This window comes from Ciconia boyciana, chromosome 1, assembly GCF_034638445.1.
Source record: "Ciconia boyciana chromosome 1, ASM3463844v1, whole genome shotgun sequence".
NCBI classification, from domain to species: domain Eukaryota; kingdom Metazoa; phylum Chordata; class Aves; order Ciconiiformes; family Ciconiidae; genus Ciconia; species Ciconia boyciana.
In genome coordinates this window covers 145459745-145599589 of record NC_132934.1, presented here as the reverse complement: position 1 = coordinate 145599589, position 139845 = coordinate 145459745, and the positions used below count along the sequence as shown (strand labels likewise).

Below are 139845 nucleotides of genomic sequence, written 5' to 3'. Positions count from 1 at the left end.
GATTTATGGCTGAATATAGCGTTTATGTTCCACACATCTTAGAGTGAATGGATGGTTTTGGCAGCACTATGTAGCTCTTCTAATGAAGGCAGAATGTTTTCCTTCTTCTCTCAGGCAATTTAAAATATCAGTGGGTTCATTCCACTCTCCTGTTTGATCTGTTCCTAGCTGGACACACAGATTTTAGAGGAGATGATGATCCAACAGTGACCACACTAAAAAAGCAAACATCTGCCAACCATTACCACATGGCGGTTTCTGAGATAATGCTCCATTTGCCCCCACTCAGAGCAGTGACACACACAGTGTGTGCCTGTCAGAAAATTGTAGGATTATTGCAGTATTCTAGCTCCTTCGCCCAAAAATTGTAGGAAAGATCATCCAACCTTTGGTACAGATTTCGGTAATTTTCTTTTGTAAGTGGGACAGGCTGATGGGGTTTTGTAAAGCTCTTGAAGAAGAAACCAAGTCATCACTGTATCATAGGCAAACTTTATTGCACTGTTAACACAATGTGGTAATATTTGCTCATCTCAATTTCAGATTTTTTTTTCCCTTTGTTTTTAATTGAATGAAATAACCTGAACTGAATAGAGTCGCTACCCTTCCCCTAAAAAACATATTGGCTATGTGGCTATTCTGCAAAAGTAATTCACCAACACCCTAGCAGTTTAATCTATTCTGTGAGGGAGACAATGGCCAAATCTTAACAGTAAGAACCTGAAGGCTTTCTGCTGTAACAGGATTTAGCAATAACTTTTAATTGGCAGTTCAAAGTTAATCCTCAGGGGAAAATGTGATCTGGCAAAAGCACCCAGTCACAGAAAGAAAAAAAATTCATTAGACTCTGGGTTTTTTTCTCAGTCTTTCTGCAGCTGTTTTTATTGGGAAACATTATATAAATAATTGTTGCATTGTCTCGGACTAACAAGGCTCTTCTTACGTGATATATTTTATCCCTTTTGTAGTTTATTTCTCTACCGATCTCCCTGCCCTCTACCAGAGGGCAAAAGTTTAAATTTCTCGGTACTTCTAGTAGGCTTTAGCTTTATTTAACACCCCTTCTGAACAGAAAATCATAGGCAAATCCTTTAGACTAATACTCTGCTCTTCCCTTTTTGTCCCTTGACCACAGTTTCACATGTCCACATGCCTAAATATTTCTTCTGTTTCTACTCAAACAGTATTCCCAAAGGCTTGCTGTGAGGAACCATTTCTCCTCCTAGATTTAGCTGTAGGAAAAGCTCATAACCCAGACAAATCTTCTCATTAACTCACCAGGATCTGTTCAGCCCTATATTTCAGCAATTCTGACATCTGTGGTTTCCATTCTTTATTCCAGTGATGTTTGAGACTAACTCATGGTCACCTGCTTAACTCAGAAGAAAGCATATGGACAGTTCAAGAGAGAACTGATGAGGTCTAAATTAGACTCCTACCGATAGATCAAAGTCTGCATTGAAAGCTAAGCTTTCAGCAGCAATTCAGGAGCTGTGCTCATGAAGCTACCAGCAATTCTGATGGTAGCATGTGGGAAGATGAACACCTTTTGTGAGAATTCAGGTAGAAAATAAGCGTCTGTTTTCCATCTATGACCGTATTAAGAAATACAAAAAGATTCCTACACATCAGCTGGACAACATTTCTTGAAAGTTGCAGCTCTTCAACATGTTTTATATGAGTAATAGGTTTTATTCTCAAAAAAAAAAAAATTAATATTCCCCATAAAAATTATGTAGCTACATTTATGTAACTAATCCCCTGACCTCTTGCCTCAAGTTTCACTGAAAACCAAACATTCACAGCTAATTTGTAAAATCTCAAGCTCTCAGGAAGCGAGACAGTTTCACCCTCTTCCTCCTGCAGCAAAAGCAGTGCTGAGCAGAACAGTCCAGCCCATTGTTGGTCTGCAGACCGCTCTCTTGCTGCCAGACTACTCCAGCAAGATGACTGGAAAAATCACAACAGCTTGTTACAAATACAGCCAACATGAGTAAAATCCATGAAAATGAATGCTTCAGGAAAGTAATGGGAGTATATACCTGCTTCACTCATTTTTCATTAACTTGTTTTACTTTAGAGATGCATTCATTCTGCAACATCAATGTTATTCCAACACACACACCTAAACATACTTTTTAAACATTAAGATTCACATTTTGCAGAACACCTAGCCCAAAAAATAAGCCTGAACTACTTCCCTTGCACATAAATAAATAGGAGGGGCAAAACAATATACATTAAAAATCGCAGTAAGTTTGAGTCCCTAAAGAATCTACAATCTAAAGTTAAAACAATCTTCTAAATATTTAATATTCTGGGAAAGGTTAGTGTTTGAGACAATGTAAAAGTAAAAGGAAATGTAACTAAAAGAACCATTGAATATTATAACATATACTCAATGTGTCTCACTGATGTTTAAAAATGCTGAATGCTCAGGTACATATAAATGTTGTCCAGAGACCCTGCACTATTTGCAAAGTTTGACTAACTTTTATTATGTATTATTTTATTGCACGTATTAAAACTCCACCTCTCAAAATAACAGAACTGCATTAAACTATTCTAGAAAACATTTCTTGCAGAAAGATTGCATTTACCTGCTTTTCTGAAGAATTCCTGAAGTGGTTCTTTGGTTTGAAAATAAAAAGCTCTGAAACAAAACAAAAAAAGGTGCACGGATGTTAAAAATAAAAGACTTGGTTCAGCTGAGGGAGCTGCAAGATGCCTGGTGTTTTCTGAAGAGAGAGTTTATTTGGGTAAATGACTTTGTCACTGTGGAATTCAGCTCAGTTCTTTGTAGTAAGCATCTCTGGATGAGGAGGGAGTGACATTGCATCCTGTGCACACTCATAAATGAAGCAGGAATTCCCAGCTTTGCCATCATGTGATTTCAGTGAGGAACTAGCACTCGACTTACTCCCAGCACCCATTACTCTCTGCCCAAACACAGCTCTTCCAGAGCCTGAGATGGTTGTAACAAGTGGCAAAGAGAGAAAGAGTACACAGACCACAATTAGCTTCACTGAGCAGACACTTCATGCGCTGCCGTGAGTTTGGGCAGGAAGCAGGAGGACAACAGAAGCAAAGTACCATTGTTAAACTGCCACAAAAGCTATAAAAGAGCAGATTTAACAGTTCTTGCTACGAAAACCTGGTCATATTTGAAAGGGGGGGGGGAAATAAATTCACTTTTTCTGTCATCAGACAGTACTAAAAAGATTATCCTGACAAATACTCATTCTCATTCTTTATACTGGAATTTCAAAGATTTACGAATTACACTGCAGTACTCAATGCAATGTTAATTAAGCACCACACTAGCCAAACTCTTTTTGCTTGTATCAGACAAAAACTGATAAAAGATAATATAACCTACAGTCCCTAAACAGTGTATGCCAACTGGAAAACAGGTGCTACATTAATATGATAGCTACAAGCAGAGTAACACAAAGGAAAATAATATAAAAGTCATTCTTTAAAAAGAGAATTACACTATTGACATTTTGCCTTGAAGAACTGCATGTTATTAAGTAATAATGATGGTTTCTGCTAGCTGAGCCTTCCTAAAGAAGCAATTGTTCTTGGAACATGAGTAACCACTTTTGGCCTTCTAAGATTCAAGGCAGAGATAAACACTTCCAGCTCCCTCAGGATTATCCATAAGGTCATCAATAGTTATCTCCAATGTTCTCATTTGATGTGCATCGTGGATGTACGTCCATGGCCTGTCTCTTCTCTCTTGCTGCTGGGGAGAGGCTCTTACTACACGAGTCTGGTGAGGAAATGCAATACAGTGGACCATCATGCAGTTTCTATTAAAATGTTCCATTTGTGCTGTTGCTGGAGGTACTTAATTGTCCAAAAGTGTGGGTTTCAGTGTTGATTTGTAGGGTTTTTTAAGGTTGCAGAGCACATGTAATGGATGCTCTTTTATTGTAAAATAGGTTCCAGTTTAATCTGATGGTCTACAAACACCAAGGTGACAATAGCTTAGGCTCTGGGAAGTTATTTACACCTCTGTAACTCAAAAAGTGCCTGGTCATGTTTTGTGAATGCAAATTTATTTATACCTATCCCCAGTATCACAGGACAGCTACTCCCTGACTGCTCTAGTGTGGCAATAGACCTGCCAGCCTGAGACAGGCCTTTTTAATCACAGAAAACATAATTTCCGTTAAAATATTAATTTACAGATAGATTATAAACATACAGGTGCCCTCCCATCCAATTTTATGGAGACAAGTGAATCGAGTTCTCCTTTCGAAGATTATTCTGATACAAAAAAGAATCCCTTTATTAACCTAAATTATTCACCTCCAACTTTATAATCATTTATTTGTGTCTCTATGGCTTAGATGCTTCAGCCATGGCTGAGGACCCCAAAGCAGGAGATGCTGTAAAAACAGAAAAAAATGAAGTTTCCCTCTATACAGATGATGTCCAACACAGAAGACAGCAAACAGGATAAGGAGCAGGTAAGACATCACTCAATTACTCTGCATCGAGTAATTGTAGTATTTCAAGAGGGCACACATCAAAGGGATGCAGGCTATTCTGTTTGCCATAAGAGTTCATCAAACACCCATCACCTCCCTTAACCTACATTGCCATTAAGAGTTGTGCTACATCACTGGGATAGCCGTATTAACAATGGAAGGCCAGGCAGAAATCCTGAGAAGTCAAAAGAAATGTTTCCTGTGAAGTTTATATGTTAAATACGCAACTTCACGCACTCCAGTGAAATGGAAAATTAAAGTAATGTTTTTGCATCTGTTTCCTATAAACCTTAGCTGGAGACCTAGCCATAGAAGTGAGGGCATTTCCTAGTAAATGTAGAAATAACCTAAAATCTGCATAGAAATTTGTGATAATTTGGAGGCTGCTGTGCACACAGAAACTACAAGTTCCTGCTGATGCCATGGACTTGCTGTGCTCCTCCAGGCTTTCTGAAGCTCCATACACCACTAGGTTGGAAGGAGCTGCAGTATTTCCCTCCCAGGTTATAAAAAGCCTGGAAGAGTCAAGTCTACCCAGATGAGTGTACTGAAGAGATTAACTGAAGTGATTCTCACCAGTCTGCAACAGCAGAAGAAAGTTGCCCAGCATCAAAAATAGGATCTAAGGTATCTTTAGGGAAAACAGATAAGGGCGAACTCAAGACATTCAGGATGCACGGGACAAAACAAAAATGGGAAGCAGATGAGGACCTTATGGTAGAAAGGGGTTTCAGAAGTAGGTTAGCTGCAGATCCTGTGCAAACAGCAGCTGAGCAGACCTGAAAGATTCCATGGCTCAGAAGGAGAAGACACCAGATGCACTTCAGTACCCTGAGTTGTGTCCTGAGAAACTGAGGCTGACATCTGAGTGAGATGAGAAATGGGAGGTAAACGCATCTAGGGTTTACTATTAGTTTCCTAGATCTATGAATCAAGAGCAGTAGGAACTTCAGCAAAAGTGTACAAAACCAGGCAGGGCTCGCCTCCCAGAGCCATGCAGCCCAGGAGATGTAGGGCCAGCATCCAGACAGGTCTTGACCAAACCTGTGGCACAACAGAAACACAAAGTATGGGAATGGCTTTGTGGGTTATAGACATGCAGGTATCAATGCAGAGGCTGGAGTATAAAGCAGGTAGAGGTCTGAAAAGGCTGAATCAATAAAACAAGTCCAGCTAGTTGTTTAAAAAGTCTATTCCTAGTAAGACAATCAAAGGCTGGCTGAGGGGAAGAGGCGGAGGGGAGAATACAACCAGTGGACAGCTGGGGCAGACAGGCTTATAAATTAACGTTGGAAAGCAGAGAGCGAGGAGGTGTCAACGAAAAGATCCAGATGAACACTGAAAGGCTGGAGGAGGCTCAGGCTGTTAGGAGTGAACAGGACACTGAAGGTTACACAATTATTCTGCTTCCTTAATTCTATTAGTAAATTTAGGAAAAAACAGCAAGATAACTCAAATAATTGAACTCATATAATTGCAGTAGAGAACATGGTGCTTAGCGTATACCTCAAGTCTCTGAAAACAATGCATTCAGCATGCCGCTGATGAACCACATGGAAGATCATACCTTGTGCTTGCAGAAGAATCTGCAATGGGAACAAAAACATAGGCAAAAAATACTAGTAAATTATGAAATCACATCTAGAAAAAACTGCAGAGACAAAGCTGTGATGTTGCTCAGTTTGACTTAAGATTTCATGTCCATAAGCCTGTACAGTGAAACAGGAGCTAACTGAGATCTGGACTCAAACTGATCATTTTTCTAATACTGAGTTTTGAAACTTCTCAGCTTCCACAAATTAATACTGACCAGAGCTAGGTGGCAAGCCAGGTTTGTTTTTAGTTTCATTATCTGTTTCTTCTGAGCAAAATCATGGTTTCCAGTACCTCCTATATATGTTTTCATGGAGAAAATTACCATGGGCTTCTGTTTTTCAAGTTAAGATAAATAAATAAATAGATAAATAAATAAGATTATAGCCCATGTATGCTAAGCAAGTCCCTGCTGTAGCCGTGAATAAACACTTGTTTCTCAGTAGGGGATAACGTGCCTGCAAACAGGCCGGCTGTTGTGTGAAACTTGCATAGCTCAGACCAGCAGAGAGGGGCTTTCACATTCCTAATGGACTTTCCAGGTGGGAGAGCACTGTCTGCTCAACCCCAGGGGCTGGGGGGCGAGGGGGGCGGCAGGGAAGTCTGCTGGTGGTGCCTTCCACCCGTGGAAGGGGCGACTCCTCCACCCACCATCTTATCTCCTCCCACTGTGCTGCCGTAGCTGTGTGAAAGCTGGGTCTCTAGCCCAACCGCTTTCCTACACTTCAAATAAAGATTCGGACACCTCTAATGGACAAATCACCCCAGCCTAAAGTAGGGAGGGGTTCGTGATGACAAATTTTAGGTGTCTACACAAAAGCCGCAGGTCTGAACTCCCATTTGTATTTCCTGGAGATGCAGGGTCAATGCAGTCAGCAGAGTCTAAGAAAGGGACACCCAACCACAGCCAAGTGTCTGCTGCAGGTTGAGATTAAAAACTCTCTAGACTGTATTGACTGTATTGATTAAGCCTCCGCATCGCAAAATGGGGAGAACAGACACCGAGTTCACATGTGGACACTTTCACCTTAGACACCTAGATTTAGGAGGGATGAAGCCTTAGGTGACACAGTTTAGCGGTTCCCCGGAGGGAGATGCCTACATCTCCTTCACAATGAATGGGAAGAGGAAGATGCCTTTGCAAGGGGTCTTTCTAACTGGGAACGATTTGATCCCCCTAAGGCAGGTGTCCACATGCACCATACTGTAGCCGCACTGCTTTTTCCCCGTGTTCCCTGGAGCTGCACTGAGCAAATGCACGCCAGGCTCAGACAAGCCTGAGTCCAGCTGTGCCTTGACTGTTTCCTCATCTGCCTCGTATGTTCCTTTCTCCTCTAGTTATCATTTTTCTACTTGTATGCTCCTGGCTCTTCCTCTTGTTTCCTACCCCTGTGAGGGCCTGTCTGCAATAGAGATGAGATCTGGAGGGGAGAAGGATGGTGAGAAGAGTGGAAATGAGCAGAACTGGTGAAAACAGAGGGGCAGAAAAGTCCATTTGCTCAACACCAACCTGGAATAGCATAATTTTTTTCAGAAAGGAAAGTAGAAAGGTAAAAGATGGGAGGGGGGGGGGCAGGCGGGCGGGCTGGAACCTAGTCTATAGTTTATAGTTCATACCTGCAAACCATCTAGCTGTAATGAGTGTGACAACTGGCTGGCTTCCTCTGCAGTTACTGAACAGGAACAGTACAGTTTTCCAGCAACACTGCCCACTCAGTGGCAAACTGACAGTTGGATGTTGATTTGCCATCTTGAATTGACCATCCAAGAAGCCTGTGCTGATATATGCCAGAGCTGAAGAAAACAAACTCAGCCAGCGAACTTAAATGAAAGATTCACCTTCTGGAGCACACGCAAACAAGCAGTCACTCCAGGCAGGGCTGCAGCAAGGAAAACCAGAGGAAATCCATCGCTGGCAGCCAACCCTGTGATCTTTTTCTTTCAGGGTGAGGCTAAGACAGTACTAGTGGTCCTGTCATTCAGTCCCCGGTGATATTAAACAAACCTACCCTGCACTTTATATGGACTCTACTATTGGAGGTCTCTGAGTGTTTCATATCCAGCTACAGTTTTCATCACGCTGGTCAGCCCAGCACTGAGTGTGCCTCGCCAGCAGCGGGGGGAGCTGCAAGGAAGAGCAGAGCACCCATGAACTTTCGATCCTTGCTCACAGCACACTGCTGGCAAGGAGATGGGCGCACATCCCAGCCCTGCTGTCTGTGCCTGGATGCACTGTGAAAGGCTCCATGCACCAGGTCATGGGATGCGGTCAGGGAGGGATGCAGATAACAATGGCACCCTTTCAGCTCTGGGCCCTGAAATGTGGCATGCACTGCCTGCTTGACAACGCTCCCACTCCCGGCCATAGCCCCCGGCTGTCGCAGCCGTCCCGCATGCCAAACGCTGCCCATCTTCACAGGCCAGAGAGCTGCTGGACATCTATACCTTGCTTCAGGGGCCCAAGGACAGGAGAGCAGCATGCAGGTGATACACAGAGGGCTACTAGGACCATTACGTGACTCTCTGTATAAGAAGATACAATCACAAGAGCAAACACCCTTTTATGCATGAGCATGTACGTCAAAACAAGCATGAGACAGTACTCATTGCACAAGAGGAGCTTCATGTTCAAAAGTCATCCCCATCATAACTCAGCTGAGGCAATTACAAAGATAAATCTTTATCTGTGCAGATATCTCATCTGCACAGAGAAACTAATACTGAGTGGCTCCAAATTCTACATCTCTCTGCGCCTATGCCTGTCTCCACATCTATTCTAGAGTAACCGCATATGCCCCCTCTCCACTTCCCCACCCTGCACTGGTCTGGAGTGGAGCGACAAAAATAATTACTCCAGGATAGTCACGCTAGTGTCCATGCAGAGGCAAACCTCAGTCTTAAATAGGGTTATGGAGCATTATTTCTGTGTGTGAGGCAGAGCGGAGAGTATGTTTCTAGCAGACATGAAACTAATTTGCTTAAACTGGGAAGTTTTCTGAATTTTTCATAAAATAAGGTATTTGACTGCTATGATTTTTCAGTGAAGTTTAATAGTGGTTCACAAGGTTTTTTCTTCCCATCAAAGTTACATATTCCTCTCCCATTTTTTTGCCATATATGTGTATAATTAATAATAATACATGATGTTAATTAATGATACACACATACTTGACATACAATTCTGCTAGGAAAGTTATAATGTTACTACACATTACCTAACATGTCCCAGCCCCCTTTCACAAAATCTGTCATGTTAGACTGGTTGAGCAGAAACATCTCCACCTCTGCAGGTTAACTCAACATTTGCCAAACTGGTGAAAGGAATTTTCTTTCCAGGCTCTTTAAAGCGTAGCTGGCTCCCATGAGCTCACCTATAAGAACATCTCACCATAAATCCTCATCTCCACATCAGACCTGAACGGCGGAGAGATGTATTTCACAAGACACTGTTTCATCTCAATTCACATGTTTGTTTCTGACCTTTTACTCTCCATGGGAAAGGCGCGTTTGTGTCTTTGGGAATGGCAGAGATGTCTCACATCATTAACATCAACAGGGCTGTTAAAAGGTCCAAACCCAGTAATGCCCACTGGCTTTTTTCAGCTTCTCCTTTTCTATCTGCTATATTGGTTTTTTGTGCCAGCCCCAGACTTTACTAGGTCTCTTCAAGAGGTAACTTGTCATGGGTGACCTGGGCCTTTCAATTCTTTAAGGGTCCAGTATGGTATAACAGAAAACTGCAGGATTATAATGACTGATAAAAACTCTGTTCACTGATGCAACTCCATCGGACCAAAAGCCATACCAAAAGGAAACCAGCTCTGGACCATCACCAGGGGCATCCTCCAGGAACCGTAGCCAACCTTGCATTTCTGAGTTACATGCAAATGCTCATCTCTGAAGGGTGGATCTCATCACACAGAGTGCTGAGGACTGCTCAATGTTGGCAACCCAAAGTCCATCTCATTGGTAGGAAAGCATCATTTCACTTCATGACAATTCATAACTCACCAAATGAATGACCTCTGTCATGCCAAAATCCCACCCCCACATAGTATAGCCCCTTCTTAGAGCAGTCTGTCATCCCCAAGGTGGCTTTTCAGGCTAGTTGATGTTTAACCCAGAGCAGATACCTTGCAACCCCTCCCAACACAGCAGTAGCACGATTATGATGTTATTATTAGGAGCTGCCTGAAGAGGCAACAGACAAGGTACTGAAAACCCATGGAATGACCCCAAGACCAGCCATGTCAGTAAATGAGTGCTCAGTAGTTGCAATTCACCTCTTTCCTAAAAGTGGCAGGAAAGCTGGATCTAGGCTCTGATGGGTAGAGAGGGCACTGACTACTCCTGCAAACACTACTGTCTCAGAGTAGTTTTGAGACCACAAAGTAACCTGAATCTCCCAGAGGTGCAGCACAGCAGTTGTTTCACCATCTCTGTAAGGCCTTAGCAGCAATTGTCACCACTCTGTAAAAGATAAGAAGGTCATAAAACAGTTTGTACCACTGCCAAATGGAGAGAAACAGCTTGTACAGCTATCTTTCAAATTAAACAGCCTGTAAGCAAGTTTTAGGTAGGGATTTTGTCCTCCCCACTTCTCCCTTCAAAGCCTTGCATAAATGGATATCCCAAAAGCACACTTTGAGCATGTGAGCCATTTCTGTGGCCACCTACTGTAAATAAATATTTGCTCAAACTGTTTTCCATTAGTCGTCTCTACATTCTCTACCTCTTACATCTTTGGAAAACAATACCCAGATCCACATTAGTTTATAAATATATAAGGGCAATCCTGCTTGCATTTTTTGGCGGTGGTTATGCTGACCACATCCTTCCCAACTCTCAGGACACAGCGTGACTCAGGTAAGCACAGTCACCTTCTGCCTTCTCTTTCCTCTTCCCACTCAGTGCTCACCACTTTGAGCCTACTTTCATGGACATAGCGATGTACATTTTACCAAACCGGTGAGCATCGGTGCCTTTTGTCCTTGCTCCCTTTTCAGGATGGCAGCTTTTTCTAGGTGGGATGAGCCAACCCTCTATAGTGTACCCCCTGGCAAGAACGAAGCCTTGGCTCCATCAAAGAAATGAGTGTAGCACTCCTACGAGATCACTTTTATCAATGCAGCCTATGTGGTGAAATAGTTTTTCTGTACAACACAGGAACTTTGGTCTCCTGACTCCCAGTCCTGTGCCTTAACCACACAGGAAGCTTGAAAATCTCCCAGAGGCTTCTCCTCCCCTGGGCAGGCCTATACACGGGTATCTTAACACCACTGCAAACTGCCTGGGACCAAGCAAGACCATCTTGGAAGCAAACATCTTGGAAGCAAAAAGTTATTGACATCCTGCAGCACGCAGGCAATTTTATTTGTTGAACCAAGACTCAAGGGCAAACCCAGGGACTGAAGCCAAAAGTGATTTCACCTGGAGCCAAGACAAATGTCACCTGGAGTTGTACTTACCTGTTTTTATGAAGAATTTTATAGCAGACACGTTTCTTACTCCCAGGGGCTCTCCTCCTCTGACACATATAATGCATGTGCACAGAAATGGTTAAATAGACTACTGCCCTTCAAAATGGTTGCCATTTTCACAACAAACAATTTGGATTTGTGCATAGCAAACTAGAAAGACAAATTACCTGACCACAAGACGGCATTCCCACTGAAGTAGCCGAGGCCCTGTGACAGCTACGCTCTGCGCCCCCCCCCCCCATAAAGATCGGTGTTTTTAACATGGCGATGACCGGCTTTTCGCGCCTCATTTTCACGCCTTTTGTGCTCTGCCGTGCCCCCAGGCACGCACACACCTCGGCAGAGGCAGCAGGAGAGGCGGGACCCCTTGGTCACCACACGGGGCCCACAGCCAGTGAGCACCAACCTCCATCTAATGTAGCTGTGAGCAGTCGTGCTGTAAGGCCATGAACCAGAAACACCGCTGCGCTGGGGTGCTGTGAGAGCTAGGCTCACCTGGGGCAGAGGAGACTGCTCGTCCCACCACACCAGGCTCAGCCAGAGCTGTGGCGTTCCCTCAGCAGACACACGACTGTGGCTGGAGCTGCAGGAAGGTGCTAGAGGACTCGCAGCTCAGAATGGCAGCCCATCTCTATCCTAAATGATAAGCAGGCGCTGATGGGGTCAGGGAGAACTGTACATGCAGAGGAGCTGGCATCTGGTTAATGAAGCTGTTACTGAAAAAGAAAAGATCCTGTTGAGCCAGTGCAGGTCCACACTGGAAAAGAAGGCAGCTGAAAAGCTTCAGTGCTTCACTTGTAGGAACTGATAAAGATTTCAAGGGTCTTGCCTACAGTAAGTTTGGATGTCTCAAGGCACCTTGGTTAGACCATGATGGACAGGGTACCACTGCAGAGTCTATCCTTCTTGCTAGAGATTCATTTTTAGAGACACTAATAATGAATAGAGCATTGCAGGAATAACGAATAAGCTGAGAGGACTCAAGAAATCAGTTTGGGCAGCTGCCTGACTGAGGGTAGATAAAGTATCATCAGATCATCACCAAGAGATGTCTAACAAGGTTTTAAAAACTCTTACTGACCAAAATTCATGATCTGCCTAGACTGGGCATTCTGGTGCTTAAATGTGTCTAAAGTCAGAAAGTGGCAGGGGTGGGGTGGGTGTCAAGTATCTCTCCTGGAAGGATACTATTTCTTCTCCACCTGCTTTGGATAACTGTGGACAACTGATCATTCCCTTTTTTATCCCAATGTTTTACATATTGAAAGATTTACTATGGTGTTTTTATCCAGCATTTCTGCATCAGACATTTCCACTCTTTTTCTTTTCCCACTCTCCTTCATCTCTGTTTTCTACCACTGCCAGAGATGTGCTTCCCTTTGTACTTTCTCCAGGGATCATGCGTGGGTCTTAGGCAATATCCAGGCGTACTCCAGTCAAGGCTTTATTCATTATCAGGTTAAAATGGATTTTCTGCCACTGAATGTCAGTGAAACTCCCCTGGAAGCATACGTGCTCCTTTTGTAACTGCTCGTCATTGCTGAATTGTTCGGTCTGTGGCCCTCACATCCTTTTGTCCACTAGCATTGCCTAATCATGAAATTCTTGCGATGTTGTTTGGCCCTGACTACAGATAAAGGGACTAGACACACTCTTGACTTCTTCGTGAAGCTGCAGGCCACAGCTTCATTTACATACATCATGGTATCTAGAAAAGCGAGTACCCAGTACCTCTGTGTGAATTGCCAGTACAGCCCACTCCCAATACAGAAAATTTTGTCCTCTACACCTGCAGGTGGAGACCTTTGGAAAAAGCTCAAAGTCTGTAGCACTTCACACAAATCCTGTCAGTGTGGGCCTACCCTCAGCTATGGCTGGAGGTCCTGCAGCCTGTCCTCATAGCTTTCACCTCTGCAGGAAGGAGCTTGGTCTTATTAAGTGGGAGCCAACTCATTAGCCTACTGCCTGGAGGCCATACCCTCCCCAAACACACAGCCAGTCTGCTGGCTGCCTCTGTGCCTCTCTATTTATCTTCCAGCTGTCTACCCAGTCCTTGTCAGACACACACCAGCACTGTGAAACTGCTCTTGAAGAGAGCATTTCAGCCTGCTGGGTATAATTCTGCTTCTTCGTATGCTTGCCATCAATACTGACATTTGGATGTCCATTTCTCCATGCCTCAGTGATCACCTCCAGATAGGGCACCATACAGCTAATTCCTCAGCTGCACAGCCAACTAATAAAACAAGTCTGACCATACTTCCAAGGGTATGTGGAAGGAGAGTGTCTGCTCCTTTGAAGGTATCTCAAGGATACTGTTTATGAGGAGCCATAAACAAGAACAAAGAGAAACCTGACCAGCACATGATGGGGGAGATCAGGATGAGAACAACCCTGGTCAGTCACACTAATTGGTAAGGATGTGTGAAGCGTGGGAATGCTTATTCTATCAGTCAGGAGGATAAGGAAAGGGAGGGATACAAACACACAGAGCCCTGAAACCTGAGCAATTAGTGTTGACAAACACAATAACCAGAAATAAAGCTGGTCAGTCACAGTAACTGATGGGCTAGCAAGAACCCAAAGGCAAACTGGGACTTTGCAACTGATAGGGATGCAAACCTGAGGGTCCCAGGGTGTTGGAGGGGGTGGGTGGGACTGTGGCCACTGATGAGGGACACACAGGGGGAAGGAGAGCAGGGAAGGACAGAGGGGGCAGACACAAAAGAGTATAAAAGGGGTCACGTGTAAAACAGGGCCAGTCAGCACACTTGTTTGGCTGAGCCCTGCGCCTGATCACCACAGTCTGTCCTATCTTCTTGTATCTTCTTATTATTAAATCTTTTATTAACTATCTCTCTGTGTGATCGCACTCTCTGTCCCATGTGTACATGTGCCGCAAGGAATGAGTGCTGGCTACTGGTGAGATCTGTGTGGGTGTGAGTGAAAATTGGTGCCAGCTACTGGCACAAGTGGGGTCTCAGCATCAGCTACTGGAGCAGGTGGGGGTCTTTAACCCCTAGCCACTGGGGTGGGAACGGTGTGTGGGACTGGCCATGTCAGTGTCCTGTGTGTGTCCATGTCCATGTGTGTGTCTCTGGGACACGTGCAGATTTGCCACTGATTGAACCTGCAAAAGGGAAAGAGGCAGCCAAGTCACTGTTCCCGGGTCCCCGGGGCAGGCTCCAGCATCTGGGCAGCAAGGTCCTGGGCTGGGGTGGCCGGAGGAGGCAGCCACACTCTTAACATCCCTTAACAATACAGTAACAGCCATAAAATATCCCACTACATTCCTGTCAATCTGCCGAGGTCATATGCACCCAAGGGGACCAACATGCTCCGAGGTAGCTGGCTCCTAGACCATACCAGCCATTTTGCAGTGTATTTTCATCCTCTAGTACTTGTAGTACGGTCCATCGTATGACAGGTCTGTGCTATTAAATTAAGTCACTTTACTGCAGTGACGGGCAACGCGACTGTTCCCTGGGTACCATCAGCCTAAATCCCTAATCTCTCCTATTGCTGTTGGTGATTCATTGTACAGTAGGTCCACATCTGCAACTAAAATAGCTTCCTTTGTTCCCAAATGAAAAATTCCAAAGGCAGCTAGGCTTTACCCCACCTGGGTAACTCCAGTCACATGCATGCCACAGACTGGAGCCTGGTCAGTGATTCTGCAAAGAAGCAGCAGCCCCCAGGATCACAGGAAGGAAGGTGCCTGATTTGCACTACAAAAAGTCCATTTCCTTCCTGTTTTTGTCTAGCCAGTTCTCGCCCAGGAATCCCCTGTCCTCTGCAGGAGCACGGAGGAAGAGCAACTCACTCAGGCCAGCCCAAATCCCACCTGGCCCCCATACACAAGTATTTCATGCATTTGATTTCTTCCTTCTATGCACAGCACTTCATAATCCATTGACTTTAGCATTGCCCAGGTCAGTCAGCCCTTCTAGCAGCTTCACCTTGGACACAGACCCTGTTCTCTAGTTTATTTTTAGGGGTGCTTCTAAGTCGATGTGATGAAACTGATGAAAAACTTGAGAAGCAGCAGAACCAGGAAGGGAACATGCAAGAGTCTTACTCCCAAAGTTTTTCCAGTTTAGGGGGGACCCTCACATTTTACATGCAGCTTTACCTGTTTTAAGAGGTCTTCTTAGTTTACTTCTAGAAGAATGTTACAAAGGAAGGCACCGTATCAAGAGGTATACTAAAGCAAACCTGCCTCATCTGTTAACTACCAGGTCAAAGCATTACAATGGTTTCATAATTTGTGGTTGGCAAATCATATGTTCATGCCACAAATGTCAAACATATCAGAACAAACATTTGGAAAATTATCGCTTGGAAATTATGGAAAGAACTTGCTCAAAACACATCAGTTTCTGAAGCTAAAGAGCATCTTTTCTTCAAAATGGTGGTGAAATATTTTACACAGATGAATTAATTCAAAAGTCTGTCTTCTAGGAAAAGAAACCACAGCTTCATCTACTTGGTCATTCTTTAATTTCTCCCCTTTTGGACCTTTGAAATGGCACACTGGTTTGGGAAGAAATATTAACTGTCATGTATTGGCCACAGGTCAAACTTTTCATAGAGCGAGAAGGAAGAACAGCCTCCTATGACTGCAAGCGTCCTACTTCTGTGCATTTTGATTTTGCACTTTCTTGCATTTTCTTTTCCTACGAGTTGCTGCTAAACAGGGTAACAAAGCTCAGCCGGCCACTGAGACTGGACCACGTTGGCACTTTTTGCCCCTGCACACTGATAAAGTTGTCACAGTGAAACAAGAAGGTGTACTCCTATATTTATTTTCTAGAAGTGCTGTACCCCATCCTTATTAAGGCTTACCATCAATAGTGAGTATATGCAAGTGCCCAACGAGGATTAAGTTTCTTTTCACTTAACACTGACCCATTTACAAAAGAGAATCCCTAGAGGATTTTGTGTCATATCGTGTGCGTGACTACACGTTCTCCAACAAACTTCTCAAAATGCTTCTTCTGAAACCTTTTTCAGGTCGTGGTGCCAGTGCACCACACCCAGACTCATTGGAGAGAGCTGATCAAGGATGACCACAGTCAGGAAACAACTGAGACAATTCTGCTTTGTGTTTCTGTGAGATCTTTGTACAATCTTACTCACTGGCCGTCAGATGACTAAAGGCAAAGCTGAAGAACAGTGCCTTGCAGATAAACCATCAACATTAACATTTGATACAAGCACACGGATCAGCAGAATCTTTTCCAAGTATTAGGAGCATCAATGCACAAATAGTTTGTGTGTCACATTCACAGTTGTGTCGCTTTGGTGCGGTTTTCACTTAAGGTAAGGACCTGACTTCACGATCGAATAACTTTTACACTGATCTCACACCCTTGAACCCCAGTTGAGTAGAAGAACGATGTTGGCATGTTTTAGTTAACACCATCATTTTTAACTATAGGATTAGTCGGGAGATCAACCTTGAAAGGCAACATCTACAGGAAACTACACATCTGTACATTTTCTTTAAACTAAAAAGTGAAAATATTTTATCAGTGAGATCTTTGGAAGCCACTGCTTCCCTCTTTTCTAGAAGGGTGCTGCATGGTTTAGTTTTGCATATAGTTTGTGATAAAGATGCTTGCAGGGGAGGCAAGTACCTATATATGCTGGCCTGAAGACTTTTTTAACATGATGTTAAGGAACAAATACCATGATTATAAATAGTACATGTCCCCCAAACTCCCTGATAGGACTCAATGACTTTCCCTCCTTATTCTCAGCTTGTTTAGCAACCATTAGGTGGTTGTAGAGGTATCAGGAATTTACCCAGGCAACAAAGAGTAATTTTGAACACAGGAAGGGATTTTCCTCTCAGTTTTCTGCAATTTCATAATGGTAAAGCTTCATAATAAATCAAATCATCATCTTTGGTTTTACAGGGAAGTAACATATGAAGAAGGGAAAGGAGCACTAGCAATCTATTCCTCATTTGCAAGGTTGAGTCCTTTTCCTTCTCAGACTAGGAATTTGCATCTAAAAGCCAATTAAGAGCAAATCCCATTTTCTGACCACTTGAAAACAATGGTTTTTTCAAGAACTGGCTACTCAGAAATGCTGTATGTCAGGCCATAGGTGACAAGCATTTCACACTGTAAAAGGGTGTCTTGAGACTCTTCTGTTAGGATGGGAAAGCAAAGAACGGGGCTTAATAAACTTCTGTTACATGGTTCACTAATTAACAACATAAACTGCTTCCTTACATAAAGGAAGCAGTAAACTCCTTCCTTCCTTCCTTCCATACTTCCTTTTTGCTTTTCTTGGAAGAAAAACTCTGACATTCTTTTTCTTTCCTAAGCAAGTTATAACACTTCTCCATGTTATAGTAGTTCATATGCTCCTGAAATGGGGTTTGAAATTCAAGAATGGCAATTGAACTTGGTCTCAGTCCTTGGGCTTGTGGCATTTGGGATGACTCATCCATCACATCTGAAAAGCTGACTAAAGAGTCTCTTTGATCCAGCTGGATGCCTACAGGGCTCAGGTGTTACCATGGTGAACGACAGCAGACGACCACATGAGCACTTCTGTACTAGATTCTCCACTTGTTACCTCAGGAGAAATTAAATTCAGCAGCACAGATAAAAGAGGTTGCTTAAGGTTTTTGGGTTTTGCATCTTTAAGACTCAAAAAAGACAGTATTTTTCATCAGCAGACAGAGAAAATCTGGAGGACAGGGCACAGGCCTGACTTCTGGAATCTCCAGGGAGACAGAGGATTGGGACAGGAGCTTTTATCGCAAGAGATCTTCAGCACTAAATAGAGGCCTCTAAAGCCAATGAATTTCAAAACGCTGACATCTTAACAACAAATAGGTAGTTTCACTGCTATTTTGAAATATCAAGTATGTCTCAGGAAAACTTACTGCATGACCACAGTTAATATTTAAATTTACAGAAGTTGGAATAGAAGTCAAATGCACACACTAAAAAAAAAGAAGAATCAACTCTGAATTGTAGGATGTTAAATAGTCACATATACCTATCCTAATAATTAGTGAAGAAATGGTATGACATCACCTTCTACTGGATTTTAAAGTAAAATATTAGTGCTTTGGCACAACTAAATCTTATTTTCCTACTTTGAAAAACTAGTGCAGACACTGTGTAGTAAACACATAATACCTGCCCGAATGCCACTTGACTTCAATGAGTTATTCAAACAGGCTACTCCGGATGCACAATGTTCTGTGATCAAGCCTTGTAAAATGATCTCATTTTCTCAGACACAGTATGTTATACAAGTGTCATCATACTCTTCTACTCGCATTCAGGTAGTTGAAGACATCTGTCCCTTACACTTCCTCAAAAGCAATTTTTTTCCCAGGTGTCCAAGAACAAATTTACTGTTACTGACAACAGTAGCATTAGGAACAACTGCATTAACAAAGTGTACCTAATTGCTACCATTAACGTGTTGTATAGACTTGCTCCGAGTTTACTATAGCTCATGTCCTGTCTACGGCAATGCACCTACTATAGCTACATATTGGTGGAGCAGCACCAGCAACATTTGGTCAATAGCTGTAAATTGCAGAAACATTTCTTAGTAGAGCCATTGCAACGTTCATCCCGTGTAACAGCTGCATTACCATTAAAAAAACCACATACTATTTTTTCCTGTAGCAGAACTTTTATTTGGAGGGAAATTATAACTTTTGCATTTACATGGCACAAATTATATACAGTACACTTTCCATGATAAGAATTATGATGCTGTTCACAGAAAGGTATCAAATTTGAGATAAATAATGCATAAGCTAAAATATACAAACCAGGGGTGGAGGTGAAACTATTGGCCATTTTTATTATCTATAGAAGAATTTCAAGGAATAATGTTAATTCAATGTTCAAAAATTTTTAACAAACTTCTAGTAAAGTTAATTGAAATATTTATAATACTATTCAGTTGTTGCACAGTATTTCCAATATACAATCAAGAAGATGCACAGAACACAACACTTAATATGAAAAAACCTATTGCACCCACAATTTAAAGGTTTCACTGCCTTTTGGATGCTGCACTACCATATTTATATAAACATTTACAACACTTCAGTAAACACAAAGGTTCTAAATGTAGTGCAGCATTATGGGGGGGGCACTTTCAGCTCTTAAAATAAATGTTAAATGCCCATATACTGTGCCATTTATTCTAAGCTGATGGTTTAAGCTGTAACCCTTAATTCCTACTGTGAGTAGCAAACACACTTTCCCCATGTTCAGAAGATTACCACCCCTCTGACTACATACTCTCTAGAGACCTAAACTGTCCTTGGCTTCTTTGTCATTTTAGTGTTTTGCCTCAGTGCTTGTGACAACTATCCCTTGTATTATTTTTTAATGTCCTGTTAAGTAGTCCTGCGTAGAATCTGAAGCAAAAGAATCTGCATCTTCATTATCAGAATCATCACTACTGTCATCAGCTGCTGGCTCTCCTGTCAGCGCTATCCTGGCATAATCGTCAGTGTCTATAGACTTGCAGAAGTGAATGGCATACTTTAGTTTTTCCTCTAGTACTTGCTTACAGGAATACCTGGGCAGCTTCAGGAGAAAGAAGCAAGTGTATGACTCAGGAAGGAAGTGGTCCGGAGGATTGTATTTATCCAACACCTGTTGAAAACAAAAAGCACAGTATTTTTGATTCACTGTCCAAACCACAAATAAATATCAGAACAATACTTGAGAACTTTCTTTAACAGAATGTTAGATTTGTGATTCTGATGCTGAAGTTTCTTAAAGGAACAATGAAAAGACCAAATCAAATTTTCCCTACGCTAAATAAATAAATAAACCCAGACATATATGAGCTTCTTTGATTACGAATATGTGGTTGGGAACAATCTAAAAAAGATTTTATTACCTCAGCAAATACCAAAATATGATTTGAAGATTGTGGTTTTTTAATTCAGCTGAAATGATTACTGAGCTGAATGAAATGCTAAATAAATGCCAGCAAAAGCAGTTGATGACTGACAGTGGAACACTATCAAAATCCAGAGAAGCAAATGGTTGGGAAATGAAGCAAATATCCACTTGGCCAAGTCAAGAGAGAAAAATACTAGTACACATTATAGGTCTCTGTTGCACTGTTGAATCTACAATGTAATGTCGCATAAACAGTTTAATGAAATCAGCCTGTTCTCTTGCTCTCATGCTATTACTTCTCCACTACCAGCAGCCTTTAAAAATAAAAATCCCACACCCCATCCCACACACCTTACCTGAATAACAAAGTCCCTCCCTCTAAAGTCTGCAATAGTCCTGGGCAGCCTTGTTCTGCCCCACACAAAACGCAGGAAGAGAGATCGCTCTGTATTGGAGAAGGATTCCATCACTTCCCAGAACCACTGTATCAAGGAAGCAGTTGGTTCAATGCCTTTGTAAGTTGCTACAGATTTCAGAAGGTGAAGTGGAATATCTGGGCTTCCACACACCTGAAAAATAAAATATAGTGATTGGCTACAGAAGTCTGATCAAATAAATTACAGGTGATTTGTTTCCTCCATTCCTTTAAAATATTTAATCAGCTTTTACACTGACAAAATGAACTTTCAAATATTTGAAGTGCTGTGCATAGTCTCCTATTACAATAATACGAAATATCCATCGTCCCATCAGGGGACAATAATGAACCTTCTTTCATATTCCTGAATCACATAAAGAATTAAACATTTTACTTGGGATGAGTACCTCCAATTCACCTCCTAGGTTCCTTTTTTGTAGGGTTTTTTGGCTTTGTTTCTTCCAGAAATAATTCATTACATCACTGCTCAGCTGCATCAAAATAACCTTATTACCACCAAGAGGGCAATTAAACATTTTCTAGTCTTTCCTTGGACAAAATGTTTGCAATCACAGAACGAGCACTGTAAATAGTATTTAATGTGGGGTTTGGATTAGTAAGACGTAAGGGAAGAATCTCACTCCAAGTTAGTCTGACAGAGTAGCAAAATGGAAATCAATACCATTGTTTCCAGTTCATATCCTGTAAATAGCGAAAGTAGAGGAACTGGAACAACACGGGCCATCCCCTCACGAACTGCTGCAACTTGTTCGTCAAATTCATGAAGTCTGTAGAGACACATTTTCAGAGTTTCTATGAATGCCATTTCTAGTAATTATTTATAGCGATTACTGTAATATCAAGGAAACTTTAACCATTCTCCTCAAGTCTCCAGCTATGTGCCAAGGAACATTAATAAACATTTATCACACAAGATACTTCACTTATACCAGTTTCTACACCAATTCATATTGCACAGCAAGCTCAGTATGGAGAGATACCTCCCAATGTTTAGGATATTTTATTTCCAGTATTATTCAAGTGCTGTGCCTGGCAAGAACAAAGCAATACCACGTTTGGAAACAACATGCTCTTGGGAAAAGAAGGCTGTGCTTTGGAACTCTGCCTTCAAACATTCCCAACACTAGACGGACATTATGGTAAAAGAAAAATGGGTCTGAACTAAACCATGATGTCTGAGGACAGGAGTTGTTGCATTTCGAGACAGACACAGGTAAGTCTAACACACTGCTGCTTCTGCTGCCACCCATGATTTGTGTTTTGCATTTCTTTTTTTCCTGTCAAATAATTTCCGAGATGTTTTACAGAGCTCTCCAGAGCAGAGATTTGCATCATTAACAAGTCCTGTCCTCAGGCTTGTTACACCAAAAAAACCAAAGAAGTCAGGACAAACGTGGTCTTATGCATCCACTTTTTCACATGGATTCTATTCAGGTGCTAGTTTTTCTCTCAAGGGTTTCATATAATAAAAAAACTTGATACTTAATCTAAACATTTAAATGTTTCTCCCAAAGGACTTTTAACTGTAAAATGCTCTAGAAGTGATCATGTCCTTTGAGGATAGCCAGAACTGGCAAGAGAACAAAACCATTTCTTCAAAGGAATGTAGCATTTTATATAGACATATAATTTATCCATTCCAAATGAAATTCCTCTCTGCTGTCAAAAGTAGGTTTAAGTATTGGTTCATAACGATTTATAGGAAAAAAAAAACACCCACCACAACAAAGACTGTAATTCAAGTTGTTGTTGCCAGACACTGTAACTACAAACTAATAAGCAAATACAGAGTGATGATACAGTCTTGCTCAAGCACTCTCTAAAGCAGTTAACTGTGGTGGAGAGAATAAAACTATGAATCAGTTTCTCATCTAAATTACCTAAATTTCCATAGTTCAATAGGCACTAGGCCCACTGCTTCAACATAAATAGATGCCTACGGCTGCTTCTTAGATGTACTTGTCTAGATTAACTATCTAGGTATTTAAGTAAACAAAGGCCTGTCTTCTCAAATACTGAACAATTATTTCCCACTGATTTCAGTGCAATATTCAGCTTTTGGCACCTGTGGGTGAATTTACTTGTCTGCACAGAGGTGTCAGACTTATTTTATGGTGTCCAGGGAACGAACATTTTGTTTTGTGTATTCTGACTTAGATAGATAAGAATACAATAAGAATTCATCTGGGACTGCTCTTGACTACAACTGATGATATGAAAAACTGTGGGAGCAATAGTACTAAATCCAAGCTCTCTTCACAAAGAGCTTAATGATCAAGCCTACTACTTTATCGCATAGGAAGAACTAGATGGATGGGGCATTTCTCCACCTGTAAAACTGGCTGCCAAAACTGCTTTGTCAGGACAGCTATTAAAATCTAGAGCCAATACTTGCTAGTTTATTTTGTTTCCTAAAAATTAAGTTTAATCTTTTCTCCTTGGAGAGATTAAAAGAAATGAGAAAATCAACACTGTCATCACATGAAAATATTAAAACACTTGTCATAAGAGGTTAAAGTAGTGTATTGTTTAAAAGCTTTTACATATTTTTTAAAAGAAAATGTTTATTCATGTCAATAATTTGAATGACTTAATTCAACAAACCTGTAGTTTATTGCCAGCCTCACATATTCAGCTCTATTATCCAGTGTAATATGGGTGTACTTGGAACTCAACTGAATATCTTGACCACTTGCATTAGGCACAGTGAATGGGAGGCTCATAGCTTCAAACTCTTCTGAAGTAGCTTCGTTGTCTCGAATGTACATAAGCCCAGGAATAAAATCTTTATCAACCTGTGAAAATAACAAGCCCGAGTTAAAGTCAGTTTACTAGCACTATACAACAGCGTCTCTTGCATACCAAAAGCAGTGCACCGTGTGTCATCTACCAAAAGCATTGTCAAATGTCTGACCATAATGCATCTAACAATTTCAAAGCCATAAAATGCCTCAATATTTTACACAAAATTTCATTATGGTGGGATGTGGGAGGGTGCATGTGTTCTAGATTTCAATCCTTTTGGGGAGCATTTGCCAAGAAACTGTATTATGCAAGAAAATGGATTTAAAGCTTAAAAACATAATCACATCTACAAAGTCCAATGCTGGTTTTGGTACAAAAGGAATCCCCTTACTGACAAGTAAATGACTCAATGCTTTTACAGTAAGTACATTTCTGCATGACAGTATTTGAGAAGGAAATCTTCTTTGTAATGAAGACATAACTCTTACTCCACATTTACTGAGCTCAGTAAACAGAAATTTAAAGTTTGTGGTGTTCGGTATGTGGGCACAAACTATTTTCAGTAGTAGTTTGAACTAATTTTCTTTTACTTCAAAACAGTGTAGGCGTGTGCACCCAATCAGTTACTGCATCTTGGCACAACAGACAGTAACAGCTACAGAAAGGTCTGCTGGAAAGTAGGAGTTCGACCACAAACATTTGTCTAATCAAACCCATGAGAAGATTTGAGAATGCTCTAGAATTCAAATAGCTTATTTAACTACTTTTGAACAACTTGTAAATTTACAGTTTTAACAGTGAGTACAAGTCATCCTTATATACTGGCTCAAAATGAAAAAGGCCAGTCAAAATACAAATATATAGAAACCAGGGAAGCCAATCACTGGAGAAAAATTTATGCTAAAGTCTGCTTGTCTTCTGTAAGTTATATCCTACTCAGATACTTCACACTTACCTCACTGAGATCAGCAATTGTTAGGTTCATTCCTGCAAGCTGTTTCCACACTGGCTCAGCCAGGTTGAGGCTCAGAGGGCTGCCAGTCCGGATAGCAATGCCCAAAAGTACACCTGTAAGTTTAAACATAGTAATTTTAATTTTTTTTTTGTTAGATTCCCAATATTCTGATCATGTAATGCAAGTAGAATGTCACAATGTTGCTATGAAATTACCAAGAAAACGAAACATGTTCATATGCAAGAGGGACTTGGCAGCAGGATTTAATAGGAAACAATCTCTGTTTGCTCCAGATTCATCTCTTCCATTTGGTGTCACAATTAACAGAGGGGTCAGCCCATTCTGAAGCTCCTCGCACATTTCTGCTATTGATTCACTATAACCTCCACCACAATCATCCACAGATTCACCTTGGAGAAGAAAAAAAGCTCAAAATTAAATGTTCTTTTAAAAATAAATGAAGTATTGAAATAAACTGTATTTCCTTCCACGGGGATGATTGAGTAAACAAAAGTTTACTAAAAGCTACACTGTCATATCTGTTCATATGAAAACCCTTTATGTTTTGCTTTATATTTGGATATTTCCAGTTCATTGTAAATGATACTATTTAGAAGATTACACAATATATCACAGTGTCAAAAATACTATTTTGCCAGCGTGTAACTAACATTTTTGTGTTATACACTAATCAAAATAAAATAGAAGTAGAAAAAGAAAGTCAAAGCAACGGGATTCCTAAGTAACATTTTAAAGCAGATATATTTTATATATCTTACATACAGTAGATAGAATGGCTCTTCAATCTGAAATATTTTTCATCAAAAAGCTCAAAGTGATACATGAATTGTAAAACCAACCCTACCAGTAAAACCAGCCAGCCAGGATTATTTACCAATTCAGACAGCTGAAAAACAGGTTTAGGTTTTGCAGGATGTTCGTTGTACACAGAAGAGTTGCCTCCAGAATTTGAGGACAGAGACATTTCCACTCATCTTGAGGGGTTTTTATAAAATCATTTAAAAAGGCTTTTTTCCTTCCTAACATTTTAAACACCTTCCTCTCCCTACACACATACATTGTTTTCCTATATCCCTTCCTTCCTTCAGGTCCTCCAGAAAAGTAAATCTGAAGAAAACTGTAAAGTTAAGTGCAAAATAGGTGGGGGGTGGACAACCCTCTTACCAACAAACTTGACTTTCCAAACACGATGCGGAAGCAGAAGGCTATCAGGGCTAAAGGAACTCATTTTAGCACACATCTGTCCAAACACTGACTTTGTACCATCAGGCCCAGCCAGTCCTCCTTTACTCCTAGAGCGTTTTACCTATTGAGTAAGCACATTATAAAAGTCACTGTAAGAACATATTTCAGCTGGCATCGCTGCACAGATGAGACCATAACATTAATGTTTATAAAATACTAATGTGTTCAGTGAAACATTTGCAGAGGTCCACAGTGTATCTTGTATATATGTGACATATACAGAAGAACAACCAAGTTTCAAATTACAGCACTACAGTATTTTTCAGTACCATCTAATATCCATGCCTAGATACAGATATCACAGACTCCTATTACATATCCCGATCCTCTCCAGGAGGATGAAAGCACTTAAAATCTCAGCCTATTAGGAGCCCAGAACTATTTCAGAATCACATGATGGTTGAGGTCAGAAGGGACCTCTGGAGGTCATCTGGTCCAACCCCCCTGCTCAAGCAGGACCACTTAGAGCCAGCTGCCCAGGATCACGTCCAGACAGCTTTCATGTTATGTCCAAGGACAGAGACTCCACGACCTCCCTGGGCAACCTGCACCAGTGCTTGGTCACGCTCACAGTGAAAAAGTGTTTCCTGATGGTCAGAGGGAACCTCCTGTGTTTCAGTGCCCTCACTGGGCACCACTGAAAAGAGCCTGGCTCCCTCTTCTTTGCACACTCCTTTCAGGTATGCAAAAATATACATTAATGAGATGCCCTCTGAGCTTTCTCTTCTCCAGGCTAAACAGTCCCAGCTCTCTCAGCCTTCCTCATAGGAGAGATCCCTTAATCAGTCCCTTATTCATCTTCGTGGCCCTTTGCTGGACTCTCTCCAGTATGTCCATGTCTCTCTTGTACTGAGGAGCCCAGAAATAGACAACAGTACTCCAGGTGTGGCCTCACCAGTGCTGAGGGAAAGGATCACCTCCCTTGACCTGCTGGCAACACTCCTCCTAATGCAGCCCAGGACACCCATTAACCTTCTTCATGGCAAGTGCACATTGCTGGCTCGTGTTCAACTTGCTGCCCACCAGGACCTGCAGGTTCTTTTCTACAAAGCTACTTTCCAGCTGGGTGACCCCTAGCTTATATCGGTGCTTGGAGTTATTGCTTCCCAGGTGCAGGACTTTGCACTTCTCCTTGTTGAACTTCATGAGGTTCTTGTCAGCCCATTTCTCCAGCCTGTCGAGGTCCCTCTGGATGGCAGCACGACCCCCTGGCGTATCAGCCACTCCTCCCCGTTTTGTGGCATCAGCAAACTTGCTGAGGGTACACTCTGCCCCATCATCCAGATCATTAATGAAGATGTTGACCAGGACTGGACCCAGTATTGACCCCTGGGGTACAGGGCTACTTACTGGCCTCCAACTAGACTTCATGCCACTGATCACCACCCTCTGGACCCAGCTGTTCAGCCAGTTTTCAGCCCACCTCACTGTCTGCTCATCCAGCCCATACTTTGTCAGCTTGTTTCTGATATAAATATAGGACATACCTAAACATTAAGGAGAAAGAGTTACTGGTTCCAGGACAGGCTGCACTGCAACTTATGCAATAGGTCCTATCTCTGACACAGCTGTTTAACTGTCAGTGATTACTACGATTATCACCATTTATAAGCACTGCAAATTCCAGCACCTCTGTAACAGAAGAAATTTTACAACTAATGCTTGGATTTGCACAAACATGAAAACCAGTATCTAGTTATCTAGACACTTTCACTACATGTCCTGGGCTGACCTGACAATGCTCAATGATTGTTCTAGGTAATTTCTATGACCTGACATAGTTATAGCTCCTTGAGACAATCTTAGTTCAAACACAGCTGACCACAATGATGATGATTTTTTGTTTTACATTAAACTAAAAATCTGGAGGTTGATTAAATCTTAGTAATTTTACTGTTAGAGCTGGAAACATGCAAAAACAATAGGTGTGTTCATTGCAGCTAGATGGAATGATACTTACCAGTTCAGCTGACAACCCTGTGGGCTTTCTTCCCTCAATTAGGACTTCTACATTCCCCCAACCACCAATACCTTACTTATCTTTAATTCAAACACTTCATTGTTCATCTGTCTCTACTCAGCATTACACCTGTTCATCTTCAAAGGAAAAGGGAAAGACAGAGGGGTATCAATGATAAAATTTGTTGATAAAGTTTTATTCCCCTATTTCTGAAGGAGCAGCCAATGCCTTGGTAAATTCAGTTTTTCTGGATTGCAAGCCACTTAGTTAATGCATCCTGTCTCTACTCATACATTCAATTGTCAAATCTGGGTAAGTTTTTAATACACAAGACAGATCAGAGGCTGTGGTGTTAGCCAGAAAACTGTAGACATGTTATTCTTACATTCATTAATGATAATATTTAAATATGCATCTATGATACTTACTAGGAGCCTCTAAAGATGAGTAAGCACTACCAAAATACGTATGTATACACACACACAGAGTAATGTGTTTCTTAGGCACCTACTTAAAAAGTGTATTTTAAGATTTGATGAAGATCCATAAGAAATGGCATGCATGGAAAAATCCCACGTATTTTGCTGCAAGAGATGCACACAAAGCGGATAAGAATACAAAAAGCATTTCACCAGTATGGAGTGGAAAGAAATGGAAAGTAAACAGAAGGCTGGAGAAACCCAAGATTTTTTTTTTCCCCCTTGGTGTTCTGCAATTTACGTTCTCAACCTGTCCTGACTGCAAGGGGACTCCTACAATGCACATAGTTCACCAATATCCATGAGACTATTCATTCAGAAATAACCAAGACTCATCCCATTAATCTGTATTTGGTCCCACTCCAAGCTACAGTGCATCTCAAAATCCAGTTGTTCTGATGCTGCATACTTCTGATGCTTTGGATAAAACATCCACCTCAAGTCCTCCTCATGTCTAAGATGTTCTGTATCAACACAAGCTGGTTTTAATTCAATGGATTTCTAAGAAATTTGGATGCTCAAGAAGTTTTAAGTTGCGAAATCACTGAGTCTTCTCTTAAAAAGAGGAAAGTATGATTAGAAGGTCTATGAAAGCAGTAGTTAATTCACTGTTTTTTCAAATCTCAGACCTAAAGTACAAATTAATCAAGTGACAATAAAAAGGCAACCAATCCTGCCTGAACTGAATAGGATGGCATGCACATTTGCTATTATACATTTAATTTAGTATTTATTTACTAGCAACACAGAATTTTCATTTAATCTGATCATTTAGATGCAGGAATGGTTACAATTTGACTTTTAGCAAAGCAGTGTAAGAATGCCATGAAGGATTATTAGCATTTCTGCCAGCATCTCAGTATATTGCTTGCTGACAAAGACAGATGCCCATATTAAAATTTATTAGGTTATTAGCAAAGAGTAAAACACTTCACTGAAAAATGGCAAAAATTCGTACAAATATGTTTAGGCCACAATCCACCACAGGTATTTTAGCTTTTTATTGTAGAGGGCTGGAGCACAGCATCTTGCTCATGTTTCCAAATCATCCCCTTTAGAGACTTAATACATATCCTGTGAAATCTGTTTTACTGAACAGGGCCAGATATAACCCTCATTGAATGCATACCTTATTAAACACAGATTATGCAGCCTCTCAAGTTTTTAAAATACAGTTCCAGCCTTCTTGCTGATGAGATGACTTTTTAGCATAAAACAAGTTAATATGTTGATTAGAGCCCAAGAAGGATTTTCATAAAACAGTCTGCCATCAGAAAATATCAACTTGTGGAAAACCAACTTTTCTTGGACCAGAGAGAAATGCAGCAGTTCAAAAGCAGCACACAGTGAAGTGTGGAAGAATCAAGTTCAAGAACTTGCCTCAGTGAATAATCACTTATTGTGAGCAGAACCATTGCAATAAAAGGGGAGAGGCACTCAAGTCAATCAGTAATCTGGTTAAAGCATTTTGAAGTGATGAAGACCAAAATTTAAGTTCTTTCTCTGAATCTGAAGAAAAAAACCTTTGTCTCAAGCAGCCTGAAGAGTTCCACTGAAATACTGGCCATCCTGTGGGACTCTCTCCAACCCACCAGAACTTGGGAGAAATGTAGTACATAAAGCCATGCACTCAGAGACTAATAAAAAAGTTTACAAAAAGATGACAGCTTATTAGTTGGAATCAGCTAAGAAAGAGAAATATGTACTGTTAACATAGAAGACAGATCTATGAAGAAAACGAACACAATCCCACGATATGTCATGAAATCAATCTCCAGAAGAGGTAAGAGAAGTATCAATGTGATAATTACAAGAGCACAGACACAGTCTCACCTGTACCTTGAGATTTCAGTTATCTATGCTCAAACTGAAATGCTACAGAAAAAATACAGTCTAAAAAGATGAGGAGTAGAGAAAGGCTATTCTACTCAAGCAGACAAAAAAAAGCTTAGCCTGATCAGTGTAGGAAAATGAAGGCTGTCATGAAATTAGTGTTCTTTAAAAGCACATTTGATAAAGGAGAAGACAATAACCAGGAAGGAGGAATGTCATTTAAACTGAAGTATAACACTCACAAAAGAATAAAGAATTCATTCATTGATATGCTCTATCTGCTTTAAGATCAGATTATTTTTAATCATCATGCTAGGGAGATTTCTGTAACCCACATTTGATAAGGAGCCCTAGTGAGGAGGAAGAAACTATTCTTAAAGTGGGATTTCATATATCCATATGTGTGACATTCCTCCCATGACAGTAGAGAACATTGAACCAGGAGATCCTTTGCAATATTACATTCCTGAAAGTAGACATTCTCCTTAATAACTGAAATTTGTTTCCCTTTTGAAAGGAAGAAATTCCTTTCAACTGCTGGATAATCTCTTTCATCTAAAGGCAAAGATATGATTTAACAGCATTATGAAACTGTCTGCCTATAGGTCATAACACACTGTCCATTTGACACCACATGAGCTACACCAGTACTTAAATACTAGGTAAATCTGATCTGCTAGTAAGAGGGTCAGTAAGTAAACTTGAGCACTGGAGCCCTGCCTAGACATGTAACTGTCAGTTCACTTTCTGGCTCAGTCTTCAACTACTTCTATTACACCTTTCCAGAACAAGGCTGGAAAAGTTGCTGTTTTGGAATATTTCACTTAACAATCATTCCCAAAAAGTAACATAGACAAAACTGCATCAAGTTTGGATTCTTCTGCCCTACATAGTCCTCCAACGGTGTCCCAAACTGTCTCTGTGCACTGAGGCTTGCCCTCATACTACACCTAAAAGCATAAAACATCTACCCTCAATTTTATGCTATAGAAATACCAGGCTGGCACTTGGGTGAGTTGGAGTACAGCCATCACATTGTATTTCACACATCTTGAGCAAGAAAACTACATAAAACTAGTGTGTCCTACTATCACAAGGCTCCCAACAGAAAAGATCCAGGGCCAAGTAGTATGTAAGGTGAATGTGACCTACTCTAAAGGAATCTGGTCCATGTAAAACTCGACCTAAGGACAAGGGAGTGGTGTTTGGCTTGCCTTTACACTGCAAGTTAGACAGCTGTTATGTCCAGTTCTGGTACTTCCAGAGAAACCACTGAACAACAAGGTAAGCTGAGGAAAATGTGTTAAACTGTAAGAAGAGTCTTCTGAAATCAAAGGGATCTTAAAGCCTAGCTGCAGTTAAACTCACAACTGCAAATAGAATGAAAATTCTTAACATTGACAATTAGCTGTTTGAGACTATGTAAAGCAGCTTTGAATCTTCAATTACATATTATAAAGGATCAAACAGTTTAAGAATTCACATTTTCATTCTCTGCAAAAGCTAACTCAAGAAATTGTGACCTGTACTGAGTAATGTGTAATCAGGCCAGATTTTGAACATGGTCTTTTTTAGCCTTCACTTACACTAAAATCTAGGACAGACTTGTGTTACAGCAATATTTCATTTCCCCCAGAAGCTATGAAGAAGGGAAGCCCTGCAGCTACCAGTTCTTTTCTAGAGTTCAAGTTAGATTCAAGTAACAAACTGGAATACAAGAGAAACCCTATCTTAATGAACTCAACAGTAGGAGGAGGACACTAGGAAATGAGCCCAAAACCTAGTCACTAGTTTCCTGCTTAAAGTTAAATACTTGCACTGCTTTACTGGACCTTCTGAATTCACATACACACACAAAAAAAAGTAACAAGAAAATCTCTGGCACTCTCTTCAGCTTCAAATTCCCAAAACTAAAAACAACACGTTTCAATCACATCACGTTACCACAAGAAACTTTAAGTGCCCATAGAAAATGGCAAAGCAGCAGAAACAGGGTCCAGCCACAACAGGATGTACTTCTGTTCACTAAGAGAAAACTAGTTAGTCAAAGTTTTCACCATTTTTCCATTCTAACCTTACGAAGAGTAGGTTTTCTTACTTTTTACTATATATAAAAAAAAAAGAAAACCACCACTAAAAGAAAGAAATGTATGAAGACTCTGTAAGACCAGGCTTCAGTCCCTTTAAACGAAAACAATGTTTTACTATTCTATGTTACAGAAATATCTACGGAAAAAAGACATATCCGGCCTAAGGCACAGCATTACATTTTCTAAGGTCAATAATAAGGAAAAAAGCCCTTTTGTATCAAAGAGTTCTGCAATCAATATGACCACATGTGATGACCAGCAAAGGACAACAGTTTATCAGCCTGATTTTTAATTATATTCAAGGGTGGGTGTGGTGGGTTTGTTTGTTGTTGTTTTTTTTTTTTTTTCCTTTTTCCCTTCATGTTCTCTGTTATGAAAGCAACAGCTGAATAACTCATCTGACCATTTGGAAAGGTAAGAAAGCCATCAGAATCACTACTCTCTTAAATTATCTAATGTAGTGAGTTTTGAAAACGCAGTCCTTTGTCAAGCAGGACATACTTTGCTCATTAGAGTCTAAATCATTCGCTTAATATTTCAACAAGTGTCCCCCTCCCCTCAAACAACTACAGTATGGTTGAAAACGTACTGAAAAGGAAGTGAGCAGCCCTTGCTGCATTCACTTCTTCCTTGTCTGATTCTCTGATAAAAAATCAACTCTTCAGTACTCAGATACCAAACAGCTGAAACAAAGGGACTTGACAAATGTATAGCACTGTGGGCTAAACGTAGAGATACTAAAATCAAAACTTCAGCTTAAGATACCTGTATTCTGTTGAGCTCTACAACTGGCCCATGCTGACGATCTCTCACCATAGTTGCTTGCACAACTTTTCTGAAAGCTGCCTCCTATAAAAGGAAAATACAAAAACTTAAAATAGTGGCAAAACTGCGACCAAATAAAAAAGCTGCACATATTTCACAGATACACACATACTTAGTTCAACTTAGGGAAAAAATGACTCTTCAGCAGAAGAGAGAAACTGATCCTGCAATACTATCCTTCAGCAATTTCCTTCTGAATACATCACAAAACACTAGAAAAGGCAAACACCTCTGAGTCTTTCTTTAGAAGAAATGGAAACAAGCATCAAATACTTTTGAAATACTAAAAATAAACAAAAGCAACAGAAGATAAAGCTGTGAGATGTTAGTTAAGGATGATGTTATTTGTGCTAATACAATTCAAGTCTGAAACAGCCGGGATACTAAAAAAGTAAAGAAGAAAGTCTCTCCTATATCACTCAAAACCATGACCTGAAAGGTGGTACTGCACCCAGATTCAGTTATTACTAAGCAACCAACCTATATTACTAAGCAACCAACACACTGCTGAGTGCAGGTATAAATTAGTTTCTACAAGAATAATGTATGTGTATGGAGAATAATTAATGTCAGAGGAAAACAATCAAAAAAGGCAAAGATGAGATAATCTTGCTATAGAAGGCAATAAATAAATAACAAATAAAAATAGAAAAACAAACTTTTCATGCAAATTCAAGTATCTGAGGTTCTCTCACTAAATACTTGGATCTAATTTTACACTGTCAGTTTCAAGCAAGCTTTAAAAAGATTTTTAAGTCTTTAGAATCTCTGAAGGTAAGCCTGACTTAAATGCCTAGATAAAAATACAGCATCACAACTTCTGGTGTCTCTGTTGAATGCTTATGACAAAATATGCCTGATATCACATTTTGTCTTATATCTGAAGCCTTTCTTTAACTGTTCTGCAGATTCTTAAAGTAAATTATGTTGAATATGCCTCCCGCACACCCATTCCTATACTTAACATCGTATACCTAAAGGCTCCCCTATTAATAACACTAACATAAAAGTGTCATGAACAGAACAGCTAAGATTTCCCTTTCCTTTTTTCCAATTTAGGTTTTCATGAAAAATGTGTTGTCTTCTCTTGGTCTGTGAAGCATGTATTCTGCTGGATTGCTCTACTACACAATTTCATTGGAGTCTAGAGAAAGAGACCTTGAGACAATACCTGCTAAGGAGTCTAGTTACAGGCCATGTGTCTTATTTAAGGACATAGAACAGCACTGCAGAGGGAAACTTAACTGCTTCTCTTTTCAAATATATCTTCCAAGAGATTTTGTCTGTTTATATAAGGTTATCATTTTTTGTTAGACAAGTTACTATGACAGTGAGAAAATTCAGATCCCCAACTGATGATCATACTAAAGGCAAGTCATGTTTTTAAAGGCTTTCCATATCTGAAGTTCTGAATAAGTGCTGTAGCCTTGAAGCGTTATAATTATCTAGATTTTCTCATGACTTACTTTACTTACAACTACAAAAATCCACTTTCTTTACTGATTTGAGATTGAACTCCTAGGTATCCTGTCTTCACTTTTAGCCCAGTCTAAAACAAGTTTGTACCTGCATAGAGCTTTCGATCAACTAGTGTATCACCTGATCATGACAACTGAAATACAAAAAGCAGACAATGACCATTTTGTACTTATCTTACATTTTTTTCCAGGACAGCATCTACTGAATACTCTAGAAGAATTCAGTTATACTACAAACTGAAGATTTACAGTGTAAAGTTATTTTCAAGATCAACACACAAAAGCACTATGATGAAGAACTGAGGAAAACACAATTAAAAGAACACATTCACAAAGAAAGAAGTTTGCATAATCAGAATGCAAATATTTGATATACAACTTACAGAGCAAATTGAGATATATAGTTCTATTTTCTTTAGAAACAGTTTAAACAGTACATTTCACATACAGTTACAAATCACTCCCTTAAAGACATTCTGATTAATACCTTTCCCTGTGATATCAGTATTCCCCGTAATGTGTCAAACCCAACTGAGGGTCCTTGGCCAGTTTCATCAAGTCTTCCTTCAAGATCAAACATTGGAATGCAAGGACAGAAGAGTTCAGAAATGTGATGCAACAGCAGAAGCCTGTTTCTCAATGAAATGATGGGAATTTCCTGCAGATGATTGTACTCCATAGGAACCTATGATAAGGCAATGATATCCAAATCTAATTTAGAATTATTATATACTTTATTTTATTAAACAGAACAACAAATTATAAGATTTGTAGGTAAATTTGTATTAGAAATTCAGATATTTGCTTATTCACACTGTCAAAACTTAATACACAGAATTCAGTTGTTTATAAAAGATACTAATAGTATCCATCTAAACTGAAACAAGTATTAGAAACATGACAGTTAGACTATTCTTCCTATTCCATATTTTACAATTCTCTTATCCATAAACAGACACGTTTTACATCCTGTCATCACTACACCCAGGCATTATAGCTGAAAGGCAGAATATTCAAAAAACAATCTTCTCAATGCAAAGCAAGCAATGAAGAACTCCCTTGGAAGGCATAAGATTTTCATAGCTGGAATACAGAATTAAAATTCCTGCCAATTTGCAAACTGAGTTACTGTTCTGCATTGGATTAACAACTGAATGAAGAGGCTTTCTCACCTCAGAAAACTGGAATCCTTCTTTGGAAATATGGAAGTAAAACAAAGTAACTGGCTCAAACTCGAAGCCAAATCAAAGCACACTGAGCTTATGCAGGGATTTAGAAAGGAAATACATCTACTGAAAGATCAGCAATGAGCATACCAAGTATGTTTAAAATCTGAATGCAATAAGCCAAAAATATTACCTGTGTAGGGAGCTTGCCAGCATTAGCAGGTTTACTGGTTGACCAAGCTAAAGTATGTGCTGAGCCACAGGCTACTCTGTTGATCTTTTTACCCTGAAGTGCTGCAACCAAGCGTGGTCTTTGGATGGCATTAGTTGTTCCATCTCCAAGCTGCCCTTCATCATTATCTCCCCAGGTATACACTTCCCCTAAACCAATAAAAATAATTAATTGTTCTGAAGCTTTTTGCCCTTTTTTTTTTTTTTTTAATTAGCATTCATAAATCATTTAACCGAATGAGGCCTTGGACTGTAATCAAGATTGCTAGGACTGATGGCCATCCTGAAGTCCACTATGTAGTGCAGATAAATCCTGAATGACATGCTTAGGCCCATGGTCTATGTAGACCAGCTAGTATAAGATACATTCATTTCCTCATAGTTTGTGTAACTTAAAAGTTCTGTTCCAGAACAGGAGGAGATGGTGGAGCAGAAGAATAACAGATACACCAGAAACAGCCTGTATTTGATAGTTTCATAGCAAAAAAGCTGATATTTAAAAAAGAATTAGAAAAGGCTTAACATTTTGTATGAGACAAAATAAAAGATCCTGTAATAGGCTGTATTACTACAAAGGACATTAAAATAGGTGCTTACTCTTGCAAGATCATTGGAAAATACTTTTAAAATAGCAAACTTGTTTCTGAGCATTCATTTTCTGCAGCTATATCCTATTTCACTAGCACCTATAAAACACTCAGTTATTGTGCAGACTTGTTAATTAAATGTGGGAGAGGGTCTGCTACAAAGAATATTCAGTATCTCAACCTGCTCTGCAAGAAGCAATATTGTTTGTGCAGTGCTTCATTTAGCAAGTTAAACACCTCAGCAGGCTCAGAAGACCCTGCAAAAAAAAAAAAAGCCAAATCCATTCATTCTACTGCTTGACCAATCTGTAATTACTTTTAGAGCTCTATATTTTTCTTTGACCATCAGCATTTATGAAACTTAAACTCTTTATTTTTTATTAATTAAAAACCTTCAGTTGGTTTTATGTGATCATTTTAAATCAATGACATTCTTGCTGCTCACGACATATGCAACATCTGCAAACACAAAATATGTCCATGCACATAGAGGACCAGCATTTTTAGCAAGGACAACCTACCAACAAGCTGACTAAAAAATAAAGTTTCATTTTTTTCAAATTTAGTACTAAGTAAATTATTTGAATTTTATACCATCCTCAGTGCAGCAAACACAGTGCAAAGAGCCAGTAGCAATCGCAATGACTTTCTTTCCTTGCAGTCCCTGCACTTGTCGTGGTCTTCTAACGTGGTCATCAGATCCATGGCCTAACCGATGATAATCTCCTTTGCCCCTGCACAGAGAAGGTAAAACATTTCAAAACTGTGTTTTATTTGTGGAAAAAACTGAACGACAGACTGCGTCTGATATTTGATCTGTAGATGTATTTATAAACAGTCCAATACAAAAATATTCTCCAAATATTCAACATTAATCATCCCTAGCTCATATGACATGGAGGTGATTCTGCTGATATAGTAAAAATCCTTAGACCTCCAATATGCTGTTCCTACTTATTCTGTGTAGGTCCTAACACCACTTTTGCAGGGGGTTGTTTGGCTTTTCCTCTTACAAGGGTCAAGTATTAGAACCATTTGTCTGCAAAACCAGTACATTTACTGACCTCAGAGGCTGGAACTTTGTACAGTTTAAGGATAACTCTAATGCCATGCAAACAAGGGGGCAGAAGGATGTTGGGAAGGTATTTTGCTTAGTCTTTTTAAACACTTAAGTCTAGTAGCTTAAACTACAAAATTTGGAATGGTGTAGGAAGATTAAAACAATGAACTAAAATCAAATCCTCAGACTACAGCCACCACAAGCTAGACACAATTTTGATAATATGAGAATGTTATTTATGCTGTCATCTTCCACCCTACATGACACTTCAGGCTTATACTTCTGACCTCCTTGGAACTTCTGCATCTTGCAGTGGTCAATACCTGGAATGACAACTCTGTGCAAAATATTTCGATTTTTCATTCAAACAGCACTATAAAATGTTCCTCAAAGTGGTAGATTTTATCACTAATCAAGACAGAGGAACTCAAAAAAGTTTTTGATAGGGGTGGAAATCAGTATAACACTAATACCTGTTGCAGACAAGGTTACATCTAACACTGTCAAAACAACTAATACAAAATACTTACCACGTATATACTGCTCCAGATTTGGTAAGAGCCACAGAAAATTGTGATCCACATTCTACTTTAACCACTCCAAGGCCTGTGAGGGAATCAATCTAGGAAAATATCATCAAATGAAATCAAAGTTAATTAAGGAGGCTACAGTTTCATCAACTGCACTGTCTTAAGTAAAATATAATGTGCAAGTGTGTAAGTGTCTATATGTATATTTATAAATTAAAATGTGTATGTAGATCATTTAGCTGAATTCTACTCCTTTCATCTTTCTACCATTTACTACTTAAACATTAAAAACAAGCTCAGATTTGGCAAACTGTTGGAGATCATCTCTAGTATGTTTTGCCAATAGTTAGTTTAGTCAGCAATCGCCCCTTAGTAGAAATGGTAAGGCTCTGTCTCCAAATAGTCAACATTAATCATCTCTAGCTAATATGACATAGATGTGATTCTGACAACATAGTAAAAATATTAAACCTCCTGTACACTCTTCCTATTTATTCTGTGTAGGTCCTTATGCCACTTGACCATCAAACCTATGGGACTGATGATTTGATGAAACATAAACAAGCTATTTTTACATCACGTGATAAAAAGCTGTTATTTGGGACAGGCTGGTAGACTTTATCCATTTGGAAACAGAATGGGGACACATATATCCAGGTAATAAAGTGTGATTGTGGACTAAGAATCTAAAATCTACTGTGCATAGGTATACACAGTGACACTCACATACATTTCTCAAACACAAACAATGTTCATCTTCATAACAAGTGCTGGGATTCAAATCAGATGGCTACATGGATTTCATTTGTAACGTACAAAGAAATTCCATTAATTCAACCATGAAATTCAACCAATTCCAGAAGTCAACCATGCATTTACATGAAAGGCTTAATATAAAGTAAGATTACTTCTTAATCAATTGATACCCCTTTCTGGAATGAAGTTATGACTTCAGCAGTATTATGGAAATTTATTAACACAAGGATATATGAATATTTCTTGGCAAAATCTAATATTTTGACAGGAACCAAAATTAAAATGAGAAATATTGCTGGAACCAGCAATGTTCTCCAAAGAAAAAAACCTTCAAGTGCAACTTTAATGGTCAGCACAAAATTTAAAGACTCGTCATTGTAGCCTACAAAGTTCATCCTTAACAATAATCAGCAGAATCCTGATCTCCCAGGATGGGTGGAAGTTTGCACTTATTGGCAAATCTTACTTCAGCATTCTCCATCAACCTCATGGTTTCTAAAACAATGAAAAAATTACATTCAAATACCTTCATTGGTACTTTACAGCCATCACTGCCTCCTCTCCCAAGTTTTCCATAGTCTCCATCACCCCAGGACCAGACTGTATCATCATCAGTCAGGCACAATGTCTGTGCATCTCCGCTGCCACAGGCTATGTCAATCACACGGTAGCCCTGGAGAGCTTCCACCTGTAAAGAAATCACCCATTTTTGTTCAGAATAAAAGACTCAGTCATTTAGTTTCAGAAAAGATGACAAACCCAACTTGAGAGGTGCTTCACTGGAACTACCAAGTCTGAAACACCACAGGAACAAGGAAATAAAGGCAACTCAAAGGCCTTCGCTCTTTTCAAACCATCAAAATGAAAACTGTATTTTAAATACTGGATTCTTCTTTTTCATTGGTGAATTAGTTAAATTTTTTTGACCTAAATAGTCAGGGAAAACAATTCACACAAAACATGTAAGGTTATCAGAGACTATATTCTGTTGAAATAATTTCAGGCTCTCTGGGTGAGTATTGTATACAGTAAGAAAAAAAAAAAGTCTTATTTTCAAATATTCTTTTACTAGTTCACAGTTTTCTAGCACTTGCATCATCATCTGAATTTAATCAACATCTTTTGAAATGCTGCCATCTAGTGATGAAATATGGGATTTGGATTCACAAAGTAAAAGGATGGTGACCCACATATATTGCATCCTCCCCATCCTCACCCCTACTTGAAACAGATTATAGGTAGCACAATCCATCATCCAAAGCAGCATGGGACTTCACATACTTCAGCTCTCTACAGATTATCTATTTTCATACTAACCAAGAACATGGAGGGGGGAAAGATGTATAAAGATGTATAGGAAAGGTGGGTAAACCTTGGTTTTTTGGGGGCAGGGGAAAGAGAACATCTGGATACAGGTAATAAGGTCCAAAAGGGGACTAAGAATGTACGATACCTCATCCCACAAATTCAAGCACTGAAAAAAGTTAATGCTTGCGTGAATAGAAATATATGCACAGAGCTATGAATAAACTAACACGCAGTTTAATTCAACTAATGTAGTCTTATCCTTTGCTGTATTTTCAGCAAGAGAACACAGGTAGCAAAATGAACTCTAATTTCAAAGGCAGGGCAGTTTTCTTAATACCACTATTCTAACTTAAAGCTCTTACAGTCTAGTTCACAGGAGTACAGTGGTCTGAATTACAACTCGTCAGCTAATCAGTATAGTCATTCTTCCTACATTCCATACTGTCCAAGTTCTCAGATTCACCACTTAAGAATCAAATAGAAACAGCTATCTTCTTCATCAATGATTGCTTAGCTCAAATTTCTTTAGCAAATAGCAATCAAATAATTCTTAATTACTTAGGTTAAATTCTTATTAACTTAGTATATACTTCAGTAACATCTCAGTATTCAATCATGAGAATTAGGAGTATAATTATCATGTCAGGAAAAAAAGCAGTTTGCAAGTGCCTAAGTGGCTATCACTAATCACTGGTATATTTTCCAGGAAATAAACAATGAGGGGACCCAGCAGACAAGGAGTTCACTTGTTACTTTCAGTGCAAACTACTCCTGGGATGGAATTTCCTTAATGGAGGGTGGGGTGTTTGATTTGGGGTTTTCTTTAAGTCTTCTCTAAAAGAAATTCCTTGTAAGCTGTTTAGTGACCTCTAGCAAAGTTTTGCAGCTCCACTTTTATTTTATTCTTCCAATCCATTCCTGTTTTCTAAAGCAACTGTTCATTTCTTACAAATACATGCCACCATTTTGCCCTTTCATTCTTTATATGCACAAATGCAAAAAGTTACAAATCAGGAGGTAAGAAATGGACTAAGACTGTACAGAACTCCAAAGGTTTCTTACCAGTTTAGGTTTTAGTTGGTCCTCACTATCTCCATGCCCAAGGCGTCCATATCTCCCCTTTCCCCATGTAAAAAGGTCTCCTGCAGCTGTAATACATGCGCTGTGTGCTCCCCCAGCGGCAATGTCAACAACTTCTATACCTCTCAGAGATTCAATTACGCGAGGACGATCACAAGGGCTGAAATGAAAATATTTGTCTTGACAAAGCTTTTAGAAGAGACCATTCACGTTCACCAATGTATGGAGAGAGGTTTTTAAAATGAGTACAAGGACACCTGAAATAACTGAGTATTCGCTTTTGCTCCAGTTTAATATCCTAAAGATTTATGTTTAATTAGTCATTCAGAAATATTTTTAAGGCCTATAAAAGCTACAAGTATTTTACCATACATTATACTACAGCATTACAGGTAAGCTGAAACGACAAAACCACTTCCATTAAAATCTAGTCAAAGCTCAGCTAAGCATTTACCCTGGAAAATCAGTCCAATTTAAGATACATTATCAAAATTTCTAGCATAAAATGTACTGTTGCCCCCCACTGACTTCAGCATTCCTTTTCTTTTTGGATCAGAACATTATCTCTAACACAACAGAACTTCTCCTTTAACGTAGGCAACAATGCATGTGGAGATCAGAAGCAGAATGGCAGTTTTGCTCCCTAAGTGCCTTGAAGTTCCACATACCTACAAGACAGATCCCAAAGGAAAGCCGCTGGACTTTAGCATCCACAGATACGTTAGAACACAATATCTAATTACAGAAATCAGAGTAACTGTTTATCTGAAAAATATTTTGTAGTTCTCCAATTTAAAAATGTACATTTCCACATCATTACTCAACAGTGACTTCTACATATAGGCAGTACTTCAAATACATAGCAACTAGAGTTAAGTATCCATTATTAGTTTTTTAAAATAACATTTCAAAGTGTCACTTACCTTCGGTTTCCATGACCAAGTTTACCATCTTCTGCTTCACCCCAAGAATAAACTTCTCCCTCAGAAGACAACGCCAAACAGTGCTTTCCTCCTGAGTTCACTGCAACTTTCTTTATAAACACATGTTGAATGGATTCCAGTAAAGTTGGAGTAGAAACTGACTCTGTTCCTCCAATTCCAAGCCTACCACCTGCTCCATATCCAGTGGCATACAGCTTTAAAGTGAAGAATAAAATTTAATTTTGTTTGCCTCTTGAAAAACATTCACTACAGTTGTAGAGAAGAATTCTTAATGAATGTATACCAGAATACAGTTAAAAGAAAGCCTGAAAAAACAGTTTCTTACATGCCTCTATACCCCCTTCTGGAAAATAAGAAATATTTTGAAATATTTCACAATAAATTTGTGAAAATATGGCTACATTCAAGTCAATATGAACTGTCACTGGCTTAACGGATTTAATTTTAAATCCTAAGGCTGATTTTCTAGAAGTATCAAGAAACCATAGCTTTGTGTGATAACATTACAAAATCATTGATCACCTGTAGGTCTCTTTCAAGCAGCACTATTCTAGTTTTCTTTCTTCTGTGGAATATACACACCTAAACACAGTTGCTTCTTCCCCCTCCATCCCATAAATACAGTTTAAGCACTGCTTTTCACTCTCTTTTTGTCTATCTGAAAGTAATTTCTCTCAACAGAATTATGTCAAGCAATGTCACTAATCTGCCCCTTACCCTTCTGTGACTCATTAACAAGGACGATACTGACTGCTGAGGAATCATTACAGTATCTCACTAGATGAATGTAACTGTTACAAAAAGCTCTAGCTAAAATTCTCAATCACATCCTTAACACAAAACTGCCATCTGTATCAAAATAAAGACTTTTTCAAATTTGTGAACTTATTTTTTTCCCCTATACCTTACACTAAACCTCTGCATGGTGTTCCTTTTCACTCAGGATTTACGCATCTGCAAATTAGATCCTGCAATATCTAACTTACAGGCATTCAGCCAACTGTGAACAATCTCAGATTCCAATTGCACCTCTCCCCTGTCAGAGACATAATCACCATCACATTTTACTGTCTGTCCTGTTTTATGAGACTCTGTGAGCATGTTACTTGTATTCAGCTTTGTTTTCCAAAATCTGATCACAGTTTTGAATTGAGAACTAAAATGCATGTCTTGTTTCATGCATTTAATGCTACAGTACACTGAATTCCTAGACTGCACTCCTGGAGTTGGTATAGTTCAGTTTCTTTAAAAAAATAAAACAAAACTACTACTACTAATAATAAATCTGTGCTATGCACATTATTTTTTATTACTCCAAACCCATTCTGACTGAGGATGAAATATTTCAAGGGAGTCTAACAAACAATCATTTGTTGTATCCTTACTTTCCCATCAGCAGTCACTGCAAACAGAGTCTGTTCACCACCAATTAACTGCACTGGTCTAAGGGTAGCAAGGGCTTCACATGGAGTTGGGACTTTGACTTTTGCCCCTTCAATCCCACCAAGTTGTCCTCTATGATTATGACCCCAACCATAAATAGTTCCACTGCCTCCAGCTGAAAGTGTCCAATCATCGGGTCGTCTGCAGAAAATGCAACACAAACAAAATTTTAAAAGAGCTTTTAACAAGTCACAAAAAAACGCAGTTTATCATTGTACAACAAGAAGCAGCACAAGACCAAACCAATGACAGTTGAAAGAAATAACCTATTCATCCACTGGACAAGCTGCTCATCCTGTTCTCTCTTAAAGACATCATGGCACTCATGAAGAACATCCATATTTTCATTATCTGCCATTAATTCTCGGATTTTCTTTGCCACCTGTAAAATATTTTGGATTAAACAACATTATTCAAACTATCTGTCACTCCTATCACAGTTGGCATAAAATACTTCAATCTCAGTATATCTTTTTAAATTAAACACTTTCATATGTTCCATGAACCATTTAAAATATTCCTGCAGTACCTCATCAAGGAAAAGGCGAGGTAATGGTGTCCTTTTATCAAGGGCCACAGCAACCCTGGATGCCATACAGTATCTCCTGAACCAGGCCCATTTGTGTGTCTCTGCACAGCAAGGGAGAGTGTCCAACTCGAGATCACAAGCAAGAGCCACAAGCACCTGCAAACAATCAAAAAACATTTTCGAGATATATCAAAAATGTGTAATAAAAACTAATATGCATTTGATGTAGTTGAACAGCTCATAGACCAGTAGGGCCTGAGCACTGTCTCAAAGACATGTAAAGTGCAAGGGACATCAAGAACCATCTTCATTACCCTCATTGATGGGGCAGCATCAAGTGCACCAAGTGTACCCACACTATCTCACATGGTTATGTATCCAGTTTCCTCTTCCAATTCAGAAATTTTCACAAACTTCCTGTGAAAAGCACTCCTAGATTAATTAATTTTTCTATATCAAACACCATGTGCTGAACTTTTTACCTTCCATTTCTAAACTAAGTCTCCTTCCTCCAATTAAATCAATTTTCAATTGATTTTCAATTTGATTCAATTTCAAATCAATGTTGCTGATGAAGATTGTGAACAATGGATTACTTCTTCCTTGTATAAACTTTTACATATTTTAAGAATTTCTTTTCCTTACGATAGCTAAGTCCTCTTAGTTTAACTTTTACTACATAGGAGGCTTTTTCAGCCTTTTATTCTTGTTGCTCTTCTCTAGACTTCCTCAGCTTGTTTATTTTTACTTTGAAGTACGGGCTCCAGAACTGAATAGCCTTCCTTTTAAGACGTTCTTTTTGTTCCAACTAGATGTAAATAAAACCTTCAGAGTATTTTAAAAATATAAATAAATAAAAATATACAACAGTCCTAGTAGGACAACTCGGAAATCACTTATCAAAAAGTGTAGTCTACTGTACTTCCAAGATGTTTTTCTGATCTACCTACCTCTGCCTAGCTAGGTACTCCTTATTCTTTATTTGTATATTTGATTCTCCTTTTAGAAGTAGTATTCTGATTTTGTCAGAAAAGGTTTCTGATACAGAGCTAGGTGAGCTTACCATGTCCCACAAAAAAACCCAGAACTATACTAATGAATTATTTACTGATTGTACCCCATTACCTTAAAGAAAGGGCTGTGGAGCAATTGTTTGCCACCTCTCACAATGGGGTCTTCATAGTCAAACTGTCGCTGCAAAGCTTCTGGAAGACCTTTAACCAAAGCAGCTAAAGCACTCCCTGTGAAACTCTAGAGAAACCACAGAACTAGAAAGTTAGTCTTACTGTATGTATTACAAAAAGTAAATTATTTAGATGACCATGACAAAACATTAACAACTTCCCAAACTACAGTTAGCTATGTCATGTATCATTTCCATCCATTTCCTAATACAAAAGTATTTCTATCGCTTTTTGGCAATTCCAAAACCACATCTATACAGTATTGGAATTAGCCATTTTTTTTCTAAAACGGAGTACCTTTACAGACTTGCAGACCTGTGCAAGAAGGCTATTCATTTGCACATTTCCTATTTGGCCATTAACAACAAAAACATTGTACATCAGGGCTAGCATTTTAACGCTTCACATACATCTTAATGTGAAAAATGCGAAGAGGACAGCATCGCTGCCTTCTTACCAAAGCTCGTGTTTCTCCATCATTATCCCCTAGAATCCGGTTGATGTTAATAGACTGGCCAAACTCTGTTGTGAGCAGTTTCCGTAATCTCTGCAAGGCCCACATTCTGTGGCCAGCAGCTAAGGAACATAAGCACCCAAAGAATGTAATTACTTAAAACAATCATTTTAACTTCAGATAAATAAGACTTAATTTTAAGGCTGCACCTACCTAAGGCACTCAGTTGAGCACAAGCTGCAAGAGAAGCTGCCAAGCGAGGAACTATACTCCTGTTGGAAGCAAAATTTAAGCGAAAATCCAACAAACACGTAACCAAATCCATTGAGGGACATGAAAGAATGCAACGATCTGAGAGAAGGTCTTTAGGGCCTGCAAGAAACAAAAAGCAAAAACAAACAAACAAAAAAAAGGTGGGGAATATTTGTCCTCAGACTGAAATAAGAACAGAACATAGGCAGGATTTAGCTGACCAAACACAGCAGTCTAGAGTGCCAGTCTGCATCTGAGTTGGTCCACTCCACCTCCCTTTGAAAGGATTGGAAGAAAGAGGCACTTTCATGACATAATTCACCTAAATTCCAAAACAGATGCATTTAAAAAAAAAATTTTTTCAGATTAGTTGTGCCTCAAAAGTATCCTCTCTTCACTGATGAAGAGGCAAACTAGAGTGATTACAAAATATTTTTATCTCTTCCCTATGTACAAGTGCACCTCTCAGGAGTTTGTTGAAAATGTTTCCTAAGTATGAACGAAAATGTTTTCTTAGTATGAATGCAAACAAACTGTTAAACTTTGGCACGTAAATACCATGCAATAAATGCAACTGTAAAAAAACTGACAAGTAAATCTACTCTCTTGCCCTTCTATAAACATCATATGTGATAACTTACCTGCAGCTGGCATGATAGGGTAAACAGTGAATCGCCATCCCCATCCATTCACAGAGCCATCACTGATGAACTTCCACTTTAGTTCATCCCCTGGAATTCGCAATTCACTAGACCAATCTGACCACTCACGACCTGTTACAGTAGGCAATATGAACATATTCATCTATACTGTCTGAGCCAATATGCAAGCTGCTTGTCAATAGCAACTTCCCTCCCATGGTTATAAACATATTATACATTATAAATATCACATAAATGCATTCAAGGAAAAAAGCTATGTAAAGCACATGAACATAACTATAAAGATGTTACATTAATGAAACTTAAGTCTTAAACAGTTCATTTAGCACTACTAACAGATACCCTCAGTACTTTTAATACTACATTCAAAAGACAATTATGAGATCTTACTAAAATCCATTGTTCTATTTTCAAATGATCTTTTCATATTACAAAATATATAACAACATATACATTAAATAAAGCTTTACAGTTTTTTCCAACCAGGAATCCAATCAGAAATATCTCAATAATGAAACGCACGTGCATCAGAAACAGTTTGGGGAAAAATGGGTCAAAAGCAAAAGCCCACATCATGACTGCTCAGAAATGTTAAGCACAGGCAGTAAGTACTGAGACCCTTGCACACGATGTAGTATATAGATAGGTTCAATGTAAAATCTGACAAGATTAAAAATATTCCTCTTAAATCTACTGCAAATTAATAGTGCTTAAAAATGAAATCAGAGGTAACAGGATAAAAGATGTGAAGATTTCATGTAGTGTCAGGTACACAGGCTAGAGCAGAAAACAGAAAGAGAGAGCCTAGCTATTATTTTGGGCATTTGACAGCAGAAGAGCATTTGTCTTCACTGTACGAAAGCTCAAATTTCAGTAAACATTACTTGAAAAAGAAAAGGGCTAACAAAGGAAGTATCCTTTTCCAATTGTGTTCCAATTTATTAAAATACATTTTGACTATACAGAAATTCACACATGTTGGCAGAGGTGCTAAACACTTTTTTTTTTTTTTTTTTTTTTACACTAACTGCTCTTAGGAAGAGCATGACAACATGCTCTTCTGAGAAATTCTCTATATTCAAACATGCAAGATCACTCTTACATGTCTGCGTATAGATCATACACCTTTTTTAGTTTAAAACAGAATATCAATTTACATAGTTTTTCCTCTTTTTTATTGGCATATCCCTCACAGTACGCCAGTCACAGACAGTGGTACATTTCATTCAGCATTTAACAGTAAATCACCCAAGACATTTTTGAAAAGCACTAGTTCTCATAACCTGATCGGACGGAAACAATTCTGTTGACACCATCCATTATGGTGAGTGGATCATGACGCCGCTCTGTAGAACACTGGCGATCAAATTCTACCCTCAGTCCCTCAGCACCTGAACAGCAACAAAGAGTTCACACATTTCTACAGAGCAATCAATACCACAAACAAATGCGTTATTTTAGAAATCCACATGAAATCACACACAGTTGTTTAGAATTCATGTGCTCATTAATAAAAATAACTTCCTTTGGTTTAATGACATTATTTGTCTGTAATGTCTTCTCTTTGAAAGGCTTACATCATAGCAAGCTCATGTGAGTAGGAGCTAGCAGATAGAAGACTATATTCAGAACATTCCAAACTGAAGCTGCAACAGACAAAAAAATGTCTATTTACAGTTAAGGCAAATAGCTCTTTGTTGCCTGTACCTTTTGATAAGTACTAGGTTAACATACTGGAGGAAGCACTAAATGAAAAGACAGTGTTAAACAAAAAAGCATTTCCCTAATGCTCAACACTAGAAGATAGGTGTTCAATTACTGACCCTGAAAAAGACTCAGTCCTTCTCAGCTTCATAACTGAACAGAAAACAGCAATGATATACAGCTGCAGTCACAGTCAGTGAACCCAAAACCACGTATTTCGCAGGATGGAGATGTTCATGCAGTATGTGAGTGTTTTAAGAAATATTTTATTACAGCAACAGGATACGTAACATGGCTTTAGGAGTTCAATACACATTTTTGCAAGCTAAGGAAAAATGTTATGCATGCAGGCTTGAAATTAACTGAATTTTAGTAACATAACTCTATTAAGAATTCTATACCTGGTATTTTAACTGTGCCACTAGAAGAGGTATCATCAGTATATGGATGGCTGCTTTCTACCACAACTGGTTGCGAAGAGAGGCGACCACTTTGTGAATCAGTTGCTACATCTTCTAGTTCAGTAACACACAGCTCCAACAACATATCAGCAACCTAAGAGAAGAAAAATATACTTTACAAAAAGTAAGTTTGATTACTCCAAGAAATCTAAGCCAACTACTATTATTCCCAAATTTAAAATAAATAATCAATCACTTGTTTTCTGAATTCTGATTCATAAACCATCATATTCATTCAAAAATAATCTTTTTGGTGTTGTTAAAGCTATAAAAACTCCTAAAACTAAAAGCCAAACAACGTAAGTTTCCAGTAAGTAAATGACAACACAAACAATTGTTTTCCCTTTAAAAAAACAAACTGTAAAATCCAAACTGTAAAGCATATACCAAGAGATTAATGAAAGGTGTAAATATTTAACCAGTATGTAATATTGAAAAACACCCTTCAGAGAAAATTCCAATAGTACTCATTTTTAAAGAGCAGTTTCAAATAAAAATTCTGACTCAAGGTAAAAAAAACAAACCACAACTCACAGAAAAAACCAAACCACAAAAAACACCCACAAACACGAAGTCGTTCAGCTACTCACTATTAATGCTAGAAGCAAAAAACTACAATTAATGTATAAGTGCATATATAGTGTGCATCTAATTTGGGTGGGAGGGGGACAACTACATCTCAAACCCAGAACATGGGTATACATAGCTGATCATTGAAAATGGGGGGGGGAGGGGGGGTAACAGCTTGAGAAATACCACTCAATTGCATCTATGTGAATAGCATCAGTTAGGCTCTCCCACAATCCTAGTTTACTCAGACAGAGATACTGTAAGATTTAAATCTGAAGCTGTCTTGTCATTTATACCATTAAATAAAATTTCTCTCAATTCAATGCACACTCCTTAGAGAAGTCATTATTCATCTTTGTGGTTAGAGAAGACAAGTTTAATAAAAGAATACAAAAATCAGCTTTGCATAATAACTTCTCATGTTCCAAACCAGCCTTTAAGCAGTGCAAAGCCATAAATTAACTACATCATATGAGCATCTTAAAAGAAATGCATTGTTACTCATTAGGAAAAAAAAAATAAATATATATATGAAGGGTAAAGCTACAAGAAACATTAAACAACTTTCAGTTCATTACTGTAAGCAGATATTCTATAAGTAATTTATGATTTGTAACATTCTTTCATATAGCTGCTGGTATCCAATATTACAGCATTTATTAATTCTGTTTGTCAGTTGTCCCAAAAAAACCCACACCCATGGATACTTTGTAAATAGTTAGAAACTTCAATGCATCAAATGTAAATCTTAAAAATTAAGAAGAATTACTATAGCGTTAACAATATATTAGCAGCATTTTTAGCTAGCAATGACAACTGCATCAATTTGAGAAATAAACTCAGATGCTAAACAAAACCAACCAACGTGGAAGTTTTTAAACTAACATTCCACGGATCCAGGAAATAGAGTGTGGTTTAATTCAGCTTCATTCCAATAACTACAGCCACTTGTCCAATACATAGATACAGTTCATTAAGCTTCTATTTTAATGTCTATGCAGCATGACAAAACAAGGAAATAGTCTGTTACTGACATTTGTATCACTTGCATATATTCAGGTAATATTTCCATTAAAATCATTAAGGTTCACATGCATTTAAGTTCAACTCAAATTTTCATGTAAGTTTCTCAGTATGTTGAACTGCACTTCAAATACAAGAAAATATTCTAGCAAGCTACTAATAAAAAGGACGAAGTTAAAATGCAACAGAAACAAAACCTGACCTGTGGGTAAGCTGTGCCCATACCAGACAGCACAGCTGAAAGAACATCTCTTCCCTTTTCACCTGCTCGGTTGGACACAGCAAGCTTTAGCAGGTCAACCATGACTCGCGTGTCATCTGGTACTAAGAGACTAGTAAACTCATCCAAGTACTGTGGTTCTGGGCCAGATACTTTACTTTGACTTTCTACGTCCTACAAAACAAATTGCAGAAATATTTAGACAGTGAAGATGAAAGAAGTATTTCACTGAATCAGAACAAGTTAACTTGACTGAAGAAGTTTAAAACACAATTCGTAAATCTGGGATATATGGCCCCAAAATTAACCTACTGTTAAACCCACTTCTCAAGTGAAAAAGCTTTCCTAAAATTAACCTCCTTAAACTTTGGGGGGAGGGGGGAAAATCCCTCTATCTTTGGATAGATTTAAAAAAATGCAGTCATTTATAGAATAACTTTAAAAGAAGCAAAACTTCTTGATAAAAGTGTGGTAAGGACTTAAGTTTTAAGGAAGGTATTGACAACATTACTTCTTTGGTTTTTGTCATGGTTTCTGCAATGATACTGGCAGCTCCAGGATCATCTGTGACTGGAATGAAAGGACGGGAAGAGGCAGCAGCAGCTGAGGGAGTTACAGCAGATGGCGTCACAGCATCTTCTGAAGAAACAACCTAGCCAAAACAAACAATAACTAAGAAAAGCTGCAACAAGATACTGCAAAACCTTCAAGAGTCTAATCAATTATTAGAAGGGCTTATGTTCAAAGACAGCAGCAATTTAAAAACAGCAATATATTCAAAACCAAGATTTGCTCCCTGTATTTTTAGCTTCTATTTTATGTTCCTAGGACAGCAAACCAGCCAACACCCCCCTCAATGCCAGCTGCTACAAAAACATACAATAAAACATCAGTGCCTGCAGAAAAGCCCACAATGTAGAAGGCAAGCCCTAAAAATACATGTCAAATTAATAGTTTGTTAAACGAAAAGACCTCTTCAGTAGCAAGCCTTTTCTTTTTTCTGCTTCTGTTAGCAATTGGGAATCAACAGAGTAGAATTCCATTCAGGCCCTCCTGTCTACGTTAGTTGATATAAATTTACAATTACATTTCATTAAATAATAGTCAAATATTCCCTTAGTCTTGACTTTTTTTAAAAAAAAAATCACTCCTGTAAAATGAATTTAATATCTGGTCAAATGGTTAATATTTTCATGTTAATTCTAAAATACTACTAGAAACCATCACAATTGCATTTAAATAAGACAGTGCATTATGAAAGTTCAAAACTGATTTCACACTAAAATTTTAGTTTTTCCAAATCTGACATACGCAGAGTACTCCTGAAATTAAAACATGAAAGTACTGTTTAATCTCTGCTATTATCAAACTAAATGGGACAATATTTTTCAGCTTTACTGTTGGAAAAATTCATTTCACACTTTACCTCCCCTCTCCTGTCCTGCCATGGGTTTGGGCTCAGCCTCTCTTCTATATCTCCTATAAGCATGCATTCATCTCCATTTGCAGGGCTTCCTGTAGAAGTAGCCTCTGATGGGGGGGCTGGTGATGAAGAGGGACATTCTACTGGTGCAATCATACTTGCAGGCATCAGTGCTCCAACAACTGCATCCCTGAAATCATTTAGGACAGATCAACATAAACATACTCCCTTGTTGAACTTAGAAAAAATGATATTAGCTTGCCTTAATAAAGTAAGAAAAGGTTTCCAAGCTCTGGAATTTAGAGAGTAGTTTATCTCCATTCTCCTTTGGGCCTGATGCTTAAAGACTGTGTTTTAAGGCAACTATTTTACACGAGTTCCTCTTCATAAATTTTAGCACAAATACTCTGTTCTCTACCAACAACAAGGAGGGCACTGTAAAGTTTTATTGTTCTTTCCACCCTGCTCCCCACTGCTTCCTCCACATCATCTATCATGATTTACTTACACTCCTTTTACATTATTTACTTGAGCATTCCTAAATAAACAATTTCTTCCCCAGGCACTGGGAGCTTCCGTAAAGAAAACATAACAGCATAAAGCTAACATCAATTTCAAAAGAAAATTTAAAGTGAAGCTTAGGCCTATCCTGAGGAGTCCAAACTTGTGAAACAATTTATACCTGACTCAAGAGACCCTAACAGATGGTAAGCTATGTCATCGTTTGCTCTGCAAAAGACAAGAATGTTTGCATGCCTACCTGGCATACATGATTTGTAATGCCATCAGTATATGAGATAACGCCTGCTGTTTGGCAACATTCCCATCAAGCGATAGGAGAATCTTAGCGAGGGAAGGGCGATTCGGCTTGGAACTGTTTGCCCCACTAATTTTGTTACTGGCAGCAGAAGAATCTGCATCTGAAGGAACACCTGGAGTGAGGGAGGGAGGAAAAAAAAAAAAAAGAGAAGGCGAGCATTTTTGAATGGTGTACTACATAACAATAAATTAGATAAATCGGTTCCAGTTAAGTCAGAAAGATGATTAAAACTAACTCTACAGTAGATTCTTAAACTGCAGTGCCTACAGTTACAACGTTAAAGTCAATACTGAAGCTTTGCAGCAAGGTACTGAAGCTTTGCAGCAAGGGCTTTCATAAAAGAGTGTTCCACCTTGTTACTTACTCATGAAGATTAAGGTAATACAGATATACTTTGGTGATCAGTACCTAAAACAAGTTTTACTTACACAGAAATCTATCAAATAGCAAGAATATTTATTAGGTACTCTTAAATACCAATCAAACATTCTATATATGTAGTTCTTGCTCTTTTTTAAATACATTGACTTGTTCATGAAAAAGCTTAATTAGCAAAATGTTTGGTGCTTTTATATTCAATCAAAACATTGCTGGTTTGCCTCCCTAATTCTTAAGTCACCTACCTTAGAAACAAAAGGTAACAGTAGCATCAAGGTTTATAGCAAGAGGTAACACATAAGACCACCAATATTACAGTAGCATCCTTCTACCACTACCTCCATAAAGCTCTATCCCATATTACAGACAAAGTGTTTGGGGCGTTTGATAAAGCATGTTGCATTTTAATTTCCTGAAGAACAACAAAAGTTCAGACTAATGCTGTTTCTGAACAAGTCCTTTACAACTTCCACTTTCAGGAAGAGGTTTTGTTGAGGTATTTTTAGAGGTGTGTATGGTTTTTGTTGTTTTGTGGTGCTTTTTTAAAAGACAGTTTTCTCTTTGCACTCTTCTATCACCTATTAAACCACCCACACAACTACCTCTCCAATAGCATAAAAAACAACATAAGGCAATAAATACCAACCAAGATAAGAAGCACCTAAAGGGTCCCTCGCTGTCTGGAAAAGTACTGGTTCATGAACAGACGGTGTAGCTACATCCACTGTTGTCCATGCTACGCTGTGGGAAGACCCACAAGCAACCCGGGTGATTTTCTGGCCTTCCAAGCCCTGGACAAGAGTGGGCTTTCTATTGACTGTAGTAGTTCCATTGCCTTGTTGCCCATGGTCATTGTCACCCCAAGCATAAACCTGCCAGTAAACATTTCCACATATTACTTTGCTTCACTGGTTGCCTCATTTAACTGTTTTCTTAAAAATTCCTACTGAGCACTATTAGTGATTTGTACTATTAACCCAGGACACTTCAGAGAACCTATTGGCATTATTTTTTTTTCTCCCCATTAAATAATGCAGGCATTATCATACATTAAAATAATAAAGAAAAAAAAGTCAAAGCAGCACTTTACCAGATGATTCATAAATTATTGCCAGTTCATAAATCATCAGTTGATTCATAAATTATTCAATGTTCACAGTGAACAGTAAGTTAGAAGAATTAGTTGCATAGTAATTACACTGGAGATCTGAATCAATACTATGATAATGATAATGCTGGATCACAGCAGAAAAATCTGTCCAGAATACTATCACTACTTCTGCCTTTCAAGAGTGAGAAGCAGGAAAGTGATCATGCAGATAATAGATAAACTAGGAAAATATTACAAAAGCTACTATGACAACAATGTTTAAAGTCCAATAATAATATGAAAGCTAATATATTTTAAACTACAAACATGCTTATATTTATTAAAGACTTTTAAAAGCAAGTAAGTATCATTAGAAATTTTTATTCCACTTAATCAGCATTGACTCTATTACACTATTCTTCCTCAACAGTTTAGTTTATTCCTTTCCGGATCAAGGAAACAGGGGAGAATAGGATGATGCACAATGTACCTGCCCAGTGTCAGTAACCGCTAGACAATGGAGTGCGCCTACAGCCACGTGCACGATCTTTTTACCCCTCAGTCCTTCCACAACTTGTGGCTTTCGTACATGTACATCTGTGCCATGGCCTAGCCTGAAGTAGTCGCCCTTACCCCTGCAACAGACAGTAAACATAAAATTCAAGACAATTCTATTGTTTACACATTCCTCTGTCAATGCAGCCTCCTGAACCAAAATACTTCATTTATCACTGGGATTAAACACAAGCACCCACAAGCAAATTCTTCAAATCTGAATTAAAGGCCTAAAAATGAGGATAACTGCAGTTCTGTGACCCCGTAACTTTTCACCTCAGTATAGAACAGGCATCATTTATGACTGTTATTTGTACATAGTGCAACTGTGATTACACTGAATTTCCTCTGTTGCAGAAACACTGCAATTATAAATACCTACAAAATTGATGTGTTTTGATAGACTTGGACAGATTTATACTACTGAGGATAAACCTAACAATAACAGACCCTTTGACAAGTACACTCACGTGAAAAAATATACAGGAGCTAACATGTTTTCAAGAACTGAGTTTTTTCACACTCACACTCAATATAGGTTCTCAAGCCTCCATAATTTAAATTCCTCTAAAACTGTTATACACAAACTGCACTAAAGATATACCATATGCAAAAGTAATGTAAACAGCTTAGACTGCCTCTAAGAATGCCAGTAAAGAAGAAAAAAAACCCCTGAGATTTATTCCACTGTGTTTTTAGTAACCATTCACTCAGTTCTGCTGCTCACCACCACCACCACCAATTTTTCTCAAGAAAGGTTATGTTATGCTGGAGGTGAATGTGATATAGTACTACTGCCTTCCTAAAGTTATAAACACAGAAGTTGTGATTTTTCCCTCAAATCAGTAAAAATTCAGGAAGATAAGAATAAAAGTTTAGAAGCAACTCAGCCATCCTAAAGTGCAGACATGCACAGCTGAAACAGACACAAAAAATCTCCCTGTAGTCCTGTAATGTCATGAAATAGCTGTAGATTTTATGACTAGACGTAACAGTTTTAAGATAAACTGGGGGAAGAAAGGAACGAACAAGAATTCTGCAGAGTTCTTAAAGACTGCCAAATTCCCTTTCCTCTTACTCCTTTCATCACTACAAAAAAAGAATTTAAAAGGGGGGTGGGGGGGAAGTGAGAGAGACAAATACAGTTTCCAGTGGCCACTCTGAGAAGCGACACCTGCTAAAAGCTTTTCTCCCTTTTAAAAATAGAAGTAACTTATAAAAACGGAAGTTTTGTGGATTTCTCTTTGTTTCACTCACCAATTGCTGACAAATAATAAAACAAAAATTACCATTTTAAGTCTTCTTAGCTTTGATATACATCAAACAGGTCATGGTCTTATGACACAAGGATGGGGTAAGACCTTGATCTGGTTAGAGCTCTGAAGTTGATCTGCCATACAGTAAGCTCTCAGATTTTACAGAAAGGTTTATAAACTCAAAAGCCAGGTTTGTGTTCAAAACAAAGCAAAAGCGAGCAGACAAATAGGAGAAAAATAAAAAAGGTTTCTGAACAACTCTCAGTTATCATCTCATACCAGTTCTTGCTTCGAGGCATCATTACTGACAACTCAGTGGCCTTGTGAGCAGCAATGAGCTCTGCAGAGAGCCTGTGTTTCCAAGGAAGTTCTTCCCATCTCCTCTGAACTTTAGCTTACTTCCTTAATCTACTGCTTCCTTACTCTCTCAGTCTCTGCTTTAGCTGTAGGCTACATACTCCAGAGTACGATTCTCAGGTTCTCTTTTTCCCACTCCACTCCAAAGTCTTGAATTAACAATCCTTTACATGCTCCATTGCTCCCAAGAGAGGGAATTATCTTTCCCTTCCTCCACTAGTTCAGTAAGACCCAGGCATCCTAACCAAGTACAATACACAACTGAGCATGCTACAAGACACAGTGTTAGAGTAATTGAACCCATCACAGCTAGTCTGGAAGAGCTGCCAATTTAAAAGACAAAGCACACAGATAAGGCACAGATGGAGTTAAGACAGTCAAATAGCAATAAATACAACAGATACTTAGCAATTGCTTTGTTAATATTTTCTGGCAAATATTAACGTACCATGTCCATACCACTCCTGACTTGGTCAGTGCCAATGAGAACTGTGCACCACACTCAATCTGGCAAACGCCTTGGCCGTTCAGTCTTTCAATGTTCTGAGGAATGTTGCATCCTTCACTTCCTCCTCGGCCCAGTTTTCCAAAATCACCATCACCCCAAGAAAACACCAAACCTAACAAACACCAAACTGCAGGTTAAACAATGATCACAGTATTCCCATGCACTAGAAAGCTCTGGAACAAGATATTCCTACCTTCATCTGTCAAAGCAAGAGTCTGAGCATCTCTGCTTCCACAAGCAACCTGAATGACTCTGTGGCCAAGGAGCACTTTAACCTACAAAACAGAAAAAGTAAGCAAGACTTTTCAAAGAAATTATGTTTTAAAACCCTACAGACATTTTCAAGCTCTTATGACTGATCTTGTTCACTCTGCCCAGCCTAAGCATGCCATTTAGCAAAGGATTATCAAGCCTTGCTCAATGACAGTAGTAGCTTCCAGCTATGTATCAAAGTAGATGCAGGACATGAATGTTCAAAACAGCGCTAGCCATTCTGCATCACTTCCCAAGAAAAAGAGAGAGACTGGATCTTTTTGGCCTTTCTGAAATAGCTTGCCTGTTATTAGAGGTATGCGTATCAAAACCTAATTTAGATCACTCCAAAATGATGTCTTTGTACTGCTTTCATGGTTTTTGGCTTTACTTTCGCTTTATTTTATCATTTATTAAACAAACACATTCGCATTTCATCAGAGATAAGAAACATTTATTTTACCATCTTAGGCTTCAGCTGTGTGGTATTATCTCCATGTCCTAGCCTTCCATATTCTCCAAGACCCCACGTATACAGTTCACCACTAGAGGTAATGGCAGCACTGTGGGAACTGCCACAAGCAATATCACGAATGCGTTTGGTTTTCAACGCTTCTATCAACCTGGGCTTATCACAGTTCCTAGAGAAAATAGGTAAAGAATTAATTGCATTAGTTATGAAAGAGTCGCACAATATACTCCAACCTTCATAATCCAAAAAATTTCGTGTAATAACTAACCTAAAGATAAAATAAGATGTAACATTATGATTCCAAGACATACTCTTTAGTAGCATCACAAATCTAAAGTTTACACTATTTTAATGTACTTCAGAGTTTATTTAAAGAAATATTTTATGTATATGCTGCAAAACTTCGGTGAAAAGCCAAAACACCAAAGTGATGGATCAATTAAAAAGTGTGTAATATAAAGTGAAAACTGATATCCTGTCATTTCCCGAAGTTGAGCAATTTGTTAGAATTAATTATTTCTCCTCCTTGTGGACACAGAGCCAGATAGTAAGATTAAGAGATGACGACACTCCCATCTCAACTTTGCTCTTATAAGAGAGAAATTAGAACTGGAATTTGTTGTCAGGCTTCTATAAGAGTACTGGAAACTTTTACTATACATATGGTTACAATATTCTCTAAATTCAGGGAAGAGTTTCAACTCAAGGTTTTCTAATATTGACTGTGTATCAGGGCCACTATTAAGGTTTTATAACATTATGCATGGCCTCTGGAAAATTTGCTCCGATGAAATGCCCAAGAGTTCCAAGCCTCACTTCTAATAAAATTACAGAAAACATGAGGTAGTTGAACAATAAACAACAATACTGCTCTAATCTGCACTTCCCTTTTCATTGATCTGACACACAAACCCCTATGAACATTTATTTGCTGTCATATATTAACCATCTGAGTTGGGCACTGTAATTTTTTATGTATTCTGAGCGGGTCTTCAAAATATATCAGAATGACAAACAAAGATTTCTCCGTGGGCTATGTTTATCGGGTTTTTTTCTTTCAAAACATTGTTCTGTGGTGCATAAAAAGAAAAATCCTGAGACAATTCAAATTTTCCTCAAAGCTGTCCTGTGGAGGATTAAACTGTGTATTACTGAAAAGTGTGGGAAATGTATTTCTGGCTAACAAGTTTGTGGACACAAGTCTAAAGAAAAGGGCTACAAAATACTCTGTCAGGCTTACATTATGAACTGTTACAGCTCAGGAATGTAAAACTGCTATGGTTTTACACCTCAAGGCACCTCTGTAAACCTTACCTTATAAAAGTAACTAAAACTCTATGTCCAAAAGCGTGCTATTTCATCAGTGACATTCAAAAACACTATTAAAGACTTTATCCACTAAGTAGATTTCCAATTATTATATTAATTGAATGCCTCTTTTTTAAATGACTGAAGACTGCTACAAACGCTGCACCATTAAATTGACGTACAATCCTGAAAAAATCTTTTCACAACACAATTTTTTATTCCCATTGTATTAAAAATCCTGTTGTTGTCAATAGCGGTGGTCAGCTGTGTTATAACATGCAACACAAATATTCTTTTACTAAAATACAGACAAATTTGGTATCCTTACATTCGACTGAAGTGACCGAGTTTTCCATCATCTCCTTCACCCCATGAAAATACCTTTCCATCAACAGTTAATGCCATAGCATGCCGGCCACCTAAAAGAGTAAACAAATTTAAATTTTCAAGCTTTCAAGCAGGCAGCAGGTCTAGCAAAAATCTCAGAAATTCGACGCTGCTGTACTTCTACAATGTAACTGTATGAGCCTTTCAACCAACACATTACTTATTTTCTTCGGAGTTTTCATGTGATTTCATTTAAAACACAAAACTTTTGTGAGAGTAGGTTTCCAGGCACATTAAGAAAAAGAAATAATCGCTCAATTGCTATTTTCAATGCTGCAAGAAAAAAAAAAAAAAACAACCCACCACTCAGCAACATTCAAAAATGAAAACACTTTCTTTGGATCAGACTGAAAAACTATTCAGAAGTTACCAAATTTGACTTCCAGCAAGTAAGAAACTGTGTATGGTCTAAATTCAAAGATTTTAATAACAGAACCATTAGATTTAATCTGACATTTTATGCAACAGACAATTTAATAACCTGTATTTATTTTTAAAAATTTAAAAAATATCAGATATGCTAGGGCATCACAGCACCCAAGAAAATTGCAAAGCAACTATTTTCAGGCTTAATATGTTATGTTTATGCATATAAGAATAGCAATAGCCAGTACCTGAATGAACAGCCACCTTCTTTACCACATAGTTACTGAGAGCTGTAATCTGGCGGGGAATAGGCACAGTTCCACTAGATATTCCTAAACCCAGCCTTCCGTTTGTGGCTTCCCCACAGGCATATACTTTACCCTCTACAGTCACTAAAATGAAGAAAAAAAAAAAAGTTTGAGACACCATTAATGTTTCACAACTGGAAATCTGTTTCTTCCCTTAAACACTTACATTTATTTTAAACTTGTATTACCTGCAAAAAGGCTTTTGGATCCTCCAGCTACTTGTACAACATTCAAGGCAGATAGGGTTTCGGAAAAGGAAGGGACCTTTATCTAGAGCAGACAGGAAATAAAGATCATTACAATACACTTTAAAGTTTTATACTTTAAAAAGAAGAGCTATTCTGAAGTGACAAACCAGTTAATCTAACAAGTACTTTTTTTTTTTTTTAAATACATGAAACTCACTGTATTATTCAAACACTTTACACATAACAGTTAATATACAGCAGGCAAAAGACAGAAACCAAGAAAAAGCATTTAATACTGAAACCATGATAAATACAAAACCTGACAAAAAATGAAATGTGATATAAACAAGGATTTTCCTTTTAATAAAGTTTTCTTGACAAAACCAAACTGAGTTTTGAAAAAAGGCACAACAGCAAAATATACCTAGTTAAAAGTGTTAACCAACACCCTTCAAATCAGCATACAGGAACACAAAACCACAACTGAGTTTTTCAGTAGCAAAATGCTTTAGCAATCTGGATTAGAGATCAACTCAGGGCGGGGGAGACAACAAAAGAGACCAGGAAACCTATTTTCTTCATTAATACAAAGTAGTCTTTGATCAATCTGTATATATATATAGATAAATAGACATCAACAATCTCCTTTCAAGTGTTTTAAATCAACATACATTCAAACCTGGCATAACCCCTTATATAATAAAAGTATTTAGTTATTTATTTTTATGCAGCTAAAGAGATTAAGTTTCTAGCAGACTTCTTCACTACAGTATATGGGAAAAAAGTTTGAAGAACATTTGAAAAGCCTTAAATTAGTTTTTAAATTACTATCCTAATTAATCAATTTATGCATTTAAGAATATTAATACCTGTTAAGACCTCAAAGATAAAAGAGTGTAAGTTCATGTTTAACATTTTTTTTTCCACTCAAAAAAGTTTAACCTTTACAGAATTAGTTCACATTTATAGAGGTATCTGATTTTTTTTTATCCTCTGACTTCTTCCATTTAACTGTCCTATAGTTCTCCCCTTTTCTAGGTGAGGGGGAAGCACTTCAGTCAAACAGAGCCATAATTCTGCCTTCAACATGTTTGGAGCAAGAATGAACTGAAATCTGCACTTCTGCACTGAAACCTTCATGGCTTTATGCACCAATAAAATACAGGATGGACAATACAGTAACAGTTAACTTTTTGTTTCTTGAAAGGCACTCTACGGCTACAATAGTGTATGTTTTATTTACAACATAAATTAAAGAAATGCTCTCTTAACATACTTTTCAGATTAATGAAAGCTTAAATTGATTAAACATTCACCATGTATCTCCCATCTTGCATTGTATTAGAAATTATGTATAAATGGTTGCACACAGGGCTGAAATTCCTCTCGAATTACAATGAATTGTAATCAAGTTACACCGCTCAAAAGATTAGAATTCAACTTTTGTTTTCTGATTACTGCACCAGCTCCAGGTACAAGTAATACATAGAAAAGTTCACTAATATCTTAATTTCATGCATGCAAACTCAAAAGGAACAGAATATGTATAGAGTACTACACATTTTTAGAACAATTAGTTCACTATCATCTAAAACAAATGATTAAGTGGCTCCTAAAAATCAAACTGGATTTCAGAGTGACAACCAAAATGCAAATTTTCTCCAATTTTCCACCCAGCAGACATCTACATGTCTTAACAGTAGAAAGCCATTAAAACCTACTCTTTGTAGCTTTTGGTAATAAACTTTAAAATTCTGATTAAATTTGAATTAATTTAGAGTAGTGTGAAACTTATATGTTTTATTTTTAGCTGTTTCTGTTTTGTATGAAAGTACGAAAACAACAAACATACCTTGGAACCTTTTAGCCCTCCCAGTTGGTCTTTATCATTCAGTCCCCAAACAAAAACTTTGGTTCTTATCGTAGCTGCCGATTCGAGCCCAGCTGCCTTCTTTCTAACAAGACTGAACATATTGAGGAAAAAAACAAAGTCAGATTAGAAACCTGCATGCTATAGCAGATGCACCTTTTTACTGTATTTACTGATTTCACAGTTTGGAACAGTTTCAGTACTTAAACTACACCACCACAGTTAAGTGGTGGCTACAACAAATAAAAACAAAAAAAAAACCCAGAATGTTTTGCCGAGCAGTTGTAAATGTACACGTGCCACATAACAAATATAAACACATCAAGTTTTTAGGTAGGTTTTCAACTCCAAGGATACTGCAGAAGCAGAAGAGTTGTACAAAATGCTACCACCTTACCAGTGTGCTAATCTTAAAGAAGTTATTTATCAACAAATGAATGACTCACAATTCTGACAAACTAAGATACTGAATTCTCTTTACTACCATTCCACCTAATTAAGCTGCTCTTCTTAGAATAATCTCCTGTTTGATACATAGACACTAAGGTTCTTTATCATTTCTCCCCCACCCCCGCAGTTACCTACCTCCCGGTGTTAGCTTTATCATCATCCTCTTCCTCATTATCAGAAGCAAGGAAAGGGACTGCAGCCAAATCTTCATCCTCTGCACGTATACGTCCCAGTATACTGAGGCCATGTATTTTGCAATCAATCCCAGAGCTTCTGCACTGCTTGATTGCAATCTCAATATACCTGTGGTACTAAGAAGAAAAAACTAAATTGCCATCTTTTGGGTTCTATGTAACTTTATGAAACATAGGAAAGAATTAGAACTTTTGCTTGACTTTGTCACCTTAACAAAATGAATCTGTAACTTCAAATATTTGGCATGCTTTAAGATACACATATGGCCTCTGATTTCACTTCCAATGTTCTAAAAATTCATCATGCATTCTTCCTTGCTGTTACTGAAAAAGATCAGAGCTACTTCACAAATAAGCTTTATTACCCACCAAAATTATCCCCAAATTTAAGTTTATTAGATTCTCTTCTTGGTTCATAGGTATATTGATTTACATCAAAAAAACTAAAATAGCTTTACTACTAAGGCTAATAAATAATTAGCCTACTAATAAAGTTACACTGTGATTACAGTAAAACTTATCAGGATAAGTAACTTTACTAAACTGTCAGAAACAGTGTTAATTTAGAGGAAAAAGTAAAATACCATGCCTTAATAATCACAAAAGTGCTTTTCATCCATCTCTTGCAGCAAAATATTTTTCTGTTGCATACAAGAGTAATTCTCACACAAACTTCACTTACTTCTGTACAATCACTGAGAAGAGGCACTGTGGTATCTGTAGGATTTATATTGATTGTCTTTAGCTCTATAAGGTTATTTAAGGAATTCCCCCCTAGAAAACAGAACATGGAAAGAAAAACATTTTAAGATATGGTGTTTGTTTCATAAACAGGCACTATGCATATTAAATAGATGACTATGTTAACTGAAACCAGATAAATACCTACTATTGAATGTACAAAAAAAAAAAATTCAGACTTCTCAGAGAACATATACATACCTGAAACTACAACTAAAGAGGGCATGTAACTGCTGTCTGCAGGGTCCACTATCATCTTGAGTCTGTGAACAAGAACATCTGGAAAAATCTCCAAGCGAATCCAGTGCTAGGGGAAACACACAAAATTTCACTTTCAGAGAGTATTGTTAGGACCACCGTATGGTTAACAAGAATAAACGTGTGCTGTTTTTCACAAAAGCATGAAAAACATTTGTGAATGGTACACAACAGCTGCAATGCATGGGAACTGGCCAAAGGAAAATGACCTTGTGAACTTCTTGCCTGTCCAACCTCCAAATACAAGAGAAACAGTTGCAGGAAATTATTTATTTCACCCAAGAGCAACACCATTGAGAAGACTGAGAAAGCACAATACCATTGGAGGTCAAGAAATGGGACATAATGTACATCTCTGACTGGTTACAGTCTGTAGACAACCCGAAGGAAGGGTACCTGGGCATATTCTCAGCATGGCCATCAACTGAGCATCAAAACACACTGAACAGAAGCCTAGCCACAAATGCCAGTGCCTAGGCTGGCCACAGAGCAGTGCTGTGGGGCAATAAAACTGGCAAACCATAAACTAAGGAACAATGCTTATATGTTTTTATAAACGATCTGAACGCAGGATTCAAATGTACATTAAGAGAGTTTGCTGCTGACACTAAACTAGGAGCAGCTGTGGAATCCCTTGAGGATAGAGAGGCCTTACAGATACATCTGGATAGACTCTAGAGAGCTGGGCAATCACCAACCGTATGAAATTTAACAAGGGCAAGTGCCGGATTTGCCACATGGGACACGGTAATCCTGCTTATACATACAAACTGGGGGACGAGAGGCTGGGAAGCAGCCCGGTTGAAAGAGATCTAGGTGTTTGGGTTGATGGCGAGATGAATGAGTCAAGAGTGTGCCCTGGCAGCCAAAAGGGCCATCCGTGTCCTGGGGTGCAGCAAGCACAGCATAGCTAGCTGGTCAAGGGAGGCGACTGTCCCACTCCACACTGCACCGGTGCAGCCCCATCTCGAGCACTGTGTGCAGTTTTGGGAGCCTCGGTATAACAAGGACATCAAACTATTAGAGTGTGTCCAGAGGAGGGTGACCAAGATGGTGAAAGGTTTTTGAGGGCAAGACTTATGAGGTCACTTGGTTTGTTCAGCTTGGAGAAGAGAAGACTGATGGGTGACTTCTTCGCTGTCTACAACTTCCTCAAGGGGGGCAGCGGAGGGGGAGGTGATGATCTCCTCTCTCTGGTTCCAATGATAGGACAAGAAGAAATGGAATGAAGCTGTATCAGGGGAAGTTCAGACTGGACATTAGGAAAAGGTTCTTCAGTGAGAGGGTGGTCGGTCACTGGAAAAGGCTGCCCAGGAAAGTGGTCACAGCACCAAGCCTGTCAGAGTTCAAGGAGCATCTAGAAGATGCTCTTAGTCATATGATTTAATTTTAGGTAGTCCTGCAAGGAGCAGGGAGTTGGACTTGATGATCCTTATGGGTCCTTTCCAACTAGAGATATCCTGTGATTCTATGCAAGTGAAGGAGTGCTTGGAGGCAGTTTTAGCTAGTAAGAACATTGGTGCTTTTCATATTGCAACAAACTCACTTAAGTAAAATATAATCAATGTGATTGTTAAGAACAATTATCATCAGTTATTATACTGAAAAGGCACTTGTAACCATATAACCAACTACAGAATAGAATAATTACCCTGTATTTTAAAAAAATCGCACAAGTTCCTTATAATTCACATGAAATAATTACAAAGATGAAGCACAGCTTTAAAAAAAAAAAGGCATATTTACTATGAAGAAACATAGTTTTGTACTTCAGATGTCTGTTTTTACCACTCTTCTATCTTACATGAAGGTAACAAACAAATATATTTCACTAAGGTAAATACTTATCCTCTTAAGAAGAAAGTATGCCAGAATAAACCAGTTATGGCTTAAAGTTACCTTTCCTTGTGAGCCAGAAGACTGCCAGCACTGCTCACTACCATCAATAAGACGTGAAGCCTGATTCACAGAGGATGAGACATTCAAATTCTTAACTATTCTCGACCAATCATCCAGTAACATTCCCCGCTGGCTACTATGCCGTCTCTTCAGCTGCTTTCCAGAACGTCCACAAAACACCGGAGACTGACCTGCATGGTTGAACGAAACGTTAAGCATGTATTAAACCCATAAGCAATGTGAAAGGAAATATGACAAATTAAAGATTTCAGTTATGTAGTCTAAAAGTAGAATACAGAAGCATGTCACATAGGTACGGTAATACTACTCACGTTTAAAGGGCATAGCTCAAGATCTATTTATTTTTAAAGGAGTTTCAAGCACTTTACCTGACTACAAGTTTTCATGCCTGTCATTTGGGATAGTTGCACTTTCTATTCTTACACTTATGATTGATTTGTACCAAGAAATCAGGCATAATTTAGTAAAAAATAAACATTAAAAAATGAAGGAAAATTACTTTCTTCAGGAATGTAAGACACTAAGAGTAATTCCTAAAATAGAATGTTTTTTGATTTTACATTACGGGGGCATACAATCTTTAAACTGATAGAATCCTTAAAAGACTAACATTCTTCACTAAATAGCCACTTGAAAGGGTCCTTCCTTTTGAAATACAAATCAACATTTATGATGATACATACTTCAAAATACAAGCCCACAGCACATGAATTTTGTACACCACCATAGCATATGAAAAATATGCAACCAACCCTCAACAGAATCTCTTACAGGAGAATAGACATAGCTAAGTTACAACACTCAAATTCTGAATCTTGTTCACGAATGAGGTGGTTTAGTGAGTTGTTGATTTCCTCCCTGCAAAAACCTACTTCTACTTCCCTTCACTGATCTTTGTATAGCTTCTAGAAAGCCTGACTAAAAGAATATTATAACTCCTACACCCTATCCAGGGCAACGGGAAGGATTAAGATTCACACCACACTAGCTGTACAACCATATTACCTGATTTCTTAATGGAAAGTCTTTCTTGCCCTTTAGACAACCCATCATACACATGCAATGCATGTTCATGATTTCTAGTAGGGAATCAGTTTTATTCATTTTCCAAACCAATTAGACTGGCTACATGTAAATATGAAGTTTAGTCCAGAAGCCAGCATCACCTTGCAAATACCAGAGATCAGTCTGATTTTTAGACAGGTGGAGAGAAAAGAAAGAAAAGCTAGTATCAGGTAAGTTTTGCATAATAATGCAAAGCCCAAAAGCTCTGGAGTTAAAATGGCTGCACCTGTTCTTGCCCTAGAAACAAAAAATTCTGATTATGAGTGTTTCAAAAGGCTTCCCTTTCCTACCACACCTCTCTGGAGTCTCCACATCATGGAGGAAATGAGCCAACAGCCATGACACGTTGATAGGCAAAATTGCTGAAGAGCAACTGAGGTGTAAGAAGGTATCTTAGGTATTTCAAGCTGCACCTGCTGTCATGAGGATTCCATTCACCTACATTTAGGCTGATAGCAAAAGGCAGGAGGATTAAAAGAATTACATGTTTTACTCTTGGTGTAGCTGAAAATGCAGTTCTGACAAAGAGTTACTGTCACGTAGCCATATTTTTTAAACTTTTTTAACACTACAAAGAAAGCTTAAGGATTGATGTTTTGGTGTAGTCCACCACATGCAATTTAGCAGTGCTGTGATCTGCTAAAAATGTTTTGTTGTCTAGCGGGTCAGTCCAAATGCTAATTTCATTATGTTAAGGAGCCAAAATTTAAAACTGGTTTTTAAAAAACAAATTCAATGCATTTTAAATTAATCTAAGAAACACTTAGATTCTGAAATTTACCTGGTTCATTTATTCTGCCAAAAGTATGTCGGGTGTTATGCTTCCTGGTTTTAAAACAGGTTTCACAGAAGTCAAAATCATCACAGTTTCTGCATTTGAATCTAGGCCCATTGATAGGAAACATCTGACAGCCATCACACCTGATTTCACAAAAGAACGAGTAAATATATTTCTAGCAGTTTTCACGGTACAAGTTAATTGTAACACGAGTCAATAATGGAATCAAGACAACAAGGCTAAAGGATAACCCATATACATTAAGAAAAAAGTAAATCATCACTTACGTGACTCCAGGATGAATACTGGGGACCAGTTCCATTTCTGACAACAAGCCAGTCCAATGAGACTGCTGAGGAAAGTCTACAATGACATCTTTTCCATTGGCACTAAAAGCTGTGACAAAAACATGCAGAAAATACAATGTGTTGTAAATCTCTATGAAATGAAGCAGAAAGTGTCCAGTCCAACATCAGAGCAGAAACATGTAATAAAAGTTACTTTCAAAAGCAATCTTTTAACAGGAGTATATATTAACCTAATCAGATAGTCTGGAAAGGGGCAGAGGGCAAGAGAGTTCTAAAGATTTTTTTAAAGATGTATATTATTCGATTTAAATTCCTTGACTCTGAATTTTTCATTTATTTTTTTAAAACAGTTCCCAAAGGGAGAGAGTACTTCTGAGCATAAATACAGTATGACCAAAATCTGTACCTCTTCAAATAATCTATGCCCCACAGGTTACTTCTATAACATCCCTTACAGCTTCACACTAGTACACCCCACTTTTTCCTCACTTCCACATGAAGTCTTCAAGTTAGGTTTACTTCTTAAAGGAAAACCATTTGTGGTTCATCCAAAGTATAAACGAGAACCACAACAGGAAGCTGCACAGATTCTTAAAGACCTTTACTATATGTGAATGGAGTGGCTCAAAAAGCAGATGAACACACTTACAGAAAGGACTGCCACAGAGTACGTGTCTATAAATTCATCACAGACATCAAATGCATTCTATACTCTTATCATCATGCAATATTCCACAAACAGTCTATAAATTCATCACAGACATCAAATGCATTCTATACTCTTATCATCATGCAATATTCCACAAAACAGTGTGATTTGTAAGCGTGTCTAGAAGATTCTCTCCTTAAACACTGCAGAAAGTCTGTGTGGTTTCCAGTTTTATTACCTCCCCATGCCCAGTTTTGAATATACATTACCTTTGACAACTCCCACACTGCGGTGAGTAACTGATCCCCATTTGTATTTGGGTGTGGTAACAGAGCTTTTCACACGCACTTTGTCACCTATCTTGATATGAGAGGCAGAACTCTGCGGTGGGAATCCTAGCAGTTGCAAGAATAAATGCATGGTGAGTGGGTTTCCCCCCCAAAAAATAAATCTCCCTTAATGTATCATTCAGTTTTTTATTAAAAAGCAGTTAGCAGTGAACTTACCTAAAAGCTCAACGTGGATATATCTGACCCAGTAAGTACCACCCTTTTGTTGCCAATCACACTGTACATTCAGGTCATGCAATCCATCTCGATCCAATTTAATAACTTTGCCTACATCTCCTTCACAAACCTCCTCATAGGTTCTGCAGCATCTAACCATCATCCCCACCTAAGGAAAAAGGAAAATAGAATGCCATAGCTATGCAAAGACTTTTGTACCAGAAAGAAAATAGTTTCAACATAGCTTTTCATCATTATGCTTACCTGGATATTCTCCCTCACATACACAGCATAGTCATCATTACTTAAGAAATCAGCTCGTTTCTTATAGGTCTGGCTTTCTGTTACAACAGCACCACCTGGCTGGAAAAAAAAATCCAAAATAAACATGTAACAGTTACAAAATTTGTTTTCAATTAAGATAAATAAAATTGTTAGCAGAGACTGAAGAAAACCCAACAAAACCAAACACACATAATATCCAAATTGCACATCAAAATGGAAAAAAATCTTCAACAGGTCAACTCACTATAGGGCTAACATTTATGATCTACTTTTGGAAACTAAACTTTAGTTTAAAATAAATGACTTGCCAAGAAATGTAGCTGCAAATTTTCAAAATGTGTGAAACGAGCTGCAAATTGCTTTTATGAAATCTGCTTGCCAAAGAAAATTAGAACAAAGAGGATTTGTGAGTAATCTACTTAGCCTTGCAGATACACATTCACATTCCACTTCTTAGGCTACTTGTTTGGAGAGGAAAAAAAAACAAAACCAAAAACAGTGGTGAATGGTAAACTCCTACCTTAAGTACACTACTAATATTTTTTTTATATAATACAATAGGATTTAAAGTATTCCCTTAGAAAAACAAGCTGTCAAAAAAGATGATTGTAGTTATCAGAAATTATTCAAGATTTGATTAACTTTAAAAAATTTGAGAACTATTGCATTCCAGCTGCAATGAGAATTTTCAGAAAACTTTGTTCTGTTTTCAGCATTAAATGTTTTTTTCATTCAAGGCAATATATAGCACAGTTTCACACTGCAATACTGATGAAGATATCAGAACTCAATGTCAAGTTAATTTCTTCAAAATATAATGCATTTCTTTCAATTACAAAATCTCACATGTGCCAGAAAATTCAACATAACTCCTTAAAAAAATAAATAGAAATATGGAACCCATTTTATTGGCAAATCCTTACTGAAACAGTTCCTGAAAGTCAACAGAAGCCTAATACAAATTCACATTAAAGCCATCACGCTCAATAGGCATTGTAAAGGTCATTTTATCATCAATAAGTGAAAATAGTTTTTATAAGGAAAAAGCTAAGCTATTTCACTGACATCTTTTTGCCATTTACTCACTAATTCCTCAGTCATTCCTTGTAGGTAATATACTTTTGTTTTCCAGACCAAAGAGAGGAAGGCGAGGGGAAAAAAAATTATAAAAAAGAAAAGAAAAAAAAGAAAAGAAAAAAAGAAAAGAAAAAAAGAAAAGAAAAAAAGAAAAGAAAAAAAGAAAAGAAAGAGTCCTATACAAACATTACACTATAGTATTGACTATTTTAGATGAAACTGAGACCAACTATCAGGGATACTTACAGCTGCCACTAGTGAAACATCTACCTGCATTCCACTCTTCCCTTGTGCTACTCCTACATAAATATTTATAGATTATTCTTGAGTTCTTTTATGACATGCCTTAGAAACATGCAAACGTGGTCCTTGTTACAGCCTCGAAATCTTGGGACAGCAGAATGTCCTTGTACTCTAACCAAGCTCATAAAAGGAAAGAATTACAAAATTTGCAGCAAGCTAGCATGACTTAAGTTTTAGTAAGTTGATACTTACCACAGGGCAAGCAGCTTCAGCTTCTTCCACCTCCTCTGCTATTTCCTCATCTGAATATTCATCAGAGACAGTATCAGCATCAGAGAGATCCGTAATTTGAACATCAGGGTGATCCAACAACCAGCTAACCAACGCTTCCCCTCCTAATACAGAAAACAAACTCAGTCTGTCTCTAAAGGATTCTCAGACATTAAGATAGTATCCAAAAAGAGAAGTAACAATTGCTCCCTTGTAAGTAGCATTTTAATCTGCTCGCAACTTTCCTTCTCCTTCCAACATCCTTAATTTAACTAAATGAAATACCTGGTAATCCAGAAGCACTTCCAGAGGTTCCAGACAGAGATTTTAGTGCAAATTCTATGTTTTTCCTAGGAAATCCCATTTCCATAACTTGAACTACAATGGGGAGGGGTGGAATTGGAGATTGTTTGCGTTTCTTCACTTTTGTGGGTCGGATATGTTGCACTGTGATGGGTGTTGTAGCTTCACTAGAGCTGCAGTCTTCAAACACTGGAGTTGAAGGATGTGTAGACTCTACAGCCAGATACTGGCACACTGCCAAAGCAGCAGCCTAAATGAGAACAAATAAATCAGTCCAATTAAAACAAGCATATTTAGTATGGGGGCTTTTGTGTGTGTGCCTGAAATTAAAGGTTATGTGCCAAAAAGGGTTGTGCGTCACTTTTTTTTTTTTTAAAAAACCTATAGCTTAACAAGTTTCAACTGGAATGTGAATTGAAAAGACTTACTTATTAGGTTACTTATTAGCAGAAAACACAGACTCTACCTCAAGTTCTTGTTTGTCAAATATTGCTTTCACAGGTGATGGTTGCGTAGCAGCTGTCAAAAGTTGCTGTAAAAGAATCATGGGAGGCTGGGGTCCTTCAGGAGACATATCTCCTATGTCGGGAGAGGCAACTGCTCCATCCTCTTGAAACAAAAACATTATTTTAACCAAAACCATGTAATAGAAGTCAATTAAGAGACTTATTCTGGGGCCTACTGGTTGATCAAACATATTGTTATTTGTCCCATATTCCTTCTCCACAGGAATCATGCATTTAAGATTAAATCATGTGTGCCACAATCTCCATACAAAAAAGCAAATGAGAAATTTGTAGATAAACAATAGTTTTACTAAAATACACGTAGAACATGTCTAGCAGAAAAATGCTCAGTGGACAGTGAATTTGCACAAGTATCTTCTGAGTTAACCTTTTTACAATAAGATTATTATACAGAGGTCCTTCCAGGATAAACCACTTTATAGAGACCACAAGCAGTCTCACTGATCCCCAAAACCATGGTGCATACTTTCCGGATTGAGTCATTTCCCCCTCTAATACACCTCTTAGGAAGAGCTCCCTATTCATTGAAGGTATTCATTGCCCCTTCAAAAAGGGTAAACCTTTTCTGAATCAACTGGCTCACAATTCTGCAACTTTTAAAATTGATTTTGTATTCTTGTTGGCATAAACATTCATATTTCCTAGATCTTTACTGTGGCTATCTCAGGAAAGTGTTCTCACTCTTCGTTTAACTCCAACAAAAGGAAGTTCTCGTAGTTGAAACGATAACAAAACAGTTAATAGTCCTCATGTACTTAGGCTGTTCTGGTTAAGGAAAAAAAAAAAAGAAAATTGGGTGGGGTTCCCCCCCCCTCCCCCCCTTAAAAACTGATGGTAGAAGTAAAACCATGTTCCATTCCTGGGAAAAAACTGATGATTCTGTTGACTTAAAATTTGGCAACTGACAAAAACCCCCAGAAATATACAAATAAACTAAATATAATAATGTATTTAAACACATTACATGTTTCACAAATGCCCAAAGAATTAATATAAACTATAAGGGCATCAATAGCTCTGTCAGATTTCAGGATAGCTATTTTCTTTATTTTTATATGTAGAATGAATGTATATAGAGAATAAATTCAAATTATTAAAACTACAATTCCTTAAACTCCTTTTAAGATTATGCTTAAGACACTGTATCCTCGTACTGGTTTCACTAGAAACTGCAAAGCATTTGAAGTAAAAGGAACAGCCAATTGAGAACTCATACTTTAAGCTTTGAAGCAGAAAAAGAAATTACTGCAAAAAACCGACAAGTTTTTTTAAAATTACTTACAAAGCTTACTAGCTATAGAAGACTTACAAATTTAGCTAACTCCAATATTTCAAGCTTCAAACACTTGATCCACTTAGTCTTCAAAACCTAAGTTAAAAAGTCAAAATGCTTTTAATATATAAGGTTAAAACATTCCTGAAGTTTAATTTTTAATTTTTAGTCTTTAGAGGGCAAACCTAGTTTCTAGCCTCCAACTGCCATTAGCAAGGGTTATAATCATATACTCTATCTACCACCTAAACAAACAGCAGCATACTCAGGTTGCATTTCAGAATACCTGCAGGATTTAACGCACACTCCTGAACAGCTGGCTGAGATAAGATCTGCCTTAGTGTATCCTGGTGAGAAAGCAGAGCTCGGCCTGCTTTCAGTATGTACAGCTTTAATTGCTGGCATCGCAGTAAGTCCAAATCCACTTGACCTATCAGAAATATGAAGTGGCCATTAGCACTAGGAATCTCTTGTATTAGAGAAGAAAGGCTATCACTGATACTACCTCAGTCCAAAAATCAGTTTACATCTTAACTCACTGTTTGAAAGCTTGTGAAATACTAATGATATGAGGTAGTTTGAACAGCATCTGGATAAAAAGCCTGCACACATTCTATGACCCATATTATTAAAAACATTGCCGTTCTACTTTTCATACCCTGGACAATCATACAGCTGATATATAGCACACTAAGTGCAGTTAAGATGTTACATGCATCCAGTATTAAACAATTCAATACAAAAAGTCCAGACCCAAACCTCATTTATATTTTCTCACCAAAGTAAAAACGGTATTCCACTTACAGTGCAGAGCAATTCATCTTCCAGCTAAACTTGTCTCGTAAGTACATACTATTCAATTTGACTAAGAAAAAAGGTAAGGTTCCAGAAAAACCTTTTTCTTATGTACACTTGCTGTTACCAGTATTTGTCCCAGAGTATATCCAGCTATTTAAAAACAAAACAAAAAAACAACAGAAAACCCCCAACTGTACCTGAAAGACCCTGGTTGGGAGACTTCATTCTTTGTTTTTCTATTTTACTTCCAGCCAGATTTACTAGTTGAGCCCAAATGGATAGCATAGGTTCAGTGAAAGGCAAGTTGTTCACATTAAAAGCCACAACTGGAAGCTAGACAGTGGGGGAAGAACAAGACAAAACAAAAAAAAAATGCAGATAAGCGTTTTCCAAAATTTTACAAAAATCATTCAAAAGTTTCAATGGTTATTAACTGAAGAAGAGAAAAAGTAGCATTTGTCTTCTTGCTCTTGACCAGGAACAACTGGAGAGGATTTCTATTCCCTACATAGCTCCTAAGCCTGTATTTGTACAACACAACTGCAGGTCTAGTTGGTGAAAAAGCAAGACAGAGTCAGAGCAAGGAAGAACTGCAGTCCCTGAAGCAGACCAGGCACTTTGACTGTGCTTTCACTAAAGCCATAATAACCAATTTGAGATTAAGATTCAAATGAAAACACCCAAGGCTTTCTACATTAGTTAGCAAATCAAGCTAAATAGAAATAAATAAGCTCCTCTCACGTAAGAGCTATAAATGACATTGTCATGACTTGGGATTTTACCTCAAGTCAAAGGACTTCAGGTCAAATTCAGTCTCCTTTCACCTCCTCAACAAATGAGGATGGGCATTAAAGGCCCTACAGGGGTTCACATGAGTACCATCTTAGATTTGCATTCAGAACATTGTATGTGTTGAATGTCAATGTATTTACCCAATGAAGAAAAAAAATCTTCTTTGCACCATCTTTAACTGTATGAAAGCCTCAATAAAATGAACTTACTGGTTTTAGTTGGTTCAGAGGGCACACTCTACATGTTCGCATGTCATAGAACTGTACAGTGATTTTCCCTTTTGGGGTGATGCGTGTCACCGTGCCTTCTCCAAATTCATCATGAACTACTTGTCCACCCAGTCTCAAGCGACTGTCTATGCCACCAATCACCGCTAATACTGCCATTAGGCCTCCCACCTCTGGATTCTCAGTGTCAGGAAAGTAGTCATCCAACAGAGCCTAAGAAAGAACAATAAAATTAACTGTAGGGAGAAAACATATACTTCTGTCTGCTTTAAAATAAAAAGTTAAATCACACATACTTCAATTTTAAAATTACAACACATAAATACATATATAAAAAATAGAAAAATGGTTTCAAAATTAAGCTTAATATTGTTTACAAACATTTAATATTTATAATTTCAAAATAAATATTTCTATAAAAATGAGCTTATTTTAAAACGTGGAAACTACCCCTTCTGACTGTTTTCCTGCAAAGATGTGGGTGATGGAGGTTAGCTGAGAGTTGATGTACTTGTTTATGAGTCCATTCCACTGGCTGAGCGAATGGAGTGTCCTCAGCAGTGCCACTATCTCTTCTGCTAAAGTACTACTGTGAGTGGCAGTTAGAGATGCTTGGGGCCTGGCCTTTCTCCTTCTCAGAGTAGATTCTAGAAAGACAAAGCAATTGCACGACAGTTACCAATTTAACGCACACATTTTCTATACATAAAAATAAGCCACTGAGGGAAAATTCCTCTACCTCTGAGTAGTGGGATATCTGAAGAACAAGTAGTAAGCAGGCTGCCTAAAAATCCAAACAGTTTTTCCACAAGAAATTTCATGTCTCTTGACCTTTCGTTTTTATCCCAGGATGGAAGTACTGCTTTCAATAAATGTACAGCAAGGATCTAAAAAGAGAACAAAATTAGTGTTATTCCGTTCTACGTCACCAAATGTTAAAGAAATTCTCAACCATATTAAGTACAGAAGAAAGACATTTTAAAAGTTAGCCTTCCTTTCTTTCTATAACGCCAATATAACGCCTTTCTATAACGCCTTTCTTTCTATAACGCCAAAGAACTTCCGTTCTTTCTATAACGCCAATTTCTTTCCAGCTGTGGAAATTACAGAGCTACTGATCTTCTGTTCAGTTTGCTAAGGAAGATTTTAAAAGAAGTTGTGCCAGTTCAAAGTCAGTAACAATTTTACTGGCACATTATATTAGTGAATCCAACCTCTTCAATACTCAGGACATGAGACAAACACACACTGGGAAACAATGTAAAAGACTAAAACACACAGGAAAAATAGGAATACAGAATGGGAAGGTTTGTTCCGATTCCAGACCCAGAACTTAATACTAAGATGTATTTCAGAATGAAAGTTTCCAAGTATTCTGCAATGAAGGTATGACAATTAAAAATCATGAGGTATAAAGCTGAATGATAGAAGAACGCAAAAAGCAACCACAGTGACACCCAAAAGTAGTTACTGTGAAATTAGGGCCTCCAATACAGTATAGAAGGAACAGGCTGGCATCTCTAAACTTAGACACTTGGTGCAGGACTGATGAGGAACACGGGAAGGTGCAGTGCTGCAGTATCAAAGAGCAGATGAGGTTGCACATTCTGAACAGGAGTATTTCAGGTTTTAAGCTTCCTCATCTTCTACCCAGAAGACCAATACAATACAAGTGACCAATAACAGTGAAGAGATGTCTCTTCTTGTAAACCTGTGTCAATAGTATGTCTTTCTAAAACTTCAAGGTCTTGTCTTTTTCTTAAGTTAGACGCTGGCACACGAGGAATGCTCATTTCTCTCGAGTATTCCCTGAACAGCACAGATGACTCTAATGCACTAAGTCCTGGATGATGACAGAAGTCTCATCATATTAAAAATACTGCAAGAATTTGCTGGAAGATCACACAAAAATGCACAGGCCTTTACGATACAAGGCTTTAGTCAAAAAATGCTGATGCCTTATCAAGGAAAAGATTAAGAAGATCTTTTGATCCCCAAGCCTTAAAACTTGGAAGAGTTATTCCATAATAAGGTTGCTTTTCAATCTCATGAAAAAGGCACTACAAGATGCTAAGGAAAGGAAAAAGAAAATAAAAAGGAAAAAAAAAAAAGGGAAGACAAAAAAAGAAAAGGGGAAAGGGGACAAGGGAAATACAATACCAAAATAAGATGCAAAGATACAGCTTCTTAAGAGAGACTATAATTAAAACAATAACAACAGTTTACTATGGAAGGAGGGACAGTAGATAATACACAATTTGATAACTTTAAGTTGAAATTGCACATTTTTCCTAACCATCTTTTTGTTATTCTTTTCTTTATTCAACTTCTAGGAAAACATTATATGGGAGTTTCTGGAATACATTTTTGGAACACTGTTTTTGCCTCTGACATGTACAAAACTTTCAGGTTTTCAATAGAACAATGGAGTCTGTAGTGCCCTGAAGGCTCAAAAACTTACACATGTATATTTAAAACAATGAATCCTAAATATAAGAAGACACGGTATCTTTTTTCCAATTAATTAAAAACTGATTTAAGGACATTTCCCATCTGTTTTTTAAAATACACTTTTAAGACAACTAAAGTCTACTAAATTCATTGCCTATCAAAGTAATTTGGAAATACACACATTACCTGTCTCTGTAGTGAAGCAGCAGTGAAAGATTCATGCCCCTCAACAATTTTCATTAGCAAAGTTATCCACTGAGATGTACTAAGAGTGCTGCACATCTGAGGCATGAGTGCTATACTTCGAATGAATCCCAACGTGCACCAACTCCTATGCTGTTCTTTATAAACTAATTTATTTGGCAAGGAAGCTAAAAACAAAAAGATATATACATATAACAGTTGACTTTTCCGCCAGCTATGTAATTCTTTATATACTACATGGGGCTTTTTTGGACAAACCATAACACTGAGCTACTCCACTGTCTTTCCATGAACTATTAACTTCAATTTTAAAGCCTGTAATTAATTTTATTAAATATGCCTTTAAAACAATTCTCATCCTTATACTGTTTCCTCATTTCAAAGTAGTTAACAGCATTACTTCTGAAATTACAAAGCAGCTATGGAAATGAGTATGACACACCCAGTTGTACCATTCTCCCCAAAGAGAAAAAGACTGCTAAGAAATTCATTGTCTAAGCTAACCGTACACATCCTGATGCTCCACACCTCATGCATTTCTCCTGCTTTTACTGCTTATGTTCTAAGAATGCTCAAGATCACTTATCTTGCTTTTGCTAACCATTAAGATTTTAAAAGCTCTGAAAATGCATTTTCTAGCCTTTGGCCTTAAAGGATTAAAAACTAGTAACAGAAGATTTACAAAGTTACAAGACAACAAAGCACAAAACAGACGCATACAGCAGAAGCAGACTGTTTCTATATAATATACCTGATTTATCTATTGTTCCACTCTCCACAAGCATACGGAGTAGACCACACAAAGTCCTAGTAGCATCACTTTGCATGACTTCAGCATGGACACCAGCAGAGAGACACAATGTCTGCAACAGGTTCACAGTACTTGTCAGCATCATGGAAGTAGGGTGGAGATTCCTCTCAACTTGTTCTCCTTCTGAAGGGAGACACAAAAAGCAAAGGAGTACATTAATATTGAGTTATTCTATTTCACAAAGAGTTCTGAAAGAAACACGATGTGAGAAATTTGTTGTAAATATTTTCTCTAAGACGATTTGACATGAAGATTCCTTATTTCCAACTGCAAGAGCAAAATATAAACCAGGTATTTTGTGCAGATATTTTAAAGTTATTCTCTAGCCGTACACAACTTAAAAGAAATTCCAAATTCAGTGCCAAGAATAGGGAAGCAGTGTGACTAGATGTATAATTAGGCCATATAAAAAACACACTTTAGAATGGCATTAACGTATGTTCAAATGTATACCTCCTGGTATCTGTAACTGAAACTATTTCCATTGGATAATACTGTATTCTTTGGCCCATGAATATGCAACAAATGTGATATCATGCTTTCTATCCTCCTTTCTCACAGTAAAGCTACCTTAAGAGAGAATCTGGTCAGGACTGTAAACCTATTAATCTTCTTTGATGAAGCATTTTCTCCTGTGAAAGAAGCTTTTTCATATTATAAGATATCTATTTTGGAACTTAACTAAAACCCTGCCTCCACTTTTATAAAAAAATTGCCTTTTTACCAGAATCATCCTCAGTGTCTGAATCCTCTGTTGTGGGTTGTGTTGCCGGTGGTGGCTCAGCTAGTTTGAGATCATATTTTCCCTCCTTCCCCATTCTGTAAGAATTTGTACTTCCAGTGTCCCACTGTACTCTAATCCAGCCATCTTCTCCCAGTTCTCCAATCACACGACCCAAACCTGGAGGGGGTCCATCCTGACAGAAGAGAGAGACTCAAGTTACACAATCAACAACACTAATTCGTATCCAAAGTTCATAAAATAATAATGCAATTCTCTTTTTTTGCTGCTAACCTAATGGTTAGATAGTAAAGATTCAATAATGTTTTTTAAAAATCCAGCATAAAGTTGGAAAGCATTTAACAATCTTGAAAAGAAATTACCCCGGTAAACTGTAGCAACACTCATGTTTAGATCTACTTTATGTACTACGTAAGTGCCACACACCTCTAGTTGGAAGTGCATATTGTAGTAAACAAGCGATCCAATTTCCTGTTAAATTGTGAATCAGAACAGTCTCACTAAAAAAGAATTTTCATCTCCAAAAATGAAGTTAAACAAATAATTAAAATCTTCTATGCTAATTCTCCAAGTCTTTGAAATGTAAAATGACCTTTAAAGTTTGAACATAAAATTCACAGACATTCCACTGAATACAGACTTTAGATTTTAACACACCCAAACCTGTATGAAAGAAGTTGTACCTGATCACCCCATTTCCAGTCTACTCCTCTCACCACTCTGGTACCAATTTTCATCATGGCTGCCAGCTCTGGTCCAGAAACAGGGAGCTGAACAGGTGTAGTTTCCTTTCTTGACTCTTCTAGGACTGTGGCAGAAGCTCCACGAGAAGAGGCAATCATATCTTCTTCAATGTTGTCAGAACTAGGTCCTAAAGAGGAAAAAACATGAAAAAAATTTAAAACCAGCTACAAGTTTTTATACGTACCTGTGTCACACTTAAACTTTAAGGCACATAAGGTTTGCAATCTAAAAGCAGTAACAAATAGGAAAGCTGACTTAACAGGTGATACAGTAAAATCAGCTTTTAGGAAACTAGGATATAATGGTTTTGAATGCACAGGACTTTAAATACTTAATTTTGAACACGAATAAGTGACAAATAATAGAGACATTATAATGACAAGTCCAGTGGCTAAATGGTTCTACTAACAGATTATTTTTGGAAAAACTTCTTATGAGCACTCCAGCTAAGTACAAGTTACAAGAACAGATATTTGCTATTATCTAAGAAAACAGAGGAAAAAAAGCAGGAGAACTTGAATCATGGCAAAAAACACCACAGAACTTCGGATAACAGAACAAACAAAGGAAGCTTCCAGCTTAAATATGCAGACTGGGAACGGTTTTAATAGGTAGAACAAATGAAACTGATTTAATAGGGAGTAGGCAGTTTTTAATGTTTTCATTTTACATTTTACATTTTTAATTTATTCGTAATGTTTCCACCAAAACTACACTATCACTCCTAAATTCTAGCAAAGGATGGCCAAAGCAAAGGTTTAGGAGAAAAACAATGAATGAGTAAAGGCTATAGTCAAACTAACTTCCTTCTCAATCGTGTTTACAGGTGTGCTTTTTGTATCGGGGTAAACAGCATTAAGTACTATCTTTAAGCAGCAAAGTCATTCTGTAGTTTGGGTGCACCAACAGGTAAAAAATACAGGAGTTTTATAGAACACATGCTTTCTTCGAAACAAGAAGATCTCATACCTATCAGCCGCAGTGTTGTCTGTGTCAATGCTAGCATGCCAGAATTAAGGAGGAGACTCAAGGTATTGGCACCGTGCTGCAGCGTCAACATATTGAGCATGACCAGCAGAAAACGTGCTTGTGGAATAGTCCCAAGACTTGGTCCTGCTGGATTCTCATTAGTAATTGTTTGTAGAGGAACAGGCTGCACACCTAAATCAAAAGTAATATAAATAACGCAGTCAGTTGACATTTGGGAGCTGCAATAAAATAGGTTATAGATTTGCTTGATGGTTTAAAATATTTTCTATTCCCTGCTTGGCTTTAAGAACTTACAAGCTGGAGTTCCAAGAAAATTTTTATAATTTAGATTTCAATGGTAAAATGAGTAATCAATTACCTGTTGCTGGGATACCAGCAACATTGTCTTAAACACTGAAAAGTGAGTTACGGGGGAACAGGGAGGGAGTGGAACACATGGATGGACAGAAAGCCAAAGTATTTCTCAGCACAAACCAAAGGAACTGATTTTAGGATCCCAATTATTGGGAAATTAAAAAAAAAAAAAGGCAACAATATTAATTTAAAACAGTCTTCTCCCGAGCAAACAGCAACAAAAAGATTCACCTAGTTCTTTAAATTTTGCATTAGCATCTAGCAAGATGTTCCGGACATTCTGAATAGCCCATGCATACAACTTTCCAAAAGTTACTTCTAGCAGCATTCTGTTAAACGGTGGGATCAGATCAACATCCTTCAAGCAGTCGGTAAGCGGTTCCCTACATAGAAAAACAACAACAAAAGTAAGTATTTTTTTCTTACCGAAGAACTGTGAAAGTAAAAACAACAAAAAGTTTTACCCTATATTGGCTCCTTCTGGAATAAGCCTCTGCCATCCACAGAACATCGCATACTGCACAGATGGGAGCAAAAAATTTTTTGCTGCCAATTTCAGAATAGTATCTATTCCCTCCAGACGAACTTCTGCTCTTTCCAACTGCAAAAGAGAAAAAAAAAAATTGTCATACTTATGTAAACTGCTAATACATGCAAGACCATTTTCATCCATTTTACCTGTTTTAATAAACATTTTCTCATTTTTTCTACATCCACCGGCTCTTCTTTAAGTGCAAATTCAACAATGGTGTTAAGGAGGGCAGACTGTGGATACAAGCCTTGGACATTTTGCTTCAGCCATTTGTATTTGTGAACACCTGTAACTGTACTCAAAAGTGGCTGCCACTTATCCTGCAAAACAGGAAGGTAGCATGTTAAAACAACTTTTAAATTACTGAAAGTATAAGTTATTTCATGTAAAACTATGACCAAATTTAAAATACTGGGGGGGAGGGGACATGACGACTTCTTCAAAGCCAGGAAAGAGCTTAGTATTATTTGTAACTCATTATCTTGTTTACAATTGCTACATAAAATTTCAAATGCATTAACCTTCAAAAAAGAGGAAGTAACCCATCATAATCTTTTATTTTGAAATTAAGCTTTATCTGAACACTTCTAAGATTATCAATAACCTAAAAATTAGAGAAGGTATCTTTACATATTCTAAATATGCAGTACACAAGCTTTTTTTAAGAATTATTCCAGGTTTCACTAAAACAATGCGCCATACTTAATCATATATCCCAAACACCATTATCAGAATATTAAACATCAAGTTATAGTAATCATGCTTTAGCTAATATTTCTTCCTCTTGTCATTTTTATTCACAAGGTTGATTCAAAATCTGATATCCTACCTTTGGGGATTTGATTGGTATAGGCCTTTTATCTATAGGTACAGGACTGTGAGGTACCACACAGGATTCTTCTAAATCACTCTCTTCGTTTCCAATTTTGGATTCTTCCACATCAGCAGATTCAGATTTTTTTGGCACTAGAAATAAAAAAAATTATTCTTCCATGTAATCTGATAACATTTTACAGTGTCAAATTTTTAGGTTTGCATGATAACCTAAGCATACAGAATGCTTAAGATCTGCCTGTAATAAAATGGAAATATATTCCTGGTGAACTCTATGTCCAACTATTATCAAATTAGCTCTGGTAATACCTCCAATATGCTTTTATCTTTAAAGACCAATTTCAAAAGCATTTTGATGTTTGTTCACCACATTTATTTACTTCCAGTTAAACAGACTTTGACAACAGTTGCTTTAATAAAACATGATTTTTAGTAAGATGCCACTTCTAGTTAAACTTTACTAAAGCCAGTTCAGAGGGACTGATATTGATGGATCATTTTTAATACGTTGGAACACAAAGAAGCACACCTCACCTAAACTTGACCCTCTTGTCTGCCTGTTTCTGCTGTAGGAACTGACATGTAACCATTGATTTAAAACACTTCATGAAAATGCAGCAGAAAGCAAATGGCTTTGATGCTTTAGCTAACAAGTCTCAAATACAGAGCAGCAAACCTTGGAATGAGATTGATTTTAATTTTTTTCAAATAAAATACAACATTAATGTTCCCTTACCTCTTTTTTTCCTTTTTTCTCTAATTATTTTCTGAGCTACCCTCCGCCATCGGGGCAAGGAACTCAGAAGTTTAAATTTAGACATTATAGATAGATCATTGCAAACTGCAGGACGTAGTTCATTGAATAAGAATCTCAAACGTTCAATAACAGGAGCACAAACTTCCTTGTAAGAACGTCCTTGTTCTTGATGGGTCTAGAAGAGGCATTGAAAGATTAGGTTACCATTTAATATACAATAAAATGAGCAATACATAACTTTTTAATAAAACACTTCAAATTAAAAATAATCTAAACTTCAGCAGGTAAGAGGCTTACCTTAATCAGTGAGCATTTTGCTTGGTAGACAACACGACACACATCCACTACAGATTTTGGTAAGGTTTTGTGCTTTACCTGGTCAACTCCAAGGGTACCAGGATGAACAAGAGAGAGTGCTACATGACCTTAATGGGAAAAGACAATCTCTGAACATGCATTTCCAAAATCATCTATAGCAGAGTTTAAACTAGTCCAAAATGTATTCTGGGACAACTATACCAGAAGCCTACCTACCCAAATCTTCATGCTTCAGAAGACAGCATAATAGCAAACGTCCTACTTCTTCCACAGGATGCTCAGGAGGGAATGTGATTGGTGTTGTTAAGTGACACTGTTTACAATATCTCTCTATTTGACACAAGAAGTCCTACGAAAAACACACAACAGCCTCTATTTAACTTTGTTTTTACATGCAATGAAAGGTCCCAAAATACTGCAGCCAGCATTTAAATAACACTGAATAACCTCCACAATCTGAACTAACATTCAGAAGTGAGATATACCATGCAGTATGCACTATTTAATACACAGCAATTACAACCCAATACTACAAAGAATACCCTGTATCATTCTTCTTGTATGAAGAGCAACGTGGCTCAAGGAGCAAAGCTACTACTGCTTTTATCTCTTCCTGAGATAGCCAGGTCACCTAACACGATTTTTAATTATCTTCTCCTGACTCCTCATTACTTCTATCCTATCCTCCCAAGGACTTATTTGTGGGTTTTTTGATAAAGGAGCTGAACTCAAAGGGTTAGAAAATCTAAAGGTATTACAGAAGACAGTGATCAATATAAATCTTAGGGGTTTTCATAATACCCACGATTCCAACCAGGTGAAACCTGAAACCCAAGGCACAAAGGGACTGTAAGACAAAGGCATGCATGCACCTGACACACAAAATACATTTGCAGTTTGACAAAGAAAACTCCCATCTTAGTTCAACCAGAGGTGAGCAGGGTCTGTCAATACTACTAAAACCTGACAAGGAAAGCAATGCATTATTAATTTTTTTGGCAAGAATACATTTAAATTTTTTAAGTTCTCCTACTCAAAAATTCAAAAGAAAAAACTGTACTGTTATGGTATTAAGTGAAATACACAAATTTTATCCATTAGTAGTACTCAACCACTCCTTTCACAAAAAGCAATTCTGAAATAACTTTTTTGATTGTTTTGTTATAACTTTTGGAGAATTTTCACCAACAAAACTGTTTCAGGCCACCACTGTCACCGTTCAGCAACATTTTTTGTGAACAGAACTACTGAGAGCTTACCTTCACAGTGTGATCCTGAATATTATTATCTGCAATAGCTTGGAGAAAAGGTTGTGAATGGTCACTCAAAGTTAATCGATGTGTATATAGTTTTGATTTATTTGGGGTAGTATTACCAGGTGAACTGCAATGGTCTTCATCTTTTTCCTCATTGTAACTGTAATGAATCTGACTAGTTTGCAATCCTCCAGAAAAGATAGATGACTTCAACCATTCTAAAAGAAAGAAAAGAAAACAGAAATGTATATTCTGATGAAAGATTAAGCTATCAAGACTCAACAATTCCCTCAAATAAAATGCATACACAGCTTCAAACACAGAGGTTTAGCAGCTCTTCCATTTGCTGAAACTTCTTCACAGAAAAAAAAGGGTTCTGCAAATAAGTAACAGGGCAGCTATCACCTGTTTAGAGACAACAGGGCCTTAGCTATTCTTCTGTGATTAATACTGAATTATACCTTCTATTCACCAAATGAAGATACCCAACACAATAGAATCCAACACCAGTTGCTTCAGGTACCCTTAACTGAACACAAATTAGTGAGATAACTGTGCTATACAGAGTCTCCTTTCTCTTCCACTATTCTCTCCATCTTGTATATTACAAAATTCTGGATATTTAACTGTTCAAAATTATCTAATCCCCATTTAAATCTTGCTAAATTATTGGCCTTGATGAGTGTGGTAATTAATGTTAAGAATAGAGGACTTCAGAAGACAGCAAAACTAAAGAGGTGCTAGATTTCCAGTTTATTTATTTGCCCTGTGTCTTTTTCTTGCAATGCTTTCACAAGTATTTATCACTTATTCAAGCACAAAATGAAGTTCTGCTTACTGGCACATTCAACTTCCAGAGGAGAAAGTGGTGTGCTCATTGCCAGGTAGGAAGCGTGCAGTCCAAGGAGAAGACCCAAATTCCTTTCTGTGTCTATTAGAGGTGATGACAAAGTACTGAGATCTGGTGTTGTAATCACTTCCTGGTCAGGCTAATTAAAAGAAATAGGAGTTGAAAGCTAGAACTGAGATTCAACAAGAATTTTGAAAGCAAAGCAATACTTTACTTTAGAAAGTGTGTATCCATTAATATATAACATTTTTACCTCCATATACTGGCCAACACAGAAGGCGTGCATTGACTCCCGCGTGTCCTCAAACTGCAAAGCAGCTTCCAAAGCAACAACTGGGTCCTCACCTGCAAACTGAGCTAATGAAAGAATGAGGTAGTCAGTATAGTATCTAAAAACCTGTTTATGCTATTTAGTTTTGAAACAGAAGTAATTTGTGTCTTTAATTCAGATGCTGATTCTCACCAAGTATGCTACTGCCAGTTAAAGACTGGGTTTGGAAGTCCTTTATATCATACACTTTCCCATCAATCACTGTCCAAAATCCTCCATCTTTGTTGTGGTTCTCTAGGTCAGCTTTACGTATAAGTGTCACCTCCTCATTATTTCTGCAACTCTGGCCAGTGAAAAATGAACCTACAGGTATAAAACAGAATAGAGAATTTATCAACAAAAAAACAGAAAGTAAAGCTTTTTCTGAACATTCTTTTAATAGTTGCCTAACCAAATTCTTCACTTCTATTCAAAGGCTGCTTGTCTTTTGATGCACTCAAAAGTCAAAATGGCTATTAATATGTTCCTGTCTACATATTATGCAATTAAACTGTCTGTATGCTGTATTCTCTTATGCACTAATCTCCAATGTCACAGTGTCAAAGACCTAGCATTGCCCAACTATATGGCTGTTTTGTTTAGAGGTGGAGCAGAACAACCGGTGTTCTGGAAAATCACTGCTCTGGTCAGTTCTCCCTCCAAATGACTTCAGTTTTACTACATGCTTGCCTGCAAGGCATTGGCTGTATATTTAATTTCAGTCTAAATCCAGATTTTTTTTTAAATAAAAGAAGGAAGGTTACGTACACGTTAGAACTCTTCCAATCTACAGATCAGTAAACTATTTCAAACTAAAGGTAATTTCATCCAGGCAAGAAACATCAGAGTAATGTTCGCACACATGCGCCTTCATCTCAGTTTGCCCTATTAGACCAGTAACTTAATTTTCACGTAGTTTTTGTGCTCCCTAACACACTACTGTCTAGCAGTGTGACCTTTAGCTCTCTTGGGTTATGCCAACCATGTTTCATTCCTCCCTCCACCAGTAAAATGCTCACAGCCAGAAATGCATATTTTCTGCTTCTCTTTTCACCCCAGACACACCTCATATTATAAAGTGCCCTGGGAAAAGAAAAATTCCTTATTTCAAAGCTTTCACTTTACTCTCCCTTTATGTTACAGATAGAGTTTAGTAACAAAATGCATAGATGTACTAATCATGTTTTCATTGCAACTTTTCACACTCAAAATGCAAAATGATGTCAACTACTTCTTTAAAAAGTTGCATTTGTACTCTGCTTAATCCTACCTCTATACATAAGTTCCTAACAAATTTATTGACAGAAATAAATACTGCCATATGACTGCCATATGAATTGGTTAATAAAAATTTGTACTGTAAAGTAGAATCCCCTTCCTGAGAGTAGTTCATGAACAGTCACCATTTTTATATAGCTAGTTTATGAAAACATAAATAAATAAATAGTCCAGATGCTACTAGTACATACCCATTATCCCTGGCCATGCTAAATCCTCATTGTCATCCCTTTCCTTTCCAGGGGCTAAATGGTTAAATCTGTCTAGATGTTCTAGCAAGCCAGCCAACAGAGGGATAGCACCAGCTTCCTGCATTAATCCAGCATTTTTACTGAGGAGCAGCACTACAGAAACCACCAATTCTGGAAGAAGAATACCTAAAACACGAAAACACAGAAGATATTCAGATTTAATTCAAGACCTATGTTTATAGCATCACAGAAGTAAATTACCAAGCAATACATTCTGCCCTCTGTTACCACTTTAGTACAAAGCGCTCGCCTTCCCCATCAAATCTGCCCTCCTCCTCTCCCATCAATCAAAAGATTAAATTTACTCTTTTTTAGTAATTTAGAACTTTCAAGAACATCTACAATATAACTTTATAATTTTGTGGAAGAGGAGGAAAGGGGGACAGCAAAGAAAAACCTACCTGTTAAATCTCCATCCACAACACGAGATACTTCTGCAAAATGCCTATGGCTAGTAGAAGCGATGCTGGTTGCCACAGGAAGTATATCACCAATGTGCGTGCACAGGAGAGCAGTGTATTTCTTTAGTAAAGAGCCAACACCTAAGAGGTCAGGACCTGTATAAAAAGGAGGAAGAGCACAGAAAACCATCACATAGTCATATTTAAGAAACAGATTTCAAAAGCTGTCAAACTCTTCTGAAATGCAGCCACTCAGTATGAGCACTGAATTAGAGAAACCGCATCTTTTTAAAACTTTTTTTTAAAGTTCATTAAAAATTTATTATCTAGATCCTGTTGCTTTCCAAAGAGAAATTTTCCTTTACAGAAAACACTTTAAAGAAACTACTTTCAAATACTTTTCAGACAGACTTAGCAACTAGGCTGATAAATGAGACAAGAAGATAAATTAAATAAGAAACTGCTATCCTGTAAAAGAGGTATTACAGAAATGCTTGGGGCTTATTTTTTTACAATAACTTACTGTATGTATTAGGGGCCTGCCCAACACAATCTCCTGGGTAAAGTTTACTAACAAGTAGACGCTGAAAACGGAGCAAGAGGTCCAGAGAAGCAGATCTCTCTTTGCTATAATGTTCATGGTCCATACAGGAAGAAATGCGACGAGCAACATCTTTTAGTTTGGCTATCGTCTGTGAAGCGATGTTCCTAATCAGTATAAAAGTATTGTAAAGTACTTAAAAGGAGTTGATAGTGAAGACAGTCCACAAAAAGCTTCTGCTAGAATTTCACACAAATATATAAGAAACCTATGCAAAGTTTCTTTGTACGATGTTCCCTTGTTTGCACTGTAGTACCCAAAAAGTCAATGGTTTTTTTGGAGGCATTTTGTTTAACAGGATTCATAAAACACATCAATTTTGTATTTCTTGTCATCACCCACTACAAAAAACATAATCTGACAATTTTAACTGAAAGGCTGCAATGAAAGTCATGAGACTACGTAGTCCAAAAGAGTCTCAGTACTGATTAAATTACATGGTTACCACCACAATTAAGTGAAAAAGCACAACAAATTTCTTAGTAATCTCATCATTACTTCCTGCTACATATTAAATATTGCTGTAGCTGACATAAAGAAGCTTTGTTCTCAGCACCCTATTAGTCATGCGTTCACAATTCTTTCTCATTGTCAAGAATTTAAAATTCAGGTTTCTTCCCCCCTTATAGCCCCACCAACAGTCTTCTTGAGGCAAAATATTCAGTTCTAAATAAACAGGACAAAACATTCAGTTCTAAATAAATTTGTACCAATTCTCATATTTTGCAAGGACAGGCTTTTGAATGTTTGTCCTATATTTGTTACACAGACTTTCAGAGTACGAGGAAGAAGTGTCAGAATCCATAAAACCAAGGCAAAAAGTCTTTCTAAAATCAGGTAATTTAAGTACAGAACTTTGCTCCTTAGCAAACATAAAATAGCAAAACTATAGACAAGCTAGGAGAACGTTCAGTATTTTGAATTCTGAGGAGCTAAAATGCTAGCAAGAGACTATTTATTTGCTAACCAAAATAAGTCATCCTTTAGTTGACTAGTTCATAAAACATCTAAACAGATCTTCTGTACAAAAATAAAAGACAAATTCGAAGCAATTACCTTAGTAACTGCTGAATTAACTGAACTAGTGGTAAACTTTGTTTTCCTGCAGATTCATAGATTCCAGTATTAATAAGGTCTTTGTCCAATGGAGTCCTGCTCCTATGAAGCGTTGATGCATTTGCTTCTTGTTCATCAATCTCTTTTTCTTTCTGTGCTTCTTTTTTTGCTTCAATATCCTAAAAAAGTAAATCAAGTTAAAGAAAATGCGCAAACTGCCATTGTGATTATGAAACATTTTACTAACAAGTATTAATGATAACAAGATCAAGTTACTTTTACCTATGTCAGAAATGAAACAATTGCTACCAAACGTGTATTGTATACTCCTTAACAACCACATGGGCACACTTTTTTTTAAACAATTATAATATAAAAAGAAGGAGGGAGGGGGTGAAGGTAAACAAGAGTAGACAAACTCCAGATTCAATTTCCACCAAACCAAGTTAACAACTGATTTCTGTTCTATGTATGTTTAAACATGCCAGTAGCTACTGCACAGTTCACAACTGAAGGCATGTTTACTCTGTATTTATAAAAGTAACAAATCCAGTCCACTGCAGAAGAATCTGGGTTAGATTTACTACTGAGCTATAGTCATACAGAACTCTATGGAAATGAATTCACCCAGGTTTTAGACAATGTAAATTAACCTGTGCAGTGCTGTATGCTGCCACCTAGATCACTTTCAGCATATATCTGAACTTGGCTCAGGCACCTCTGACCTATGCTATAATGTAAATGTGCCCTACGGGACTTGGTTAAGAAACAAGAGGTCGTGCACGTCTTTAAATACAACTGAAAATGCTAATGCTAGACTATGCATTGAAGAAAAACTTAATAAATGCATTTCCTCTGCATCGTAAAGCTCCCCATTTACCAATAGTGGAGAGAAACCAAGAGGAAAATATACTAGGAAGAATTAAACAAATTAAGAGGCAAGAAAAAAGCACATTTTTGCTTTCACAGCCATACATAAATATGTCAATTTAAAGCAGTCTGTGCAGAGGATGTCCCATCTCTGAGACGCTAATGGAGAAAACAGTACATACGAAATGTTTCTTTCATCCTTTGTATAACTAGTCAGCATCTGTTAAACATTCAAAACAGTCTGAAGTGGAACCTATAGAAATTTGAGATGCTGCAAAGAATTCATTCATCTTGAATTCATAAGTCATAAGCCTGAAATTTCTGCTGGAGAGATATGGGTGACATCAAGGAAGTGAAGAACTCAAGAATCCCACAGAAAGGTACAAAGTGCTTTGTAAAATTATGCTCCTATTACAGAGCTTTATGAAAAAGTTTGTTACTGTTGTTAAAATCATCACTCTATGCAACAAAAAGAAACACTCTACTAAAAAGGAGAGTATGGTTCATGCTTCCATACAAACACTGGCTCAAGCTTCAGGTCTAAAGAGGATAACATCAATTCACGAACTTCAGAAAACATTTGATACATCATCTTATTCTGTTTATACAGAACTTCAAAGCTGCTGAAACATACCTGAATTTCTGCAGTAATAGCAGCATTTAGTGCAGACTCTAAGCCTCCATCAGCCATCAAGCTGCCTACCAAGAGGTCAATCATAAATCTACGGCCTGGACTCACATTCATTTCATTTCCTGAAACTAAGAATGGAAGAAGCTATTAATAAAGTAGATATGCAAGCACAAAACAAATAGGTTTAAATCTTAGGACCAACCTGCGCTGGGTAAGAGTGCTGAGAGAGCCCTAGCCCGCTCTTCTGCTGTTGGCAGTAACACAGACCATCCACTCTGCAGCACTGCTTGAGCAGCCGACTGCACAGTATTAAGAACACCAGCATTGCTTGCTAATGTTACCACTGTCTGCTTCAGGCTATTGAGCAGTATACTGCCCAAACCCAGGCCAAGGCATTCTGGATCCACCTGATGACTAATGGCAGCATGAAGCTGAAAAAAAGAAAGGGGGGGGCAAATTTTAATTAAGAAGAGATGTGAACTTGGGGGGGGGGGGGAAGTAGTCCATCCTGGAGCAATTGAGTAAGTTCACTTACCAAGATACAAACTTTCATAAGTAAATTTGTAAAATTAAAGGGAAAAGCTGGCTTGCCCAAACACGTACTGAATTTAAACTAATACTCAAGGATTATGAACTATATTTAACTATATCTCCTAAAATGGAACTACAATAACCTAAAGAATAACCTCAACTGTTTCTACTTCGCTACAGTATATGAGGAAAAGTAGCACATCTTCAGTGAATGTCAGATACCTTCTAAAGAGGACATTCACTCTTCAAAATGCTATTTAAAATTCTTAGAAATGCTCAAAATCTCTGAGTGTATGGACTGATTGAGTGAGTATGCAAGGCTTAATCCATTTACATTTTATTTTTATAGTTAATTTTTAATGAGATCCAAAGGCTGTTGAGAAGAAAAAACAACCACCACTAGCTGCCAAATTTCAAAGAGTAGAAAGTGGTATTGCACTTATTTCACTTTTTAAATCAATAAAAATGTTTTAAAGCACATTAAATCCACTATTTTCATCCAAGCAATTTACTGAAACATTTAGTTCAACGACTGCTCAATGTGTAAGAAATTGAAGGTACCTGAAGCCTTAGAAGGTTTAATGTTGCCACAGCCATACACTCCTTTTCCTGAGGAGGGGGCCAGTCAGAGGAGCCATCCATTCCCTCTGTCACTTGTCTTAGTAAAAGATCTAGCTGCTCAAATGTCATGGGGCAAACATCCACCACAAAAGGCACCCGCAAGCCTATTGACCATTCTGAACATGACGACCAAGCAAAACTCTATAAATGGAAACAATACACAAAGTTCAACAGTTGTTTCCCAAATATAAGATGACACTGGTTAGAGATTGGAGTGTAAAGCTAACATTCGAATAGTAATAGAAGACGCAGAAATAAGATCAGCACATCTGTTGAAGAGAACCCTTCACTTGCATCATTGTAAACATACATAAAACCCTACCAATCCCAGAAAAGAACTCTCCTCACATTTTCCAGAGTGCTGTTATACCAGTCCAGATACCTCACTATCTTTGCTGCAGGAAACATTCTGCTTGGCAACTCTTCAATTGCTGTACCAGACAAAAACCAAAACAGGTAAATAGCTACTTCTCAGAATACCCAACAGAGGGAAGCTAGTTACCCTTTTTGGCAGAGGAATTGCACAAGATTTTTTTTTTCCAAGCCTTCTTTTATTCAGAATAAGAAAAATCATGCAAGCACAGAAAGAGGGACTGGGATTAGTGTACAGAACTAGCCTCAGTGAGAGACAAAGACAAATTGCAACTAATAATTCAAAAATAAAACTTACCTGAGCAGGCCCACAAGCAATTCCAACGATATGCTTTGTGTCTAATCCTGGGAGAGCTGCAGGCTCTGGTTTGGTGATCCGCAAAGTATCAAAATGTTGACACTGATCATTGCTTCCCCAGCTATGCACTTCACTGTCTTCAGTCAGTGCTAAACAATGGGTAGATCCAGCTGCTACATCTATGACTTTTTTTCCTGATAGGAAAGTCAAATGTTGAAAATATAACTTAAAGATTACAATCATTAACAGAAAAATAACAGAGGTAAGGAAAACTGCTAATTACAACCATACTTAACTATGAACACATAATGGATGTCAAGAGTCTCACCTTTGCCTTAGTAGTGGATTGGAAGAGTACAGCAAAAGAAAAACCAAGGAAATATTTAAAGATTCTTAAGAGATAGCTTAAGTACAAAAGTATACAACTTTTAAAAAATATTCTATTTTGTATTCCTTCTACTTAGATACTTTCTCAGGAAAGGTTTATTAAAAGATCTCCCCATCTATGAACCGAGAACATAAAGATATATTGTAGTCATTAGTTCAGAAGTTACTGTCAATCAGATCATTCATCATATATGAACAACAATTTTAGGAAAGACAGAGCCATAAAAGAGGTTTCTTCCTCATCCTTCCCTACAAAACCTCAGGTTTCTCACAAATGCAAGAAATAATCTTCACTCTGTTACAAACTACTCAAAAGCACTGGCACAAACACACTTTAAACATGATTTGTTGCCTGTGATCTTCATTTATTCCATTCACATTCCTTAATCTAAGCATATCTATATTATATATATATTTATTTGCAAGACAATGCAAAAATACATGTTTTAAATAAGCATTTCTGTGAACCTAATCAAAGAAAAGCAGTAAGAATAAAAAGAACACAAGACAAGCAGCATTTAAAGTAGTCGTAACATAGTGGCTCTAAGTCTGCTAGAATTCTAAAGGTGTAAATGCAGAAGTGGTAGAATATGTGCACTATTACCTTTTTCAATGCAGCCAGCATAAAATACAACAGACTACATGGTATCATAATTCTTAAAGTTGAGATCATTAGTGTCCAGTAAAAAAATATTCCAACAATAGCAAAAAGAACTTCAGAATATTTCCAGCTCTGATAATTACCTTTCAAGCCTTCCAGCAGTTTGGGATATCGAACATGCTCTTCTGTTCCATGCCCAAGTCTCTGATTGTCACCTTTTCCCCAGGTGTAGACCTGGCCATCTTTGGTTAAAGCAATAGAAAACTGACTCCCGCAGCGTACTTTCACAATGTCCAGGTCTTGAAGTTTTTCTATCAACTTGGGAGTCTTGCAACCATCACTCCCACCTCTTCCCAGTTTTCCATAATCTCCATCACCCCAAGACCACACTTGGCCTTTAAATCAAGAGAAAGAAAACAACAAAAAAATATTGCATTGCTTTTTCATGTAATTAAGTTATCTGTTTTGACAAGCAAGTTCTTAAAAATCTGAGATTCTGTAACAAGCACAATTTTCAAATTGTAATTTAAGAATAGCAGTTATGAATTAATTTCTAATTGTTCATGACAATATGAAGGAAGAAAAAGATTTGAAAAGTTTTCATGTTAATAAAACTAAACATAAAAAGTGTAACATAACATACACTGAAAATTCATCAGTGTACAGAAAAAACATATGAAGTTTAGGATTTACTGCAAGTCAAACCTGTAGTATTATCTTTAGTTAAAAACTGCGTTCTTTTATTATAAGGTGTTATTTATAAGAACTTGCAAAATCTTTTTCCACATCAAATGGCCAAATTGTCTGTGAAACCTGTTTTCTTAATTTTCAGCTCTTGTCATTCAACCATTTCAAAAAATGAAATTAAAAGTGCCATTGTCTATCATGTTCTTTTGAAATACACTACTAAACCTAAGCCCTGAGGTAGGAACTTTGAAATAGTTAAGTCATCCTGCATCCGCATTAAATAAAATAGTGGTTCAAGAATGGTAAACCCATGCATGTCCAAAAAGAAAGTCTTGTTTACACTCTGATGGATTTATGTTCCCTATGTGCATAAGCTAGTCTCTAAGGTACTCTGATAAGCAATGGAAGCATGCAAGGAGACCAAGAAGGGGGGGGGGGCGTGGAGATCTGGGTTTCTGTTTCCTGGATGAGCAAATCTTTCAGCTTTTAAATACTACACATCACCATAACCAGCAACATTTTAAAAGAACAACTAGCTTCCAAGAACTATCTGCTTTCTAAGGCATGACTTTGGGGCTTAACCTTACACAGTGAAATTCAGGTTTTGAATCTGTCTCACACTAGGCACCTCGCTCAGGGATGCTGGGAAGCAGAATTCCAATACAGCCTCTCTTTGGCAATTCCCATGGATTAACATAGACAACTCTCCTACTCAAAATTCTGGCTGTTGTGACAACATGAGTTATTTGCACTTATATAATAATGCATAAAATTTAGACACATATGTACATATATGTAATATTTTTGTGCATATTATACATTTATATGGGTATTTTAAATATATATGCCATAAATGGAAATATATATATGCATATTCATAAGGAATATATTGCATATCTATGCATTGAAATATATCTGCATATATTATACGCAAAACGTATAAATTCACATATATATTTCCCCAAAAGGCATTTCAGCTTCAAATTTTTACAAAATTCAAGCCACCAGAATTAAGCATATCTGCAGTATAAATATCTTCAGAATGAAAGGAAGAAAAGGTAAGCTTACTTAAAGTGTTAATTTGTATTTTGCTACTAACCATTTTCAGTAACTGCAAGAGTCTGAGCATCTCCACTCCCACAGGACACATCAATAACTTTGAGTCCTTTCAGCCCCGTGACCAGCATTGGGATGGTCTGATCTTCACTGGAACCTTCAAAACAAAGTAGTTCTGTGAGAAGCCAAACCAAGAAGGCCTAGTAGGTTCTTTTGTTTGGGTTTTTTGTTTGCTTGGGGGGGGGGGGGGGGGGGGCATTGGTTTGGTTTTGTTTTCAGATTTGAGCATCGTGACTAAGCTCCCATATGGTTTCTTAGGTATCTAATACAGATTTAACCCATGAGATAGTCTTTGCTTCACAAGTGAGGGAACAGAGAACAGTGTAGATTTTTATTCTCCATCCAATTGCTTATTTTCACATAACTCAGAGAAATGTAGTGGTTTTGAGATAATCCCTTCCAGAATTATTTCAATTCATGTGAAACCACATATAGTTCTCAAATCAGCTTTAGGTAAGTTGGATGAAAGATCATTTGAGACAGGCACTAAACAATTCTTTGACAAACAACTTTAAGATATCAAGTAACATACCATGACCAAGCCTGCCATAGTTTCCTCGTCCCCAAGTATATAGCTCTCCTTCAGCAGTAATGGCTGCACTATAGGTGCTTCCACATGCAATATGAACAACATGTTTCCCAGCTTGCTTTCCAGATAAAGCAGATATCATCTTCGGTTCCTCCAGAGGGCTATTTAAAGAGAAGGTGACATATTTCACAAAAGGTGATCTGATGAGTAGATAATAAAAGGCGTGATACACTTGTTAGAAAACAATTCCTGCAATTCTACCTGCAAACCTGCAAACTAGTCTGAAGTATCAAGATATAAATAGAGCTATAAGCCAAAAATGAAGTTCAGATTGTTCAACAACATACAAACCACTGAAGGAATGACTGACAACTATGATTTCTATTTCCAATTAAAGTAATGCAGTGTTTTTAAAATATATTTGTCTACTATAAAAAAATATTATCTTTAATTACTATATCTGAACAATTAATTTCATGACACTGCTAACCCTTGTGTAGTAAACTCCCTTGTTTTATAGGAAATTCAGCACTGAGGGAAGACACTTAAAACCTCTAAATATTGATGTATACCCCCCCCTAAAGAATACCCCTGTAGAAGACTGCTGCTACACAAAAGCAGGACAGCAATGTTATTGTTTAACACAGGAGAAAAAAGGAATGATATATGCAACATGACTGCATAGGAAATGATGACCCCGCTCCAACATTTGAGTCAATGTTTCTAGAGAAAATGCATTGTGGATTCATAAAACCATGAATAAAAGGCCTAATAACAGTGCAACCACTACTACACCCTCTATCTTACAAGTATTTTAGCAAGTAGCATTAATACAGAACTGGGACTATTACAGGCAGAGAAAACATGCAGGGAGAATGTAATTTCTGTTCAATAACAGAGACGAATGTCAAATGCTGAATGGGCTTATTTACACACAACTGAATACTTCTTACTACGAATTCAGAACACTGACTAATAAGTGTTATGATTATTTTTATTACATACACTGTATCCCCATGGCCTAGTCTTCCACCATCTCCACAACCCCAAGAGAAAACTTCACCATTTGCTGACAAAGCAAGATAATGATGACCATCTGAATGCGCTGCTATCTTCACAATATTTCTGGAAGCTAGACTCTGCACCAGCTGTGGTCCCTGTGAACCAAACAAAAGCAATACACTTACAAAAACTGTTTCTATTTTTCATCACTTGCCCATATACATAACTAGGTACAGTTTTCCTAAGGCTTTACCAAAACTGTGCACTCAAATTAATGAAGCGAAGGCATAAAGAAAATAAGATCAACTCTACTATTCAAGTCTGACAAAAACAATGCTTTGAAGTTATTTTGTTCCCATCCTCATAAGGCCTTCAGTGTATATGAAAGTGGTGTTTATCTTAATCTTACAGGCAATCTTAGTGACGAATCGTTCTGTTACAGTATAGTTTTGTCTGAGAAACTGCACAGTTTGGGCACAGTGTTACATCACTGAAGTAAAATCCATTTCATATCTGCAATTTCTACAGCTGTTACCAAGGCCAGCATACCAATGAAAGCAACTATCATTGTATTCGTGACTTCTAGCCTGATAGAAATTACAGAAACCAGATGCATTTCATCAAATCAGTACAAGAGATCAAAACCACTTCTGAAAGTTCAAAAACACCACCACAGAAGCTCACAAAAATCAGCATGTCTCCATCTACTCTTCCAAGATACAGTGGAGCAGAGTTAAAGGAGCAGAGTTATGCTATGAAGTAATACAGAAGAGAACACATTTTTTAAAACATGTAAAAAAACTCTCACCAGAGTATCACTGTTGTACGCTTGTGTATAAACTCGTCCATTCCTAGATAATATTAGAAAACGTTTCTCTGCACAGGCAACCTGCACAACGCCAAGATTGGCAAGTCCTTCACACTGAATTGGACCACTCACATTAGCATAATATTTCCAACCTATTAAACCCCAAGCAATGACCTCTTGCAGGGATCCCTAGAAAATAAGAAATTCTGTAAGTACGTACTGATTTTGAAATACACAACTCAATAAAATGCATAGAGCAGATTATTTTTTAAGCCTTTGTATGCCAAATATACTCAAAGCTGTGACAGTCATTACAGCCAGTAGTCAGTAAAGCTTACATATTAGAAGATACCAAAAATAAAGATTTGCATGCATCATATTCAGTTTAGTCTGGTACTGAATAAGCTACAAATATCTACACTAAGTGTTCAGAGCTTTTTCAAGTTGTGGCGTTTAACATTTACTTTTTCCTTTCTTTTTTTTTTTTTTAATAAGTCAGACCCCCAACATTTATAAAGTCTGGTCTTGAGCATTTACTCTGATAAACACAGGGAACAGCTCAAAATATGGCAGAATTAGCCATAGCGCTGTGATAAGAAAGAATGGTTCACAAACCATAGAATTGTACTCCAAGGCTGACTGAAAGAGCACTGATGTAATAAAAGATACCCAAGTAAGACAAATTTAGGCAACTCAACATTACCTTGTGAAAATCAAAAGGAACTTGGAAGAATCTTAGGAGTTGTTTTCCTTCCAAAGTGAAAATCAGTAATGCTTTTAGGAAAAATATCTTACTAAATTTGATGTTGCAAACAGTTACCTTATGAGATGTAGGAGAGCTACACTGTGGAGGCATACATGGGGTGGCTAGACGATCTAAATGGGCCATGATCACTACAGCTGTTTGTCTCAGATCAATTGCTAGTTCATTGTCCTGTGGTAAAGTCAGATACCTTAAAAAACTTTCATTTGGACTCAGAGGGTAAGTCAGGAGCTAGAAAAGAAAAAAGAGCAGTCAGAAGAATATTCGAGGTATTTCTATGCCACTAGGCATACAGATACACAACATATTTTAGACATGCTGAGTATCTGCACAAGTTTAAGAGAAACTGAATTAGCTCTGCACATCCTTTTTCTTACAGTAGAGGAAAATTCTAAAACACACATGTTGAGAAAATATAGTCAGGTTGTGAACATAATAGAAAGTTACAAGCATAATAAAACTGATTTACTATGTTTTATCAACCTCATAATATTCACTAAGAGTCATAGTTCAATTAACTTCAAACACAACTAAATAAAAACCACCCAAATATGCAGAAAAGTTAACTGGCCACATCTTTAAGTTAATTATCACAAAAGCATTAACTCTGAAACACAATGCTTACCTCTTACCACACTATGACATTCCTCCTCCTACCTCAAGAAACTCAAATGTACGCATGAAAACCAAACAACAGTGGTGTATTTACAGCTTACATGGAAAACACTACTGTCAATTTTGTTTGGCTAATTTTATAATTATTCTAGCCAGCCAAATGAAATCTGATACCAACATAATGCCCCTTTCAAATAATCCAAGGGCAAGTACCTGAATCTCTTCCTCAGTATTGGGCACGTCTTTATTACATATTATACTTTGAAATCTCTGTAGCAAAGGTAGAAGGGGTGCACTTGTTCCCTGTGCAGATCGTTCATTATCTGTTTCCCTCGTTCCATTATCCCAAAGTTGAAGCAACAACATAACTGCAGACAACATTTGGCTGAAAGAGGAAGTGTACATCTTCTATTAATAAGCATTCCAAAAACATTATTTTAGGTTATCCATACAATTCACTTTCTACTTTTTGAAGTTTAGCAATATCAGATGTCATGGCTTTCCATTTTTAAACAGATTATCAAAATATCAAAAATGGATTTTGCATAAGATCTTGATCGCCACTGCATTACAGAAAAGGTTCATGTGCTTTGAACCACAATTATTACATTAAACCCAAACCCATGAAAACTGAAGACAGGCACTGCTTGGGCCATTCCAACAGACAGTGATTGTTAAAAATCAGAATGCTCGTGCTTCTCACCTTAGCGTACCCCTCTGCACTGCCAGTTCTAGCAATATGGCAAGTGCCAAGTGCTGGTCTTGTAATGGAATGTTTCCCGGCCCTTTGGTACTGGGAGCTCCATGCACATCTCTAAAAGTCAAACAATATATATTAACTAAGTAGTAATCGAAAACAATACATATTTGCTTACCAAAGCATCTACAACACACCAAGAACCACTAAACTTACAGAAAAGTATGAAATTGGTGATGAAAGCAGCTGAGAAGAAAAGCCGACACACTGCACACAAGATCAATTTTTAGAGTGGCAGCTAGGCTTTAAAATTGCCCCAAGCTTCACTATCTACCCTACAGCTCCATTAAATATGCTAAGAACATGAAAAACATTTTTCACAGGTGAAGTTCAAATATTCTTTATGATATTCACTATAAGGATGTAGTTCCAGAATTCAAAAGACAATTAATTTCTGGCAACTATTGTAAAAGGGTAACTTTAAGCCTCCTTAAATAACAGCGAAAAGCAGGGGAGTGCTCTAAGTCCAATATGAGTGTATTTTCCCTTACAGACATGGAAGTCTGCATTATTTTACTATACTAGAAAGGCACAATTAAGTGTACACGTATATTGCATTACCAAAGCACTCTTCATGTGGATACAGTTTACATTAGCGAAACGCTATTTTTCAGGTAAGTCTACATACAGTGATTCAGAATACTCAAATTCAGATTTTTTTTCTTAAACAGTTACAGGATTTATATTTAAAGAGCATCATTTCAACAGTTCATGTATTTTTTGCTTGCTTGTATAACAACTGTAGAAAAGGAAAGCAATCTTTTTAATTTTCCATAAACTATTATGTTTATACCATCAGTTGCTAAGAGATGCAAGTTTGCCATTTATCAGCTACTTCAGCAATGCTCAGAAAAAGAAACTTACCCAGTCACAACAGACCTTAGGAATTTAGTAGCTCTTTCCACCACTTCCAGCCATACAGAAGATACAGTCCCTTCATCAAAAAGGGACGCTTCTGGTAGAGCTCGTAGTGCATCAAGTGATTCCTGTAACAATTCACTGCACAGGTCTGCATCTTCACCTAAGGAAAACAGTAATGCTAGTTACACTCCCATCTTTACAGAAGTTATACAAATTTTTGCATGCAATGTTTTGTGGATTTTATTTTTTAACCTCGAGCTCACAAGTTACTTAATAGTATGTACAAAGTTCTCAATTTTCACATGAACATTTTGACTGCAAGACTTCTGAAGAACTATCCGCTTCACAAAAAATACATTCAGAAAGGTGACAACTCTTAAACTAGCTCGTCCCACTATGCATCCGCTGAGGAAATCAGAAGAAGAACTAAGACTGGCTGGACAAAGAGCGAGCCAAACAGCTGCCATCTGAACAAGCAGCACAGACTGAGACAAACAGGTAGGTTAAGGTGGCACAGATGACAATTCTGCCAACCTCTGCTATTTGACAACCTCTGACAAGTACACAAACTAAACACAAGTTTCACACTACTGCTCCAAACTCCTTTTCTAAGCTGCTACTATCGTGTAGTAATACAGTGGATCAACCCTGTCTGAAGAATAAATCTAACTTTTCAGAAACCTGGCATTAAAAATACATTCTCTTCATGAAATCCCAATTTGCCTTCCTAAACATAAAAGTATCCCAGCACAACACAGCATTGGTACCGGCTGGGATGGCTTCGATCAGCAACAGTATCGTGGGGCATAATACCACATAAACATAAAACACAATTATGCAAATCTAACATTTATAAATGTACAGTTCTATGCAAATATTTAATACACACACATGCTTTAATGAATCATCTGTCTTCTAATGAAAAATATATGCAACGTACTACAGAGTAGACTTACCTGACCTCCACGCTCTACGAAGGAACGCAAATGCAAATGAAAGTGCTGCTCGGGATCCGACTCGTGCAAGTCCTTCTACACCTTTGCCTACAGGTCTTGGGCTAAATAAAGTTACATATGCATTGTCTCGATATAATTTATATTATAGTAATATTTATTTATATTAGTAATTATTTGTATAATTTGTATATTTGACAAATTCATGACTTAGGTATAGATGACAATTTCATAATTATATATGCATGCATATATAATTACACAATTTTTATTTGTAAAGAATTGTAATTGTCTCTTGAGAATGAAGGTGATCAACATCAAAATGTCAACAACCAAAATTCAACTTCAGCTGCTTCAAAGAACAACCAATTCAACCCCCAACATCAAAAAGCTTCACAGAGAAAAAAATAAACTAGACTAGCATAACTGACTGCCATCAGAAAGGTGCCTATAGTTACTCAGAGTGAAATTATGATGGTATATTCAAAATGCACAGACATTAAGATACTTCATGTACTCATTATTTACTCTGGAAGTTTATACTTGTATTTAATTTGGACTGCATAAACTACGTTTATAGGCTATTTTTCTTTAATGAATCTTCAATTACTGATAATTAATTCCATCAATTTTGTCATTTCTTATCTTTCCATTCAAATGCCAATGTTACAAATCTCTCTGTGCAGCTTCTGTATTGGTGTGTGTAAGGAAGAGAGATAGCTTGAACTTTTGTTAATACCCACTGGACTTGCATACATTTCTATTAACTTTTCTTTTTATGCAAACAATCACATTAATTTAAGTAAGCTTTCCTTTTTACTTAATGACAGGAGATTCCCTACTGCTTCCTCTCAGAAAGATACCAACAATTCTGTTTTCTTTTTAATCTCACATCAGCAGAAAGTGAACTGCTTAGGACTTTTTCAAGAGAGAAAAATTTAAAGTGGCATTTTTAGCAGTCTGGTAACTTAAATATACCAGTGCTCTTTTTAATCAGAACTGGAAAAAAAAATTTTCAGAGAACAGACTATTCAGAGAAAGACATCACTGTCAGAACTCCAATCCCATAATAACTAGTCATGATACCTACTTACTGTCTCCTTTCATTTTTGAAGCTAGAGGCAATCTAACATAAAAACTTCCCAGTTGAATTACTTGTTCTGTCAGACAGCAACCTTGTTCAGCTACTGAATAGCTTCCTTTACGCCCCATCTTTAATGCCTCATTTTCTATTTTTAGGTCAATTCAGTTAGTTCTCTGGAAACAGTTTCATATAAAATGTACTATTACAGCATTTCTCACCCAAGCTAAGGAAAACTACCTTCAACTCTCATGTATTTGTATTGTTAAATTTGTTATGTGCCTTAACCGAGCATATATTGACCAAAAAATATATTAATGTTATTAGAACTATGTAACCTCCATCAGCATCATTTCTGAAATAGGTTTCTCCATACCTTCTAGCCGAGTAGAACAAAAGGAATACCTCAATAAAAGTATACTTACAGCTCAAAGAATATCTACAGCAATGTATTACAATAAAAACCCACCAGTATGAACAGACACTATAAGCAAGCATCAGCCAAGGAGGAAAACTGCATGGCAAATAACACCACGTAAAACCATCTTAAGAAATAATAAGAGTTTCTTTACTGCTAATGTTTCACGAGGAGGAAGAAATCACATTAAGCTCTCACCCACATGTTGATAACCTTTCGATGACTTTCCTCATGTATTAACTTGTTTATGCATGTGTCATTACCTTTTCTTATCCACAGCAGGCAGAGGAATACTACTGCTTTTCCACTTAACTTTGACATTCTCCTGAAGAACTGTTCTGTTCAATGCAATGAAATATCGTTCCAGGATAACTAGCCTCTGCTTTAGCCTCATAGCTGAAAGAGCTGTTGTAGCAGTTTGTGTGGCCAGACTTTGCTGTTCCTTCACTAGTACATGAAGACACTCCTTCAATTCATTCACGTCTGAGAATTGGAGAAAGATATCATTTTATGGGTATTCATCTTTGTTATATACAGTATCAAGAAAAATCAAGACAAAATGGTAACTGTGAACTGACAATAAGTCTGAAGCTCAAAACCCAGTGAAACGCCCTTCTTCCATCTTTAAGGTGCACGTTCCTAATCCACAGTATTACATAATCACAATCATACTTAACAAGTGTTTAGACAAAGGTTAACATCAAAACTGGTTTTGTGTGAACACATCTTTAACCTTTTTATTTCATGCCTGAAGTTAAAACATCATAGGAAATATTTATGCATTTCAAAAAAACAAGTTAGCAAATTCTTATCATCAGACATCAGGGTCAGACTTCTCTTAAGCACAGGTATCAACCTTGCAAGTTCCCACAAGGATATGCTTTCATTTTGCACAGATACACATTATCTGAAGTTTCTCAGAAGTTATAAAACTACTCTCAGAAGCTCTACGATCACTGCCAAGAGCTGCTAACCTTCTGAAAGAAATAATGTCAGAAATTTAAGATGCCTGCAAGTACTATTAGCAAATAAAAGATCTGTATTATGTATCAACACTAGAGAATTAATTCTTCAATAACCAGAAAAAGCAGTCAACAGCCCAAAGTGCCAGTAATCTAATAACAGATGGTAACAAGTACCGTGTCAATAACAAAAAAAAAAAAATCAACACTTTAAAATAAAAATTTAGAAATTGTGTAATTTTACATTCACCGTAGCTTTAATTACTAGGACAAACATCAACAAAGCGTGTTCTTAGAAGGGTTCTTTCCTGTCCTTTTATTACCAGCCTGATCACTGGGCCACCCCACTCTGCTTTGCACTGAATTACTGTACTCCTCCTTAAGCCAACCACATTTGTTGCCTGGCTGCTACACAGAAGTACCTTTGTTTTAACTGGCACCTGACTAAGGGGTATGAAAAAAAACATGTGTGCATATATGTAACAGTGTTTCTGAGAAGATGGACACAACCTTAAAAAAAAAAAAAAGAAGAAAGAACACAAAACCAAAAAAACCCAAACAAACAAAAAAACAAAAACACCCCCACAAAACCAACACATTTTTTGTTTTGTCTCCAAGCTACAGAAATTTAGACACTCTTATTGTAGTCTCCAGAGTTGAAAATTGTATCCAATGAGGCATAAGTTTTTTTGCAACTGTAAGTGTATAAAGTATTTCAAAGTTTTGTCCCCACTCTGCAACCCATCTTTGTGTACACAGCAGAGAATTCAAGTGGCCTTCTCTGCCACTGGATCGCATTGCACAGTCACTTATGGTTTGTTGTCAGCCATCGCCCTAGCCTGTTTTCAACATTGCTACTCACATTCCACCATTTCATCTGTTAGATTCCTTTCCCTGAGGCAATTTACATCTTTCCACCTGACTATAAGAAACTACTTATTTCTTCAATGAGTAAGAATAGATTAAAAAGTGTTCCTTGCAGCCTAGACCTTAAAAAAAAAAAGACAAAAGCAATAGCACCTATTACACACATTCATACCTTAACTCAAACAACGAGAAATATGGCAAAAAAGCCACACTGTCCTTAATATTAGCCCTACAAAATTCCCCAAAGAACTCTATAGCACAGTCAAAGCCGATGCCTGCCAAAGGCATGTTTGATTTCTTTGGCTTGGCTTTTATAATGTCCCCTAACACTATGGCCATAGAGAATCATAGCATCGTTTAGGTTGGAAAAGACCCTTAAGATCATCGAGTCCAACCGTTAACCCAACACTGCCAAGTCCACCACTAAACCATGTCCCTAAGCGCCACATCTACACCTCTTTTAAATACCTCCAGGGATGGTGACTCAACCACTTCCCTGGGCAGCCTGTTCCAATGCTTGACAACCCTTTCGCTGAAGAAATTTTTCCTAATATCCAATCTAAACCTCCCCTGGCACAACTTGAGGCCATTTCCTCTTGTTCTATTGCTTGTTACTTGGGAGAAGAGACAGAGACCCACCTCCCTACAACCTCTTTTCAGGTAGTTGTAGAGAGTGATAAGGTCTCCCCTCAGCCACCTCTCCTCTAGGATAAACAACCCCAGTTCCCTCAGCCACTCCTCATAAGACTTGTGCTCCAGACCCTTCACCAGCTTCGCTGCCCTTCTCTGGACATGCTCCAGCACCTCCATGTCTCTCTTGTAGTGAGAGGCCCAAAACTGAACACAATATTCGAGGTGCAGCCTCACCAGTGCCGAGTACAGGGGCACGATCACTGCCCTAGTCCTGCTGGCCACACTATTGCTGATACAAGCCAGGATGCCATTGGCCTTCTTGGCCACCTGGGCACACTGCTGGCTCATATTCAGGCGGCTGTCAACCAACACCCCCAGGTCCTTTTCCACCAGGCAGCTTTCCAGCCACTCTTCCCCAAGCCTGTAGCGTTGCATGGGGCTGTTGTGAGGACCTGGCACTTGGCCTTGTTGAACCTCATACAGGTGCCCTCAGCCCATCAATTCAGCCTGTCCAGGTCCCTCTGCAGAGCCTTCCTACCCTCCAGCAGATCAACACTCCCACCCAACTTGGTGTCATCTGCAAACTTACTGAGGGTGCACTCGATCCCCTCCTCCAGATCATTGATAAAGATATTAAACAGAACTGGTCCCAACACAGAGCCCTAGGGAACACCACTTGTGACCGGCCATCAACTGGAGTAAACTCCATTCACAACTCTTTGGGCCCTGCCAGCCAGCCAGTTCTTTACCCAGCAAAGAGTACACCAGTCCAAGCCATGAGCAGCCAGTTTCTCCAGGAGAATGCTGCGGGAAACAATGTCAAAGGCTTTACTAAAGTCCAGGTAGACAACATCCACAGCCTTTCCCTCATCCACTAAGTGGGTCACCTTGTCATGGAAGGAGATCAGGTTGGTCAAGCAGGACCTGTCTTTCCTGAACCCATGCTGGCTGGGCTTGAACCCTTGGTTATTCTCTACATGCCGTGTGATAGCACTCAGGTTGATCTGCTCCATAACCTTCCCCAGCACTGAGTTCAGACTGACAGGCCTGTATTTCCCCAGATCCTCCTTCTGGCCCTTCTTGTAGATGGGCATCACACTGGCTAACTTCCAGTTGACTCAGACCTCCCCGGTTCGCCAGGACTGCTGATAAAGGATTGAAAGTGCTTGGTGAGCACTTCTGCCAGCTCCCTCAGTACTCTTGGGTGGATCCCATCCTGCCCCATAGACTTGTGTGTGTCTAAGTGGTGTAGCAGGTTGCTAACCATTCCCCCTTGGATTATGGGGGCTTCATTCTGCTCCCTGTCCCTGTCTTCCAGCTCAGGGGGCTGGGTACCTGGAGAACAACTGGTCTTACTATTAAAGACTGAGGCAAAGACGACATTAAGTACCTCAGCCTCTTCCTCATCCTTTGTCACTATGTTTCCCCCTACACCCAATAAAGGATGGAGATTCTCCTTAGCCCTCCTTTTGTTGCTAATGAATTTATAGAAATACTTTTTAATTTTCTTTTACGGGAGTAGCCAGGTTAAGTTCTAGTTGGGCTTTGGCCATTCTAATTTTCTCTCTGCATAACCTCACAACATCTTTGTAGTCCTCCTGAGTTGCCTGCCCCTTCTTCCAAAGGTCATAAACTCTCCTTTTATTCCTGAGTTTCAGCCAAAAGCTCTCTGTTCAGCCAAGCCAGTCTTCTTCCCCGCTGGCTCATCTTTCAGCACATGGGGACAGCCTGCTCATGCACCTTTAAGATTTCCTTCTTGAAGAATGTACAGCCTTCCTGGACTACTTTGACCTTAGGACTGCCTTCCAAGGGACTCTGTCAACCAGGCTCCTAAACAGGCCAAAGTCTGCCCTTCAGAAGTCCAAGGTAGTCATTCCGCTGACCCCCCTCCTTACTTCTCCAAGAATCGAAAACTCTATCATTTCATGATCACTATGCCCAAGACAGCCTCCAACCATCACATCACCCACAAGTCCTTCTCTGTTCACAAACAACAGGTCCAGCGGGGCGCATTCCCTCGTTGGCTCACTCACCAGCTCTGTCAGGAAGTTATCTTCCACACACTCCAGGAACCTCCCAGCCTGTTTCCTCTCTGCTGTAATGTATTTCCAGCAGACAGCTGGTAAGTTGAAGTCCCCCACGAGAACAAGGGCTAGCGATTGTGAGACTTCTCCCAGCTGCTTATAGAATATTTCGTCTACCTCTTCATCCTGGTTGGGTGGTCTGTAACAGACTCCCACCACAATATCTGCCTTCTTGACCTTCCCCCTGATTCTTACCCATAAACACTCAACCCTATCATCACCATCATTACGGTCTAGACAATCAAAACACTTCCTAACGTACAAGGCTACCCCATCATCTCTCCTTCCTTGCCTATCCCTTCTGGAGACTTTATAGCCATCCATTGCAGCACTCCAACTGTGCGAGTTATCCCAGCATGTTTCCGTGATGGCAACTATATCATAGTTTTCCTGCTGCACCATGGCTTGCAGCTCCTCTTGCCCATGGCCCATGCTGCGTGCACTGGTGTAGATGCACTTCAGTTGGGCTATTGATCCCACCACCTTTTTGGGGGGAAAAGTCCTAATTCCTACGTGACCATTCTCAGGCACTTCTGTGGTTTCTAACACATCCATAACCCTTGTGTCTTTGCTGCTGCATGGGTCTCCATCCCCTACCTCCACTGAGACGGTAGACTGAAGGACCTCGCTATCACACCGTCCCTCAAACACTGGCGTGCCGCCCCCAGGCTTATCTCTAGTTTTATCCGTTTCCCCCTTCAAATCTCATTTAAAGCTCTTTCAATGAGCCCTGCTAACTCTTGTGCAAAGATCCTTTTCCCCCTTTGAGGCAGATGTACCTCGTCTGTCGCCAGCAGGCCTGGTGTCATGTAGACTGACCCACCCACGATCAAAAAACCCAAAATCCTGCTGGTGACACCAGGCTCAGAGCCAAGTATTGATCTGCTGGCTTAGAGAGGCCGTGGCTTTTTGCTGGGTGGATACCATTGCTCCCTGGTCAAGCCGGCAGAGCTTCAGCGCCCTTCCTGCACGTCCTTCCGCACAAACTGCTGCGCCACACCCTTGTCGATGTGCCATGCCCTGTTTGTTTGCTCGCCCTGTTGGCGGCGCTCCTGGTCACTAGCGCTCCCTGAGGGCTTCTTTTATGCGTGGAGGGAGCTTGGCCACCATTGCTCCTGGCCGCGCCCCGATCTCGTCAGCCACTGTCGCGCAAGCCACAGGGTCCTGGCAGCTCCCTTGGCTCCCCTGGTTCGGGAGACCCCCCTGTGCACTGCACTGGAGCGCTCTGCTAAGGATCCTGCCAACACTGGAGCTGCTCGCCTCAGCTTCGACTATAGAACTTTACTTGGAAGGTTTAATGTATGACTGTATCAGTACCCAGTCTGAAGCTCCAGTAATGCTCCAGGTTGATAATATAATGATGATAATTTAAAAATAAAATTTTATTTAATTAAATACCACAATTTTGAGGGAAAAATCTCAGTTGTCAAGTGTCAGCATTACTCGGAACACCAAAGTAAAAACTTCTACAAAATATAAATTACATGTTGTGAGGCTGCTGCTGTTATCTTAGGTGTGCCTTTACCTTTATTTTGTAAGCAAAAATACAAAAAAATATCTTGCAGGAAGTGGCTTCTGCACTTCAGAGTATCATAGCAGAACATGGTCAATACCAACATGTCAGTTTCATGATCCCTCTAAACAAATAGATAAAAGAGATAAAATAGATAGAAGAGATAAAAATCAGGGTTTTTTTCCTCCCTTCCTGAACACTAAAGTCCTATCAACCTCTAAATACCACCAGGATACAACAATAAAGTAAGAAATGACCATACTCTCCGCTTCACAAAGAGGCTTTTCCTAACATTGTTCTTTTTGGCAACTGATTTCATTCCGCAGATTCATTCCCCACATTATGGTCTCATGCATCTATAGGAAAAGTAAAGAAATAGTCAATGAAGAAAAAACGAGGCACTTTATGTTTGGGAAGAGACAGTCTATGTTCAGTGCTGCAGAAATCAAGCACTAGGTGCCAGACTCAGCAAAGTCTATAAAGTAATAGAGAGCTACAGAGTTCATCATTCCTTCCTGGCTGGCGAGTTATCTAAATGTGGACACACTCTACAATTATTTCTGAGAGTTGAAGAACTAGATGAAAAAGCCTTTCATTTCAAAATGACACACTCATTAAACACGTCATGGGGACTGCTGGAAAGAAACACTTAGGACAGGCAGAGACCACCTACAATCCTCCAGCAATTACTTTAGGAGGAAGTTTCCCTAAAAGTCTACAGCTGCGTACCTTTCAAACCACTTTCAATCAACCACAGTACTGCTGTTATCAGCATCCCAGCCATTCTGATGTAACAGGTGACACGAACTACTGTATGAACTCTGAATGCATAGAAAACAGAACCCTACGGAAGCACATACAACGTATGCACAACAAGTGGTACCAGTTTTAAAGCTGGCCATTGTATACACACACGATATTGTGTCTGTGCAGAAAAAAAAATAGTTTCATAGCAGCACCTACGAAATTAATTCTTAATGGTTCAGCAATACATACTGAGGGTAACCTGTAAGACCTCAACATCCTACTCAATGATCTGATAGGACAGCTGGCTCATTTGACAAAAAACCCCATTATTGTAGGTTTTAAATACCTCAAAGGTTCAATTCTGTTTTAATACAAAACCAGTCCATAGTTCCACGGACTGTGCAATGTTTCACAAAACAAAACCTCACAATAGCACTTTCTAAAGTAAGGGATTTTAAAAGCAAGTTACTTTGTTTTCCTGTCAATGAAGCCAACAAACAAAACACAGTCAAATTAAGACAATACAAAGGCTAGAAAAGGAATCAACTAAAGTTCTGTCTTCACTTTTTATGAAGAAAAAGGGCTGGAAAGAAATCAATTTTCAAGTGATTAGCCCTAAAAAAATCACAAAGTCTTTATATTCAGAAACTAGTAATATGAAGAACTCTTCAGTTACAATATACTATTTTCAAATACTTAAACATTGCATGGAAAAATATGTTTTTCTAATGGAAAATATGATTTAGCCTTACCAAGATTCAAACCACATAAAAATAACCTGCATGAAGCATAAACTTAAGTTTACTGAATTCAGTTGTAATAAAATTATTCTTTCCCCTTCTCGCCTTGCCTTCACAATCTCAAATAGCTACAATTTTAGGTAGGTTTTCTACCAAAATTAAATAATTCCACTCTTAAATATTTTATACATACTTCTTTAGTATTTCAAGAATGCAAAAGAAAGTTCATATGCAAAGTGTAGTAAAGGCTGGAACAGGTTATAGTAGTCCTATAACTCAGACATCTCAAAATTGAACTGTCTTGTTTTAATAAAAGTAACACTATTTTTAAGTGAGATATATCTATACACTGCCTTTATATATACACTTTAAATCTTCTCTTATTCTATAACTAAATTTGTCTTTACAAAAATTCAGTTCATCTTTAGAAAGATTTAAATATATCTGAGAATCAACCCAGTGAAATTGATTTCAATATACCCTCAAGTCTGAGCACCACTTATTACCGATGAACTAAATAGACTAATGAGAGAATAGCTTATTAATAGTAACGATTCAAATTTCATCTGAGAAGGTTACAGGGAACTCTTTAAACAAAACTGTTCATATGCCACTACACCTGCCCTTGATGCTAACCATCCCTTGCAATGCTTTGCTTTGTCACTTTATGAAGGGTGGAGACACGTTATTTACCTAGACCGTACCTACAATGTAAGAGTTGAAGTCATACCATGCAAGTTTAAATTCTCAAACTACCATTAGCAGAATACTTCTTAACTGACAACTACAGTCAGATATGTTTCTGGCTTCAGTAGAGATACGTAAGGGTTGTTAAAATTTATCACATCTCTCCCTCCCTTCAGCAACTAACATAACTACATGTCTTCGCTTCTTAATTCCTCCTGCCAGAAGTTCTCTGCATTAGGAGGAAAAATACCATTAGCGTTTAATCCAGATCATTTGACAGAACAGAGTTAAGAAGTGACACATTATTTAGGTATGCCAGCAAAACTGGGGGGAGGGCAAAACAAGCAGCTGAAGACAGTAGCTTCTTAAACCATCTCAGTCACAGCCAGAACACTAACCTGACATGAGTCTAAGACAGGTAGCCTGTCCAAAGGCATGTTTGCTCCTGTTTTAGCAGCTCAAAAAAAAATCTAACATCCTAAATCGTTTCTTAACATTTATTTCATTAGCTCTTGTAGGGAACACCATAGGCTTCTAACTGGTAAATTAAGGACTTTAAAAATGCCAATATCAAGCTGAAAAGTTTCAAGGACTTTGGTTGAGTCACAAGCTTTAGTAAAGGCAAATATAGATGTTACGGTATGGAGAGATTTCAGACCTAAAAACTCAAAACACATCTCAAACAGAATTTGGCAAGAATCTACTGTTATAATGAGCACACATTCCTGTCAGCAGCAGAACTAATGTGCTCTAATTTCCTAGAGATTTTCAAATTTTGTCTCCTCTTTCCCCTTTCCACTACATGGTATTTCCACCGGACAAAGAGCAGAGAGAGGATACAGAGTTGGCTTGGCTTAACAGGCATCTAGTGGCACTGCAAGCCATCGCCACAGAATGAGTGGATTCAAAAGTCAGAGGGAAAGACAAAAATGCAATCACATACACATAATTTCCTTCAGAAACAAAGCTAAATATGCTCCCAAAATGATTTTATACCAACAAAGAATATAATTCCTAAAGGGCATTTAGCTTTTAGCTTCCTTCTGTCTGCTCCCCCCTAGTCAAAAGATGACCATCAGAAGACTTCACCTTATTAGTATTCAGCCGGAGAAATAATGAATAGTTGCATGCACATTCAGAATGCATCTCATTATGTGGCTGGGTGCTTAAATTTCAAAGTTTTATATTGTGAGCAAAACTTGTTTAAATTGATGCTCAAATACTCATGCACAGAACAAAATAGCAAGAACTGAGCCTTGTGTGTGTGAAAATATACACACACACACTCACATACCCCTTAAGAGCATAAACAGCAACCAGATACTTGGACAACAGCTTTCAAGTTTGGGAGGGGGAGGTGAGTGAAAACCTGTTCCAAGTGGCAAGAAAGCAAAAGAAAAAACAGGGATGAAGGAGTTCTGAGAAGAGAAATGTAAAACAGAGGAGGTAAAATTTCATCCTTTGACTGAACCATTCTTTTATCAGCATTTCTAAATCTACAGTTAAAAGTATTGATCAAGAAATTTTATTAAAGTATAAAACACTACTATAAAGGAGGTTAAAAAGTTTTTTCAATGCTATGACTGCTATTAATTACTTTTGTACACAGTACAAATTTAGATTTAATCGTGTAATGAATAGCCCTTACAGGATGCAAGTTCTGCATGTCTCATCTCTGACAAAACAAACACAGAAAGATTCAACTGCTGTTGGTTAGTGACATGTATCTCAACAATATCTCACTGAATTCACATGGGTAATTTTAAGCTGCCCCCTTAGGTATTACCTCTAAAGCATTTCTTGGTGCAATCAGCTATACTAACAATATCGGAAAAACAAGATGCAGCACTGTCTGTAAACAAGCCCTCACTCATACATGAGGAAATCCCACAAGTGCTGCATCATGACACTGATTTACCAGCATAATAGTTTAATTCACTGCTAATATAAACCAGATCTGACTACACATATTCCTACTTCAACTGTACATTGCTTAATCATTTAACAATGTTTGCATTAAGATTATTTCCTCATTTACTTTTTTGTCCTACAGGGGAAACAGAACAGTAGCATTCTTATTGAAACTTCCAAGTAGAAAGTAGCATTTTCTAGTCAGACAGCAATTAAGGTGAATTTAAAGTAACTTTCTAAGTACGCAATATTTAGTATCTTAAACATACAAAATGAGATCAGGTTACAGTGAATTTGAATCATAATTTAACAGTTTTTAAAGTTGTTTTTACACACATAATTGTTGCACCAGTTGAGCTGTTTCTATTCTTTTCAAGAAATAAAAATTACCTGACCTCAAGTGGTATTAAATAAATACTCAACTATACCCACAGTCAAAGTGAGCTGGTTCTACAATTTTAAACTTTGAGAAAGATTTAGCCAGTCCTTTTTCCCCTAAGACAAACACACACAAAAAAACCCCAACAACAACAAAAAAGCAAAACACAACAACAAAAAAAACCAGGATTCATCTTAAGGGAAAACTGCAGTTTTGGATAGAAGTTGAAAATACTCAAATCTCTCAAGATGTTATATCTACAAAGACATGGTGTAATGAAGACATTTCTAAACACCCAGTACTGATATATATAAAATGTTAAGGGTTAGAACCCTTAACACTGACAGAGACGCATATGGAATGCGCCAAGGAATATGAATAAATAGCTGGTATACACTTAGGAGTGACAACAACAGCAAGTCCCACAGAAGCCTGTGTAAATTCCTCTGCTGTTCCATACATGCATAAATTGTGTGGAAACAGAGACAAATATTCAGGTCATTAAGTCTGTTGGTACTACATCAGTAAAGATGACAGCCAACTGCAAAAATATGCAGGCAATTAAGTAAGTGAGCAATAAAATGGTAGATGTACACTGATGGGCAAGAGAAACAAAATCCCAGTTTTCCCTGTTGAAGGGGCTCCAAACAACCTCCCACTCAGGAGTGAGATCTCGACCAGGAAGAAACTGGTCCACTGTACAACAGCAGCTGGAGAAACAGGGTATCAAGATAGACAGAACGAAAACCAGACATCATTATGTCACTTCATGAAACTATGAGCTACCCACAGCTGACGTAGTATACACAGTTCCCAACCCACCTTCCCTGGCATAAAAATATGGGGGGGGGGAGGAGGGGAACGGAGGGAAGAACTAAGTGTTTAGAATAGCTTCTGCATGCAAAGAAGTTGCATGAAATAAGATCTTCAGTGAGGGAAAGATACAACTGGGGGGTGATTATGACAGAATTCTTAAAACGCAAAAAACCCACCCCACCAGCATTGGGGAAGACAAGTAAGGAAAAACCACTCACTGCCTCTTCCTGTATAAGAACAACAGGGCATTAGGTGAAACCAACAGATGCCAAAATCAAGTCAAGGACTAGGAGGAGATAATATTCATGCAATAAGCAGTTGAATTACAAAGCTCCTTGCTACATACAGCTGTGGATACTAAAAGTTCAGAATGTTCAAAAGGGACTAGACAAATTAATTGAAAAAATCAACATAAAAATATTAAAGCCTATTAAGTTATGCCATGCACACATGCGCTCCAGCAAAATAAAAGGGGGATAGGGAATCCAAACACTCATTCACATTCCCCCATACTACCAGCTCTGGCTCAAAGTCTGTAGGCTACAGATAATGTATCATAAACATGGGACCTAATGATTCACTTGGCTACTGCTATTTATGCTGTTGCTGTCAGGACATTGGACTAGACTGTCCTTTGGTTTGACTCAATACAGCCAACCTTAAGCATATCATGACTAAGAAAAAGAAGCCCAAGAAAATGAAATACTGCTCTATTTTCTGTAGGTTTTGAACAACCGCTTCAAAGAGTTTCCTCTTTTTCTCCCCATATCCAGGGCTTAACACCTCAACTTCTCTCCAGATCATATAAGACACTAAAAAACAAATATTTTCAGAAAAGAAAACTGATGAAAGTAGTAAAACAAGATTTTTAGGAAAAAATCAGAAGAACTGGTTAATGAACACACAACCTAGTAGGAATAGGATAGGGGGAAGATGTTTTAAAGAAGCACTGATGTCAAAAATGAGGCCTGAATAGTTCAACAGTGACATCAGTTAAGAGCTGAACATGAACTGGATGAACGCAAGATGCAAGAGAGAAGGAAAACCACCTTAAAGTCAAATGACGACCTACCCATGTATTTATTATCATCTTACGCATCTTTACAGTACTTGGCATAATAAGACCATTCCAAAAAAAACCTAAGACCTCTTTGCCCTGTTCTGGTAGAGTAGTGATCTCAACATAAATTAGAACCAGGGAAAGCATTTTGCTTCTCTGAACTTGTGCCAGAATGACAAAACAAGTGTGGGGCTTGGGGGGAACAAAAAGTAATGCTTCTCAACACATTTATGAACAGGGGGGTTTTTTGTGTGTTCTCAAAAATCTCTCAGCCTTCATGGGGGAGGGATGTCACAAGGTCCACTGACCTGGATTAGCCTCTTGAAGTTCAACGGCATGATCCTCCACACTCCTTGGCAACATAAGATTGTATTACAGCACTTCTAAAACGTAGATATACACTGTCTAATGTCTAGATACTATTTTCATAATGTAAGACTGTAAATCATTAAACTCAGTAGAAATAGTTCAGGGTATTGACCTGAAACACAGACTTTAAAAGCCTCTTCAGTTCTTTTTGTAAAATAATTCCATGCTCACATCTCCAAATTATACCTTATTTGTAAAGGAATATAAAACATAAATGAAAACATAGTAAGCCTTTAATTCTTACTTGATCAGCAACAATACATTTAAGAAACAATTCTCCTTTTCAAAAGTTCCTTCATGCTTTTGACAGGCAAATGTTCAAAGGTTCATCTTATTTTTATGAAGGATGACAAAAGAAAAGCTTAAAACATTTTCCCCATTTTATGAAACACTTATATAAAGTATCAAAATTGAAGTGATTCTCTGCATTTTTTTTTCAAAATTAATTACCAAGCCACAAAAACTAGGATGGCTCAAAAGGCAGCTGTTAGCTATCTTTGACAAATACAAAACAAAGTTACTTACAATTGTGAACAAAAGCCACCTGTAACACTTCTATAAATAAACTGCAAGTGTATTTGTAGTATTGTTTAAGGATCTGTATGTCACAGCTAGGTGATGCAAACTTCAAGCACAAATGGTAACAGAGACCAAGGAATACAAATTTGTTAGATGAAGTCTTCATAAGTCTTCATAAGTTATTTCTAGAATAAGTATCTATATGCATGCCAATAAACCATACTATATATAAGCACTAAAAGTAAACACAAGAAAGTAAGTTATTTCTTTCTGAAAATGCCAAACACACACACTTCCCTTTTTTTATAAACAACTGTTTTTTCAATTTTTAAGAAATAATTGGAGGGTGAGCTTAAGGCCAGGTCTTGTCCCAAACACCTTGGTCAGTTGGGAGAAACTGATACAATCATAGAATCATAGAATCATTTAGGTTGGAAAAGACCTTTAAGATCATCAAGTCCAACCTTTAACCCAACACTGCCAAGTCCACCACTAAACCATGTCCCTAAGCGCCACATCTACACCTCTTTTAAATACCTCCAGGGATGGTCACTCAACCACTTCCCTGGGCAGCCTGTTCCAATGCTTGACAACCCTTTCGCTGAAGAAATTTTTCCTAATATCCAATCTAAACCTCCCCTGACGCAACTTGAGGCCATTTCCTCTTGTCCTATCACTTGTTACATGGGAGAAGAGACCAACACCCACCTTGCTACAACCTCCTTTCAGGTAACTGTGGAGAGCGATAAGGTCTCCCCTCAGACTCCTTTTCTCCAGACTAAACCACCCCAGTTCCCTCAGCCGCTCCTCACAAGACTTGGGCTCTAGACCCTTCACCAGCTTTGTTGCCCTTCTTTGGACACACTCCAGCATCTCAATGTCTTTCTTGTAGTGCAGGTATTCGAGGTGCGGCCTCGAATTACCAGGTATTGGTGAGATAGTTGGCATTTAGATTACCATTTTGTAAAATAGTTTTATTTTACTCTTCAGCAAACACACACTAAATAAAAATCTAAAAATCTAAAACAGAAATAATTGTGACCTTCAGCTTACATCTCTTCAACACATTCAATTCTCACTCCCCCTTCCTCTGTAGTGGCAATTCTTTTCATTCCTCCTACACTGCAAAATTCTGTCCCGCTACTAGAGTGACAGCAAGTCCATCTGTCCTCCTGTCCTTAAGAAAAGGGAGCAAGCTGGCTGGCACAGAGCAGAGGACAGCAGACTGGCAGCTGACCTGTGGCTCAACAGAAACAAATAACTTCCCTAGCAAACGGGGCTACAGAGATGCGGATTCTGGCACTGAAGAGACAATACTTTTCCCAGGGATCTTCAAGTGCTTCTGGGTGAGGGGAAAGAAAAAGGGACACAACAGATGTCTCCAAAGTTTGTACATGCCAACATCTGAATCAGGCAGTATCATGCACCAGAACTGTAAAACAAACCACTGAAGTGAAGCTTCTTCTGATCCGCTATTTTTAAACATGTACAATTTTAGACAATGAATTGCTGCTCTGGAGTAATAAACAGCCATGAACTTCAACTGGCTTCAATATCAAAATCACTACTTTATCGAGCTATACATGAAGATGTGAACACACAAAGCATTTTTCCACTGTCATCATAGGTGAGATTACTATCAGCAAAGGCCAGGACAGACAGCTAATTGAACTAACCATTTCAACCTTCCTCCCATGATTCACGCAAACTTATCTACCAGACCATGAAATCAAAAAGAAAAATCACCTATTAAACCTTTATTGCCCGAGAAAATTCAGTCTTCAGAAACTAAGCAATTTCTTTTTAGTGTCTGCAACTGAAAAGAAATATTCTGAAGTCATTGTAACATTTCATTGTATAACTGCATTTGTTCCAAGTCAGTTTATCATTCCTTCAAGCAGCATGAAAGGTGCAAATTGACCCTTCAAGTCATGAGCCTAATTAAATTTGAAAGTAATTTAAGTAAATGTTTAACTTCAATCACAGTTAACCACTTATCCAACTTATTCCACTAACCTAACAGATGCATCTGTCAGCAAGTACACTTGATCCAATTACTTCCTGATACTACAATAGTAGTGATCAATATAGAATGCATAATGCTTCAGTGAGAATGACCAAAACAGCTGTAATACCTGGTTGTTTGCCCCATACCCAACTCTCAACAATCGATTTGGCCCTGTAAGTGGGCAGCGGAGTCTCTTCTTCATCTTTCTTTTCTTTGTCATTTTGCTCTTCTTTCTTTGATGCAGTTTGGCATTCAGTGCTATCATCTAAAGAAAAAAGGGGGAGAAAAAAAAAAAGGACCAGTTAAGCTACTTCCCCCTTGAATTCAGTTCTAGATTAGAAATGTAAAAGTGAAATGCCCAGCCCACAAGTTTACAGCAATATTGTCTATTATTAAGAGTACAGGGTGGGGGGAAGTAGTATTTTACCATGTTAACTGTCACAGGTGCTAGGTCTCGTGTTACATTTCATAAGACAGTGACCTTAGAATCTAGAAATCACTGCTGTAACCTCCTAAGAAGGATGAACATTTAATATCAATACTATCACATAAGATTTGCAAAGGATTTGAAACACACAGTATCACAAAGGATGCACTTTAAGTCAGATTTTGCTCCCAACTATCCGCATTTCTGTAGTATTTACTTGTTTTCATATTGCATTTCCAACACAGAAAAAAAGATAGCAATTGCCTTAATTTCAAAATCAAGGAGAGCTATATATTGGCATTTACACTAATTTGATGCAGCAGTATTTCAACATCTGTAACGTATCTAGCATCTTAGTAATTACCAGCAAGTAATGAAAATAATACCACCAGTTTCTGCCCAAGCAACAAAAGAGCATTTGCAATCCTTTTGAGATTACTTTCATAAAGACAGAACACAGACATTAGTCACTTATCTCTGTAATCAAAGGCTGCATGAAAGTCCCAATTTTCTGAACATAGTAGAACTAGACAGCTGGAATTCTCTCCTTATTCATATTGGGAATATGGATTTCCATATCCATACCTCCAGTCAGTTCGTTGCACAAGGTTGCCTTGCAATTAAGGGCCACGTTGGCAAACATTTTCCTCACCCTGACCTTCTTTTCTAAAAATATCCCCCAAAATTTCCCAAGTTCAGCATTTGCAACTTACCCATGAAGAGTTTAGTTCCAGCCATTTCACCAGACTCTTAAAAATGACTGGTCCTGTATTCCTACCTGCAATCTAGCCTACAGAGACTCCCCCCTCAAATGTGCTGGCCACAAGAAGCCAGACAAGCATTAGAATTTCATCTTTTTTCCTATCTCTCGCCCCACACTCAAAACATATGCATAGGTACCAGCATATTTCAGAAGACAATAATAAGCAAGAGGTTTACAGCTGTAGCCAGACACAGCACATCTGACTGCAGCCTGCCTCAGACTCACCATGACCCCACTTGGAGATCAAAGGCTCTCATTACCTCAGAACATGCAAAATACACCTATCACAATGTACAAAAACATTCAACTATTCTTTCCATCTGGGCTGAAAGAAAATTAATGCCTAATCTGGTTGTAACTGGATCTGTGGTTGCCTCTTTGTTGAAAATTTGTTAGACTGTAGACAATAGCACCGCCCAAAATAAACCTTTTTAAGGTGCTTTAATTATACAAGTTTTAATTTAAAGCCAATGTTTCCTAAGCTATAACACACACTAGTGCTCAGGAGGTGGCAGATAAAGACTGAAGGAAAACAGGAAAAAAGAAGAGGAGACATAACTGCAGCATGCGTGCTGCAGCTGAGATTGTGGGCTAAGGAAGCAATAGCAAAGTCACGTGAGAACAGGAAAAAGCAGTTTGGATATCCCACTTGTAAGTGGCAGAGAGAGTATAACAGTTCCTCTCAAACACCAAGGAACATCCAATAGTACAGCAGTCATCAGCATGATAACACATGTCCAAAATGTGACTGAATCTAGCTGTTTCTATTCCAAGCCACAAGTGAATAATACTAAAGGCACAGATTCCATTAATAGAGTTAAATCAGTGACTAAACACCCTGTTTAGCCCCAGTAGTTCAGAATATTCCTACAGTAACACCATAATCTCACTGTTTCTCCACTCACCCACACATCTAGAGACACACTCCGCAGGGTCTGGGATTTTAGTTAGTGTCTTGGCACAACACCCTTCTACCCACCATGTTTCGCAGGCAGCTGTAAGAGAACTTGTTATGCTTTTTAACAGATCCTTGGCAAAGGATGACAACAAAGGGCTACGAACTTAGTCATTTTGCCCAGCTCCCTGCTGCAAATAGAGAAGTTCCCAATCCAGGTGGGAACTTAAGCTTTGTATTGTATAAAAACGACCTTGACACGCAAATCCACAAGGAGGATTTTTTTTTTCATTGTCTGTATGAACAGAAGAAGGGAGCAATGAAAGAAGAAGGGGGAAGGAGCTGAGCTAAAAATCACATTAAAAGTCCATGTCACATTGTTCCACAAACACTCTACCCTTTACTTGCAAAAAAACACTTGCCCCATAAGGGACAAAGCTGGTATCAGTCTAGACTGAAAGCAGCAACACGGACATCATTAATTTTGGAAGCTCGGTTATGCTTAGTGAAAGGGATATTTAAAAAGGGACCCCCAAAGATTTTTCAGAAAGACAGGCAAGGAGGAAGAAAACTTGAGTGAAGCCAGAACAGGACAAAATAACAAGTAATAAGACAGTTTTCAAAACAATGCATGCAAAAACATGCTGCAGTGTGACAACCTGTTTTAACTTCATTTTTCTCGGACTGAAGCATGAATATTGTGGTGGGGGAAAACAACTGTGTAACATTTCCGTGAAAGAACTTTCTCTTAACTATGTTTTGGTTCACAACCTTAAGCCTCCAAGCTGAGGAAGGTATCCTTAGCCAGTCAAAACTGAGCAACTGAAGTTAGTTGTCCTCAATTAGAAGTTAGCTCCCAAACCAAAGTGCAGTAGCTCACCCTGTGTGCTCTATCTTGCACAGCAATAGCCTAATCCAGTATAAACAGAGGACAAAAAAGAAGCAACTAAAGGTGGAACTTACATTTCATATTCAATGAAGAAAATAACTGACACTGCACAGTCGCCTCTGGCACCTGTTACAATATGATCTTGTGCTGCTCTTAAATGCCAATGAACTGATATAGTTAGGAATCCCTCAGTAGAAAGAAAAAGCCTGCAACAGTTTCCCAACAGATGTTGCCATCCAAAAGGCAAAAAGTTACACAGTGTACTTTAGGCAAGGGCTGTATTTTACAACCACTCTAAAAGTAGTCCCAGATCCAGGAAGTATTTCAGCTGCAATACAAAATAATAATTTGTTTTCTGTCAAAGAGCTTTTCTTTTATATATGTACACATGTATAAACTTCAATTTATAGTTATTTGTGAAGGAAGGATGCATGCCTAACCATTTGCAAACCATGTTTACACAGCCTTCCAGGTGTAGAAGTCCAGATGACAGAAGATTCTGATCTCCTAACCCTAATCAGAAATAAAGTTTCTTTTCTTTCCTGGTATACTATTTTTTAAAATGCATTCTGTAAATTATCTGTTGAATATGCAATAAAGCATTTTATACTTATGAAGTCAAACTGTCCAAAGGGGTGACTACAGACTTCCCTCTGTCCTGCAGAGAGAGTATGATAATCCACAGCTGAGTACTGAACGCTTGAGCCACTGAGTACAGCCAACATAGCTGGGCTGGGGGAAGCAGAAAAGAGGGAAAGCAAAGAAGCACTTCTCACTTTTAACAAGTTCTTTCTCACACAGGAAAGAAGGCTCAAAGCAGGAGCCAGCCTATATGCCTGCTCACTACTACAGGTTGATACATATGTGGTCTGAACAGTAGCCACCATAACCAATTCCCAAATACTGTTGTTCTTATCATAAAGATTTGGTTTCTGCCAGCCTCTCTGGAATTGCTTGTGGCATTTGGACTTTATTATCTATTTGCAGGTGCAACACTGAATGAGGTTTGTGGATTCAATGGCACTAGGCTGACCAAGGCCCAACTTTCAGGAAAGGGGGAACAGAAGAGAAGAAGAAAGCCACAGCGTTTACCAAAGGTAGGACAGAGGCATGAAGCTGATGATTTTATATTTCTGCCCTGGAACTTAAAATAGCTAATTGAAACAGAAATTCCCACCTGTACAAAAGTTTGAGGAATAAAAAATAAAAAAAAACCCACAAAAAAAAAGAAGAGACCTGCATAGCTGACTGCTATGTCTTAAAAATTTACAGTAATGGTTCTCTAACTTAAAAATTTAGTAAGAATATCATTATTTAATACTTTTTATTATTTTCAGTAGATAGCTTCCAGTATACAAGACATTAATCTCATCCAAATTTCCTGAGGGCAGCCTGATTATCTTTTAAGTACATGCCATGCTGCAAGTGCACCTGTATTTGGACATCACTACTGTCACAGCTGTGTCCTCAGATGGTACTTGGAAACACGCACACACATTCTGCTGAACGCATTTACCAAACAAGATTTTCTGAAAGTGCCATGAAGCAAAAACAAAGAGGTTATTCCTAACCAAATGTTCTTGCTAACAGGAGAAAAATACACACGATTTGTATATTCTTCCTAGAGAGAAAAGGAAAGCTTTTCGCTATCAACAGCATGTTCTTCCAGTCTATTGCCACTGCTGATAGCCACTGAAAGAATGAAGTGCCTCTTCCAAGCAGCTCAGTCAGCATCAGAGAGCTACAGCACTAGTGAAAAAAAGGAGTTACAATGGATAGGCATACATCAAAACTTCCTAAAACAGACTAAATAAAAAGGACTACTTACAGCAACCTCTCTTATTTAACTCCAAATTAGTCAATTTAGCAGCAAAATCTGAATATTGGGATTAAAATATATTGCTTTTAATATAAGAGCACTGGGTTTTATATAAATCTCATTACTTGTATGTACTTTTCCCTCTCCTCTTGAATTACATTTGTAGATCATTTATGCAAAAAAGTAACTACCAGCTATACAGACTGAAATACTCAAGGTTTTAATTTCATGAAACTCAATTTGAGTTGCAAGTTCAGAGGTGCAAACTGATGGCCATTTTTTCTGGTTCCATGATTCACTACTGCATAACAGAATCAAATATACAATCTGATCCAACATTGACCAAAAATAGCCCTGATTAGCTTTTTCTTCTCAAAGTTCAGCTCTAGTAAGCAAGATGGTTGTATTTTACCAATCCTGTAGGCCAGCACAAAGGAATTTATGAAGGCTAACTTCACTGAAAGAGAATTCATGCATTAATTCTAAGAGTTAGGAGCCTGAAAAAGCTGTATTGAAATTTCTAAACTACTGTAGCTTTTCAAGAAATAGATGTTTTAGAAGTACCTATGTATAACAACATAGACACACCAGTTGTAGAAAGGAACAGATGCGATCTGTGCTATATAATACCTACACTTAAACCCTCCAGAAGGAAGGGCGAGGGAAAGGTGTTGTTTTAATTTTTATCTTTGTTACTCGCTATCCAACTCTATCTTAATTGGCAATAAATTAAATTAAATTAGTTTTCCCCAAGTCAAGTCTGTTTTGCCTATGACAGTAACTGGTAAGTGATCTCCCTGGCTTTATCTCGACCCACGAGCATTTCCATTTTATTTTCTCCCTCTGCCCTATTGAGGAGGGGCGGTGAGCAAGAAACTGGGTGGGCAGCTGGCTAAGGTCAACCCACCGTAATACAGTACTAGAAACAATAAGTGGCAGTCTTGCTTTAACAAAAACAAACAAACAAAAAACAAAAACCCCAAAACAACAACAAAAGAAACCCCACCATGGATATCAGAAAGCTTTCAAAAGCCTCATCACAGCATGGACCACTGACATTTTAAGGTAAAATAAATGCCTAATTTCTACAGCAAACCATCAGAATTTCTGTATTTTTAAGTAACAGTATCCTACAGCCTTTAACACTTTGTACCTTTTTGATCCTTCGAAGTCATATGTACATACATACATGTGTACATACATCCAGCATTTTAAAAAAAACTTCATATCATTATTCAGAATAGGTGTCCCAAGTGCGGATAAATATGTTGAGTCATGGATGATTGACTTGCTTAGCACTTCTGTTTTTTTACTTTATACTGCTCTCTACATTTTGGATCAGAACTGACAGCTTGCGTTGTCCTAGTTAATATTTCAATGATTCTCCTGAAAACAAAAATCAATTATACTATGACATCTTTCTATAAGCTTTCTCAGAATCACTGAAAGCACTACAGCACCATAACTAACAAAAATCCCAATTATCTGTGGCTACTTAGCTAAAAAGATATTGGAAGAATAGTTTTCTGTCAAAGACCTGCACAGGTACAACTCCAAAAACAATGTATAAGTATCTGGCACAAAAAGACGAAACTGCATCAATTTCATTTGTAAAGCAAGTATTTACTTTAATATATTGTCTTTATTATTACAGATGTTAGCTATCTTTTTGCTACATGAGAACAGAGTGTGTTGAATTGTTATACCACAACCGTCACACCACCTCTATCATAAGCTGTCAGAAAACAGGAAAGCGTTTCCCACAGTTCATTTAAGGCATAACCCTTCCCTTCATTGCATCAAGTTTATGATGCCTTTTAGTAATAGACATGTAATATTTTTTTCTTAGGACTGGCTAATTTCACTACCTCCACTCACTGCTACCAAACACTGCTACCAAAGGCAGTATTTCTGCCCTTCTCCTAGACAGGGCCTCATTTATTTGGGGGTCACATAAATTACTTACAAAACTTATCTGACCGTTTGGCAAGCCCATTTCAGCCAGGTTAGGAAACATTAACCTTTTCCTTTTTTGACCAGTTTAATTTTCCGTTCAATACGGACTCAAAAGAGCACCACAATCAGAAGAAGGCAAAAAGGCAAGAGCAGAATCACTCCATTTTAGCATAGCCCATCATGAAACAAAATCCACCTCCAAAGTAATCTCTCTAAACAGATGCATTACTCTGCCATTTGCAGGATTCGCAGTGTTTGAACTGCTCTCAAGTACATAAGATGACCAAAAAAAGAGCACTACATTCTCAGTCAGATTGTGGACAGTTTTTTAGCTGACCTTTTAGTTACTTTATGAAGATTGTGAACAAAATTAGAAATAGCAGTATCAGCTTTACCCCATTCCTCAGTCCACTTCCTTTAAACAAAGGCTTCAGCTGTAAGCACACCAAGCATACCAAACAGAAGGACACTGCCAAGCTTCTCTCATAACAACATGCCTAGTTATGAAGTTTAATTTCAAAAGACTGGAACATATTTAAGGCTTCATTTGAAAGCTTAGAAGTTATCTTTCTGTACACTTTTAAGAAATCAGTTTCAACTGTATTTAATTCAAAACATGAACACCTGCAAATTGTATAGACAGGTGATGATAAACCAAAGTTCTGTGATAGTATGAAATTTGAATTCCATTTTCATCATCACAATGAAAGCAAAAATGAACAAAGAAAAAAAAAATTTAAAAATTCATACCTTTTCTTGGAGGTAGTTCACCACTTTGTGTTAACTCTGTTCCAGGATATACAATCTCCCCATCCTTTACCATTTCATTCCACAAGCCACATAGTCCATCTCGTGTAAAAGCGAGCTGTTAAAAATAATACATTATATACAGTTACACACAACAATTTTTTTCTCAAGCCAACTCAAACTAACATTTAAAATACATCAGATTTTATATTTTGTCCCAGAAGAAAGAAAACACATGTATCACCTCACTAGTATACTCATTGTGTCTGTGTATGACAGGGATTTAAATGATCTTCAGGATCTCCGATTCTCTAGCTATGCTATTTTCAGACAAAGAGCAAAACAGTAACTTTTAGAAAGGCTCAAATACAGCAAGATGAACTTTCTTTTGGTGAAAAATTCTCATCAAAAGCACGGATTTGGTCACCTCAGGACTATCCACACATTCAAGATGACATCATGCAATAATGGGGGGGGGGCATGGGGTGGGGTGTCCCATTTCCCTTCAGGAAAAGCTATCTGAACAAAGTCAAGCTGCATAAAGTCACAAAATGGGGAAGCATGAAGAAAGTCAATACAGTCCCCTCTCCAAACCAGCAACTAAGAGCTGGGCACTCAACCAGAACACACAACATCAAGGCAGATTCATAAACAAATTTAACCAGTTCAAACTGGTCCTGCTGTGCAAAGCATCTCTCACAGCCCTCCCTCTTCCTTCCGGCTGCTACAATGCCTCCTCTTGTGTGCGGGCTAATGCACGTGTGTGATCATCTGCTGAACCAGATTATGGAACAGAACAAGACTAAAGCCAGCTGCACCTGAGGGAAGAGCGAGGGGCCACCTCAGCCCAGGTCAGTTCCCAATATGCTATGTGTGCAACAGGACAAGTACTTGCGATAGAACAAATGGCAGGACTGTGCTAGCTGGAAGTGCTCATGAAAGCTCCGGCTGTAACATGAGTGTCCTAATGATTTATCAATTTGGATCTCCTTTGAAGAATCCTAATGACCAGGATAACTTGTCTTCTACTGATGTTGTTCTCTGCTTTATAAAAATGCTGCAAAACAGGTGTATCCCAAGCAAATTCCCTAATAACCGGGCTGTAATTTGCAACCATATAGCATAAGGGAGGAGGGGAGTACATGAAATTGAAAAACGGAATACCTTTAGCATACCAAAGTGGTGCAGTGGAGACATTTTAAAAAAAAAAAAAAAAAAAGAGTACTGAAGGCTTATTCAGAAGCATCTTTGTGTTATGTAACTAGTATTCAAATCCAAAGTGTTTTAACTGAGGAGTAATACAAAGATGCTACTTACACAACTGGTGTAAACATTTACCATTATACACAGTAGTCCGCTTATACTTTATTTTGATCTATTTCCTGAAGATATTTTCATGACTAAACATTACAGGTTTCAAGAGTCACAACCACCAGCAGCGAAGTCATTTGCTGATCCAGCTAATCTCAGTTAACACGAAGAATTAAAGACAAGTTGCATGTTTTGACACCACTGTAACACACTAAATTACCATATTAGTTTCTTGACTTCACGTTGCATACTTCAGAAATTCACTCCAACACATATTAATGATTTCAATCGTTTTTCTTTCAGCATAAAATATGAACTGACATATTGTATGTATTTGTCACTTGCTATTTCCTGATCTCAGAGGGATAAGAGGGAAAAGAATCACACTGCGTGAGCTAGACATTATTCAACTTATCTGCAATTTATCAGTTGCGCAGAACCAGAATTACACTGTGACCATGCTTTACTGGAAGGTACAGTCCCTGTTCTTCAGAGCTAGACAGCACATAGAGCTTTTGCAAACAGTCTGTGTTTTGCTAAAAGCTTTACATTTGGCTTAATTTTTTAAAAATTGCAATAGTCTGAAGTAAAGTTGCATTTCAACAATGCAAAAAAAAAGATCAACCATTCACCATTGACTGAATTTCTTGCACTGTTCTCAGTCTATAAATATTTCAAAAATAAATGGCGTTCACCTCCTCCTCCATCAGATGTGGTCATATACTTTAGCGGGGCTCTTAAGGAATTTATTTTTCACAATTGTTTTCCTGCAAAAATAGCTAAACACAACTGTTTACTATTTTTGGCTCATATGTGATAGAAGATTTATTTTTTTTTTTTAAACATTCACCTGTTGAATGCTAACCTATGCTAAAATACAAGCTTGAAAAATAGTGAGGCAACTCTCCAGATGGGCTGCATAATAAATTATGATTTTCACAATGTTAAGATGTTTGTTTGATAAACTGTCTTTTCATACATTTTATTTTATATTCTCAGATCCCCTTGGTATGAAAAATGACTCTCACAGCCCTTAAGCTTACAATCTGAAGGCCTACAGGCTTTGAATTCAAGGTTCTTCATAATGCAGCACTGGTTTATTTCAGAAAACTTACTACTTTTGTAAGCATTGCTGTAAAACAGAATCAAGAATTGTTTTCTCTGTTTTAACCTCTAATCCTTCCACATGGCACAAAGTTCACTCAAGTCCTTCAAGCAACTAAAAACTGAAAAAGTAAACAAAATTTCTTCTGCCTTGGGTTTGGCATTCAAATTCTTATCAAAGTCATTTTCTTGGTATGGTGCATAAAGATAGAGCAACGACCAAGCTTATAGGTCAGAGAGAGTTCCCCCTCCTTCTCCAAATACGTCATGTGGAAGCTTATACCATAAGCAGCCTTCAGATAAACAATTTTGCTTTTATTCAGGTTGTAGTTAATGCTTTGCCAGTGGTATATGTGTTGGGGGAGGGGGAAAAGGAGACACATTTCAAAGTAAAGGAACACTGGACTTTTTTTGTGGTAATAATCAAAAGGACAATTAGGAAACAGTATTTACAACCAATTCATCTGTCATAACTGAGGACAACACAATTCCCACGGTAACAAGTTCACTATTAATCTACTCAATGTTCAGCAGACATATTAAACAGCGAATTGCCACTATGATAATCAAAAGTGAAAGGTCTGAGTTTTTAAGTGATAAATTATTCAAGCAATTCTATTTTCATCCCAAAATTCTATAACCATAACAGAAGTTTCACAACCCTCTTAATAGAAATATTTCACTTAACCAACAGAAACGGGGAAGAGTGGCTAATATGCCAGAGGGTCATGCTGCCATCCAGAGGGACCTCGACAGGCTGGAGAAATGGGCTGACAAGAACCTCATGAGGTTCAACAAGAAGTGCAAAGTCCTGCACCCAGGAAGGAACAACCCCAGGCACCAGTACATGCTAGGAGCCATCCAGCTGGAAAGCAGTTTTGCAGAAAAGAAGCTGCAGGTCCTGGTGGGCACCAAGTTGAACACGAGCCAGCAATGAGACCTTGCCACAGAGAAGGTTAATGGGTTGCATTAGGAGTATTGCCAGCAGGTCAAGGGAGGTGATCCTTCCCCTCAGCACTGGTGAGGCCACACCTGGAGTACTGGGTCCAGTTCTGGGTTCCGCAGTACAAGAGACATGGACATACTGGAGAGAGTACAATCAAGGGCCACGAAGATGATTAAGGGACTGGAGCATCTCTCCTATGAAGAAAGGCTGAGAGCTATGACTGTTTAGCCTCAGGAAGAAAAGGCTCGGGGGGAACTCATGAATGTATATAAATACCCGAAGGGAAGGTGTAAAGAACATGGAGCCAGGCTTTGCTCAGTGGTGCCCAGAGGCAATGGGCACAAACTGAAACTCAGGAGGTTCCCCTCTGACCATAAGGAAACAGTTATTCACTGTGAGGGTGACCAAGCACTGGCACAGGTTGCCCAGGGAGGCTGTGGAGTCTCCATCCTTGGAGATATTCAAAGGCTGTCTGGACATGGTCCTGGGCAACTGGCTCTAAGTGGCCCTGCTTGCGCAGGGGGGTTGGACCAGATGACCTCCAGAGGTACTTTCCAACCTCAACCATTTGCGATTCTGTGAAAACAGCAGCTGAAGATAACAGTAAGTCAACTGTATGGTAGGAAAGTCAAATATCTGCTTTGACTACACAATCCTGCTTTTCTTTCTTTCTACAGTGTTTTAAGACTATCTTAGCCAGCACAAGTTCATACTACTTTCTTCTTTGCTCCCACCAATTCTTGCATTCAGTCATTTGTAAGAAGTCTATCAACACACCGAAGTGCTGAGACAAGAGAACTAGAACTTTGTTCAGAACAAATTTGGAAAACATCTCTCTTTGGTTTCTGTTTTCCAAAAAATACGACCCTTCTTCAAAAACATGGCTCTTCTTCCACTCAATTCTTTAAAGAAAGTTCACAAGGCAATTGATGGTGCAGTTCCAGAGAAGGAAAACATATTTGGTGTCTTCATTGTTTCTGACATACTGGGGTTGCAAGTACAAGAGTACCTACCTGTGTTTTGTTAAGTCTAATACTCTCTCTCTAGATTGCTTTATTTATGCGGACATCTTTGCCTCTAATAATTTAGTAACTTAATTTGTGAATGTTTAAAGGGATGAACTTGACAAACTCAGCAAGGTAACAAATTAAGAATAATTAAGTTTTCACTGAACTTTTGCAACTAGCAACAGTGTCAGAGATGTACACTCTGTAAAAACCCCACAAGGACCCCAAGTCGCTGCTTGCTCCACCACCTACACGCTGCCTTCCCAAGACTGACACAACAGCAGCTCCATGCTCCATCACCACTATCCACTGTCTTACAACCTTGGCCTGTGTTCTTAATCCTCCTACTCATTCCACCAAATCAAGTGCCATTCCCCATGCCCAAAATTTCCCTTGTTCTTTCCATGGCATGTCCCGACCTCCTCTCAGATAAGACCACAGCCACATATCCTCATTCCCTACGCACCTCACCTTCATACACCCCAAGCCACTTCCACCATTTGTTACACATTCTCATCCCCAGATGACGTCTTGATCTCTGCAGTTGCAAGGCGTGTATCTCACCAAATTCATACTTCCCACATAGACCTAAGTCTCAGCCCTGCTCGTTTATCCCAAGCCAAAAAAGCAAGTGCCTAAGCAGACTTCAAAGTGAACTTCTACTGTACTGCAAACTGGGCAGCCCCCACTCTAATCTTTTACTAATCTTATCTCTGCAGTTAAACTGTAATTTATTCTGTCTGGTACAACATTTAATTAAGTCAAAGGGATATCTAGTTTGGTTGCTGGCATATGCTGCTGCCATCCTCCAACAGGGCTGGCAGTGAAATTCCCGTCCATCCCCATCAACTCTAGAGAATAAGGCATTGGCATTAACATTTCCTTACACTTCAAGAAAATTAAATCTTGCAACCATAACTGGCCAAGCTTCTGAGAATTCTCAAAGCACCACTACAATTTTGCTTTTAATAAGTTATTTTAAGAATAATCATCAGCTGTGCTTTTGTTCTAAAATCATCTGTTTTAAGTCAGACAAAGCTTACTCCACGTGGTACAGCAGACCATGTTCTTGATGTGGTTTCATAAACTTTCCTGCAGAAAGCATAGAAGCCTCCATAAAAGTGAACTCGAGCTCCAGAAAAATGAAGCCAGGAAAAGAAAATGACACAAAAGGACAAGGATTGATTCAGGTAGGATTCCTGATTATATAACTGCACTGGAAATTCAAGAAAGTGACTTCATAATCACAAAATGTCAATATGGATTTAGAATATAAGCTACTTTAAATAATCTTCACCTCAGAATTGCCGGGGGGGGGGGGGGGGGGGGAGGATCTGTTCTTCCATTCAGTTACTTATGCACTAGCCATTGGCTGTATTTTAAAGACTACATTAAAAAACATTTTTCTTTAGAAATAGATTTTTAAAAAAAAAAAAACTTTTTCAGCCCAGTAATGATGAAGAAAATCACAGAACAGCAAGTCCTTTCCCAAGTCTCTCTGTTGTTTTCGCTTTTTTGAATCCATTCAATGTGTTTCCTTTTTCATTGTCATCTTCTTCAGTAGTTTGTCCTAGCTTCCTTCCTTCCCTGCTGAAGCATGCCCTGAAACCACAGCTGCTTATCACACCAATGCAAAGCACAGTGAAACATCATTAGATCTAAACATACCACTCTCAAGCTCTGATAGCAAAGACAGAAAAGTTCCCCACATTACTGTAACACATTTGGGGTTAAACTAGAAATGTCCCCGTAATAACAGTCTACTGGTCTTCCATTTGTTGCAAAAGTTTATTAATGGTTAATGGTCATATGCAAAGAAAAACTATGCAATTCCCTCAAACTTAGAAGAGAAATTCTCTAACTTTCTCCCTTTGCAGAACAGTAGTTCTGTTTGAGCCCAAATATTTGCATAAGCATTAAATTTAATTTCTCTAACCTATCAATCCACATATGGTCCTCACCCCTCCCTCTGGAAATCACTTACTTTGGAGGGACAGCATTACTTCATTTTTTTAAATAATTAAAAAAATCCCTACTGCAAACTTCACTTCCTTTAAAAATGCAGGAGTTCTCATTTGCAGTTGCAATAAGAACTTCCACACAAGTCCTTCATTTTTTGATCAGGAAACCAGAACTACGAAGAAAATTAACAGGAAAACAACAAAATAGAGAAAGCAACTTTCACTAACTTCTTGCCTTTAATAGTCAAGACATGATTTATTTACACTATCTTCTTACAAGCGAAGACACTGATCTAGATGCTGGAAGAGTGGGATTTTCATGAAAATCAAAATGCTGAGTGTAACTCTGAAGGGAAGGTAAAAAGATTTCAGACCAATGCAACTCTTACAGGTGGCTGTTTCATTTTAAAAAGCTTACTCTCATCTCTGTGGCAAAAAATGACAGAAACAGCCTGCTAGCCGTGAACTCAATGAAAACCTATAAAAATGCATCCTATTCCTCTTGTAGACAGCTCTTGCACCTTGACTGTTGCCTAAAGTATTTTTCCACACTACAGGAAAATTCAAGTTTTTCACCTCTAACCCCTGCTATTAAGCACAATAGTTCTCCACAGGATCCAGAATAAGCAGACTAATTAAACACCATTCGAACACACACAGGCATCCCATTAGCTGACAGCAATTCTAGTTTTTCGTTATTCAGCCACCACTAATTAAAGTTCTCTGCATAAGGTTATAAATTAGTACTACAGTACATCTATTTAATCAGCATTATTTTAAGCACAGCTTGATTCAGCAAACTGGGTATCTAGGTTTAAGTAAATGATTTTAATCTTCCCTTCTGTTTGTATATTTTTTATATTTTCCTTTTTTTAAAAAAAAAAAAAAGGGATGTCTTCCTTAGAAACAGCCATGAAAACACAATCTCCCATTATACACAGATTTTGCCATAAATGCGATGGTTTCTACTAGTAATAGACATAAATAGGTAGGTGTTTTTAAATGTATTAATTCAAATCTAAAAAAATAAATTGGAAATTTAAGTGATACGCTAACCTTTCTAGCAACTACATTAAACGTGACCCATGAAAAAGTCGCCTGTACTAAAATCCACCTGTTTTATAACTTCATGGGATTATTTTATTAATGGTGATGTTATACACATATTTTTGATATATGTAATATAAGAACATATTGTAGTACTGATGTTACCTCATATTGAGCTGAACTATCCTGATTTTTCAGCTGCTATAACATTTTGTGTTTTTTCAGACAACACAGAATATCTTAATTTTGCTCCACCGGGAAATTTAGATTTTTAATAAAAGAAATGTTTCTAATCAGTTCAAAATTATACTAGCAGCTGTAAATCACACAATAATAGGTCAATAATTACAAAGTTAGTAAAAAGACAGGGAATAGTTATAGGGTGCACTTGGGTCTTTGTAGAGCATTTTGGCTTCCTATAATAATATTGCTTAGTTTCAAATAAATTAATATAAGCAAAAAACATATTGTCAAGACGTAGTTCCATTAACATTTCACACCACTTCAGTTAATCCTGCAGGCCAGAGGCTCACTGCTATTTACAAAGGGGCTTGTGTCTTTGATATTCTCTTAAGAACAGTAATAATATACTACATCACGCTGGCTTTGTCTCTTAAGAGTAACATCCCAAAACTGAGTAAGAACATTTAAATTTGGCCTGGATGCCAGCTGGAACAGTGGCAGGCACAAGTGATTAAACACAGTCCATGCTAAAATTCACATGTCATTCTTTTCTTATATTAATATCACTGTATTATAGACTTATTAATGCACATAGTATTATAATATCGTGTATTACATTATTAATGCAACACCGTCTTGAGCTAAAGCAAAAAAGAATCCGATGATTTTCAGAGAGATTTCACTGGCTTAATCCACAATAACTGCCACAGCCATCAAGTCTGAAGAGCAAACTCTCTGGTAACAGTGACAAAAAAAAAAAGGGGGGGCAAGTCAGACTTTGGAGACTACTAGCCCACCAAATGAAACAATTCACTTCCAATTCTAGCTATAGTCCCCAAATTTTGCAGCAGCACAGAACTTCATTTAAAAACAAAAAAAAGTTAGTTTTAAAGACTATCCAATCTCTGTATATCTCCTAAGGTAAGAATTCCCCAGCATAATTCTGTTTCTCCAAGGACTTTCACCTACCCATTCTTGGACTGCTGTACAGTGAAAAGTTAAAAAACTAGCTGCAAAGAGAAGAGTGTCAGGGTCTAATTCCAAACAATAATTTATAGTCAGCTTGATTAATTCACATAAATTAGTGTGTCTTTCTTCAAACCTCTCCTAGGTACTACGCTCATCTTTTCAATTCCTGTTGACAGTCTCTTGAACACCAATAAGGCCCTTCTGTAGTTAGCCAGTAAAAACATACACAGTAGGAAATCAGCATATTCAGTAGACATAGAACTTAAAGGATTAAGAGATAGGATTTATACCTATAAAGAAATTTCACATGCAGCTAGGTCATGCTAGTCAACCAGTAGCTAAAACAGTCAATCACGCAATAGAAAAATTCCCCAGAGCCCAAAAACCCCTTTACTTGAAAGAAGACATCTCCCATTTAATACATAAAAAAGGAGCAATTCAAGATTCACATGCACATTTTTTAAAAGACTGAACACATACAGCCAGACAGAATTCTGTGATGAGGACCTGTGTAATACCAAAAACAGTTAACCTAATAAGAAAATTATATTATACCCAGGAGGCCTGGCTAGTCTTCAGATTCCAGGGAAGTGATGTTTGGTCCAGCAGATCACAAATGATTACTGTTCTCTTATTTCATTAATCTCATTATTTTGACTACAGCATGATTGGAAGAAAACAAAGGGAGCACGCTGGCAATTAGAGTCTAACTTGTTATTACTCATAAAGAACTCTTATAAATAAGAGAGCTTATTCACAGAAATTTGTTACAAATTAAGATTTTTATTATTAAAAGGAATTATTACAACACATTAACTACACAACAATCTCATAAAAGACAAATATTTAATTGCTTTTATACACACTCAGCTGAAAATAATCCTTAAAGTTTGGATGGCAACTGAAAGCCTCCTGTCAAAAGTTTACATAAACAGAAAAAAGGGATGTAGAAAAAAAGGCGCTACAAATGAGAGGAAAAATCTGACAAATCACATGAACAGTCACATTTTTCATCCCATATAATACAGAAGAAAAACAGGCAATGCATAGTCAGCAGCTGTTACAAACAGAGATTGCCACTTTTTCAGCTAAAATTTTCCTCTGTTCTACAAACATGGAAGAAACATATTTGTAATCTAGAAGCCAGCTTCCAGGGAACACAAAAATATTTCTGTATTTCTTAATATGCTTATCTTCAAATTGTTTTCTACTACGTTTATTTACCACATTAGCCAAAACATGTAACTTTGGATCAAAACTTTTACTTCGGTAAGAATAAAAGATGAAAATAGAACTAATCTAGCCAAATCAAAAGCAAGCCCTGTTATTTTATAGCATTTACATACAAGACCTACTAAATAATGTAACCTCTAAGGCTCTATCTGCCACTTCTGATCCCGTTTTAGCTTGTCTGATGTAAAATATTGGAGAAAGGCTGCTTTTGAGTCACAACTGCTTGGGGAAAAATCCTTGTCTAACCACAAGAACAGCTGAACTCAACGATTCGGATGATCAGCATGTAATTTTGGGTGAAGTCACTCAGGATGCAATTTTTAAAATTTTTTATTATTAATCTGCAACAAAGGAATAGCATTGGCTGGCCCATCTCAACAAGAATTTCAGAGTTTTGAGCAGAAACTTGGAAAGGTTATTCTAAGTAAGGTATCTATACGCAACATCTCAGGGAAGGAAGAAGACGGGCAAGACAAGGACTTACTCTAGTTACCCATTTCATCTGAAACAAACGTAACTGACCCAAACCACTCTACTTCTCTATATTTTCCACTTAATTTTCAAACCTGAATTGGGAAGACACAATAGTATCCTCATCCCTGTATCATGCAACTTCGATAAATCAACAGATCATCTTCTAAGACAAAAGAAAACTTTCACCAAACACCAGCACATTTCAACAAAAAACAGTTCCATTTCAACCACATATCTTTAACAAAAAATTAAGTCCCTTCAAAAAGGACAACATTTAAAGGAAGCCGACATCCGTTATACAAACAACTACAGTAAAAGCTAATCTGAATTCTTCAAAATATAAATTAGATTTCCATCGCCTTTCGCATCAGTTCTCTTGTGCATTAAAGCTGCTAGCTTATATGCAGGCAAGAAATTTACCAACAGCCTAAATGAAGAATTTATAGTAATGCTACATACTCTGCTATACTAGCTATACTCTGCTATACTCATACATACTAGCAGTAATGCTACACACTCTGCTATGTGCTTTGACACTCTGCAAAGATAACACACATGTAGTCCAGCTTGTTTCTCAGCCGAAGGGACTGGACTGACGATACAGATCTATTTGCAGCTCAAAATGAGTTAGTGTTTCTTCAAGATCAGTTTGAAATCAGCATAGTCAAAAAAACCTATACATCTATCTCAAGAGCAATGCTGCAGTCTTCTGTTTGTCAGCTATTTAGACTAAAAGCATCCTTGATCTGCACCTGAAAGGTCACGATGCAATACAACTATGTAACTCCTTACCTGTAAGTCTGTCTTCAACCATTTGGAGTCAAACCTAGCTTGGGCAGCCAGACAAAAAGATTCAGAAGACATGGTTCCCTCTCCAGCCTTCTCTCCAGGCTGGCTGAGCAGCCCAACCTGCCACAGAATGAGAAAATAACAATCTAGCACATGAAATAAACCACATAAGGTTATTTTTGCTCAGACTAGGACGGCTTCTACTTGATCTCTAAAAATTTATGGTAAATAAGGACCTCCCTCATTCATAACCCCCGAAATTGCAGAGGGAGAGGAACACACATGAAGAAAACTGTTTGAACCCAAAAAACCCCACTTCCCTTCCCTGTAACATTTGTGGAAGGAAGCCTGCCTTCTGCTGCACATCGGAGGCCTAACGCTGCCCCTCGGACCCATAAGTGGTGCATGAAATAAATAATTGATGGCAGATTACGCAAGCCGCAGGCCAACATAAAGCGATTATCAGGGTCACCCGCACCCCCTCCTCCCCGTAGCCTCCGGCGGCAGCCGAGGCCCGGGGGCTCCCCCTCGCCGCACGACCCCCTCTCCCAGGAGCATCCCCCCCGCCCTCACGGCCCGCTGTCACCGCCCGTTACGATCACCACCCGCGGCTTTAACCCACCTCGGCCAGCCCAGGGGAGAGGGCCGCGGGGCGGGGGCCGCCAGGGCCTCGGACGCCTGACAGGGCCCGGCCGGGAGGGGCGGGTGCAGACCCCGCCCGGACAGGGGTCGCTGCACACGGCGCGGGGTCTGCGCCGCGCCGCGCCGCCCCTCCCGCGGGGCTGAGAGGGCAGGCCCCTTTCCCCGCGCCGCCAGACCGAGGCCGAGCGCGCTGGCGCCCACCCCTCCCACCCCCCCGCGACCAGCTCCACGGGGCGGGGCGGGGGGGTGCTCCCGCCCTCTGCCCCCCCTCCCCCCCCCCCCGCCGAGCCAGATGGAGGCGTCGGGGCGCGCGCCAGGCTTCCTCACACTTACCGGCCGGCCAGCCGTGACGACGACGGCGGCGGCGGCGGCGGCGGCTCCTCGCCTCTTGCCTTGCCTCGCTCTACCGCCGCCCGCTCGGCCCCGGGTAATCCTCGCCCCTCCTCCCCTCGCCCGCCCGCCCCCCTCTCCGCCGGCAGAGCCGCTCGCCGGTCCCTCCCTCCCTCGGTGCTGGAGGCAGGGGAAACTCGGCCAATTCGCGGCTCAGCCCCCTGTACGCCAGCAAAGCTCTCGGCCAATCAGGAGAGGAGGGGGAGGCGGGACATCCTGTCCCGAACGGGCCGCAGCGGAGAGGGGAGCGGCGCAGGGGGCTGGGCCGGCCGGCCTGAGGGGCGGGCGGGGGCGGCGGTCTCCCTCACGGATGGGGCTGAAATCAAGCCGATAATAACAAAACAAAGTCTCCTTTTAGGTAGGATGCAGAGGTTAAAAAAAGAGGGTTTGGGGTTTTTTTTTAAGTCACTTTAGGGACCATCCGCAAACTGTACTGTTAAGTTAATTTCTAAGAGAAGAAGCTTTTAAATATTTCAGAGCAGAAAGGTCAATCGTGAGTAGTTCAGAGGCAAACAAAATGGCAGAAACAGCCTGAAAGATGAAATATATCACTAGTATGAAATTAAAATTAACCAAAAGTAAAGTTTCTCACAATAATTAAACTCCAGTTGCCCGGCCGCTGAGGAATTAGGAAAGTAGGAGCAAGGCTTGGCAGATGGGACCGTGATTGGCTTTGGCCAACGTGAAGCCACAGACTGAATGTCAATGAAATTCTAACAGAACTGAGACCATTTGCTGGCATTTAGGCAAAGGTACACAACATCTAGTTATTATTATTTAAGGAGCATTGTAATAAAAAGCAGTGAATTTGATTCTGGGTTCATTTTCAAAGTAACAAGTGCAACCATGACCTAACCGCTTAGCCTATCGCTTACTACAGACCTCTCTTGGAACAAGATAGATCAAGGATAAAAAGATTGAAACACCCCATTTCCTCAAGTTACTCCCTGACACTTTAAAATATGAACCTTCAAAACCAAAAGTAGTTTCCAGTTTCCAGATTGAAAAATCTGCCCAAATGCCTACATGTCAAAAGCTTTAAGTTTAACATGAGGGAACTGGAAGTTTTGTCATGCATATCACGTTGTGTCTATTCTGTCTAGTCCATGGCTAAGCAAGAACTAGCACACCAGCATGGAAAATATTTTCATCCCTTCTTACCTAGTGGATTGGAAATATAAGAAAATAACACTGGAACAGGTTGCCCAGAGAAGTTGTGCATGCCCCATCATGGGAAATGTTCAAGGTCAGGTTGGGTGGGGCTTTGAGCAACCTCATCTAGTGAAAGATGTCCCTGCCCATGGCAGGGGGATTGGAACTAGATAATCTTTAAAGGTCCCTTCCAGCCCAAACCATTCCATGATTCCATGATGATTCCATGAAAATAGTCATATTGTCATATTCCAAGTAGGAATAAAAAACAGTTTGCAATGTATGGAGCCC

General features: G+C 38.2%; 1 protein-coding gene across 6 annotated transcripts; it reads right to left on the bottom strand.

Annotated features, from left to right (window-relative positions):
* Window positions 1-19229: 19229 nt before the first annotated feature.
* On the bottom strand, window positions 19230-138459 carry HERC2 (HECT and RLD domain containing E3 ubiquitin protein ligase 2). 6 transcript variants are annotated; one of them, XM_072849614.1, is made up of 93 exons: window positions 138346-138459; window positions 137374-137490; window positions 126350-126464; window positions 118978-119115; window positions 103819-104038; window positions 102060-102160; window positions 101107-101263; window positions 100189-100299; window positions 99699-99870; window positions 98928-99101; window positions 98108-98296; window positions 97303-97454; window positions 96301-96458; window positions 95752-95865; window positions 94109-94360; window positions 92978-93171; window positions 92248-92448; window positions 91358-91586; window positions 91159-91283; window positions 89655-89833; window positions 88521-88705; window positions 87998-88153; window positions 87537-87722; window positions 86221-86391; window positions 86011-86114; window positions 85746-85896; window positions 84911-85125; window positions 83868-84000; window positions 83631-83758; window positions 83313-83508; window positions 82572-82708; window positions 81889-82062; window positions 81675-81811; window positions 81442-81593; window positions 80836-81027; window positions 79806-79993; window positions 79105-79297; window positions 78321-78503; window positions 77552-77736; window positions 75654-75801; window positions 75365-75561; window positions 74897-75127; window positions 74093-74228; window positions 73384-73527; window positions 71764-71906; window positions 71280-71547; window positions 70977-71119; window positions 69384-69482; window positions 69120-69288; window positions 68883-69008; window positions 67944-68052; window positions 67660-67799; window positions 65793-65983; window positions 63837-63942; window positions 63577-63668; window positions 62836-63011; window positions 62233-62344; window positions 60381-60462; window positions 60133-60276; window positions 59460-59550; window positions 57815-57992; window positions 57293-57374; window positions 57040-57211; window positions 54914-55058; window positions 53980-54205; window positions 52896-53067; window positions 52139-52325; window positions 51224-51364; window positions 50695-50886; window positions 48840-48993; window positions 48018-48125; window positions 46714-46845; window positions 46034-46192; window positions 45824-45942; window positions 45308-45433; window positions 44183-44338; window positions 43920-44035; window positions 43596-43794; window positions 42190-42404; window positions 41249-41426; window positions 39405-39566; window positions 38123-38214; window positions 37127-37266; window positions 35908-36095; window positions 35036-35233; window positions 33011-33094; window positions 25803-25944; window positions 24833-25027; window positions 24618-24730; window positions 23522-23712; window positions 21579-21684; window positions 20835-21047; window positions 19230-20223 (listed from the first exon to the last, which is right to left on the bottom strand). In XM_072849614.1, the coding sequence occupies exons 2-93, from the start codon at window positions 137443-137445 to the stop codon at window positions 19951-19953; spliced, it is 14520 nt and encodes a 4839-aa protein (XP_072705715.1). In that variant the 5' UTR covers window positions 137446-137490; window positions 138346-138459; the 3' UTR covers window positions 19230-19950. The 6 variants fall into 6 exon arrangements, 5 of the variants coding, with proteins under 5 accessions (XP_072705715.1, XP_072705717.1, XP_072705716.1 ...); XM_072849616.1 differs by having other exon boundaries at window positions 101122-101263; XM_072849615.1 differs by lacking the exon at window positions 138346-138459 and adding an exon at window positions 137993-138122.
* Between the last annotated feature and the right edge of the window lie 1386 nt (window positions 138460-139845).

Bases quoted from the DNA above. Each gene is read 5' to 3' on its own strand.
- HERC2 (XM_072849614.1), bottom strand. From the start codon at position 137,445: ATGTCTTCTGAATCTTTTTGTCTGGCTGCCCAAGCTAGGTTTGACTCC. The intron at 51,365-52,138 runs GTAAAGTGTGAA...TGTTTTGGCTAG, and splicing joins GGCAGGACAGGAGAGGGGAG to GTTGTTTCTTCAGAAGATGC. The intron at 48,994-50,694 runs GTCAGGTTTTGT...TTCTTCTCTTAG, and splicing joins TGGGCACAGCTTACCCACAG to GTTGCTGATATGTTGTTGGA.